The sequence below is a fragment of the Apteryx rowi genome, unplaced genomic scaffold, assembly GCF_003343035.1.
Source record: "Apteryx rowi isolate R43461 unplaced genomic scaffold, aptRow1 scaffold_263, whole genome shotgun sequence".
NCBI lineage: Eukaryota > Metazoa > Chordata > Aves > Apterygiformes > Apterygidae > Apteryx > Apteryx rowi.
In genome coordinates, this window is record NW_020449008.1 from 697,635 (window position 1) to 822,789 (window position 125,155).

General features: G+C 39.2%; 1 protein-coding gene across 1 annotated transcript; it reads right to left on the bottom strand.

Annotated features, from left to right (window-relative positions):
* Positions 1-6,507: 6,507 nt before the first annotated feature.
* On the bottom strand, positions 6,508-119,988 carry EFCAB6 (EF-hand calcium binding domain 6). The gene is made up of 37 exons (XM_026067846.1): positions 119,788-119,988; positions 118,956-119,215; positions 118,035-118,073; positions 115,925-115,973; positions 114,316-114,465; positions 112,303-112,523; positions 110,961-111,184; positions 108,672-108,738; positions 101,525-101,661; positions 100,979-101,156; positions 95,231-95,423; positions 89,090-89,214; positions 87,269-87,417; positions 82,083-82,199; positions 81,692-81,812; positions 75,033-75,203; positions 72,416-72,576; positions 68,514-68,681; positions 61,931-62,102; positions 60,701-60,817; positions 59,492-59,550; positions 56,773-56,882; positions 53,192-53,325; positions 51,909-52,144; positions 51,048-51,054; positions 49,388-49,483; positions 48,274-48,392; positions 46,456-46,683; positions 36,613-36,768; positions 33,285-33,480; positions 29,836-30,024; positions 19,299-19,511; positions 15,693-15,920; positions 13,625-13,802; positions 12,572-12,756; positions 9,934-10,083; positions 6,508-7,492 (listed from the first exon to the last, which is right to left on the bottom strand). The coding sequence occupies exons 5-37, from the start codon at positions 114,455-114,457 to the stop codon at positions 7,370-7,372; spliced, it is 5,070 nt and encodes a 1,689-aa protein (XP_025923631.1). The 5' UTR covers positions 114,458-114,465; positions 115,925-115,973; positions 118,035-118,073; positions 118,956-119,215; positions 119,788-119,988; the 3' UTR covers positions 6,508-7,369.
* Positions 119,989-125,155: the final 5,167 nt, after the last annotated feature.

The following is a 125,155-nucleotide window of genomic DNA, read 5'->3' on the forward strand; positions in this document are numbered from 1 at the left end:
CATTCCCTTGCTGGGACTATGCAAACCACTGCAACGAAGAAAAACGTTCCTTTACCCAGCCATGTCATTTCACACCCTGGCAGGCAATTAAAATGCAAATTAAAAATGTTAATTAGAACTGTTTCAACATCTATTCTAATGCACAAGATGGGAATTCTGTATAGAGCACAGAGAAAGACGCATTGTTCCTCAGGCAAAACCCCACTTCCACACTTGCTCTAGAATGAGCAGAAATAGCTGCTACTTTTTTGAAAAACTGATTGCAGCAGAAAAGGAAATAAGGTACGCAGGTCTGATTCTCATCTCAGACGGGCTGGAATAAATCCACTGAAGTCCGGGTAGTCACAGTACATTGTTGATTTAATGAAATCAGAATTAAGCTCTATAAATGTACTGACATTGAAAACAGATGAGAAAGGATATCTACAGCACAATGAAACTTCTGCGTTATACTGTTTTTCATTCTTTATTTTTTATATTCTCAGGCAGTCTATGGGCAGTGATAAAGACCGACACACTAGTTAAAGTAAGGCTCAAATGTGCCGGACTGCAGCCTGTGGATAATCCCATAGCTGTTGGGCTGATTATGAAACTTCTGCCAGAAAGTAGCCTCAGGGCTGACAGGACAACATCTAAGGCCTGGGGGAGCCACCAGCAGTTGTGGGGCACAGAAAAGACAGTGCTGGAAATGCTAGTTCAAAGCAGAAAGAAATATGGACTAGCAACCAGCTGGTGGTAAATATCAAAGAATTAGGAGTCTTTTTTAATATCAACTCAAATTTACCGAGGTGTAATGTAAGCTAGGAGGAGTCATTTGAAGGAAGAAGTTGGCAAATATGGTGGCAAAAAATGGCTCCTGTTCTTGGTGTATGTCACAGCAACTCCTTCCCAGGGAGGCGAAAGGAGCAGTGTTACCATTTATCACAGGAAATGCTGTTGGTATTCACTTCTCAGCCAGTGAAAAAGAGCATAAAGGTGTTTTTCATTTCTTGCTTTTAAAATCTTATCACAAATGTTTCTGAAATAGGAACATTACAACAGCATTTCACCGTTTCAGACACATAAGACTGCGCTCACCCCATACCCTTTATGTACAGATCCGAGACTGGAGAAGTGCCCGTAGATGCCCAGTTCAAGTACAGCAGCTGTAAAACCCAAAGACCAGCTGACCAGGCCAACCAGTTCCCATTTAGAAGCAGGACTTCCATTTATGAATTTCTATCTACCGTTGCAATGGTTTCAGCAGCTATTCAGATGGGAGAGCATGTTTACCCTGCAATGCAGTAGGTATTTACAGCACTAAGTCCCCAAAATGCTTTTGCTAGGTATGAAGCCAAAGCTGGAAGTGACTTGGTTGATCTAGTTATAAACCTGGCTTTAGAAGCAGAGGTCTGCAAGGGACTAGCCAGCTTGGTTTGTAAACTCAAGAGACATGGGTCCCTCTGTGTGTGTATGACTTACTTTTGTGAAAGTTTTTCTCTTTCCAGAATCCTGTTCTTCTCTCACGGCTCCCAGAAAGCAAGTCTGACAGAAAGGAAGGGTGCTCAGAGAGGGGTGGGATAAATCTGAAGCTAACCATAATAAATGTAGTTTGAATTCTTTCAAGATTTTTGACTTTTCCTGTTGTGCAAGGGTGCCCCCCGCTGGGGCAGGTGGCAGGAGGAGGCTGTGCTGCGGTGCTCAGCCTGGCTGCACCTGAGCCCGCACAGTGTCCTCACACATCAGCGGCTCACAAACTGTTGCAGTGCTTGCTCTGCCTTGGGGGTATCTAAAATCCCCCCAAAACAAGCAGCCTAGAAGCTCCTCCCTGCAGTTAGATCTCATCCCCTAGCTGAACCATCAGCTACATACCCCCTTACTGAGCAATAATAGACCCAGCTTTTTATGATGACAAGGACTCTGTATACGCACACCAGCAGGTCTCCCTTCCATGTTAAATACACAGTTGTTCCACTAAGGATCATCCCAACACAAGTTGATGTTCAAGACAACTTTCTTCCCTTTCCTATTAAAAATCTATCTACATCAAAGATGAAATCTGGATGCTCCCAGAGCTGTGATGTGGTTGTTTTTACAGCTATTCAAGCAGCATGTTATACTTGCTTATTTGAAGATGATGATATTTGTATTGCTGCTAAGAATTCATGCCAAGCATAATTTTGGGGCGTTGTAAAGATATCATATTTGCATATTTTAAGTATTGATATAATACAAAATTCTTTTTATGTCTCTTTTCACAGCATAATAATACTTTTTCCATTGCATGACAGCCTTTAGTACAGAAAAATTCAAAAAGAGAGGTTTTGTTTTTGTTTTTTTTTTTAGAAAATAGACTTTTTTATTTGATTTTCATTTTGCCATGTTTGGAGCATTCTTACTGCTCATGACCTGCTCTATATCATCTGAATAAAAACAGTAATTGCATCTAGATATAGATACTTCACACAGTAATGCCTTAATCAAACAAATGAAATTACTGTGTTCTGAACCAGAAGGGTTTTTTTTTTTTTTTTCTAAATATGCTCTATTTCTGGTCTTGCAGGCTTTATGACAGACCCTGATGTAGAAGATAGCCAGCACAGATCCTATGAATCTCTTCCCTCTCTCTTCTGCCCCTTTGCCTAGTTTCAGTCCTTCCTCTGCCCTTCCCTCTCTTCACCCTTTGAGCACAGAGAGGTTTATTTCTGGTCTTGCAGGCTTTGTGCCAAGCGCAAGAATAGAAATAGCTAGCGCAGACTACAAACCTCTTCTTTCCCTTTGCTGACTAATTTCAATTTCTATTTCCCTTTCCCTACTTTCTCATGCTTCTAGCAAATAGCTTTTCTGCCTTACATTTCTGCCCTGCTCAGAAAGCACTCTCCTAAATCAGCCCCCTGCCCAGACAGCAAAGCAACACCCCAAATTAAACACTACTGCTTCGCAATAGCAACAGGTTGGCCTCTGGGCAGGAGGTTTAAAGAGACCAAGCAGCTCAGGTGGGCTTGAGGATGAGCTAATGAGCAGCACATGTTAGTGGTGCAAGTCTGCAGATACAGGAGCTTTGAAGTGAGGAAAAAGCTGAGAGGGAAGGTGGGGGAGGAAGAGAATTAAGTGAAAGATATTATCTCCTCTTTGTAGTCTAATTATATACAAAATTCACTTTTTGTGTAGTGAAGGATATCTATATTGTATTTTAATTGTCTGGAAACCCTCAGGTGCTTGGCTGGTGCAAGCTTTTGAGCTGTGTGGACTCTGGCAGGGTTGTGCCAGCTGGTGCTTGCAGAGAGCCTCTTGTGCCAGGCAGGCTGGCGGTCTGAGGGCTCCTCCCTGCCACAGCGGCCAGCACCGGGCTACCTCAGCCCCTGAGGGTTTCTTAGAGGAAGTGTCTGTCTGTATAATGGTTTTCAGAACAGTCAAAGTACATAAATGTTTAGTGGAAGTGGCTAGCAGGACACCTTTGCCTTCTAGGCCCCCCATTACACATGCTGCGTAGCAGTGGGCATGCAACTGTGCTATTGAGGGACTTAGCAATGAGCACAAGGACACGTCGATGGGGCAATGACAGGGGTCTGGTGGGTGGATGGTTGGTTTGGCTGTAATGTGAGGTTCCTGTACAGCAGCAGAATTTGTTAGTCACTTCAGTTGCCCTTCTTTAGCTTACAGTATTCTAGAATTAAGAAAATGAAAACCTGTAATGACACCAAAATACTGCTGAAGGAACAGTGCTTCTTTAGCCTTAGAAAAACCTTTTGTTTCCAGTTCAGGAGAAGCATAAAGACAGCCATGGAGCCAGTTCTGGGGACAGAGCAGTAGGGAAGTGCTGAGGTTGGGTAGTAGGACCTGGAAATGCTCTCACAGAGAACAAGTTGCTTTGTGAACAGCTGAGTTAATTCCTATGGATTCTCACCTTGCATTGCCTAGGCTTTCCTGGCAAGGCTGCTAAAGCAGGATTAAGGAGTGTGTTTTACCTCACTTGATGCTCTGCAGGAGCCTAACAGCATTAAGCTTGATTAGCCCAGTCTGGTGCTTGATGGCTGCACATTGCCAAGTCAAGTGTGAGGGCTTGGTTGTAGCTAGGACTTTACACCCAAGCATGTGCGTGTAAGGAAAATACCTTCCTTCCTAGCATGCATTTTAGGATTGTCTGGGAGGGAAGCGAGAGAACCTGCTTAAGAGCTTAAGGCTCAGTACTGTACCTACAGACAGCCTCCAGCCCTTATCTTGGCTCTGTAGGGTGAGGAATCGCATAATGCTGCAGCCGACTTAGCTCGCCTGGCTGCAGCACCTTTTGTCCCACAGCCCCGCAGTTCCAGAGGCGGCTGGGCCAAGCCCTTGTGCCGCTGCTGCAGCTCCTGCAACGACAGAAAATAGTGAGCTTTCTATAGCAGGCACAGGATCCGTGTCATCTGCTCAGAAATGAAATTTCTTGCTTTGCCCTGATGTTTTTATTTTCAGAACTGCCTCAAGCATTTACATAGAGCAGCAGGAGACCATTATCATGGGATAATGCTCAATTCCATTGACATTATCTACCTTTTAGTGAAAACAAATCTCTGCCAGGCAGTCATTCCTGGATGGCTGACCATTCTTTATGGATAACGGCTACAAAAAAACCCTCTTTTCTATTACAAAGTTTATGCATCTAGCAGTTGGCAATTTTAATATGAAAAATTACCTAGGTTATTTCAAAATGCTGGCAGTTGAAATTCAGTTTGTTTTTGAGGTTGGATAAACAGTTGGCAAGTGCCATCCCTGCCTTTAAGAACTCACTAAAAAACCTAGCATGATTTGATTTGTTTGTACAGCGAAAAGATTGTTCTGTAATCCCTTTGGAGCTGTTGGATTTCATACTCCTGCCAGTCGAACTAATGAAAAATCCTCTGGCATCATGTGTCAAGAAATCCAGAAACACCCCCCTCATGATGTCACTTCTCCTGAAGACAGCAGATATCTTGAAAATGGTGGAACAAGGGACACAACGCCTGGATCTTTTCATGAAACACAGTAACTGCACTACATACCGTAAAGCAGTGCAGCGATGGAAGTCTTACTGTATTTGATCTAAAATTGGACCTAATCATCAAACAGGTGCTGTAGGAGTTAAAAAGAAAACAAATCATTAAGTAGTTTATTTTTTCTCCTCAGTTAGATCAGAATAGTAACATCCACTATTTTTAAAATAATTATTGTAATATTTGTGTTATATCTTAGGTATTCCAAATAGCAATTAATTCTTTAATAAATATGAATGATTAATTCAGTATGTAAACTGTATGAAATAGTAACAGAGGTTAATTCAGGCCTGTTGCACTGGATGGGCACACTTCTGCCAAAATAGAAATGGGAGGGGGAAGGAAAGAAGTTCTCATTAAGGAAGAGAGCCATTTGAGGCTTCACAGCAGTTTTGAGAATAAAATTTAAAAAAAGTAGATTATTGGGATCTTAAATGGGCCTAACCTGAACCCCTCTTGGGCTCAACTCAGTTGCTGAAACATATTTACCCAGTGCAGTTTGAGATGCCCTAGATCACCAGAGACCTCCCCATGGGGCTGGCCGATGTTAACTCAGGACCTACAGGAGAGGCAGCTGGAGAGGCAGGTGAGAATATCTACTTCATTCAAACACAGTCGCTTACATTCAGGCAACTGAATCAAGCCCAGGCCTTTTAATCATGTGCTAACGTGCATATTTTTAAAATACACCATTCTATTAATGGAACTAGGAATTTCTGTATATTGGTTTAGTACGGGAGAACATCCTTAAATAACTGTAGTTGCAATTTTCTGTGTTGATCAAATATGTAAGCACCAATTTCAGAGATTTACAGATAGCCAACAATTTTGGAAATGAAGCCTAGCCAAGCATTTTTGTTACCAAATGCATTTGTTTTATACTAGAGTATAAATTACATGAGTCCTAAAAGCTATAACAGAAACAAAATACAGACCATCCAAACTGCACGCCTTCAAGTCTAACCTGAAACCTCTTCAATGCCTTTTTTTCAAAGTCATACAAAAATCTCCTGATAAGTTCCAAATGCAATGAAGTATTTTCTCAAAAAGGTATGTATTAAAGTGTACTTATGTCCTTGGGAATCATAGCAATGGTTTACAACTTCACCAGAAATAATAATAATAATAAAACCAGGATTCCATTCCTTTGCCCTTTCCCATTCCATTATGACTTTAAAAAGTTATCCCTCTCTATATGGGGTGCATGTGTGCGTGTGTATATGAATATATACTTCTATACATTTATATACACACACACACATACATATTTGTAACTTGCTCCAAATTTTTTTTTGTTTGGTTGTTTTTTTGTTGACTTATCTTTATATGCTACTTTGGAGAACAAAACAGACCAAATATATACAGATGATGAGGATGGGGCTTTCCACTGTACTGATGAAAACTAATTCAAGAACCAGAAAGTGATATATTTATCTAACAATTCTTCAGAGAAGATAAGTGTTTAAGTGCTGATATAATCCCAGGAAGCAGGCTCTAATGATCATATATCCTTTAATTATCACAACAGTTCAACAGTCAAAACAATTATCTTTTAATTTCCTTGTCAAGATCAAAGTATCTCACAAGATATTCAAACATAACTTTTCTGAATGGGGGAATCTCACCAGAGGTTTTACTTTGCAGTTTACTGCTTATTAAATAAAAATATGTATTATCCTTAAAAAACAAACCTCAAGGCTGGCACTGGGAATATACCTCTGCAGTTAAGAAGCCAAAGCTGATTAGTAAAGTAGCTTATTTTTTCAACTGTACTGAAGGATGCAGAAGAACAGTTTTAACAGAAAAAGGTGGTGTGTCCATGCACAATTGGCATCTGCTCAAGTTTCAAAGGCCATTCCATGTTAACATGTAATGTCATTGGCAATACAAATATGGCACTGCATGATCAAGTAGAGGAAAAAGATGGATTGTGAACAGGATGATGTTTTGAATAATGAAGGATAATAAGTTAAAAGTAATACATTTGGAAAATTACAATTGAGGAAATTGAATAGTATGCCTTGTAAACCTTTTTACTGAAGTTAGAGTGTGTAATTAATAAAATGCATAAAATTTTAAAAAAGAACTTTCTTAAATGCATTGCTTTTGGATATGTCTTAGGAAGCATTATTTTGACATTGTTAATTGTTGTCTTTTTCCTTTTTGATAAATGGATTATGCAAAATTAATTCCCTCACTATGTAGATTTAATCCACAACACAGGATCACTCTGTCAGAATTGTTAAGTATTTTGAGGTTTCTAATGAACAGACACAAAAAAGCCATACTCAATTAATTTATTAGTTTGAAATCTGAAATTATAAATCTGTCACTCTCTTTATCTACTTTATCTACAGCTTCCTGCATTTGACTAAATCCTACTGTAAAAATGCCCGGAGAAAATCATTATAGGATATTTTTGAAGACAGAGTTTTATCATAATATTCCAAGATGTTAAATAACTCTTCTTCAGTTAGGATAATGCTGCACTCATGAAGAACCTGCAAAAGACAGAAACAATAAAATTTATTTCAGTGCTTTGGATTAGCAAAAAGGAAAAAAACAGTTTATCTCACTAAAATTTCTTTACAAAAGAGCTTGGTGATTCAGCTCTACTCAGTCTTAGGTTTCTCAGAATATTTGAAAATCAAACCCTCCCTGTTATCTCTTAGTTTTCCAATGCCGATATTGACTCCATGGGATGCATTCCTAAATACCTGCATATACAAGGCTTTTGCCCACTTGCTCAAACAGCACTTGGGTGAGAAAGCACTTTGGAAATGGGTAGCACCCATATGTCTTGAAGTTGATTTACAAAAAGTACATATTTAAAAGGTTTTCTACTATTAGGAGATGGGACCAAGAGACAGAATAATCTTCCTTTCTACCCTCCTTGAAAGATCTGCATTTCTTGCATCCAGAGTAACAGAGGGAATAATCCAGTCCCTCAAATTGTGCAAACCTGTATGTATGTAATAACGCCCATGAGGCACTCTGGGCTTTTACTTCTCCTGAGACAAATGCTCAGCCTACAAGCACTCTTTCTGAAATCTTCCATGAGAACCAACCTGACCAGGGAGCATCTGGTTCAGCAGATGCTAAAAGCCAAGTTAGACACCTGCATCTTTCAAAAATTCCACCCTGTGCATTTTGCAGCGCTTAAATAGGTTTAAATGTCCAGCCACCAATGCTCTGACATGAAAGGTAAATAATGTGTTAATTTCTGAGGATCACTATGCACTTGGGAACTTAAGACCCAAAAGCTACATCAGCCACTGACTATGCGTCCTTGAGTGCTGTGCCACTTGTCATTGGTTTTCTAGCAAACTCAGATTAGTTTCCACCTTTCCCTGTTAACTCTGCACCTGAAACTACCTTAGGGACCCCTTGTGGATAATACAGCCATGATACTAGTGTTACTGAARGTAGGAGAGCGTTAACTTTCTTGTTTCAGCACATTAAGTTACTTAGGAGATAAAGGGATCCATATCCCCTACAAATCATTTGCTATCTTGTCAAACAGCAAATAAACACCTTTGTAGTATTCTGGAATCAGGGATTGCTTCTTGATCTAGATACATGTGGAGGTTATTTGGTTGGCTGGTTTTTCTGTGTGTGTGCTTTGCTTAAATCATGTTAGGAAGCTTGATTTCAAAGTCATTGACATTGCTTTACCTGGAAATGGTAAAGAGAAACATGGCAATTTAAAAGAAAATGCAATGGGCCTGATCTTCACTCCTGCTCCCTTGAGCCAGGTCTGCTGAGGCAGTACCTAAGCACTCAGGAAGCTGCAATGATAGACCTGGAGCCTCAGGCATAAGGTTGATATAACCACCTTGATACATCTTGCTCCTCAGCCTTCATAAAGGGGCAGGCAAGTGTAAAGAGTTCAGCTATGTAGTGGGGCCAGAGCACATCATGTTCACACTGAATGTAAATAAGTAAAGATTTACAAAGAGAAATTCTGTGACAGCTACAATCTCATAGGTCTTAGACTGGTTCTAAATTATGCCAGGCGACAAGCTGGCTTCCCACGCTCCAGGGGTAGGGGAGCTTCAGAATCACACCTTGTTATTGCATACTGCAGTTCAGCATTTGCTTACTGGACTGAGCGTCCTGTCCACTTTATTGATCTTTAAAGCAGCAGTGATACCAAGCAGTGTCCTAATGGATGAAGCATTACATGGGTTTAGGGCCCCATGTGATTTTTTTCTTGCAACTGAATTGCAAAGATTTAAAATTACTCTGCAACAGATTATTATTTCTAGTTAAAGCAATGTCAAAGACTCTGAAATCAGTAAAGCTGAGGCTAAGCAAAAATCAAACTCCTCATGGATCTAGATGAAGAAGCAATTCCCAATTCAAGGATTATAGGTGTGTTTTTGCTGTTTGAGGAGATGCAATATATCAAAATACTTGCAGAAGATATGGATCCCCTGCCTGGTACAATACTATGCTGCACACAGAAAAGCAAAAAGAGAAACCAGGGACAGAGACTCTCAAATGGCGAGTACTTGAGTCTGCTCCACATTTAGAAGGGAACACACCAGTTTACAGGTGTCACACTGGGTCACAGGACCCTGAAGTTGTAGCAGTGACTGAAGGGAGACCTGCCAAAGGGATTCATTCAATGCAGTCAACACTTTATTCCCTTCCCTTGTGTTTGTGAAAGCTGCATATTGAAACTCTGTATAGGGACAGATTTTCTCAATTGTATCTAAGCTGTTATTGCAGGACCCCACCAAGACCGCAGTGCTCAAGGTGGTGTATACATATGTGGAGAAAGATTACCATGAGTAATGCTTAGAGCTAAAATCACAGGCAGAAGCCAGGATGACTTTATCTACTCAAGTTCAGTACCATTTTTCAGAAAACTTTCAGTTAGGAAGCTTAGATTAGACTACTGTAATTGTCTGACTGTTAATTGCTAAATGCAACTTACTTGTCTAAAATCTGGAATATTTAACAATCCAGTCCGACTTTCATCATAGGATTTAAAAGTTTGCCTCATTGGTCTCCAGCAGTGCAGGATCTGGGGTTGAATTCTCAGCACTGCACTGAAGAATGATGTGGTTTGTGGTCCAGGACTCAGCTGTCAAAGTTGGATGAGAAACTAGCATTTACTAATATCATGAACACAACTGTGCATGACTATAACGCAGAATGAAAAGGTGTTAGAATGAAATACTGACCGAACCTGTGATAGGCCACTGAATACTTGTTTACAAATTATTGCAAGTTACTGTTTACACAAGATTATTTTAACCTATAACATTTTAATATTCTTGGGAAGTGTAGATGACATACTTACTTAATCACTGTCAAAGTCCTAACTTTTTATTATTTGAATCTGATTCTGAGGTCAGTGTTATTTCTTCTAAGATCTCAGTGTTTTCACATGTATTATACTTGTCCTTGTTTCAACTCCCTCCTTCAGTCATTCTCAATTTTCTGCGGTGTTCATTTTTCAGAGTGAAATTCTTGCTAAAAGTGACTGAATGCATAAGCCAACTGTTTGAGCAGTAGGATATTTAAGGAAAACAAAACACCACTGTATGTTTTTCCTAGCACATAAAATACCTTGTGACCAATTTTTGAACATTTCTACAGTCCAATAGCTGGAACATAGAGTTAATTTTTATTGGGAAATGTTGTCTCTTTTGTGTTAGCCTCACTAAACTTGTTACATTGTTGAACCTTGAACACATGAAGTGTGAAACTATTCATTATGGCAGAAYTCATTCCACTTGTACAAAGCCATAATACCTGAGTTATGATTAAGGGACTTTGGGAAAAGTCAGCAAGCCTCAATCCACCTACAGGATCTGGATCTCCTGTACGGCCCTCTTCTTCTACAGCTCCATCTCAACCTCCCTCCACACTCTCCTGGTATTATTATAGTAATTGGGTTAAGTCAGTAGCACTCCATTTGTGCCAGCTGCACGTGCCACTAGCATCTCTACAAATGTCTCAGTGCAAAGGAAATGTACAGTTGATTTTACACATCTGCTACCTGGACATAGATGCTGTGATGCACCTATATGTGTTGTGAGAGGCCTAGGCGCCAGCTGCAGCGTCTTTCTTTGCTCTTGGTGTGTTCCTCCTTCAGAATATGTAGCTGAAGAAGGAGTGGATACATGAATAATGCAGTCTGCCACCCAGAATACTGAGTACCCCTGTGGTCTGAAGGGAGAGAAAGAGCATATTACAGTGGCTGTAAGAACTCAGGTTGTTTTCATAGCTCAGAGCCAGGGTGCCTCCATAAAGCCCTAGGTCACTGATTCTCTCAGGCTTTTGAGAAAGAGAAGGAGTTGYGCCTGCCACAAAAAAAAGGTTTTATTTGTTTTTATTATACCTTTTGATGTGTGTCTGTATGCTTACTAGGTGGAATGGGCTGAGCAATCTATGAGGAAATTTCCCTTTGAATATTACATTATATAAAGGTGCTCAGAACTTGGACTGAGCTCTTCATTATGTTTTCTGAATAGAATAAATAAAACAAAAATGATTTGAGACAATAGCATAGGGACCTAAAAATTATTGCTTTATCCACTCCAGAATACTGGGATGGAATTTTACAGCATCACATTTGTGTATAAAGGAAACCTTATGTAAGATAATGAAGTTTTTTGATGCAAAACTTAATAGTTTTACCTTACTCTCCCTACTGGCAGTGAATACTTGATAATTCCTAATGATATTCTCTTCCTACCTTGGTAGCAATCTGTTCCACACTTCCACAGCTGAAAACAGTTCAGTAATGTAATTTCTCCATAAAATGCTGCTACTAACCATACCTAAGCTAATTAGGCACAGTCAGAAACAGCCTAAAAATGTAGCAGGCTTGCTGAATGAGCAGATTTGGAATCTGGCACTGTTCCTACTTCATAACTTGACTGGGACACAGTTACCAATGTCTTCTTTTGTGGGCCAGTAGACCCAGATTTCTATATTTCTTCTGATCTTTTCTGCCCTAGACTGGTACCATGGGCAGAGGGGAACAGCCCGTGTGTAACTGTCGTGCTGGGACTCCTTTGCCTTTTCATTGCAGCTTGTGGAGAGGGTATGCGTGACAGGGAGAGCTGCAAGGGCGTCATGTGTGCTGACTAGTCATGGCTATTAGATTTTTTTAGAGACCATTAACAACAGTGCAAGTGAGAGTTTCCTCTGAACTTTTCTTACTGTGCTCAGTGTGGAGCTGAGGCATAGTTCATTGACAATACCTCTAGCTGGGGCTGTCCCAAGAGACATCCCCTGCAATTTTTATTTTTAGTTGATTTTATTTAGCTCAAAGTCTCTTAGAACTTCAGCTCCCATATTTTCTATTTCTAACTATTATCCAAGTTTTAGCAAATTTATCATATAACCTGGATAGGCAGAGCATGATCCCAAGGAGTTAAATCCTCTAACTGAAGGAGATACCAAATGAATATTAGGCAACTGTTATCACAGGATTAAATAGGAGAATGTTGGAAAGTCCCTGCATAAAGTGACTATAGAATCAGGCCATGAAATATTCTGTCACTGCAGCAAAAATTGAAAAAATATATAATTTTAATTTTTAAAAGCTTAGTACATACCAGTATTTGTGGCTTCTGTATAATCATCCTTTGTAGCAGGGAAGTTTCCTGTGGCTTTAAAAACAAGATGCAGCTCTGAAGGAAGTCACAGTATGCAAATTTTCCATTATTCTTGAAATCATATTTTGTTGTTATTTGGTTAACTTCCTCTTCACTTAAATACAACTTTAACTTCTCTGCTATATCTGAAATAACAGAGAAATGCAAAAAAAGGAATATTCATTTTGTCACTCTTAAAAATAGCCAAACATTGGATTCTATTGACAAGTTTTAGTGGGAATATGTTGGCAGGCCATCACTTCAGTGACTGCTGCATAAACATGTTATGCATTTCTTGCGCTATGAAGAGCTACATGCATATGCATATACTTATAGGCCTGGCAATTCACATTGAACAAGGTTTTAGCCGACTGATAACATGTTATTTTAAATGCACAAGAAGTACTTCTTGATATTAACTGCGATAAAAGTTCTGATAAACTAACAACATGTTCTTATACCTGGGACTTTACATTTGATTATTCAGGGGCATACTGTCTTATTACATGTGCAAACGTCCTATACGAAGGCACAGAAAATCATCCCTCCAGAAGAGAACACAACAGAAGAGCAGCACAGCTCAGCTCTTCTAAGGGCAAAATCCAGGGTCCTTTGAAATGAGCAGGCCTTCAGCCAACAAGATCAGTGCAACCAGGATTCCACCATAAGCACATACAAGAGCACAAGGAAAAAGTCTGGTAAATGTATTTATTCACATCTCTCCAGTCCCACAAAGGACTAGTGTATTGGGAAGGTGATCAGCCATCCTGTATCTATGCCATGAGTACCAACAGGCAAAGCCACACTCTCCTTTCCCAAGGAATAGCTAATTCTGAGTAAGAATGTGTTGCACCCAAGGCTACTTTAAGCTGTTCTTGCTCTGCTATAGCAGGATGGAGCAGTCATGCAGTAGATGTGACTTGCTAGGGACCAGACGATCCTATGGCTGGGACACCAGAAAGAAAATGGAACACATCGTAGAATGAATAAAACATTTTTCAGATGGTAACAAACCTAGGAAGTCTGACACCGGGATTTCTCCTTGCTTGCTGACATCCTTCTCTTTGCACTCTTTCAGTATTTTTCTCCAGGAATGCTTGATGTTCTCTCTTATCTTATTTTCTATTGGTTCACAGTTAAGGACAGGTCCAGAACATGCTGCTGTTGTCTGAGGACGGCTGGATGCTGGTGTCTAAAAGAAGGAGATAATGGTGATTTTTCCTCCCAAGTTTTATTGGTTGTGTAGACAAAACATCAAATGACAAATTCAGTTTCTAGTCTTCCATAATGGAGTTTAATGGACCTTTTGAGGCATTTCTGAGTCTGATTTGAATTCTGTCTGTAAAACTGCAGGTAAAAATGGTAAGACAACTCCTGGTGTCAAAATGACACTATTCATTTAATAAGCCTTGACTACTTTTTCTAGATTTCACTTAATTTGTAATTTAGTTACAGTTTCTCCAAACTATTTCTTGTTAAATGGCAGATACTGTGTTCAAAAAAGATAAGCTATTTAATACTATTTCAGAAATAACAGACCAATGGAAAGTCACTGGATAACAAAATAATGGTGCTTTGATTTAATACTGGAAGAACCCAGAACTACTGTGGCCATATGCAGAGCTATAGCAAAAATAACATGAGAGGACCCTGGCGTGTGGTGTTTTTCTGACTCCTTCCTGAACAGTGCTATAGGGTGAGCTGGAAGCAAAGCCTCAGCTTACTACAGCATGATATATGTGCAAGCAGTATTTACACTTCTAGATCCAACATATACTCTCATATTTAGTGAGACTTCCTAGTGCCTCCTTGGGGATCTCACTGGGGCAGACTTGCTGAGGCCTCACACACCTTTCCATGCAATGCTGCCAGGGCATTCATTCACTCAGGATCAGCTGGTCCTCATCCGATCAGGATCAGGTTCAGGCTGGCCGGAGGCTTTCCAACAGCCATGAGTTTGGGAGACTTGAGTTATAGTGTTCAATCTAGCATCCACTGACAGTAATGAGGAGTTTTCCATTGCTTTCTGTAAGAACTGCATCAAAGCATGAAGGATGTGTGTAACTAATTGCCTGGGCTTTTTAAGAAAGAACCTACAGGTAATGCAATAATTGAGCTACCAGTGGGCCAATGTTTAGACCAGCTCTCCCGACAAACTGTTCGTATCTTTAATTTGTTCAATCTGTTATTTTTTTCAATAGCTAAACATCTCATGTAGAAGTAGTAAGAAAAATTCAAGCCCGTTCAGAGCACTGAATAACTCTAAGTATTGTATTTTTCTGTTGTAAGTTTGGTTGTAGCCAAAGAACATGAAATACATAGTGCAACCACAAGGATGATATTTCATTTTTATGCCTGTAATGATTTCCTCACCTTTCTGTGAATTCTACTGCTAGTGGAAGATGACAGCATGGAAGTTCAGGCAACCCACGTGCTTCATTGACATGAACTATAGGTACAGATGCAAAGCTGAAGTAAAACTATTGCCTTCCTAATCCACTTCTCTTGCCTCTCTCAGATCACTGGCCTTCATGGCAAACCTGCCAGTTAGACTATCAGCCATTAACAGCTGCAGTTTGTCACCCACTAGAAAGCAGAACAAGACCATGAGAATGTTTTTGGACAGGCCAGCAAACACCATTTGGAAAACTGCAACTGCCAGTCATGCCTAGCTTTGGCAGATGACCACAGATAAAGGGTTTACATTTGTTACGTTGCTTTTGCAGCTATTGAGCCTTTGAAACTTTGGCTGTTTAATTTGTTCTCAAAAATTTGACTACTTAGATAGTTGTATTGCAAATTTTATTTGCAATACAACTCTGATGTGAGTAAGGTAACAGGGTATGTTACTGGCATAAACTGACATAAATCCTTTGACTTCAGCGGAGTTACACTAACTATCTGGCCCAATTTTTGTCATTGTAACACAGTTTTGCAAATTACTACACTTATTAACAGATGTTTGTTTGCTTGATCTCATGGGCAATTAATAGAAATGCCTTCACTGAGTTCCACAGGTATTATTTTCAGCCTATGCACAGAAATGAAAACCCAGAAAATTCCTAAAATGGCTGTCACTTACTCTTTTTTGCCCTCCCAGAGAAGATGATGTCTTGGGACGTTCAGGCTGAGAAGATACCTGTGGCTCCAGCATGGCACTGGTAACTGGCTTGGTGGAAGACGCAGAACTAGTTGTACTGAAAGTGCTTGATGGCATTGTTACAAGTCCTGAGCTGAACTTCTTCAAAAAGTCCTGATACTTCAACCATCCACCAGCATTGACATCCACTGTGTTCCAAAGATTTTCAAACTAATGAAGAAGCAAAAGATGACTTTTGTAAATGATAGTTTAAAAACAAAAAGTAGAATCCCCTTATGTACTAAACATATGACAAAACATTGAAAAGAAAGGGGGGAGATGGCTTGGAATAGAAGGAATCCTAGGGTCCATCTTATTAAAAAAAATTATGGCTTCTCTGTAGAAGCCTGCACRAGGCTAGGAAAGCAATGAAAAAGGGATTTCTGCAGGACATTTTTTAATTGAATTGGGCCCTTACTAAGCTGTTTAAATGACTAACCCTTGTGACTAGATGCAGTGACTGAGTTGCAGTATAGAAGAGTAATGTTTTAACATGATGTGTAAATCAAATACCTGGTGCACCGATATCCTGTCTAAGTACAACCGAGGCAAATTTCTCATGCTATCAGGCACACCTAAGTTCTACAACCATCTCAATAGGCCATTCAAGTCCCTCAGTTATTGTATTTGCATCACCAATTTATTTCACCCTGAGGGCAAAAATGAATCATCACAAAAGAACATAGCAGAAAATCTTTACAGCCTTTAGAATCATAGTTACAATATATTGTCAGGAACTGTACCTCTACAGTACAGACAGCCTATAGAAAACCTAGAGTTTTTGATACCCTTACTTCTGTTGCTTGAAGCACCTTTCAAGGTCAAGGTGGCACAACGCAGTGCAGGTAATGTGCCTTCATGGTTACCTATGGAATTCTATGGATGAGGTTGTGCTACTCTTCCACTGAATAGCACTTTATTCCATAAGTAGCTGCATTGAATTAAATGGGACTGCTCATGATATAAGCTACTAATCAAAACAAGGATTATTACAGTCTGCCCTTAAATGAGCTGCACTCATTTTGTGAGCGTTTCAAGAGTCATCAGTATGCCTTTTTAGGGCCTTCATTATTGATTTTTAATATAAACCTAATTGGGAATTTCAGATTGCTTTTGATTTGATCTTTTTYGGCAGAGACTTAAGCCCTAAAGGAAACTAGTCACCTCTTTGATGCATGTGCCAAGTTGCAGTCAAACTTCAAAGGGCAAAGGATACATTTTGAATTTCCTTTTAACTTTCCCCCACTGGCCTGGCTGCTACCACATTATGAATTATAAACAATTCTATTTTGCGCTTGTGATTATACTTCACACTTCATATGAGGATCTCAAAGTGTATTGCAAACTTCAATTAAATAGAACAATACCCTGATGAGCTGAGTTAGCTACAGCTAGCAACTCTTTCAAAGCCCAATGAAATTTAGCCATTTGGGGGACTGCAAATAGCAATGGTAGTTCAAGCAGAGAGGAAGAAAGTGCCTGTAAAGGAAAGGGGGATTTTGGTAGGCAGGATATTAATAAACACCTTGCTTGCAGTGCGTTTACCATCCTCAGCTTTTTCTGGAAAAGGTCACAGGATCACAAGCCTAATGTCAGGAAGAAATTCTTCATCCACAACTCTACATAGATTCCCACTGAGCCTTGCTAATAGCAAACAATAAGTGGCCATGATCCAGAAAAGGATAAAAGGAGACATCTTCTGTGAAGTCATCCAGACTATGACTATTAGTAACACTTTTGTAATGACTCTGAGCAGCAAGAACAGCCTGAACAGCAGGGTTTTGGATTAGCAGTGGCAAATCCTGTACCCAGATTGGGAGGCTCTCCTGGGGCATCTTCATATAGATCTACGTAGGCATATCTTTGAGAGGCCTGTCAAAACCAAAATATCTCTGGAGATACAGGGCTTGAGTCTCACTCACACAGAGGCTGCTGCTTATATAAATGAGGCTCCACAGGCCTGCTTCTAGTTGCTATTATGGATGACAGTTTCTATCATGATTTTTTTTCTTCACTTGTCTGAGGTTCTTTTAAGTATAAAATAGCTCCTACTTTCCTTCACTTCTTTCTGAGCGTAAAGTAGACACGATCTAATCTGGAGGACTTTTTGGCTGGAGAAACCTGCCTTACTGCTTCCAAAAAAAGAAAAAATAAGAGATTTTTCATAACTCAGTTTGGAGCCTGTGCTTTCTCCTAGGCCAGAGCTCAGCTGTGAGCTCACCCYGGACTCCCTGACTCAGCGTTTTGCAGGGATGAGGAGAGAGTAACACCAAATCTTCACTTCAATTTTCATCTGGTGTTGATGCTCTAGGCTCAGATATGGCACTTCTACTTGGTGTCTCACCAAAGGTATGACTACCAGGACTAGAGCACAAAGGTCATTTGTTCTTTTATGTTATTCTCAAGGGGGAAGTGGAACCTACTTTGATTTTTTTCCGTGCGTTAATCTGCAACTTCTCACATGCACAGCACTGCCTGATAATATGGCAGATTGTGCAATCTCTTCACTGTAATTACAAGTAGGCCCTGCTCTTGTCTGCGATGTATAGTCAAAGTTGCTAGGTGGGAAGCACAGGGCCAAGAAACCAGAGAATATATCTGCAATGAGTAAAGTACTGCGATAATTTTCTGTGGTGCAGACACATATGAGTTTGGGGGCTCTGTGTTTGCTGCCAAATGACATTGATGCTGTTCTGAACATGAAGGTTAGAGTCCTGTCGAGTAAAATCTGAAATCTTGTAGTCAAGGTTCCTTCTGTTTAATCATTCACCCAGAGTTTGGACTAGGAAAAATCACACTGAAACAGCATTAACAAAGATAAAAATTGGTTTCTTTCATTTTAAGCTTAGCAGAAACAGAATCCTATGAAAGACCGGACTCTCATGTTCCCCTGAGATTAGCACTGTGCATATCAGATAGTTTGTACTGCCAGATTCACGTCATGACTTAAGTCACTCAAGGTAAATTCAAGAGTACAGAAGCTCTGCTGAGGCTGATCCAGGGGAATCTTTAATGCAGACATGTTGCTGAGAGGTGGCCAGGAAATGTCAAACACTTGCCCCTTTCTTTGTCCAAGGAAGGCAGGACAAAATAGCTACTAAGAAAAAGGGATTTACATTAGATGCCCATGGAAGTTCTTTTAATTCCATGCTAAGAATGCTTTTTTCCCCATCAACCCTGGAAGTGAATTGGCTTAAAACTGAAAAAAGAAACTTTTTAAAATAGCAAATACCCAGATATGGAGGTAGTGAAAGAGAGATACTGTGCTTTAAATTCACACCTTAGCTATTAGCAATAGCATCTACATGACTTTGCTTCAGAAAGCCTGTGATTATAGCTCACAACTATACTCAGAGATAATGAAAAAAATAATCTCCCGCAAATGTAGCAACAAATGTTCCTGGAATGATAGTCTTAAAACATTTTCATTACATCCAAATTGTTAAACTACTTGCCTACACTCAACACTATGCAAACACATTCCTATAGCTGCAGACAATTTACCCAGTTGTACACTTACACGAACACAAAATAAAATAGTTTTCTTACTTGTTCTTCAGTCAGCAGCAGAAAATGTCGGTTACATATGTCCCAGAACTCCTCTTTTGATACTGTGTTATCTTTTGAAGAGTCAATATCTTTAAACTCTTTTGCAATTGTGTTGAAGCGAGCAGTCACTACTTCTTGTATCCGGGAGAGGATGCCTTTCTTTGACAGCTCCCGAGAAGATTTAGGTAGAATGACTTTTTGCCCTTCCTTCATCTAGACAAAACATACACACAGAATCACTAACGGATCCACCGAATAAATTATCAATCATGGTGTGGCATTCAGCCAGTTGGAGAGGGAAAAGTCCACGGAGAAGGTGGCCTTAGAGATCCTGCAGGCAGTAAAACCTCCTTCCAGGAATTCTGGCTTAGACCACAAAAGAGAAAGGGGGCCATATAAAAGTAGCTGAAGGAAAAAAAGAGAACTCTATAAACAGGATCCAACTGGTGACAGGCCAACAAAAGCACAGAATTCCAAGACTGACCTAAACTTTTACACAGGTCTAAAATATTGGGTGATCTTACAAAGAGGGCTATTCTATTACTGCAGAAAAAGGGAACTGAGTGCTAACTAGCCCAAATATCCCGAATACATTCTTCTCCTCTGAATAATCTTTAGCACACAGTGGAAATCTCACTGCTTTAACAGGGTCATCAGTCCTGAAATGAAGGAGAGGGCAATTATTTCCCCTTCATGTCTAAATTCCAGTTGTATATTTACTGYAGTATTTTTTTATTTGGTTATCCATAGTAGTTGAAGGCTGCAAATGTACGCATGTGTAAGGTGAAAGGGGGGAAGTGGTTGGGTAAAAGTGTGCTAATGCTAGAGCAAGATGCACACAATCTTTTTTTTCAGTGTCTGGCTCTCAAATCTAACAAACAGCAGTGTATTGCTTTTAAAATCTACCATTAAACCTCATTATTAAATAAACTCCCCATTATGCATTCTGCAGGGTGAAAATCCACACTGTGAGTAAACCCAGTAGAAGTTCATATGGCAAGCAGAAACAACAACTACAAAATATGGTTGCCTGGAATAAACCATTTACAGAGTAAAACAGTACTTGGTTTTTGTATGGACATAATGAGAACACCAAAATCCCACTGTGCTTGCAAAAAGCTACATTTCATAAAAGTAAGCATCAATGAAGTCTATTCAACATTCACTTTCTACCTCTAGAAGCAGCAGCAAATTTCTGTTTTTAAAATGGAACCAAGCTTTACCTRTAAAATTAGTCTCAACGGCACAATGTGGAATAATAATAAAAACAAAACATATCAGAATTATGAAAAGAAACTACTCGTTTTCAGAAATGGAAGCCAACTTTCCACTCAATGCACTGTCTAAACTAAATATGTTGAATATCTTGAAAGCAAAGTTTTCATAAACAGAAGTGGCAGCCAGTTTTACTATAGCTGTGGTAACAGGTCCTGCTAAAAAATAAAATAAAATAAAATAAAATCTGTTTTTGCTTCAAAGGTATTTCTTTGCTGGATGTTAAATGTTGCTATTATATTTTATACCTCTAAGTTTAAGCACATAGGCTTTGCCACCTTCCTGCTCCATGCAATATGAAATACCAAAAGAGAAACAGATGGCTTTTGGTCCTGCACTCCTGTTTCCTTGTCACTTCTCACATGATTATTATAACTGAATGGAAAAGAAAATACGTTTCTTACAGAACTACCAGAAACCTGTCTCCTAATCAGAAAAGACTCCACTATCTTCAGATGCAAATAACACTTTTCAGTATTAACCATGCTTTACATAAAACATATCAGCAGGATAGGTATTACAGCTGTATTATTAAGAGAAGAAATATGGGAAATGGAATTCTGCAWGCAGACATGGAATCAAGTCCATGCTGTTGTCAGGAAATGAAGATTGCCAGGCATGGTACAGCACAGGGCACACTTTCCGCATTTCTGACATTCTAAGAAACTAAAAAGCACTGCATCTCTGTTTTTAATTATTCTAATAAAGTCGAAGACTTAGGGAAAATATTACTGCCTGCAATCTTTTAAAGAAACATACTTTGAAAGTGCAAGCTTTCCCAATTTATTTAATTTCAAGAGCTTTTTGTTTATTTCATAAGACCTCATCCACTTTGAACTTAAAATTGTTAGAAAGTCAATATAAAAAAATGATCACGTGTTCTTCTTTAAAGCACAGATCGAAAACTAGAAAATCTTTTCTATTCAGTTATTGAATTGCGTGTCTACTGTACATTCAATGTATACTTACAGCTGTATCATCTAGAACTCAAATAATCACCTATAGCTGAAATAATGGAGCTGGAACCTAAAATCTCAGGTTCTGGCTGGGGATATGGATATTTAAGTGCCATTTCTGTTTCTGATAATAACATGATACACAGTGTGGGTACATTTCTTAGCTTTGCTGTGTCTTGGTTTATCTAAGAATCTGCTTCCAAGCTGTGCAGTTTAGGTCCTAGAAGTGCTTTCAAATTATTCAAAGAAGAGTTTTACTTGGAAAGAAAGAAAAGGGCTTACTTCTCTTTTACCTGATTTTCTGATATTCACTACAATTTTCTTCGCTCATCCCATCAAACTCTTTTACTTATATTATTTCGGAATATAGAGGCCAGACCTCTGTAGACTGCTCCTGCTCTGTGGCTTCTCAGGAAAAATGACCTGCTGCACACCACCACCAATAGCCACATGGGGCCGTGGGGCTGTGACAGCTGGGTCGCTTGATTGTCCTGTTCAGCACCTGGACCCTGGGGAGCATCTGAACAGGCAGGAGGCCTCCCTCACATCTCACAGCTCTTCACTGCCTTCCCACCCCTCCGAACAGAATTGGAGAGCGCCTTGGAAGGACCATGCAAATCCACTTTCACCTCCTGCTTTCACCAAGAGCAAGGGGGCAATATTGTGAGGCTTTTCTCATGAGCCACTCGATGTAGATCATTTGCTGCTCAAAGCAGGGCTGTTTTTTCCTTCTTTAGAAAGTTCCATGCGCAGCCTCATGTCCTTTTCTAAAAATGGCAAAACTATGCTGATTAGCAATAAAAGAAGGCTCCACCACCCACACCTGCTCAGTGAAGCTCCATTCCTGCAGCTCCTTCCTGGTTTTGGAAGATTTATCTATTAAGAGAAATTTTTAATTATAAAGTACATCAGTACATCAAGATAAACTACAATTTCTCTGGTCCTGTTCTCTGCCCTACTGCAAGTCTGACCCCTCTCCCTGTCTGGGGATGATCAGAAGGCAAAGGTCTTGGGAAACTGCTTACACAAGAAGCCCCCTGCATCTTTCCCCTGAAAAAGGATGCATTTTCCTCTTTGTGCATGAGGATGACCTTTGCCAGAAGCAATCATCCTGTTGACAGTTTACACAGTTTTAGAAGCTTGTGTGCTTAGCCCATGGGCCCGTCCCTAACAACACTTATCTTCCAGTTATTTTCCATGAAAGGTTCTTCCCTAACAATGTGTGAAAGCAGCAGAGTTAGTTGCCTAAGCGCGGACTGGGGTGGAAATGCATTTTGTTCTTGTGTTCAAATAACCGGCAATTCACCAGCCAGCCAGTTCTAGCTTTCAGATTCTGATTTAAAAGTTCCAGTGTTACAGAGAAGCTTGTGTTTTATCACTGGGTTACAAGGAGAGCTGTATCCTCATCTGGCAATGATCAGTCTAGCTCCATTAACCTGAGTGCTGATTTACACCTGCTGAGGATTTGATAGATTCTATGCAACAAGAGCTTGCAATATTAAATGCAATTATAAAGAAAAGATGAAAACTCCATCAAGGGTCATTCTGTAATATACCATTTTCCTTTCGACCAACAGTTTGCAACAGACAGATTCAAGTTCTGAGGTCACATTTTCAGCATAAAATACTCTTGGTAGTGTTTAGAATTTGCAATGGGATACAATGATTTGATAAAATGATTCGACACAGTGAGTCAAAAATGGCTCACTTACCAACCTTTTCCTTGCCTAGAAAAATGCCTCATTCCTCTTAATGTAATTAAAATAGCTACAATGTTAAACAAATACAAAATGTTAAGCAATATAACACTAGATTGCCTATTTTTATGTGTAAGCTACCCAATCGTGCTACTCCTAGTAGTGCAAATGCAAATAGTATAGGACATCACTCCTTCACACTGGCTTCTCCAGGGTATCCTAAAGAATCAGGCTGTGAATAAGAGGAGCTGCAGGTGTGAAATTTGATTTGTTTGTGAAGTTTGAAAAGATGTGTTTTGCCTCTCAGATGCCAGTTTGAATTTCACAGAAGGATGAAAACTATCTGAGGTTATGTTAATTTTCCTGCTTGAATCACTCTACATTGAATAACTTTCCTGTAGGAAGACCTGCACACCGGCCTCTGGTGGGGATAGATTTTATCAAAGGACCAAAAGGACCAAAGGAAACAGGCAGACAGGTTAGCCAGGAGCTGGTGGGGGCCTGCAGAAGTCCAGGTTTTTTGACATGGGGGAACCAGAGCGTGTGCTCCCCTAGGCCCCACACAGTCTCCTACAGTAGCTCCTTCGTCTCCTAGAGCCTTGCACAGAAATCAGAGTTTTGGTTCAGTATCTCTAGGTTTGTTTCTTCAGATGTGTCACTCTTTCCTCCAAATTCTCACTCCATTTAACTCTCTCTTCCCATAGCTCCTCCTAACTTTCACGTTTGCCCATGTTATCTTCTCTAGACTTTTGCTGTGCCTTCTCTTTAGATTTTTTTTTTCTCCTTTCCTCCCTATTTAGTCTTACACTAAAGACTTACACTTACTTGTCCTTAAGAATATCCTCCAACAGGGAGAGGTAGGCCTATGAAGTACTTCTCTTTAGATAAAAGCTAAGCATAAAAAAAGGAGTGGTTCATGCCTTCACTCAACAAAAACCACATAGAAAATGTAGGCAAGTGACACTGGGCAAGATCTACCTGCAATCTGGCTATGGCTAAATGGTGAGAAAGCAGCTAAATATTCCCAGGAAGAAGGGGTAAGCCYGGCTGAACCTAACTGCTGCTGCTGCACAACATCCAGCCAGCCACCTAAAGCGACAGTGGAACAGTGTCCTCCCCAGAGCAGAGATGGACCTATGTAGCACAGGATAGAGAAGCAGGCGCCACAGTGGTTATTCCCTACTCCCCTCTCCCCACAGCAGTGTCCAGCAGGGCTTGACAACAGCGGAGAGGCTAGCCCACGTGCAATATATTTGATGGCCTGTTCTCAAAACCATTATCGCTACTTTCTCCTTTCCCTCCTCTCCTGTTAAATATAGAGCAACCCAGAAAGGCACTTCCATCTCAAGGAACAATTTGCTGTTTTAAAATTTTGTTTTCTGCCCCTAAATAAGGACAGAATCACTTTTTTTTCTTTTTTTCGGTGGAACTTAAATTCCAAAAGATGAGTTTTGAGAGGGCTGAAGTAGTTTGTCAGGGATTTTGTTTTAAGAAATTAAACTTTCTGACCAGTTTTGGCTGCAGAATAAGAACCTATTTTTTCCTCCAGGTACTTTCATTAGACTATTTTCTTCATCACTCAGAACAGAGAAGGAAAGGACAGTATGGCTTCAGCAGGTTTTGTCAGGGGAAAGGATCCCAAAACAGTTCTCCTGGCACAATGAGGGACAGCACATTGTAATCATGGGGAGGGCAGTGTGTGAAAGAGTGGAGGCAAGGAAGGGAAAATTTCAAACTAGCTTCACTGTGGAGTAAAGAGTAACATGGGGTTATTCCACACCATTAGGAAAGCTTTGACATTTGTCAGCTTAAAGCAGATGTAATACTGGAAAATACAAACAAACACGCAGACATCCGAAGAGGAATATCTCCTCCAAGCACAGCTGTTGTATGTGAGGACAATCAGTTTGTGGTGCTGCTGACTGAGGGCTGGGAAGTGATCAGTAGGCCTGCTAGTCTCTGCTGTTGGTGCAGCGGGTCAGTTGTCTGATACATCTCCAAGACGGGGGACAGCACCATACCCACAGAGAGCCTCCTTACATATTCCCAGGGCAATTTTATAGCTACAGCTTAGCAGGATATGGAATTCTGCTCCCCGCTCCTGAACATAGTTGGCAAGGGTTGGTTTAATAACACTGCTGCCCTTATGAAGCGAGGTTGTGGAAAGACTGAGGATTTCACTTCTCTGCTGCATGTTTTTTTGAGCTCCTAAGTGACCTGGCTACAACAGATACACTGCAGGATTGCACTGAGTGCATTTCATCTTTCACAGGCAACTGAGTGTTTGGGAGAGTCATAGCACAGAGCCACCCTCCCTTCATGGAGCTGGTAAATTGTGTCAGTGCTGTCCCCTCTATTGATTTAGGAAGACTTTCCAAGACCATGAGGAGGCTGCGTGGTTTGCATTTTCCAGAAAGGTTTGTAGAATTGCTGCTGCTGAGAGTAATGTGAGGTGAGAGCAATGGCTTCACCTCTGCAGACTCTCCACCAACAACATGCCCAACAGAGCTGGGCATACAACAGCCGTACAACGCTTTTCACTAGTGAATAGTGGAACATAGTCCTGGAGCTCAGTCCTGGGACTGGGAGGTACAGTTTTCACAGCGGCAGGCTTCAAGAAGAGATGTGTGCTTGCTATACTGGGGGAATCCTCACAGGGCTACTGATGCAAAGAGTGGCAGTTTCCTCTCCCCAGCAAGAACAGCATCAAGCATGAACAAACACGCCTGCAGTTTTACATGCAGACAGATTAGACAGAACTGGCTGAAAATAAGATGCACTCAGGTGGTCAAGAAGGCACTTCGCAGTATAAGACAGACTGCAGGAAAACTCAGAACAGAAAGCTAAACACAAACAAAAATGGAAAATTTGGGGTGGAAACAGGAAGTTCAGGACAAGGCTAAATGAAATATCTGATTTGATATTGAATTGTTCTGCAATTTCTTCTGCAAAAAAATCCTGGAAATCAAAGTGATCTCCAAATTTCATCATTTTTGATGAAATCACATTTTTCTAAACAAAAACTTTTATTGACTATGTTCCTGCTCACTCCAATAACTCCCTTTGTTAGCTGAAAGACACATGTCAGCAAATCCCTTGTTAGCTCAATTCCTTCCTTTGAATGGGCATGAGCCATGGTCTGTTACTTCTCTCTGCCATCTCCTCAACTTGACCTGCTCTCTTTCTCCTCACTGCTGGACTTGACACTTCAAGGTTTACTAAACTTGCAGCAAATCACTCAGCAGCCACAGCTCCAGGAAGGCGAAACAGCAAAGTATTTGGCCCTGATCACAAGCCCTCCTTTCCTCACATATTCTCCACATTTGTGCTGCTGATTCTGTGTAAAAATCTTGCTGTTCTAGACCTGGCTAGCACTCCCTGAACTACAACTTTTAACACACATTCTTTATTTTTTCCCTTCCCCAACTGAAATAGCTCACACTGGGAAAAGACATTTGAGCATATTTTCTTTGGTGGAGGAGGTGTTTGATTCCCAACTGCCGCTCCCGTTAGGCCAGACTGTATTAGCCACTTAATTTAATGTACAAGAGCTCCACTTAGGCCTTATTAATCATAAGACTGGCAGCCAAGAAAGGTTCATGATGCAGATTCCCAGCTTCAGGGTCTGGATTTTTTACAAATACTCTCAGAGGGTCCAGTGGTTGTTAATAGCATCCCACCTATGACAATGTCCTCTTGTCTGTTTCCTTTCTCCTTTCTCAGCTCTTCTGCAGTTGGTTAGTAACATCAGGGCTAAGTAACATAATCACAGTTCTTCCTTACCTGAATACTAAGCTACAATCACATCGCTTAAAATACTTTACATTTCTTTAGTTCTATTTTTGTATAGTATAGCCCTACAGAGCTGTGATTCAGCGGGAACCCTGTTCATATAAATCAGATCAGACCTACAAATGCTGTAGTGTGTATCCTAGAGAATTAATCAGAATGTAAAGTTCATTAGCATATGTCAGAGGCATCAAAAGATCTGCATGACACATAAAACATTAAGAAATAATTTCTGCAATATTTTTTCATCTCTCCTTATTCAGCTGTTTTCTAAACTTAAAATACAATTTAAACCAGTATGGCTTTTGGGTTCGTGAATGTTTGCCTTTGTGGTTGTGGGTTTTATTTATGAGGTGCCATTTGAGACAAAAGTCATCCCAGGCTCATACTTTACTAGTTCAGTAAATTTTCCATACTTTAATGATCAAGCTGCATACTTTGTTACTTTTTAATATACTTCAGTGATCAAATTGTATAGTGAAATGATAAGTTTTCCTAATGTGCCTGAATGAGTTGCATACCTCATTAATTTAGTTACATACTTTATAGGCCAAAATTGTAGCATGTTTGGATGAAGTGAATAATTTAACAACCAGCCTTCTCTCTGAACCTGCACAGGACCCCAGGGATATGTGTGAACCCAGGGTGGGATGAAATTGCAAAGGCGTGGGGAATTTTGGTTTGAACTCAAATAGAAAACATGAGATYTGAGAGCATCTGGAAGCTAAACCAGCACTGTGAACCTGGTTCATAATTGTTTTGTCTTTTAAAAAATGTTCCCATGCGGATTAATTTGGGATTTACGTGAAGGATTTATCCCCTCTACCCATGACACAGCACAAAAAAGTGTTCAAGGAGAATGTGTTATACCAAAAGAAGTAGTATAAGCTCCACTCCTTTCATGGACCGAGTACCTCCTGAAAGATGTGGAGGTGCCTTATTTTCTGCTAAGTTGAGGTGGAAAGTACTCAGGGTCTTGAAGGACTGTTAAAGAGATTTCGAGTTAAAACATATACTTTTGCAGAGTCTGATCCTGGGAGTGCACAGTTTGTTCAAGTTGTTATGAAAGCTTAGCACCTACTTGGAAAATGAAGAGACATTACAGCAAAATCTTTCCTAACAGAAATAGTTACCTATTCTGAAGTTAATATGTAAGCCTGCTAATGGGTCAATATTACAGCACACAAATACATTCTTAGAATAATTATACAGATATTTTATATTCCATACAATTGGTCTTTGTGTTGGTATGACTTAGCTGAAATTTACTGGAATTATATCAGCATAAAAGCAGGATAAAGGGGAAATGCAGCATTTTCTAACCGATACAAAGCATTCCAGTGTTTTACACTTGAGAACCATGTAATCAATTATATCTGTTAAGATTGCATTTTAATTTTAATAAGCTGAAAATATAAATATTTAAAAATGCCCAACTATTTTTTAAGTAACTGTAATTAAATGTAGTCCTGCCACTAAGGACAAAGTAACAGTTGCACTACTATAAATATTAATGCTAAATTTACAGAGAATAAAATACATTTAAGCAACCTTATAAAATTTTGAACGAAACTACACTTATAATAAACACTCTGGTAAATCTATGCCTATTGGTAACTGACACACACGTATAAAGTCTATAACACATTCCAAAAGTTATAGCACATTACAAACACTTCGAAGCGGTTTATGGGTCCTCCTTCATTTGAAAACTGTGGTCCCTCTCTTTCCTTTCATGAATCACTGAAGCCCTGCAGTTATTTCAAGCTGAACAGACTTTTTGACTTGGATTATTAACAGAGTGAGATAAAGACCTCACTGGTTTTTCAGTTTCTACTTTATGACACAAGATTTAATTACCATATAGTTCTATACGGATTTGTTTTGCACAACATTCTGTTATTGCCATGGTAATAAAGTGGTAGGCTTTTTATATGGTTTTCCATTGGGTGATGATTATTATATTTCTCATTTTATTTGTGCTTCAAGCATATATTTTGAAAGTGAAACATAGTTACTTCTTAGAACATAAGATACAGGCTACTACTTAGTTTTTTTAGAACTGCTATGTAAAGTGCTAGAATGCGGCTTCCACAAGCTCAACCAAATTCAGAAATGAACTGCAAGGTAATGTCTTTTGTATTCCTTTACACTCAGACCCACTTACACCCACTTGCCGCTGGGTAAGGCAGCCTAAGATGGGAGAAACTAGAGGAAAGGGAAGGACTGTGAAATTAAAATAGGAGAGAGACTGCTTTTACTTGCACCTTTCGATACTATTAACTATTAAGTGAATTTTGGTCTCTATACTTTAATCTGAGTTGTTGCGAGATGCATATTCAGAGCAGCAGAAGATTCTGTCTATGACTGCAGTCAACATTTTCTCCATACTTAGGTCCCCTGTACTTATGTCTCTATACTAACACCTCTTCCTGCTACATGTACACTGCTATTACTGTTTGGCACCAAGAACCTGGTGGGCTTCCCACTCCATCCACCTCCTCTTCATACAACACCTAACAGGTTGGGGAACAAAATTCATTGGGCATATTTGGGTACCCCATGTCCTACATCGTCCATTTGGGGCAATTTGGCTGCATGTGTGGTCATGCTTTTCAGCTTGCCACATGTACAGACCTATATCTATATAAGTGCAAGGCTTAACTCAGAGAACAGTTTATAAGGAGGTCAGAACTTTATGGAGTTCAGAGAGATCAACAGAAAGATACATGAATTTACATGCTTAGTTAGACAGTCACTTTTAACACATTAGGTCTTACCTTTRAAAGAAATATTTTATAGCTTGGTAGCTATTCTTACCTCTGAGTGGAGGTTGATGTTTTTCAGGAAAATCTTCCAGTTTACTGTCAAATCCTCAAAAAGTTTAAGGCTCTTGAGAAGGTGCCTGAATTGTTTGTCTGATAATTTAAAGCAGAAATGGTCAAGTACCTGCTGAAATTCCAGTGCTTTAATTACCCCAGTATCTTCTTTATCAAACAGAGAAAATGCCTGAGAAGCAAAAATTCATATTACTTAAGCAAAGCTAAAATTTCCAAATAGATTTCTTTTTTAGTATCCATTTAGCAGTTTACATGGAAATGCTTGAGACCCGTGTGCCTTTTACATGCAGGTATGTTATACATGAAGAAACAAAAAACATTTACTGGAACCCTATTTGGTTAAAAATTTGCCATTGTTTTAAAAACTAAATGCAATTTTTTAAAATAAGACAAAAATAGCCTGTATTTTTGTGCCAAGCATATATATAAATATGCAATTAAACAACAACCTGCAGTATGAGCAGAAGGGCTCATATCAAGTATCCAAACATTCCAGAATACGCAATGGTTAAGACAAGAGAGGAAACAAACAAAAATATGTGAGGGCTGCCTTAAATAATTTTTATTTAAAATATTTTTAATTAAACTTACCTGAGCAAATTCATTTGCCTTTTCTTACCAAAAGAAGAATAACTCTCACCGGCTGGGCAAGTTTATTTTCCTCTGTCTACTCTATAAAGGACTTGATAGTCCTTCATTCTCATTAGATTAGCTTTGGCTCATTCTGAAAGCTTGCTTGCTCTGGTCTTCTTCCCCTTGCACAAAGCACCCTGCCTACCCTTCGAGGGAGTTTTCCAAAAGGTTCCCAGGGGGAACAGATTGGGTTTATCACAGTCACAGCTCAGTTCAGAAGCAGTTTAGGAGGAGCTCAGTAGTTCATGCAAGAGAGTAATTCAGCAGAGTGAAAGAAGTACTGAGGTCTAGGAAAGCTGTGGTTCATATCCTCTCTCAATCCATCTGGTTGCTACCAATTTACTGTGTCCTCTTGCTTTATTCTGCCACTTATTTATAATATTGCATATATAAATCATTGATTCCATAAATGTAAATGAATATTGCACCATTCAAAACTTCAGGTTAAAGTCCTATTAGTCTTCCAGCAGTATAGCATACAGGTATAATACAACATTTTTTATGTTTTAGCATTATAACCGTTATAAATAATGGATTTAAAGATGTATATTTTTACGTACATGAACCATGCTGAGTGGCAAAATAAATACTACAATATCCTAACAATATCGGAAAGGAATCCTTGGAATATTAAAGAGGATCCTGTAACTTCTTAGTAAGATATTTTGATCTTTGCTTATATATTGAAGATCTTATGGAAAAAACAAATCACTGAGTATATAGTATGCACTGTATTGAAGTATGGTGAAAATGAGTGGGAAATGATTACACTGACAGAGAGGACCCATCTGAACTCTTTAACTATTTGTTATAAAACTTCAAAGGTTTGTAGAAATGTTGTGGATGGAATGTGATGGTTTTTTGAACCTAGCTGGACTCTAGGAACTGTCCTTCAGTCCTGCCTCTTTCTAACAAAACATTTTATTAAAAGCTTATGCTACTTAGTGTCCCTCATCACATATGCAGCAACAACTATTATTCAAAAAATGTCTCAGAAGCAAAGGCAGAACTTTATATACACCTCATATAAAGGAAGTGAGAAAAGTTCTGCTTTTCCACAACATGGTGGACAAACTGTGGCTCTCCATGGAGAAACTGCGTTAGTCTCTAAAGTTATTTTAACTACCTACTGGCATTCTAAAAGACCAGATGGATGCTTTGTTCATGCCAGAGGTCATGTTCAAATCACACACTCAGCAGACAAAACTGTGACCTTTCCCATTCCCAAGGCACCCAGGGATGAGAAGACAGATATTGTCCTCCAGGARGCCTCATGTTCCCCATTAAAATTTAACAAACACTAACCCATGCTATTGAATTTATCTATTTCTTATTTTAATAATGCAGAGCACAGTAAGGATTTTTTGCTTTACTGTGAAAAATGTAAAGCGACTATATGAATATTCCAGTATCCTGTTTAATAATCAAACTATCTGGCCAAAAATGGCAAGATGATCCCAATAAGTTTATAAACATCACAGGAGTCTCCAAACAGTGTGAAAAAAGGTTTCTTTAAAGAAACAGCATCTCCTGTGGTAATACATTCTTTTTTCTCACCATTGACACCATTAGTGACATCTTTGCTGGAAGCCTGTGTTATTTTTACCTGCATGATAGAGTCCATAGATTGAGATTTCAGAAATGCAGTCATGGATGGAAGGAAGGGTCTATGCCTGTTCCGTTCCCAGCCACTCTACTTTTCCCCTCCCTTGTGCTGACAGCAGCTCTCAATGTGCCCGTGCACAACTAATCAGGCTTTTGTCAGGCTGAAGCTCCCTGACCCGGATCACTGGGCAGGAACACAACAGTACTAGTATTGGCACAAGGCAGGTGGGAGGAACACATTGCTGGGGAATGGGAGGTAGCGAGACCATTTATGCAGGCAGAAGCCTGCCTCTGATGCCATGGGCTTAAACTGGGTCTCCCACTGCAGGTGCAGCTGACATGGCCCTACAGTTCTTTGTGACAGGGATGCTTCCTTTAAGATATTTTTGCTTGAAAACAATCTTACTGTGGCATCAAGAACTATTTACTCCCAGAGGCTGCTGCATTTCTGCAGACTCAGACGTAACAGTCTACAACTACTTAATATACAGCATTTTTCATTCAGGGTTTTCAAAATTCTAGAGAAAAGTGGTTATCTTTATTGTCCTCATTTTACAAATGGGAAAAGCAGGGAACATGCTGCTTGACAGTAAAGCACCTTATCTCTTTGTGTCAGAATGAGAAGCAGACAAGAGCATAAATGTAGATAGTTGCAGCGGCCCAGCTGACAGGTGCTAACTTCTGCAGCCACTGTAATGTGCTCACATCTGATCGTATGTCTGTATCCTCAGTAGCTACATGATCCTTTCATCTTACACTGATAAACCATAATGCCTGACTGCAGTAGCACATCATATCTGTGTGTAATAAATCTTAATTTAAGAAACTCAAAAGATCTATTTGGAAGAGATGTATATTTACATTCCTAGCACACAATTTAGAGACAACTGGAGGAGAAAAGGGAATTGTGAAAGAGAGGAAARTTCTAATAATTTGCTATTTTCTTTTTTCTTCCCAATCCTTATCGTTGTCACCACACCTCTAGGCTTGATTTGATACCCTTTTTTTTGTGGAATTACCAGAATACAATCAACTAAAACATCTGCAGTAGTCAGAAGAAGCCATTTCTACACAGGCCAAGGTTTTTGGTAGCACGCAGCTAGCAGCAGAAAAGTTTCTAAGCCTTTAGGCTGGTCCCAGCCAGGCAGAAAAAAAAGATTAAGTAAAATGTGATGACCACATGAAACTTACCTTGTACAACAAATCATAAGATGATGTAACCATTTCTTTTATCTTAATTAGAGTCTTTTCTAAGCTGAGAGCTGCAAAGCTTGCAGGTGGTGCAGCCTGCTTTTGTCTCTGTTGGTATTTAGATGCTCTGCCATCATCAATTGCTCTCAGGAAATCAAAATAAGAGAGCTTGCTGTCATGAATGCTGATTCCTAAGCTAAAAGAAAAACACAGAAAGAGATATCAATGATTTTAAATAATTATCTCACTGTTGTCTGTACTGATTAATTATGATGATGCATTATTTGTACTTCAGCAGCACTTCAGGATATGCCTGTGCTGTCAGTGTTTAAGTCCTATTAGCGCCAGCCCAAGCTCTTTCTCAAGTCTCAGACATCACTCCTATTGATTAATGCAACCACACTCTCAGACACAGATTTAGGCCAATCTCCAGATGCCCAAGAGGAGAGTCTGGGCTCACGCAGTGCTTTAGCCTGGGCCAAAGTGCACAATGTTCTAGTCCATCAGCATTCATTTGATGTTTTTTAAGCACAGCACAGTGTTTTGAGCCCAACTTACTGCTGAGCTTACCATCATCAGTGTGGACAAAGAACATGTAGGCTCTCAGCCCTGTCCTAGGATCTTCTCTTCCTGTCACAGTGTAAATACAGTCTAACAGACTCTGCTGAGGAGCAGATCTTCATTATACGAAGCACTGGTACTTGCCTTCTCTTTCTACTTTATAAAAGTACCTTTGACCTGCAGATCGCAAAGGAGCTCTGAAGTGCTGCTCAAGCCTGCCAGTATGTCATGATTATCACAATTTCTAGAGAAAGAAGCAGTACCACAACTAGTCTGGTAAACTGTTGCTCGACACAAGCTAGTACATCCACTACAGCTCTGTGGTACACTGCATGGGTCTACCAGCTCTCCTCTCTACTCACTCAGTTTCTCTACCCATGGTGGGAAACCAAATTGGTTTCCATACAAAGTTCCTCCTTGTGTTTGTGATGGAAGGACATAACTTCCTTCTGAACCTGTATTTCACTCTGCATGGTTTGGCAGGCAACTAGAAAATTATTTTACAGGTTCTTGGCCCTGGTGTCAGTGGAAGCAGTTCAAAGCTTTTAACCTAAAGTGTGGGCAATAAAATGCCAAGTGACGGGCAGCACTCAGCCTCACTGTGTCTCAGGCAGCAGCCCTCCCTCCTTTGGTATATATGCTGAGCTGCAGAGAAGGGCTGGTATGTTTGGCCCAGCAGCTGCTGTCTCTGGCTTGCAAAGCACTCTGGTAAGGAGGTCTGTTCTGACCATTTGTGAACAGATTGTACCTAAGAGCCCAGCCCAAAAACTCTCCAGACTGCTCTCACAAGTTCTGAATTTCTGTCTGTCAGCTGAAGCATCTGCTGGATCACTGACACTGGGGAGTTTCACGTTCTGTCACACCAGAAATTCAGAGGGTTATATATCTGACTAGAGATAGCTCCAGGTAACAACAGTGAATATATTTTTGCATCAAATATCAGCATGGGGAAAGATGAGCTCTTGCATATGATTTTGGTATTTTTTGTAGAGGACTTTGTGACAAAACTAAATTAATTTTTATTCAAGAATGCTTTACCACAAAAAGACTGGAATTAAGACAAGTTTTACATACGCAGAAAAAATGCAAAAATAAAGGTTATTTAGCATCAAAGATTAAGTTGGGATGAACAGCATTAACCATAACATGAAAAACTACTTTCTTCCAATGTCTTGTGGCATGTTACCATTCAATGAAATGACACCTGGTACATTTACAACAAATAAAAGGAAGGCTTCAAACCTGTTTAATGAGCCTGTAGAACTCATTACCACACAGGAGTACAATAGCAGGGGCATGTTCTACACTCACTTACCCAGTAAGTATCCAGTGTAGTCAGTTTATGGAATTTCCTACCATTGAAAGACAATCAGAGAGCCTCCAGGCTAGATTACACTTAGTTTTTTTGATATAGATTTACCAACTGCAGAAGGATTTTTAATAGACTTCATTAATTTTATAGGCAGTTATCAGAACTGTAGATTCTTTACATACATGTAATAGGTAAAAAATTCCTATGCTGCAGAGGAAAGGCTTAACTTTTTCATGCTTGCCCTAAGCTTTCTAATGAGACTTACGGTCAAGGCAAGTCCTAGAGAGTCAAGCCTTGACAGCAAAGTTGGCCCCACTACATAATAAATTTCTTGTGTAAGACTGAATTACTGTAATATACTTTTATCATCTCTTTCACTGGGGACCAATGCCTCAGCTACCAATCACTGGACTATCCAGTTACAAAAATGTCTAATTAATGGCRAGAGCCAGTAAAACAAAGAGGATGCTTTATAAAACAGGCTGCAAAAGAAATTAACTATAGACCCAATATCTGCTAGTAAGAAAAAAATATTCAAGAGCCCTGATTTTGCATCTTGCAGCTGCACAGCACTCCCACATACTACCCATGTCAAGCTGGCTCCAATATTGGAGACAGTGTGTGGAAAAGGAAATAATCAACACCATTTCAGCAGAGAAATAAATTGCCAAGTGGGCATTAAAATTTTAGTAATAAAACTAAATGCATATGCTAATCTACTCTGTATTATTTAGAAAAGACTATTTTGGATCAAGAAAGGAATAATCTGCACAAAATTACAATGAATAGAGGTGTTTATCATCAAGAGGTCTTTGAGAAAGAAACAAGCAGCAGATTCTTATTAGGGTTTCAATTCATAAAAAGTTGATCACCCAATTAAAGGTGAACTATGAAAAGACTTTGTTAATTTTATTTCAGAGAAAGAGTCTGGTCTGGCAAGCTCTAGACCATAAAGCCCAGTGCTGCCAAGAATATGATCTTTGTGGGGGTGGGAGAACCCCAACTACCTAACGTTGGAGCAGGTCCTTTGTGTTCTTCAGCCTCTACATAAGAGAATTTTCTTCTTGCTCATATTAACACACAACATCAAATGCACAGCTTTGCATGGCAGCAGCATTTGAAAATTATTACTATTTTATAACCTGATATAATTATGTTTCTATCTGGAACAGGATCTCTTTCACAGTTGCTCTATTAAATTGAAATAAATAAAGAAAACAAACTAGCAAACAAATATACATATACAGAACATACTGGTTTTATCTAAGAAGCCATTTCACTCTCACTACCTGCAGAGCCAATAGACCAGAAAGATTTTTCACTCATATGCAGTTTTAAGCATGTGGGTACCTTCATTACTTTTAACAGAGCTTCTTACATGTTTAATGCTGAGTACAAGCTTACAGCCTTTGGTAGATGTGACCAAAGAGACACTTAGGAGATAATCATACAAACCCATTTAGAAGACCACTGAACTGATCATAGTCGAGGAGATAGCTGAATTCTTGCAGTATCTTGTGCAGGTCACATACTGTTATGTAGCCACCTCTATTTTTATCCATTTTTTGAAAGACCTTGTTGAAATCTTGGAAGTAATCCCTAAATTTATCCCTGAAAGAGAGCAGGGKTTTTTTTTAGCTCCCTTGTTAAATAAGATAAAAAGGTAAAAAGGATAAAAACAAATATACAAAATAGAGGTGGAAGGGCAGAGAAAGATCTTGAGCTAATTTGTATATGGTAATTTCATATAGTTTATCCAAAGACTGATAAAAAAAAATCATTGCAATGCCAAATTGTTTACAAGAAAACTTCACGTTTTTTCTTCTCCCCCTCCCACCTCCCCCCGCTATTTAATTTGCACACAGAATTGTATAGGTAAAACTTCCCATTGTAAACAAATGACTCTTGGATGATTAACTGATTACCCTGCCCATTCAGAACTGCAGATACAAAATATAGTTCTCTATCTTTTAAAGTCTGTCCTGATCAGAGATACAAAACGTACAGCTGTTACAATGATAAGGGTTTGGCAAAATACTGTCTACAATTTGAAGCTCCTGAAACTTTGATATAGTAAAAGGAACTATTTAAGAAAAGCAATTAGACCTGAGCAAAACTGAAGTAGTGCAGGGCCTGATCCACGCCTGAGGGAAGATGTGCAGTGCTCCTGCTGACTTATGTGGGCTTTGTAACAGCACCTTAAAACTTCTCTGAGGTACTTACCATTTCCTGTACACTACCAAATTCAGGCCTCAAAACATTGGCTCTTCTTTCCACTTATTTTGTCACTTACATCTCAATGACATCAGGAACCGTTTGAGGAAACTTTGGAAACCCAAGCAATATCCCTCCCAGCCTCTTTACTCTTGAGTCAATACAAGCCTCTCCACATTTTGGCTCAAGAGGATCAGGCAGGCACAGACGTCTCTCATTACTGCACATTCTCAACTCACTGCCAAAGTCACTGAAGATTAATGCAAGATCAAAATAGCTGTGAATTACGTCTTGATGGAGATTATCAAGCATAAATAAATTATCTACATATATTTATCACTTACAAGATGACACCCTTATGGAAGAAATAACAAGTTTTGATTTGGGTTAACAACTACAGCTGCACTCCATTTGCTTTGGGACTGCTCTTTCTGACAGCCCTAGACTACAGTGTGTGGAGTGTAAGTACTTTAGAGAATCAGGATTTGTACTATAAAAGGCTTATTACAGAGATAATGCAGTTCAAGATCGTAACCCACATAATCAAGCATGATTCATTGCCTCAATCTCTTGCCAAGCTTGCCTGTGGATCTGACTAAGAGCTTAGGCCAGTTCACTCTGCTCCCTGTTAAGCCACTGTCAGTGGACCAGTATCCAATTCTTATATTTGCTCCTTTGTATGAATACTGCGTAGTCAGTTCTTATAAGACCAGTAAAGGACATGCTAAACTTCATAGGCTTTTTAGCAATGCTCAGTGAGTCCCCTCAGAGCTCTACAACCTCTCATGGATCTCCTCAGAGGCATCTGGTCTCAGCTCTAGTTACTAGTGCTGTCTTTCCACTCACAGCATTGCAGAATCCTCAGTTTTCCATTTCTTTTCAAGAGGCTATATGTTCAGTATTTTCCTTACAAGAGCAATACATTTTCCTTGTCAATTGTTTCTCCTAAGAATCGTCCTTCTGGAGTTTGTACTTCACATGAACACAGAGTAATTTCCCCACAACTCTCAGAGCCCAGGAAACACCATTGTTTATAAGAACAGCATCACCTACCTTACAAGATTTGCATTATAATATGACTTTTGTGGGTTGTTAGCAATTTATTATATGATTCAGACCCATTGTATCTTCCACTGTCATTTGGATGAAAATGGGAATACTGGGACTGTCTGCTCCATAAAGTTTCAGCTGGCAATAAACCATTTTTCAAAGATGTGTTCTCAAGTTCAGAAAAAGCACAGCCTACCTGAACTGTCTTTTAACAGTTTCAACTCAGCTCACCATTGAACTGAGGATATCTGGATTGTATGGAACATGTTGCAATCATCTCTTACAAATCATTTCAAGTCCTAGCTGCTGAACAGTGGACCATTGCTAGACAAAATTTCTGGGATGCCATACCCAAACAAATAAAGAGTTAGTGTATGCTGTGACATGTTCTGACATCAAATTCTATCAAAATACAATTTCAGGTTAATGCCTAAGTTGGATACCTACAACAGGTTCAGATGTATCCACATATGCTCTTTTCTTTCACATTTTTGAATAGCCTTATGAGTCCCCCGTACTTTGTGAAGCATGTCAGGTTGTAATACACTGACACCACTATGTTGTTACCTCTGAAGTGTATGCCACTAAACATAGAAAACTCTAACCTGAATTGGTGATATGGGCTTGGTATGCAATGCTCTGTCTACCGAACAGGTAGTAATCTTCAGGATTTTCTGCATTGTGTCACCTTCTGTATAGCCTCTGCAAACCCAGCCCACTTTCTTTTGAAAACAAACAATTCTTTTTTTAAATTAAATTTCCATGTATTATGTCATTTCTGTGTTGTTTTCAAGAATAGACTCATTAAATGCTCTAGAAAGTATGTGTTCAATCAATAATTATTTCTCCAGCTTAAACTTTACTGTCACACTGAATGGTTTTAGCTGAAAAAAAAAACCCACCAAAAAGTCACAGCATTTTTATATTCTGGAAGCTAATCTTTCTTTCGCCATGGCTACAAAGTGGTTTGTGTCAGCTCTGACCATAATAGATCAATAAACAAATATGTAACATTTCTTGCAATCATATAGCAGATTCAGAGCCCCGCTCTCCCAGTTTGTGCCCAGAATCACAGTGTTCACAAGTGCCTTAGAACCACAGCCCACAGATTTCCATTGTTTATCTTTTTAATAATATTGCCTGTAAGCCATCTTTTGACAACTTTGTCTGTCTTCTAGTGTCAAGATACATAAGGTCAGGAGTTGTCTTTATTAATGCCTTAAATTTAGGAACTCTTTTCCCAGATTGCCAGTCCTGTATGTGCATTTCATGCAGCGACTCAAAAGCTGCTTGCGCAGATTGCCAGGCTTGATACGAACTTCCCTGTAACTTTCACTATGCTAACAGGCCTCTGGACACCTTATCTTTGTGGACAGCGTATTTTTAATGGCCCTTTTGTGTCTTGTTTTCAGTTCATCTTTTATGTTATTTCTCTGTCCTTACATTTGTATTTCTGTCTAATCCTACTTCTCAGACCCTCCCGGGTGCTTTTCTCAGGTTGCCTACTGGACATCTTCAGTATCTATTTTAGCAGCCACAGTTGCTTCAAGTGAATGGCCTTTCTTATGCTTCCGTGTAAAATCTCAAGAATGAATTCTTAGCCAAAAGAAAGTCTGTGAAAGCAGTATTTCCTGTATATTGGACGAAAAGTGCATAGTGTTGAACTCCTCTCATGCAAGGAATTCTGCTCAGATCCAGTACAAGAATATAAATTTGTACAAAAGTTTATATGTATTTGTACAAACATATGCAGTCCTTTTCCTGGAAATATCCTCTATAGGAAAGTGTCTGTCCTGACACATATGTTTAGCCTCACTGGTTGTACGGACAATCTCGGTGACTTGTCTTTTTTTCTTACTGTTGCTAAGTGGCTCTTCCATTTTTAAACTTCTCCCCACTATTCTTATGTGATCTAGCTCCTTTATAAGCTTCTATGTCACAACCAGAGGAGCATTTGTAGTAGCACAGAGTGTTGGGAGAATACGGTTTTATATTCTGTGTCTACTTTATCTCTGACATTACAGACTTCTGGGGACTGATCTCCTGTGTTTACGGTTCCTTCACCAGATTCACTGCTTTAATCAAGCCGAGGAATAGGCATATTTTTAGACCCAATATTAGCTCTTTGTGCCCATAAACTGAAACTTAAACTACCGTTTTTATCCTTTCTTTTCAATTTAAGTTCATATAATCCTTCAGTAGGAATTTGATTCTCAGTACACACCCTCAGTTTCAATAATCTTTCTTTATATGCATAGATTCCTGATTTGAATTTTTTACAGTGTTTTTCGACGTAACATTGGCTGAGCACCAGTTTTGAATTTAGAGGTGTTTATCCTTAGTCTGCAGCTCTCTGTTGCAGCTTTTGAAGAGAATCCCTGTGTGGTGTTACAATGCACTTTCGGTTTGCGCACCATCATACAGATTTGGGGTTTGCATTAGGTATTCTGTTTTGTTTCTGCTTTTCCAGTTGCAAGGTCTTGCAAAATAACTGCATTTTGTTATAGCTGCTGCAGTATCTCCAAACTCCTAGACATAATTTAAATCTGTGAATTTTCCCATATCTCATTTTTGCAACTTCTTGCAGATAGCTCTGAAGAGTCTCTTCAAAGCTGCTTTCCATTTTCCTTTTCCAATAGTCAGCATGTCCCATTCCCCTTCTGATACCTTCATACTGTCCCTTATGACTGGCCTAGCTTGCCTAAACAGATTTTCCCAGCTCTAGATCCTAGCTTCCTGGCATCTTTTCTGTAGCTTTGATCTCYGATTCCAATCACTATCTGATCCCTTACAACAGAATCTCTCAACATGCCATACTACTTGACTGATTCATTATTTTAAGATCAACCAAAAATTCTTCAAAGAATTCCTCCTTTTGCTTTCTCATATAAAACCTGTATCTTTCAAGAATTTAACTTTCCTTGGGAGTGCAATGTTCCTTCAACCTGCTTTCTATAGCTGCATAGTTTGCCCTCTCACCCTGGCTTGGTTTTATACCATTAAAAACATTGATAGCTCCTATGCCTGTAATATTCCAGAAAATAGCTGTGAGCTTCCTTCTGATGAATCTATACTGCATAGCAGTTTCAAAGCATCATGTGAATCTTTTCAAGGAGCCTGCAATATTGCCAGTGTGTTTCAGAGTTTCTAAAAGCCCCTAAAGAGCTATCGCCTTTTCTCTCACTTTCAAATCTCTTTCTTCTAGTTAATTCCTTCCTCTTTTTCACATAATGCTCCTGTTGCCATGTGGTATTTGGATCTCACTCAAAGCAAGACTTGTATTGGAAAGAATACAGAAGAATGCTGCAGAGAATGCATATCAGAGCAGGGCCAATGGTTCAGGCTGGCTTCACTGTCTTGAATCTCCATGTATCTAACTACTGACTAACCAACTCAGATTGCCTCATCCTTCTGCTAGATAGGAGACCATACAGATCCAATATCTGCTGATCATATGTCTGGGATTCAACTTTTATTATGTTCAGAGGCCTACAGATTTCCCAGCAGAGGTGAAATCTAAAACTGACTGACAGAAAGTTTGATTTTTTTGAATTATTATAATACGTCACAGCTTAAGAACCAGGGCTTTACAAAGAGAGTGCAAGGGGGAACAGTGGAAGAGGCTGGGTGCTGGGCCTCAGTACACCAACACACCAAGACAGTCACACCTAGGAAGCAGGGTGCAACAGTCTAAAAGTCAAAAACAACTGACTACCCTAAGGGCACTTTGTAAATTCACTGAGAGATAAACCTCCTCCAGTCTCAGAAGACTACATAGCACTGCTCCTCTCACATTGTAAAGGTGTGCTTTAAAGGATATGGTCCATGTTGTATCCTCACTGCAGAAAAATTCTGGAATCCTTTACGGTTGTATGTTACTTCAGCGCTATTCTGTTAAATGATAGCTCTTCATTGCTATTATTTTCCACTTAAACCTTGCCAATTGAGAGGATGAGGTAAAGTCAAAACAGTTTTTGAGATTCATATTTTTAGAAACTCGAAGCATGCAATATTTTTTGGACTGAGTAAAGGTTTCCAAGCAGTAGTTATTCCACTTGCAGCAGTAAATATGTGCATGGAGTACACGAGGTTTTAAACCATAGATCAAACTACATTGCCAAAATATATTTTCTTGCAAATGTTTTGTATTTCTCTTGAAGAGCTGGAGAGCCACTGTTCAATGCCTGTTTCTAATTTGGGTTATTTGTTCCTGTGAGTTACAACAGAAAAAGAAAAAAAAAGGCTCAGCAGTATGTTTTGAATTTTAAGACGTCCAGAGCCTTTGTCTGCTTCACAGTGTGTAATCACAAAGCACCAAAACTGCTCCAAAGCTGTTAGGGTGAGGTTCACGGCCCTTGCAGAAAGCCAGGAGAAAGGACACAGGCTGGATACAGCCACTGTGTAAATGGTAAAGGGAGAGCTTGAGCATGATCACACAAGGTGGGGTGGGTGCTGCTCCCAGTGGTACTAAAGTGGGTCCTAGAAATCCACTCCTCGGGGAACTGCCTCCTCCCAGGCAGAATTTGACAGGTGAAAGCAATCAATTTCCCAACTCAGTGAGAATGAAGTGGGGGCTGAGAGCCAGGTAGATGATCAGGATTGTGTTTTGTAGCCACTACATCAGCTCTCCTGCCCAAGAACAGATCTCCTTACACTGACTTTTTACGGTAGAAGGCCATGGTGCCCATTTCTGCTCCCTGTGTCTCATGCTGTCTTTTCTCCTTCTGTAGTGGAAGACTGACAGTCCACTGGATCGCGGCCTTCACAGTCACCGTGCAGCTGGATTTCATTCTTCAAACAATGATTCTGGCTGAAGAGTCATTTACAGCTTTCCAAGGCCCTATGTGAAATTTGAGGAGTTCAGAGGCCTGGATTCAACTCCTCTTGCACTTCTAGCTTTCCAAGAGAGAAAGCCACACAGGACCTGCTACCACAGGACCACTCCCGCTGGCCAGGAAGTGGGTAAGAAAGTGTGGGAAACAAGAAGGGAACATTCAGTGGAATTGAAAGGTGGGAGTAATCGATAACAAGACATAATTTTGCAGACCACAAGCAATAAAGCTGTGGGACTCATTCCCAGAAGAAGGCACTGACTCCAAAAATTTTAAAAGATTAAGAACAAAACTGGATATATATATCAGGAAAAGCCAGAATAGTAACAATTAATGATAACATCCTTTGCGAAAAGGATATGAAAATCTTGTCTGTAGGCAGAAACTAAACTTTGTCATAGCCCAGAATGAGACAGCCCTAGTTTAGGGGGCAGAATTTTCTATGTTCATCTCTTAGAAGGCTGTTCCACCTCAACCAGAAACATCTGGCTTTGCTTACTACCAGATAACTAAATTAGATGGTCTCTGATCCAGTCTGCCAATTTCTGTTTTCCTCCGAATGATGATTAAGCAATCACTGCATGTATGTATTTGTATATGCATGTGTATATAGCTGTTGTCATGGAAGGTTTTCAAAACCAAACAGTTCTAAATGATTTTTTTTTTTTTTACCTCGTGTGTCTTCCTCACTGATTAAATTACTCTCCACTGCCTTAGGATGAGTATCCGCATAATTTCTGCATAATTTCTGCTTGCAGTACAGCCTTCTCCCTACTTGCAGTATTACATATTAGTTATAGCATTGGAGGTAGGGCCAGATTGCACTTGGGCTTGCACTAATGGGTAAGAAATAGATAGTTCCTGACCAAAAGAGCTCTTCATCCAAGGGTAAGATTAGAGACAACTGGCTGGTACAACAAATGGAGTGGAAGAGCCCAGCATGAGACAGTTAGGGCCCAAGCTTCACATCAGTCAGTTGCAAATACTGTAATAACCAACACCTACAGCACACTGGCTGCCTAATCATCTCTGTTGTATATTAGACAGTTTTTTCACAGGTGGAACATTTGCTGATACCTGTGTGCGTCACGAGGGCAGAGTACGCCACAGAGAGCTGCAGTGCACATGGGAGAGTTGTGATGCTGGACAGAAAGGAGAGTTTTGCCCTTGACTCCTTTATACTATTTGGAACACTGAAAAATAGCATTAAAAAAATCAGGATAAAAAGCCAAAAGTCTTAGCTTAGAGGCTTCTCTCTTTTTTGTTTTTTGTCTAATGATTACTGAGGATGACTCTTTACCTGCAAGAGACAGTTTCTCATCTTTGTTTATGAGTGTAACACCTGTATCAACAATGTCATAGGGAATTATCATTATTACTATTAATAATAATTTATTAGCTTCTACAACATCTAGATACTTTCCAAGAACAAAAGAAAGCAACTCTGTGCTCTTGGGGGTATATATTTGTGTATTGTCTTGCTCCTGAGGGTTTATACTCATTAAAAAAAAAAAAAAAACAGTTCTGGAAAGGAGGGAAAGCATGATAAGCACCCAGGTGGTATCTGGCCAAAACCTGGAATATAAAGTTTTAATAGCACAGTACTGGGGCAGCGGATTCTCCTGCTGCCTCATTCTGTTGGCAGGTTTGGGAATCCTATGAACAGCAGCAGGCTAATTACCACTGACTCACCAGGGCAAGCATGGATCATTAGACTTCACTCTGAGCAGGATATCGTTTTGTCATTTCTTTGTCAAATGCTCTTCTCAGGAGCGATGACCTATTAACTTTGTGAGTGTTGATTTTGTTTGAGGCAGAGACTCCTCTTGCTTAGAGAGAAGAGGTTTATTTCTCTCATATGGAGCGAGGGTCCATCCTTGTTGCGGCTGTTTTTTTGCTGCTTCTGCTGAGGCATTTACTGACCTCTTAAGTAGCTGTTAGAGGGCTGTGAAACCAACTGTGATTGCTACTTTGCTCTCATCCAAGGGGCAGGATAGGATATGGGACCAAAGTGTCCTATATGTCCAGCCATTGCAGCTGCAATAAAAGCCCCTGCTGATCATAATCAGGTAGGTCTAAGCCTACACTGCCAGGAGCAGCCTGAGAAGGAGAGAACTGCAGGGTGACCAAACTGCACTTGCTCAGTCTGAGCTGACAGCAATGTCAGGACTGGAACCGTAGGCTGTGTCTATAGCAATAAACAGGGAATGCTGGCACTTCCCTGCTGGTGAACCTTCCCAGCCGCTGAAAGAGAGCAGCTGCCTGCAAACTGCCTATTAGGTACGGTCCTTGAAGCATTCTTGCTCCTGAACTGTGCTGGGAGTGATCAGGGAAAATATTAATTGACACAGGCCAAAGAGCAACAAGGATTGTTCTGGCACTTTAACAGCATAGATGATCACATTCCAGCATCTGGGAATGTTTGTGGACACTCTGATTTATCAATACAGATGCTTCCATAAAGTCTATAAAATGGGTAATATACAGCCATGGAGAATATTTTAAAAATCACTTCACAATGCTTGCTGAGCTAGACTTATCTCCAGCAAAATCATGGGAATAACACTATGTATAAACCTTGTCCAGTACCTTCTAAGACTCCTTTTCAGAGACTGATGTCGTGGTCCGCGGGAGTGACGGGAATGAATCATACGCATTCACAGAATGCAGGTTCAATTCCATCTTTATTCGGCAATTTGCCCATCTTATATATGTTTGTGCAGTCGTACACTTTGCTAGGCCAATCACCATGCAGATTATGTCACAGGTAGCCAATCATGGCACCGATCACGCACGCAGCGATCATGCCTTGTACCTTGCTACTTATTTAGCAAAGCTATCTTACCCTTAACCTTGGTTCCCACTGGCTTCTGCTAGTTTATCTGTACTTTCTCAGGATGTATCATTTCCAGCTGCACCAGTGTCCTTGGTAAAACTACTTTAAAGCACATAGCAGCGGCTACAGCCTGAGGCCTAAGGCTTCAGCAAATTTAGCTACTAATGCTAAGCAAGTTGTGCTAAGCAACTAATCCTAAACAGTGTAGTTCCATACTCTATATTTCATATAGATTGTTGTTCTGAAGTACCGCAAGGGCCCCAACAGACTATTTTTGTAAAATAACACTTGTATTGTACATACTGTCATCTTAACAAACTAAACACAAACACAGAAAGTTATATGCTAAGCTCATAAATAACTTACTTGATCTGCTTTTTCATTTCGTTTACATGCAGAGCCTTAGTTTGCTGTTTCTGCTGCTCTTCCAGCTTTGAATGCTTCTTTTGCTGATTATTATAATGTGCTTTTAAGTGTGCACAGTTGTCTTCTGCGATATGTGTGCTGAGCCCTGTGTCAGCGGGTGCAAACTCTATCCCCAGTTTCTGTAACAATTCTTGGTGAGTAAGATATCTTTTTGCATCTGTATCATACCTTGAAAAGGAAATACTCTTTTTAAATATTCATGTATTCCTCAGAGAAAGTCATTACAGATGTCCTTAAGTGACTTAGCAGCTTAAATCTCACTGACTTCCTTTCCTTATGGAGGTGCCATACTACACAGAGAATGAGTGAGTGACTTTATATGAGACTCAAAAGATAGGACTTATGCTTCGTAATCACAGTCATTTCTGAAAATTTTACCCTGAGGACCAAATTGTCAGGAGCATTCTCCAGCTCTCAGTACAGCTGCTTTGCAGTGTCTGACTTGAGACAAAGAGCACCTGTCTTCTAAAACTTCAGCCCCAAATGTCTCAAACAGGTCACACAAATCTGGGTGCTCAGAATTGTAACAACCCTTCAGCAATGTGTGCTTAACTTCGTAAACATTTTTCGTATTTTCTTAGGTATGAACATTTCCATAGGTTTGTCCCCTGCAGTCTCTCCCTGCTAGTGCTCCGATGCATGGTAATGACTAATTTAGCCTCAGCTTCACTCTAATTCCTTTATTCAACTTACAGACGTATCAGGCACGTAAGAGATTTTATCTATTCTATAAAAGCAGTGGCTTATGGGAGTGAAACTGTGCAGCAGATGACTGCATGAAAAGGATACTCTTCAGTGTGCCATGGCATCCATAAGGAATAAGAATGGAAAGTAAAATCTAATGGAGTAGAAAATAATTCAGAGATGAATCAGTGCTAAGAAAAAAAAACATATAGTTAATGCAGTTTGAAACCAAGGTGCAATACACTTGGGTTCCATATGTTGGGGAGAGTGGTTATTTTTTTTAAATAAAGCTGTAATGAAGGTAGGTTTTTATATAATGTCACATACAGCTGACATCTATGCCATCTCAAAGACTGTTTATTGCACAGCTCCTCTTAGCTGAGAGCAGACAAGTATTTCCCCCCCACTTCACAACAAATTACTTGTCTATAAAAACATTTCATGATATTACTTGCCATCTTTACACAGCATGAAATTACCTTACTTTCTTTTGTTATGTATTTGGTATATAGCATTTTTCTTCTGACTGAATCACTTTTATTTAGGTTAAAAATGTTGCAAGCAAATTTAGTGCTCTGAAAAGGAGAGGCTGGTAGCACTGACTTCAGACAGATGTGTAATAGAGACACTCTATGGAGCTCCTTGGTGGAAGTTCTGTGTGCATTTCCCAGCTGACCTGAGACACTTGGGTCTGACTTTCACTCAGAACAAACTGAGGTAGGCATTTGCGAGTATAAACAAAATTGATGAAAACCAAGTTAATTTAACTTGTGACCCCAAAGTGCCATCCAAGATGAACACATATATTAAATTAAAGGGACCAGTAATACTTAAGTCAACAGAAATACTGTCTTTGAATTCATTGAAAACTGATGGATCTAATTGTATTCTTGAGCTTAGTATGACACAATGTAACCTCCTGTAACACATTGTCATGATCTAAGGTCACATTCATAACAAAATAAAAGTTTTCTTGTGCAGTGTAATCTATTGTAATTCACTGCACTGCCAAAGGCTCTGTAATCCTATAAAAGATACATTATTGTAAGAGCTAATCATTTAGAGTTGTCATACCTTGCCCAAAGCTTCTTAAATTCTTCTGGGGTGACTGGAATGCCAAATCTGAACAAGACTTTTTTCAAATCCTCTGGCTGTATAATGACATTTCCTTCACTGTCATATTCCTGAAAACTCTGGAATGTAAAAGAAATCATCACTAACAAGAACCAACAAGTTTGACAAAACATTTGATCTCTCTATAAGCTTAATGAATAATGTGAATTGAGAAAGAAATGGAAAATCATGCAAGTCTGAATTCCTTTTTTTTAATGTTTTTTCATTTGATTTTTAGTGTTTCCCACTTTCTACTACGGATGTGCAACTCTCAAAAACATCTCCTGGTGGACTGACTTCATGTGGAAAGTCTCTTATTGACAGTGAACACAGGGATATAAACACTAAAATTGTCTATCCATCTATGGGTATGCCCACTGCTGAAGCATGCCAGTGGAAGATGAAAACTGGAAAATAGCACACCTCCAGATTTTCTCCCTAATTTGTTACATACCTAATATATATCAGATTTGGCTTTGTTTGTTTGGGTTTTTTTACCACTCGTCTTACAAGGTCAGACCACAAGTACTATTGTCTCACTTACACAAACATTCAATGAAAAACTTAGATTCATTTTTTCCTTGTGCTACTCTGTTCTCCAAGTACTGCAACTATTCAACAGTTAAAAAAAATATTAGAATTAATTTTTATGGATTGTTTTATGAGAGTCTCTTTGGATGGTCACCCTAATCAAAAACTTTACTGTGCTGGGTAACACTGAGTGTGAGCATGGAAATGGGTGTGTGTGTTTGTGTACAGCACCTAGTCAAATGGGCCTCAGATGAGGCCAATTACTATCTTACAATAGAACCATTAAATAAAACCCACAAAAGTAAAATATGAAGAAAGTTTTAGAAACAACTATAATAGCAGCTACTATATAATTAACACTACCAAAATTGAACATTATTCAAACTGTTGATTTTTTTTTTAACTCATATAGTAAGTTTTTATCATTAATGAGATATTTTGCAAGGGTCTTTTTTAATATTTATAGAATCTGAAGATCAACATTGCATAATATTCTGAAATATATTAGTGCAGTTTATTTATTTAAAGAAAACATTCTTCTTACCCTTGCTAGGTCATGCCATCTGGTTCTTGCTTTGATAACAAGGTAGTAATGAGCCTGATCACAAGCTAGCTCTGCATCTGTTATATCTGTTTTTTTCTCAGAAAAGAAAAAAAAAACAACTAACTATGCTATACGTTAGTGGAATCTTTAATCTCTACAAGTTTCCTTTCCTTTTGTTGTTCTTCACGGTAGTGGTGACTTCACTTCCTAGTTTCTAAGATACACATTAAAGACTGTTACTTCACATCTGTGTAAACTTAATTCTTTAAATACTGCCTTATTTCCCTAGCTGCAGGTTAGCAAAGATGTTTTAAATTTTGTAATTCCCTATTTATTTTCAAATCAATGCTGTTCAATTCTCCCTCAAACTCAAGAGACGGCATGATCATTTATACACATACAAGGAAATGTTAATTAGCTCAGAAACAATTATATCCTGGAGTGACTCCAGGAAGATTATCCTTGATTTACTTCAATAACTTAGATCAAAACTGTCTTTGTGCATTAACAAGACATAGCTGGTAAGTTTAGGGAGTAAGACCCAGATTTGCAAACAAACTCAGTCACTGCTTAGCATTACAAGCACTGAACTTTTGAGGGCCTTGTGCTTCTGGGGGACTCCAGGTATGTAGGGATTAACAGGTGCCTTGGAATAGGATMCAGCAAAGCTATTGTACTATGCAGAAAGCCAACTAAATCAATGTGCTACTCAAGAACACACCTAGCCAGGAACTGGGGGGAAGGGATCTCATATCTCACTGTTCTTTGAAATAGTGCACCTTCCTCTGCATTAGAAGAGCCCTTCTTTTGGAGCCCAAAGCTCTTTAGCTTTCCTAAGCACTTTCAGATAGAAAATTGAGGAAAGGCTGCTCATTTCTCTTAACGCACAGCTGCCCATCTCATACTACTTCCTAGTACCAATTTCTCCTCTGGCTGTTGCTTTATAAGAAAATGCTGAAGACATATGGCTTCTGCACCCAGTTTACCAGCATTCTTGGACTGCACTCCCACAGATCAGGATCTCAAATGAGAGGCAACAGAATACGCAGCCTGCAGACCATGTTAGACACGATCATTACATCTGACCTACCAACTGAGTTCTCGTACCACTCATGGCATATGCAGAACCAGAACTTAGGTCATGGATAACTGCAACACTACAAACTGAGTTACATCTGAACTTCCAGAGCTCCAGGCCTCGACAGTCTTTGCCTATGGCTCAGTTTGGATTTAGAAAAATAAATGCCACATTAAGGTATACCAGGTGTCTGGGAACCTTCTGATTCTCAGAGCTTCCCCACTTCCACTATTTGGGAGAAGATTCCATAAACCTAAACTACTGACCATTTAAAATGGTATAAAGACCTAGCTGAGAAGCTGCAAGCATTCTCAGGGCTTTCAATCACTATATTTTCATTGTGAGATTTCTAAAACAGTAACAGTTTTTGAAATGAGAAAATTTTGGAGCTAAATACAAAACAAAACAGAAATGAGAGCAAGACATTAATTCATCTCAGACTCCAACTGTTAGCAAGACACAGTGATGATCATCAGTTTTCTTTCTTGTTTTAGACTGATGTCCTTGATTCACTCAGTTGCCCAATTCAGGAAAAAAGAAAAACAAACCAAGCAGATAAATATTACTAGCATCTGAGCCAACAGTAACACTGTAAGAGACAAATAAAAACTGGGAAATAAGCCTATGTGTATATATCACATCTTCATTCCCACAACAGAGATGAGTTGCTGATCACGAGCTTTTTCAGTCCTGCTGAATCTTGTCATTATTTTTATCAATTTATTTCTGTTTGCATAGTTAAACATAGTTTCACACTGAGGTTTTAGAATGAATTTTTTAGTGCCTAAGTGCTATTTATCATTAAAGAAAAACTCAGGCTTTAAAATTCCAGACATTTTAGACAGTATCACTTCTCAGAGTAAAGGAGGCTGCTGCAATATTTTCTCTATCCTCCACCCACTCTACAGCACCTCAGCATTTCTGCACCCCTCACCTGATCTTGTCTATCCTCAGTGCTTTGGKGGTAAAAAGATCTGGATTGTGGACCCCCGTGCAACTCTAATGCACACTGACAACGATACTAGTCTCAGAATCGATAGGGACTGTGGCAGGCAGGTAATAGCCTAGCTGCTCCTCAACCCAAAATGACATCCCCAAACTGTGTGTCCAATTCTGCATGTTCAAGAGATACAGCTATGTTGTTCAGTTTGGGGGTTAGCTCTGCTCTAAGGCTCTAATTCAGGTACCAGTATATATGTTTAATCTTACAGATTTGAACAGTCCCCAGGGGTTATTATTCATTTTAACTGAAGGTTGGACTCAGTATTTTATTTAATTGAGTCCTATATCACTGATAACTTTATAGAGCTACCCAATCTCAGTTTGTTAAAGATATGTTTTAATCTTTTTTCAGTCATATCTAATATCAGCTTTCATACAGCATATTCATTTCTATAAACACATCGGATTAATGTAAGCACTAAACAATTTTTTCTTTCTTACTTGTGAGGTGGAATAAGCCAAGGAGGGACCTCTTCAGTTTCTTGGGTCTGGAACAGTTGGCAAAATTCTTGGTAATTTAACGTGGAGGTCAGGTTCATTCTCAACATACCAAGTAGGCGCAAGAACTCCTCATCTCTAAGACTAAACAGAAAGCTGTCCAAGAGGTGTCGAAAGTCAAGCATGTTGATGATACCGTCACGGTTACTGTCTGTGTTACGGAAGGCAGAATAGGTGTCCTAACAAGGAACATTTAACTAAATGTATTTACCAGGTCAACTAGATATTTTAAAATATAAATAAAAAATGTTTGCTCTAGACTTGTTTTGACAATAGGCAAATACTTTAAGGCAATTTGAGAATACAAAGCATTTATAGTACCACCTTACTAAGCAATGCCAAACTACGACTTCTGCCAGGATAGGATAGTCTGCAGTAAACCACAGGCCTATTGCTTTCATCTCATGCATGTACAGAACTGAGCAAAAGCAGTGAGCATCAAAAAGCCAGCCCCCATGCAAATCTGCAAATTGGCCTCCACTTCCCATCAATCCTATATTGAGAGGTACCTTATTTCTGCCCTTTGTCTTACACATGCTTGGAAAACCTGTTATGAAGCGAGGCTTAACGGCAATTAATGTTGCAGCTAGACAGCTTCTCCCATTAAAATAGACATAAAAAGTCCAAACACCTTTAAGAATGGTGAAGATTTTCAGAAATCACTTGTTAGCATCACCAGCTTTGCTGGGGGTGTCCAAGTCGGTTTGAAGAGAGGATCCCTTTCCCAATGCTGCTCTTTCCAGTTCTCCCAGGGAACAGGAATGGACCTTTTGTGAAATGGGACCTCTCTTATTCTACGTATATCCATGGTGGGATTTCAAGGAGTACATTCTAATGGTAATTACAGAAAATAATAAGCAAAAAAAGAACCTCTTCTTGATAGACTGCACTCATGTGTTCATGGAGTATTTTGTGAAGGAGTAGTACAGAGATATTCTATGACAATTGCAAAATCTACACTCACAAAAGAATGGGAAAAAATAACTCAGCTTTTAAYTTCTTGGCAAAGGCTGCAGAGAAGGCAGTTAGAAAAAAAACATTTTTGTCTTGAAAAATGAATGTATTTGAACTGGACTTTTCTGAGACAACAGAAAACACAAAATTTATCATAATTTCTAGAGTCACTTTTCTGACAGCTCCCCCAAACCAACTTTTAGAACAAATATGTGTATCACAATAACAACTAGCTTCCCTGCCAAAAGCAAACCATGGCTCAATGTATTTACCCCATAGACTTCCATCAGCTTATCATTAAGCTGACTGAGACATTCTTCAGCAGTCATGTAGTGATATTTAGCATTATTTCCTCTGTGGTTTGTGTTGTGACATAATGTAGCTCCCGGCCCATTCAATCTGGCATCTGGAATAATGAAATCAAAGCACAGCGAGCATTGAAATGACAATATTAAACATATCTGATAAATAGCACAGTAAAATAACATAAACAAAACAAGAAACCTGCAATCGTGATTTTTACAGCCCAAACATGACAAAGTGCAATAGCTGTATACAGTATTAGTGGTGTCCATCTGATTTCCAGGAATTCCCTCAGCTGCTATGCTTCTTCCCAACACAAGGTGAAGGAAGCTTTTAGAGGGTAATCTTGACTAAAGAAAGCACAGCTAAGACAGGGTCTTTTCCTTTTGCTTTAGCCTTCTCTGGTTCCTGGTTGTTTTGAGGAAGGAAGGTATCAGACTGGAGGAGGAGAAAATGAATACTAAGCGAGCTGTGATTTGCTGTCATATTGCTTGTCTCTGTGAGGGAACATTGTCTGCAGCTCCTGCAGACAGTACCAGAGAAATTAATTTGTCACAACTTTGACTGCGTAGCACAACTGCTGCATGCTAGACCATCTCCCCTGGAGTAATTCAATTGTGGCTAAATACTCCACCRTTTTGAACCAACACAGAGTATTTCAGGAGCTCTGCCATCACAACACTTCTTACTTTCCAGTTCACCTACACAGTATCACCTTGATACTATTTTGCCTGACGTTCAGGTCTGGCAAGATTCAGTCCTGCACAAAAGGCAGCTTCATATTGTCACAACTTTAACTTTCATTATCTCACAGCCCAGCAGGATCAGGAAAGGGAGACAGACAGCTTCCCAGCAGGGCACACAACATGTACTTCCAGTCCTGAAGGGCTAAGGTATTTTTAGGCAATAGAAAAGCTATTTTGGTCACCGTTTGAGACTTTTCTGATTCCTTCTGCTCACTGTGCTGTGATACTCTAGGTACCTATTTTGCCTTGCTTTGGGGAAAAAGGAGACCAAATAACATCTTATAAAGTCTCTTCAACATTTTAGAGTTTTTCTGCGACATATGAGCCATATAGAGAATATACGGAAAAAGTAGAATTGTCACCGGACAGCAAACAAAAAGAATTTGCTGTGAATGTGCTCTTGTCCATGAAGCCTTCATACTACATCCCACTGTCCAATCACACATGGACATGAGCACTGTTCATTCGTATGTTTGCATTGCTGAAAGGGTATTTAAAAAGGTATCTAAAAAGGGTATTTTTAAAGGGTATTGAAATCTGTATCTGTATTTGCTTGGGTCGATATAGACAACAGTTCGTCAAGAAAGACATTAATCCCATAAAGCTTAGCCAGATGAACCGTTCCCTTGCCGCTAAGTGGTTTACACAGATGAAGCTACAAGATCACACTGTACAACACTTGGCCTCTCAGACCTTTGGGTGAGAAGAAAACATCAGCACTAGCAGTTCACCTAGTTGATTAAATGTTGTCACCATCTTGTAGGCATGGTTTCCTTCATATGTTTTGCAAATTTCTAGTATGTTTTATAATAACTTTAATTAATTCATCTCAGATTTTTAAAATGGGAAAAACTCTCAAAGAAAAATATACACACTGACATTTCACTCCACTCCACTCCTAACCAATTGGAAAAATCCTAAGTTAATGGACCTTTCTAAAGGAATCCATTCATAGAAGTGAAGACAGAAATAACCTACACACAACAAAAGCCTGTACCTCTACTCCAGTGACATCATTAAACTGTATTCACTGTGTCATTTTCTGTTTCTTATGATTTTACCCTGTAACCCTCCTCCCCCCAACACACACACTATCCCTCCCTTTTTCAATTCTGATCTCCACTGAGGTCTAGTCAGGAAAATTTCTACTCAAGTTGTCTTCCCACTGAAGTCTATGAAAAGAGAATCAGGTCTCTCTATCAGCACTGTGACTACAGCCCAAAGGGTCAGAGCTTCTCTTCCTCTCCCCCGCAATTAATCACAAATCACTGAAAAATAAGTCACTTTTTTTCTTTGCCTTCTGCTTTTTGAGCCTTAAGTTAAATGTGGATTACAGTTTCTTTCACAACTATGAGCTTTAGTAACCTCCTGAAAGAAAAGCTGTGATTCTCATGACTGTCAAAAGGAAAAGCTTTAAATACAGACAAAACACTTTAAAGAGTTGTCACACTCACTTTCACCAAGGTTAACTTGTTTCAAGCATCTTTTACTAGGCTACTGGATGCAAATATTTTGATGGACAGATGATTAGCTGACCATACTCACATGCTTCTAAACACTAGGCCTCAATGAAGAAAAATGTGAATATTACGTCAGCCCTGCCACAAGTCAGCTCTCCCCTGTTTCTTAGATCTAAAGAGAAATAATGACAGTAGAAAGTAATAGAAACAGTGTGGGAAAAGTCARTGGACACCTCTGAGAAAAATAATGAAGAGACACATAATACAGAAGTTAAAACCGGCCTTCTTGAAGTCAATAGCAAAACTCCCATTGACTTTTGTGGCATCAGAATTTTATCCAGAAAATCTAGACTTAAAGCATAAAAGAAAAATATATAAAAGAAATGAGAAATGAATAATTACTTGCTAGACTCAACTTTCACCCAGGGTTCCAGCCTAAGAAAACGAGTTCAGATTCAAACAGTTTCAAAGAGGCAAAACTTGAAACCCTTACTCGTACTGCTGTGAAATCAATGAAATTACTGATGGAGTAAGGCAAGTAGCTAAACTAAAACAATATGCTCCCACATTACAAAGATATTCCTCTGGGTTGCATTCCTCAGCAACAGTAAATCAACGAAGACCACATCCTCATTACATGTGTGGACAATATACCTGTGTCTACACAATCTCACTGGGATTCTTCATACTCCAATAAAGCTATTATATTATAGACAACCGCATTTCAGCACCCTCTGGTAGCAAACTCCCTTAACAGCTTTAACATTCAAAAGCAATACTTTAAATTAAAACCATAAACCAGTAATTAACCAGATCACATCACAGAGCTCTAGTTGCATATGCTGCTACTAAAGCCTATCACTAAAGGTTTACTAACTTTGTACCTGAAAGGATTAGTTACTGTTTCCTGACCTTTTAGACAGAAAAAAGACGTTGCTGGACAACACTACTATAACAACAGTTCACTATCAGAATTTGGGATACAACACAGTCCCAAGACTGTGAACAAGAGTAAGAAATGCTGGGGAGAAGGATCTACGTAAGCAGAGAGACCAGTCCGTTACTTTCTGCAGTCTAGTAGTGATAACTCCATCACAACTTTCTTGGCCTTTAGTTAGTCCACATCTCACATATTCCAGTTTCTCTCAAGCCCTGGGTTAGATAAGCAGCAGGTTAACTAGATCAGGAATCAAAGAACTACAGAGAGAAAGGTCATCAGTGTCCTAAATTCATACCACTGATCTCTTCCTAATTTCAGCAATAGGCTTTCCTTGAAAGAGAGCATTCCACATTTTCCAGGAAAGGTTTGTTTTTTATGCTGTGTTGCTGTTAAAATTCCTTTACCTTCAAATATTGTCACAAAATCCAGATAATTCAACCCTCCATCTGGGAATCCCAACTTTTCTGTTAGTAGATTAAATTGATTGTCATCCACTGGCATGATCTTCCAACACCTGTCAGAAGAGAAATAAAATAAGTTATATAAGTATCTACTTTGTTGCTTAATACGCCATTTTGAATAGTAAATGTTTGGGGGTTTTATCCCATAGCTCAACTTGAAATCACTCTAAAAATTGATCTCTCTTCCTTACATATACAGTAAAGCATTTACCTGTAGATCTATTCCATACAACTTCAATTCTATACAGAATTGAACTGAATYTGCAGAGAGCAAAATTTGACTATATTTTTGAAACTGTCATTTTAAGCAAAAGCATTGAATGCCAGACTAAGATTAAATTTCACCTGGAAAGTGGAAAGTGCCAGAAGCAACCACGTCAGCTTATTTAGCAGTCTGAAGAAATTTGCCATTTGTAGAATTTGCTAATACCACTTTTCCCCACAAGACCATCACAACTGATTCTTAGACAAGGAATGCTGCAAAGTGGGCTCAGGCCCCTGAACCATACACAGCTACAGTGAGGTGGAAAGTAAGATTTCTTCTGGATGCTGCTCTTCAAAGCAGATCCGAGGATGCATTTCATGTAATCCATTTTGGCAAGGACCTTTCGGACCATTCTGCATTCTTCCCATGTCCCCTTCTGGGGATCTCTGTCTCCATTGAACAGGTACAATAGTCTGGAGTAGTAGCAGCCAGCCATTATACTCCTCTTCTGTTACCTGCCAGCTGACTGTAGAGGGGTTTTCTACTCCTTCTCCCACCTCCTGTTTCCCTGAATAGATCCAGTTGCAGCCCTTTCATTTCCTTCAGCTGCTTTGTAACTCCTGATTTGGGCATATCCTTTATAACTATCCTGCACAGCTCTGTCCTGACTTTCCAAGTGTTTCTACAGCAATTACTCTTGTTATTATATTTTAGCTAATTGTACAGATTAAAAGAAAAAAAATCATTAAATGGATGAACAGAGTAAGGAGCATTAAAAAAGGAAGAGAGAATAATTAGCAAATTATCATTCCATTCAATGAATGTAAAGCTTCTGGACAAGCAAGTACATTTTATGTGCAGTTGAACAAGTATTTACCATCAGATCAAATGCTTAATAGTGGCGATAAGGAAATTTGGCCATACAAATCCAGTCAAAGCTGGAGAGAATCAGTCACAATAGTAATGGGTGACTACAGCCCCTACTATTAGCACTTTCATCTAGAGAGAAAAAGTGATAAAATTCTGCCAAACTGCATACAAGATTAAGTTGTATTAAAGTCTGAGACTAGGTCATTGTCCTGTGCTGAACAGCTCTCAAAATGCATAGTTTCTGCATATTTAAAGAAAGAAGAATTGATGACCACCTTATAGTGAGGAAATATCGCAAAGCGGAGAAACACATCCAAATTGTGGTCATTACCCAGGTCCCCTGACAGAGCTTCAGTGGCCGACCTCCTGAATTTGAACTCTATTAATAATTGGCCAAGTCCCAAGGTATGAAGACAAACTCTRTGCCTATTTGCCCAACTCCCAGGAGAGCCAGGCCAGTGAAGCCAGAGGTACCATGGTACCCAGCAGTAAAGGAGGTGGAGCTCTGCATCCCCCTTAACTGACTCTCCTCACACCTTTGGCACTCCACAGGCAAGCAGCTAAAAGGAGTCTATGCTGTAAGCTGTAAAGAGAAACACAGAGAACTGGCAGTATTGGTATAACCCTACAAAGGTTAAAAGGTGCTTTGAAGTCTGCAGTTTTCAGTTATTCAAGAATACCAAGAATACCCTTCAGAGGAATCTAAGAGTGAATTCTGCCTCCTCCCTCCATGCCACTCTAACATAGTGTCATACAAATAAACAGAGCTTATCCACTTCCAAGGCAGACAGCATTTGCCCACTTCTACAGCTTGGCCTGGAATAACAAACCAGAACACGAGTCCCCTTTTATAGCTACAACTGCCACATTATACTATTTACTATTTGAGTAACCTACTCTACCTCTGGAGCATAAGCAACTCTGGCCAGCTGTACACTACCTCCCTGGCTGCTCTAGATGAGTCCTCTCTTCTGTGGATCAGAGTAGCACTTTGTAAACCTGACATTAAGGTGGGAAATGGAGTGGGCACCACATCTGTGCAGCTACAGAGTCAGGATCTGATGCAAGAATATTGAACTAGTGGAGATCACTTAAATTTTGGTGGGGCCCCAAAATGTTTTACAACCTACTCACCAGGACACCCTAGTGCAGGTTATATTCCCTGAATGTTGGTACCTAGTGCCATTTGCAGTGACCTGATATATCCGAAACATTTGTATGAGGCTGGCAGATGTGATAGAGGGAGACCTACATTCTTCTGAAGCAGCAGCTGGAGTCCAGGAGAGGTACCCCACAATGCCTATAATGGTGCCAGACACCAATGCCTGGGTGCTCTTCATCTACCGCTGAAACTCTACCACCTCTGGGACAAAGAGCAGCTGTGCTCCTGAACAATTCAGGGCAGGGGGTGACAAACATCTCAGCAGAAGTGTCAAAGAAACTGAAGCAGAAGGAATTGAAAAACTCCAAGTTGGAATTCTGCTTGGACAACGAGGTTAAAAACCCCTTTCTTTTGCAAGAGGGGTGCAGATCTTTAAAGACCACGAGTGACAAGTGACGGAGAATCAGTTTCAGTTTGTATTTTACCTGAAAATGCACATGCCCAAGCAGTTCCCTGAGACATGAAGCAGTCTGTCACATCGGTTCTAATGTGGAGTCCTTTTTAATCACCCTCACTCACACCAGATCTCTCATCACCATTCATCCCAGGGTATTCACTCACTATTTCACTCAGCGTAAGGCAGGGCAGAACAGGACTGTTACTGAGAAACATGCCCCTTTTGAATGATCAAAATCATCAGCAGCAGGGCATAGTTCCCGGGCAGTATTCCACCCAGCTGAACTCTGCTAACTTTGCAGGGTCCAAGAACATCACAGTGCAGTGAAGCATATTCCTGGATGCAGATATATGATGGCTTTTTATCCTTTGTGCATTGCTGAAGCTTAAGGAATGCATCATCTGTAGTGTAACAAAAGAACAATGAAATCACAAAGACTGACTCTTCAACAGCTTCTGTTGTTATACAAATATCTTAAATGTGAGTTGTACATAGACAGGCAATGCAGAGGCAAGAGCAGCAGGTTGAATGAGTTCATTCAGCCTAACAGTGACAAAAAGAACATTACTGCATTAGTTGCAGGCAACATGTAAGCCTCTTAGGTATCACATTGTAAGTATTAATTGCAGTAACCAAAGCCAATGTCCCAAAGGTATTTGCCACAGATGTCAGATCTGTATTGGGGGGTTGCAGTTTAACTACATTCTTAATAAATGTATTATTAATAATAAAATATTAAGACAAACAAAATACATGTTTTATATGTTTTATATGTTTTTGTCCCCCTCTTCCCCTCCCCTTCATTTCAAAGCAATTTCACTTCCAGCACACAACTGCAGAAAGATATCCACTTGAGGGTAAGAAGATGTGAGGCTGGATGCAGCTACAATGTTCACAGGGGAAGGCTCTATAGTAACAGAGCCTTCGTCCTGTCATATGATGTGGAGCACATACCTCATGGGTCTATGTCGAGAAGGGTAGAAAGGAAGACTACAGCTCTGCCATCTCCTTTCAGTCATTACATTTGCCCCTGCAACAGCAGCTGGTGAAAATATGCACAGCCTATGGTACATGGATGGGAAGATGATGTTTATTACTGAATCACAGTAAAAAATGGATTGGGACAAAACGTTCCGAGGGACTCTGCAGGCTATTTTCAAAGGTACGGATCTGTTTTGACCCTTGCTGACTCCTTATCTTCCCTCAACACCTGGACAAAGGACAGAGTATGAATTACCGTCATAACACTACTCAGCAGCAGCTCTTTGCTTAAAATTAGGTAGACCAGGGAAATGTTACTGCCATCATGTCTCTTTTCCTGCCCAGTGTCAACTTTCAGCAAAGCATTTTTTATCTGAAGTGTGAAAAGAAAGAAATGTGCAGCTGGGTGCCACAAGCATCACAGCTACAATCCCAAATCCATGACCTCACAAGTCCGTCCAAAGGACAGCATGCAGAGTTAGATAAGCAATCAAGGCCGTGACGGGCCCTGAGAACAGCACAGAAAACCCTACCTCAGAAAAGACACATACAAAATTCAACTGGAAGTCTTGACAAGTAAAAAGTAAACTATTTGAACACATTCTCATTGTTGTAGATCCTTTTAGCACTGGGATGCTGTACCCAAATCAGCTAACAAAGCATCCAAAGCCACCCAAAAATCAAATAATTACCGTGGAAAATGACAATGTGGTAAAATCAACTGAACTCAAATAAGAGCTATAGAAAGGGTTTCCTCTCCTGTTGGGGACCAGTCTGTGCCATAAAATGGTATTAGATGGCTAGAGGTTTCCCTGACATGAGCAAGCACTGCAAACTCTTTTGAAAATGGAGCAGGAGTGAGCATGAAGAGAGTCAGGGATCCCAGGGAGCGTCCCAGGGAGTGATTACAACCAACACTGCAGTCCAAGAGCCTTTCACTGGAGGCTGCTACACCAGTACACAGCCAGCTGTTGTAGGAGAAATCTGAATGATGGCACAGAAATAGCTTAGGTCATTCTCCCTAAGCCATGCTGTATCCTTTAACAGTCTTGTTCGTCACCCAACTATATCCAGGGTCTATCAGCTACTACCACACAGTTACGGAGAGGGCTTAAAGACTCTGAGTTAAGGATAAGCAATTCTTTAAGATATGCCCACTCACTTTGCATAAAAGGTGCACTGTGGGTTGACATGAGATGTCTAAGTCCCATCCATGTCTCCCCAGTCCCAATCCATACATCCCCCTAGGAGCAGTGGAAGTTTTCAAGGTGTCCTGCTGCCACAGGATGACAATTTTTTGTCTTTTTAAAGGAAATCAGAGATTATTTGTCATATAATAACCTGCATGAGGCCTGTTTAGCTCATTAGTGACTGAAACAATCCTGGAAGATTTAACTCTAGATGTGTGAACCCACACAATGCTAAGGCAATAATCATCTTTCTGGGAAAAATACAGGGCAAAGAAAAATATCTAACATTTTCCTACCTTCCGCAAACCAACTTTAGTAATTTTCCCATTTGATTGCTTGTTATAGGCAAGAAAGCTGTCTTTAATAGTTGCTGCCTGTTGTAACACTTTGTCCTTCAGCCTTTCAATTACTTCATCAACAGTTCTATTCTTGGCATATTTGTTAGCTTGATCTTCAATCTGTTTCATTCTAAAATTGAAAGATTGTGCATGCAGACAAGTCACTTATTTTTCGTAGTTTCAAACATTTGATTCAGCAATAATGAACAAGACTGCTTTAATGACAAACAAGACATTGATATGGGAGAAGCTCCTTTGATGCAAAAAGATAGGTTGATCAAATTAAAGCACATTTTAATTCCAAGGCCTATATTGTGCAACCTTTTCTTAAGTATAGTTTGCTTTACAGAAAAAAGTAAAAGCTGAATGATATTTCTCTGAAGTATTTATTTTGCAAATGGAGATCCTCGACCTCCCAATCACAGGCTTAGTTAGCTCATCAGACTACATCAGCTAAGGAGCCATATTTATCCTTTAATACATATTCAGTTGCCATAAGAGGGCTAAGCCAACATGAAAGAAGTAAATAAGTCTTTCCATTGATTTTAAAAGGATAAAATGTCTCTTATGAAGTTTTCTCTCTTCCTGGGAAGGTGAAACTTCCTCTTCATGAATCCGAAGTAAGTCACCTCCACTTTTTTTCCCTTGTAAGGAACGGCCAGAATACCTCTTTCTTTCTCAGGCCCTATAAGAAAGTCTGTAGATATGGACTATATACTCTTCCTCATGGAATACCACAACCTTCATCAGTAAGCCATTAAAGTAAGTCACAATTAAATATTTAATAACTTTTAAAGACAGAAAAGAAATTAAAGAGTATGTAATGTGTCCCACTTGTATCTATTTTACATCTGCTATGGATTTACTATAGCCCATGAAAAGGGAAGTTAAAACAATTATTTTTGTTAAGTCTGAGAGCATGTATTACCATATAAGCAAAATGCAGAATTATTCAGCAGTCTTATTTTTATAGATTTATTAAGTATGTTTTACAGTATTCCCTAAAATTGAAGTTAATCTTAAAATTTTAACTCTCGTTCTGAAAATAGGTTCATGAAAACAGTTTTGCTTYGATCTGAGCAGCACACAGAGGATTAACTCTAAGCCTCCCAAGAGTGATCAGAAGATGACAGTGATTGGTGACTCCCTCCTGAGGATGCCAGATGGACCCATCTGCTGAAGAGACCTGGTCTCCTGAGATGTCTGCTATCTTGCCTGAATGCAGGAGGTTGCCAAAGCATTACCAGCTTTTCCCATCCCATCCCATTGACCATTACAGTCTTCTGCTTATCCACAAAGGCCTTGTCATGAATGACCCTGAGAAGATGAAAAAGTAACCACAGTGTAGGTGTTGAAGACAGATAAATTCAGATGTTGTTTATACCATTCCTCCTAATTAAAGGTCAAGATGGTTACTTGTAGGATGTCATCAGGAAGACTATCTTCCCTGGCAGGGACTTATACTTCCATGGGCTACCAGGTAAAACTAGAATTTATCTCACCAAAAAGTGAAAAGCTCTCTGTATCTACTACCTTGATAACCTAGTAAGGAGGCCTTGGATTAGGATTAAAGAAAGGAGCTGCCATAAAAGCCCATGGGAAAGTATAAACTATAGCACCTTAGCTGAGGGCCTAAAAATATGTGAAACTGGGTTATACATTACAGTGTCATAGAAAAGAGAAAAACAGACAGAATGGATCAGTCCATCAAATATGTTGGTTGTCTGTATATGAATATAAAAAAGCATATGGCATAAGCAACAGGAGCTGGAAGTCTTAAAATAATCTAAATTATAAATTAATTGACATAATTAATGGGATAATTCACATGACTGGAATAAGCAGAGGGCTTGTTGCTGAAGAAGAGGTGAGTTGATGAAGACAGATATATTGTCCTTTACATCAAGATCATTAGAGAGATTCTTAGAGATCCTTACAATTCGGTAAATTAAATGTTACTGAGAGTTCAACTCATAAAAGCCTACGAGAATATGGGTGCTAAAATTGTGGGACGCCTACTATGCAACACCAACAGGGAAAACAGGATTTGGTTTTGAAGCTTTTGGAGATTTGGAGATTTTTCTGAGCAAAAAAGAGGCAAAATCATCCAGGGAAAGGAGCTGGTTGTAATCAGTTGGGTAATGATTACAGCAGAATACAGGTTGTCCAGCAGATTTTCAGAACTTATCAGTGACATTCTGCTGATACCACAAAATCTAGTGAAGGGTAAGTCTTTCTATATTTTATCCTAACTAACACAGAAATACTGCTTGAAAAGGTGAAATACAGTTTAGGCAGGAAGGATGACGGAATGACAGAGTTTATGACCCTTGGAAAAGGAAGGAAGGGGGACAGTGAAACAAACAGTAGATTTCTACCTACTCAAGGAATCACTATCTCATGTGAAATGGGTCTAAAGGGAAAGTGACTTAAGGAGAGCTGGCAGCGCATCACTGAAACATCTAACCATAGTATAAGAGAACGGCATGAGTATATATGGCCAAAATCTGAAAGGCCATGGCACAACACGAGATTTGATATCAAAAATATCAAGAATAATAAAAACTCATTCTATTAATGCTTCAGTAAAATAAGGGAGATCAAGGAAAAATTTGGCTTACTATTCAACAGGAAGAGAAAACTATCAACAGATGACATTAAGGGATATGAAATACTTAAAGCTTTTGTTTTACATTGGTCTTCAATAAAGAAGTCAAATGTAAGCAGGTGGCTTGAACAATGAATACTAACAACAAATAAGGAAAGAAAAAATTATAGAATACTTCTGTTTATTCAAATTGGTACTTACAGAACTGGCTAAAATGGTCTCAGATTTGATACAGAACTTCCAGAATTATGCAGAAAAGCAAATACACTACCTACCTCAAAAAAGAGGGCAGGAGAAGAACTGGAGAGTTACTGACATATTTCTAAGAAATCTATTCCTGCTTTCAGGCAGTAATTACACAGTCACAAAGAGTTCAAAGCCTGTTAAGAGACACAAGACCCACTAGGGATTCTTGAGATCTACCCTGAATTCAAGCAAGCTTATATTTTAAATTGTACTCCCCTCCAACCTGCACCACTTTTACCTTGCTTTCCTAAGGAAACAAGAATAATGCAATCAATCTTTTAATCCACATGTCTGTCAACCTTCCCCCCAGAATTGGAGCCATCTACCAATTTCAGTCAAAATTGAGAGGGGGTAGGGGTCTTAAGATATGCAGGCTTACAAGTTTTGTGAAACTGACAGTCATGAAAAGGAGAGAGACTCCTAGCTGGGAAGGCAGCGAAAACTCATGCCATTATCTGTTCCATTCGTTAGCAGCTAGCCAAGCAATCAGCATATGTGTTTCCCTGGGCTAACCACCTGCCATCTCTTGCCCAGCTGCCACCTTGAAGTATTCAGTGAGAAGTATCATCTTTTTCTACCTTCAAGTAATAATTTGCAAGTACATTTACCCTGTGTGAGATGCCAAACCCCACTCCCTGCACATCATCATCTCGCTGGAGCTGGGTCTCAAAGTTATTCACTTAGATGTAACAACTGCTGATCAACTGTAACACACCAGCCCTGGATGCCATAATGCTTGCTGAAGGTATGGCTATTGCTCCAGATAGTGGCTCAGCAGAAGTCGAGGACAGAAATATTTATTAGTGAGGCCACTGATGTATCCTGAGTTTAGTGTACTGTGTCCCATTGACAGAAATGGGATCTATGTTGGTGATTGATCTGCATTCTTTATCTGGCCAGCTCTCTGCTCTGACAGTCTTTCAGTAGAAATGGCATTAGACCTCTCAAAAAAACTAACCTCAGGAAATCTCTGAAAGATCTGTTCCTATCAACAGGAAAAGAAATCTCTCTTGACCTCAATGACAGGAGGGACAATCTCAGCTTGCAGAAAACAGGTTGACTTCCTGACTGAAGTATAACTCAGATTCTACTTTGGCGACAATCTTGGAACAGAACTGCGAGAATATTCCATTCCCAAAAAAACATTACATAGAGAGAGCTAGCCAGAAGGTCTTAGATATCTCCTAGTGTCCTGCAAAAGTAAATTAGGAAAGACTTTCAGAGACAGAGCCAGTCAGCAAAAAACCCTAAAGATTAAGTGGAAGGTCCACTGTGGAACAGGATCTTTCACAGTTAGGGACACTAATCATTCCAACCTGTAAAAGAACTTAAGGGTAGAAAGGTGTGGGAAAACCAAGGTCCCGCCCACTGCAGGCTCTTGGTCCTAACTGACCACTTTGGTAAAAAAGAGGCCAGATTTACTTTCCTAGAGACTTCTGGTAGTATTCCTTTTCCATTACTAATCATGATTTCTCATAATTTGGTAAATGAGAGCCACCCAGCATCCACGATGTGACAAGGAAAGAGGTAACATTAAGATTAGTTGGGTGCTGAAGTTTTGTTTGAGCAGTTTCAGGAGGAGGGCAGAAGCCTTGAACTCTAGGCTAAGAGGTATAGAAGGTGTTGATACCAGAATTGCCTTGGCCAGGAGTGATCAGAATTATCAATGCCACCACCAGACAACATCGGAACAAGAGGAACGGGAGGGAAGATGTAAGCTAGTGCTCATACATACAGATGGAGGAACTCGTCTAACATAGATTCAAGACACTGACCAATTCAGGAACCAAAAATCCAAAGTTTCTGTTTTGAATTCTTCAAAATGCCCATGTCTGAAGAAAAAGATCAAACTTGGTATGTTCCCAGTATAGTTACCAGCTTTCTGCAAAAGGGATTGACTCACTTCTGTGCTGTCCTGACATGGTAAAGTGGCTCAAGCCATCTGCCTGAGAACTGATGCCACATGAACTGCTGACAGGTTGTCAGGCAACAGTTCCAAACAGTCGACCATTTCTCAACAGGCAGTGACTGACAGCACTGTGTAAAGCAGTTTAATGGCCTCTCAGCCAAAAGCCACTTCGGCAAGAAGGTAAAGGCAAATTGCTGCCTTCTTCAAAATATCCTAAAAAGCTCCTAATCTTCTCAAGACCCACTGAGAGAGAGAGAGAAGGATGTCCCAGTGCCTGAGAGGCCTGAGAGGATGGGTAGTATGCTTCTCCTCTATTTTGCCTTGCTATAGCAGAGTTTGGCAAAGGGCAAGAAGTGGACTCTGGTGAGTCTGAGCTGTCCTTCTGCAGGGTCCTCAGGAATCCTGCTGCTGGAATCCTCATATTGCCGATTCAAATGCCAAATATCCATTGCCAATTACTTTATGTTAATGACAGAAACATGAAAGTCATGGTGGGCCTGTAGGTTGTAACTCATTATGCGAGGGTGTTGCTGAAGGCTGCATTAAGTGTGGCCCTGAAATTGGTATTCAGGGTCAGAGTTCAGATGCCAAAGTTTATTGCCCATGTTTGGTGTCCCTACAGCACTCACTCAGTCTTCTTTTAAAACTGTGTAGAGGTCCTGTGGCAAGGCTGTGAGACAACAAAGGGAGACAACAGAAATAGGCTTTTTGAGCCATAGGAATAATCTGTCAGTTCTGAGGATGTGTGAACGCACTGACAAAGCAATCTCTAGAGCTGCTTTGAAGAGGATTCAGATGGAGACTTAGAAAGCACGCAAAGACCAGATAGTTGAATAGGAAACAAAGTCTGAGAAGAATCTGGGGCAAGGTGCGTCACTGACAGAATTTCTGACTTCAGATCCCCCTGTCTTGAGAGCTGTTGACAGGAGTGTGAGCTTTGCACACAGCATTCTCTTTTTCATGAAATACCACCCTCAAAATGAGGGAAAACAGGCCTTGAGCATGCCTCCATGGACTAACCCTAACCATAACTGTAACCGTAACCGTAACCCTAACCCTAACCCAGTCCTCCAGGACTAGGGTAAAGTATTATCTGGGCTCATGTGAAAATATATGTGTCCAGAGTCTGAGTATGCATGTAGATTTCCACACAAAAATAGAAAAAAATATTTCTGAGGGAAGCAAAGCTCATTCCATTACAAGAGAGGCTTTTTTTTTTCCTGATTTATGCAGGCATTTCCATATATTAAAAAGTAAGAAGTGAAAAGAATCAGTGGTTCATATATCTTTGTAACCCGGGTGCCAGTATCAATGATGCTGATTCAGCTGGAGGCTGTAGCGATGGCCTACAGAAGTGACAGACATCAGATGGAGCAGAGCTCTCAATCCTCTGAGAATGTTCAAATCCAGTTCCTGAGTAATGAGCTACACTGGTTCTACAGAGGATCACAAGCTTACACTTCAGACGTTATCTAGAGGGCAAAACTCCAACTGTTGAATGATGCAGTGAGATACAGTCCTTGTGGACCCTGTAAGGTGAGCTCAACCATATTTGCCTGAATCTAAGAGTCTTTGATGAATGATCCATACATATTTGCTCTCCTGATGCAATGCTTTGAGTGTTGTACAATTTTGAATATATCTCTGTGAAATGAGAGATCAGCCTAGGACAGTACTTACCATTAGACAAACAGCACGTATTCTCAATCTTTCTGAAAGTATCTTTTTCATACGTATTTTTTCTTTAAATTAAACAGAAAACTGTACTAATAGCATACCTTTTTGAAAGATCTGTTTGCTTTTTCTCTTTTCTTTGTTGCCTTCCTTTTGATATATGTGAGCCGATACCATTTAAGTCATCAGGAGGAACAGCAACCTCTAAGCTATCCAAAAGCATGTTGTAAAAGATTCCACCAGAAGAATTATCCTGATATTTATAGCATAACCTGGATAAAATAAGAATTTAAAATAATTTGGGAGATTGGGAACAATGCATAATACAAATGTCTTAAGACAAAGATGATCAAAGGAACACATTTGCTTTCCATATACAGTTAAGGACATTATTCAGAAGGCTAGCTTTAGGCTTTGGAAACTAGCCTTCCTAGAATCCTTCTGTAGCCTACGGAGAAATCAGGAACCTAACTTAAACATTGAATGATTATCTGGGGGAGCTCCATTGACTCTAGAAGGAGTCTAAGGGAGACAAGCCTCTCCTGTCTATAGTTAACCTTAGTGAATACTCAGCATCATTAACACTTGGATTATATGGTGGACAATTGGAAGAGACTTGTCTCACCTGACATTGGCCTGTCAAATTTGGCTGCTATGGTGGAAGAAGTAGCTAAGCACGCAGCCAAGGCACAACTAAACCTGACAGAAATCATGAATGAAAGCCCCTGTTTACCATAACTTGCAGCCTGGCATATAAATGCAAAATTAAATCACTGGCAGCTTAAATTAATACTCCTGGCTGTGACCCTAGCAGCCCAGGAGCAGACACGCTGTCTGTACAGCCCCCTCTGCTACACTGAAGGTAACTTCCAGCAGAGAGGTTGGGTGGGTAGCGCTCTGGGCCTGTTAAATTACCCCCTTAAATCATTTCTGTATAAATTCACAGAGCTTATGAATCAGAGCCCTTGTCATCACTGTGCCACTGCTTCACTGAGCTGTTTAGCATTCCAAGATTTCATTCACATTCACAAAGCTTTTGGGCATTCCTGGATGAAAGTAGAAGGCTCCTGTACTTGTACTGCGGAAGCAGAGCATTCTCTAAACTCAGCTTACCCCAAGTGCCAGCTCTATTTAGACTGCCACTGAAAAACACCTAAAAAAACACTTGGAACTTAACATATCGAGTGCCCCAATGCCTTCTTTCTGAAACAAACAAACAAACAAACAAACAAATAAAAACTTCTATTTCTTTTGAGAAGTCTAATCCATAACATACCCTCTGCAGGAGAGAAAGTGTCAGAGGGATGAGAAGGAGAGAAAAGAGTCTCCATTTTCTAGTGTTTGTCCTGCTCAGTTAAAACAAGTGTGGCCTTCACACAGAAAATGTCTGTGAACACCATAGAGCAACATCTGCCTTGTGAGTATAATTCATAAAAGGCTTCCAAATGCCCTTAAAAAGTGTTGCCTCTTTTCTCCAGTCTGAATGTCATCTCACAGGAAGCCATCCGGGACAAGCATGCCAGCTATTCTGCTGCAGCAATAGCAGTATTGTCAAGTGCCTCAGGATGAGTCACATCAATGCAAAAGTCCAATTATAGTAGAAGCCCCCCAAAGCAGAAGTATCATTTCAAATAAATAAGACTGATGTAGCTGAACCACTGGAATTCAGAATGAAATTCAGTCACTTTATCACCTTTTGCTCCAAAACCCTGCATCCCTTAAAGCACCCATGTTAAATCCCCAATCTGGTTATGACATTCCCAGCACAGATGTGATAGTCTTAACCCAGTATGTGTGCATTTAAAAGAGTCAATTACATCTTCTTTACTTATTATTTTAAAATACAGCATTTTAAACGTGGCATCTCTTACCACTTTTTAGAGCAGTGAACAAACAGTGCCATCCACTGTTTCTCTGCATAATCCACAATATTTTCCTAGGGTAGTTTTAAATAAGGTTTAACATAAAAATTAATATCATGTTTAAAAAAAAAGTATAGATTGATAAAAAAGATGTGAGTAAAAACATATTTTTAAGGAGTCAGGCTAAATCACTGAATGACAACTTTAAAAATAGATTATCACCAAGTAGATTTTTCAAAATATCTCTTCAGCTGTGGATGAGCCATTCTAATTTAATTAGCTAATTTTTACTCATTTATTTTAATACAAAACATTTCTCCAATCAAGTAGACCATCTATTGCATTGCTGAGTATAAATCCTCACTTAATCTTATTACAAGAATTAAATTTCTTCCTCAATGTGGTCACCTGCTCTCTGGAACATGGCCCTGATACATGATATTGCTAAGAGCAGGAGTTTTTTAGAAATGTTTACTAGAGAAGAAATAATAATACAGTGTGAATGAGACTCTTTTCATGGACTGAACATGGTCAATACAAGATTATATAGCAATTGATGTCCCTGAATGTCTTTGACAATGGAATTCAAACCTTATCTTTCAGACATATATTTAAGATGCTGCTCTTATCAAAAGATTACAAACTCATCCCATCTACGGTGAAACATGTCTGGCTCTGCGAAACACAGATTGCTGCACTGTTCAGCAATGCTGCAGTTTGACAATGCACATACAAGAATGTGCTCAATATTCACCATAATAGGAATCCTAAAAGCATTATACACATTTCTTCCAGTGCTTTGCTAGAACACAACCTTAGTTGCTAGACTTTGCTAGGCTAATCTCATAGGGCTTATCTTGCATTTTTTTAAAACAAAGGCAAAATACCCATTGACCACAATGATGAATGAATTAAACCCTAAAAAATTGCCTTTCATTGCCTTCCTCTACATCGTTTTTCTTACAGTGAATGCTTAGAATTTCAAGTAAAGGCCACTTTACAATTCAAAGTGGCTGTAATTCCTCACTTTTCTTACAGTAGAGATATTTCATTGACGCAAATAATGGTAGAAACATTATTTAGAAAATTGTATAACTGCTGAGTTCCAGGTAATTCAAAGGATAATTACTTGTTCGTGATCAATGACCAGTGATTATATAGTATACAACACAGAGCTATAAAACTGACAGATGATAAAAGCATATAGTTATAACACACCACGCTGGGAACATGACTTTTATGAACCCAATGTATAGCACCCAAAGTTTTCTCTAAGACATTTACAGAAAGGAAAATGCATACAGTGGAATTGGTTTTACTGATCACGCTTATGCTCATTCATATTTCAGGATCAAAGATTATTTTCCAAAAGCCATTTCCTATTGATGCTGTTGTGTTTGCTCCTCACTCACAATGATCGGCAGGACACTGTGTTGTAAGGGTCAGACTGGAACTGATTTCTTTGATTTTCCTATTATGTTATCAAAGGTAGGAAAGAATTCCACATCTTTCTGAAAGTCAGTGTAAGCTGAGAAAGCTAGAGCCTGTGGGAGAGCAGTTTAGACCCGATTATAACCTAACTGAATTGTTATTGCAATAAAACATCGAATACAGTTCCCTCCTCTTTGGACATAGATATTTTGACTGTATGCTCCCCATGCTCCCCAATTTGGGGTTTCTGCTGATATTCAAAATGAGATTTCATGTTGACCATGTTAAAATTCATCTCCTTGTTCATTACAGCAATAATCTACTGAGGAAAGACACAACATTAATTTAATTAATTTTTTATTACATTTTGTTTGGAAATACTAAATAATATTTGATAATGGCTTGAATCTCCACCACATCAATTGTTCCTTTTTAGAAAAGGCTTGCCTTACCTCTGAAATGGTGAAATTATGCCAAACTCACAAGAGTTTCCAATACGGAATTTTCATGGAAATAAATAAGGGATTTACCATAAGCTGATCACATATGGAATGAAGCATCTCTTCCATGGGCTTTTTCTTTTCTGTAAGCTTAAGGCAAACTGAAATCCTAACTACTCCAGCTATAGCTATCATGTTCAAAGACAGGAAGAAAGATACAGTAAGAGAAGAAATTACACTAAATCTATCACAATTCATACATCATCAACTTACTTCATAAATTGTTGATCTAACAAAGAGGGACAATACATCTGTAGAACTTTTCTTAGATGACTTCTGCTAATAGTGCCAGTACATTTAGGATCATAGGATTGCAAAGTCTTATGAAAATCTTTCCAGTTTTCTGTGATTTTGTCTGAAAGGATCTCTGCGACCTAACAATTGAATGAATTAGTAAGGGGGGGCAGGGGGAGGGGAATCCTTAAGGTTAAACTATGATAGTGCTATCGCATGATAAAAATGTACTAAAATGACAAACAATGTTAGAAGATCAACACCCACTGAAAATGGACCATGTTATTACATACGGTATTCCAAGCTACAATAACAGAAGCAATCTTCTTAATTTGGTTTGTTCCATTAAGCCATTTATGACCCACCTAATTTAAAACAAAGTTATATTCAATTAAAACAATTTTAGCTTACTGATTTCAAAGCAAGACACAACATCAGGCAGGACATTCACTCCCCAACGTTTACCTTTGAAAATATTTGTTCTGAAAACTGTCCAAAAAGTGACTGTGTAAGAAAAAGTATACCTCACTTCATAGATCTGCTCCTTTAAGTGACTTGAGAGTCATGTCTACCAATTGGTAGCAATGCAGTGTTTTTACTGTGTTTCTCCCCTCAGTCCTGTAAAACAAAATTCACTAGGACTGAATGAGTTGCAAATGGCACTCATCTTACTCAGGGCATAATTTGAAGACAATAGACTTGCACAGGGGATAATAATGACAAAATTTGGCTTACTGAACCTGCTTCAGGATCTGTCTGTAGCATTAGCAGTTAGAATAAAAGTGTCTTTTCACTTGTAAATTGAGTACATTAAAAACAGGAGCGTCTGAGAAGAAACAAACACGGAATCTCAATTTGACAGAGAATCTCAGCATAATTGCAGATCTGACTGAGCACTGCACTATGCCGAATCTCCGGGGAGAGGAAGGAGGGGGAGGTTTGTGTCATTTCAGTTGTCTTATCTGGCTGGGGGCCCAGAGAGTTTACAGGTTCTGGTTCTGCCCATTCCTGTTTTTAGGTCTCCTCTGACTGAATCATTCCCCAAAGGAATAATAAAAATGCAGAGATTTCTTTAAAAAAAAAGTCCTCTTTTTCTTGCAGAACCTATAATCTGCCTCTTCTAGAGGATGAGCCATGCTGATGGAGCTGGCATAACTACTCAGGACACCAATGGAAACGATTCCTGGACACTCAGGCTACCTTGCAGCTGCTTTCTATCAAGAAATGGCTGCAAACTAGCCACGGAGTCCAGAACTAACCTACTCCTTAGAGCAGAATCACTCTCCAAGTGTGAAATCACAACTGCCAGGATCATGTCACGCACAGTTACTGTCTCATCCTTGGTGGCATTTCATCCCATGGTGACCATGATCTGTGAGGTTTAGCATTTCCTTTACCTGCATTCCCTCATGCTAACATTTACTTCATTTAGGATGCTTATTTAAAATGACAAGAATGGTCAGTTTTCTGTGACAATCTCTAATAAAGAGCCTAACCAGTTCAATTTAAGTCCAACTTAGTTTGCATATCAGTTGCATATATAGGCACTGTCAGTATTTGTGCTTTCCCCAACATGTCAATTTTACAACCACTAAAGTTTGTCCCAGAATTTCACCCGAACCATTATTCTACTCAGAAACAGCCAGAAGGGACTTGAGTTGCTGCATCAAATGCAGCTATTGTTGGAGCCATCAGAAAAGAATGCAGYCTATTTCAGTTAGTAACATCAAAGTATTTCAAAGCAATGCACACTATTCAGGACTGTTCAATGGGACCTTCTTTTTGTGCATCTAGTATCTCTCTTGACACTGCTGGACTCCTTTGATATCCCTCAAAAACACTAACCAGACTAGCTAAGACAAAAGCTAAACCTGGAATTAGTCAGTTGACATATTAATGCAAACATAAAAGAGATTTGATATAAAAAATTATGACCAGGTTCTTAATACTAGGAAGCAGATATGCAAATGGTAGCTTAAGTTATTTCTTAGTAGAATTCAGTAAGCAAAAAAGTGTTGACAATATTATCTCTGGCTAAGGAAAATGACATACTAAACAGAAGTTTGGACTGCAGGATCCAGCATATAACCTATCTGTACACATGGTGAATAGTCATAGAGGAAGATATTAAAAGAAGACTACAAACTCAGATAGTGTCAAAGCTGTACCCAGGAAAATATGCAATTTCTATGTAGCATACAGCATATATTTTGAATGAACATATTATTATAAAGAATAACAGGTAAAACAAGAAACAGCTCTTTTGCAAAATATCAGCAAAACAAATTTGACACTCAAAAGCTATGAAGTATTACTACTGCCCCTCATCTACTGTACGCATGTAAGCAAGCCAGTGATTCTGGGGGAGTTTTCAAAATCTCCAATAACCATGAGATTGCCTTCCAACTGATGCTTCAGAAGAAAAGAGTCTAGAAGTGGCAATCATGAAGATTTACATTGCTGGAAAGCATGTGAAAATACTAACTTAGATGAAGATCCTATGCAAAGCATAACATTTTACTAAAACATATTCTGGCCCTTTGTTGCAACCATTATAAAATAGGCTAACCTTAAAGAATTAAAAAGAAACACTTACTAGAGATTCTTTTTCTTCAACCAAGTCTAAAAATTTATGATAGTCAAGGTATCCAGTCTGTTCTGGATCAATTATCTGGATTAGCTTCTGGAAATCTTTTTTTTTTATTTGAAGTAAGAAGTAACGTAAAATGCGATGAAGCTCATCTCTTGTGATCTTTCCATCTCGTCTCTAAGACAAAAAAAATAAAGCATGTATAAAAAGGAGCAAACAAATTTACTACAGCAAGTCTGATTCTAACATGAAATTCTACGTCTCTAGATCATCCTGACCAACTGACAGCTCTGTAGCTTTTCCAGTAGCCTGCATATTTTGAATCTAGTACTTCTGCTCCAGTTCCCAGTGAATATACAACTGGAGCACTTACTGGATGGAAGACTAAAACCATGGAAATGAAACTACATCGACTTTGGGATAGATTATGTAGTTTGCTGGTAAACTGTGCCACAGGTGAATGGATACGTGAACTGGCTTTACACAAACCAGCTCACATTCAGCCTATCACCCACACTTCATTCCTTATTTGCTCTGTTCACACAAAGTTGTATCTGACTGAAAAAGGTTGCTGGGTCTGAGTGGAGTCAACTCAGGTGTCTCTTTTTCTGCCTCTGCTTCCAGAAAAGCCRGGTCTGCTGCATGGGTGCTAGCTTTGTCCAGCGACAATACTATACACAAATCCTTCATTATCTGGAATTCTGTTGCCAGTCCCCTTTCCCTGTATCACAGTACACAGTGAATTAACTGTTTACTTTTACTGCAGTCGAGTTGGTGATACTTCAGTGAGGCAATATAAGGAGTTTGTGCTACATACGCCTGTGTTAGACTTCTTCCGAAGGCGGACAAAAGTTTTTGTTCCCCAGTTCTATTAATTTATTACCTATCAGCATCACTAGAGGATTTGTGAAACTAAAAGGTAGAAGTTGCTTTGCTACCATGCATTAAGTTGCTGCTACGACATACCCCATCCATTGCCTTAATGAAGAATACATAAGTCCATTAAGTGATGTCTGTAGTGATATCTTAATATTGTTCTTAGCATGTCCATAAATGGCACCTGAACCTGTGCTTGTCAGTGCTTGATACACATTCATGTATGCCAGCATTTTCTTCATGATTAGCTTCAGAACAACAACAGGAAATGTTTTGAGTGCAGTTTTTTCAAGGGCTGCAGTTTTCAGCTGTGGTCCACAGGCATGATGGTTCATAAGGCCAGAGGAAATACTCTGCAAATACTTGGGTCATTACAGAGGTTTCAGTTAAAGGTTCGGTGATAAGAACATGGTGAGCCTTGAGAAATTCTAACTGTTGGTGCGTTAATCAAAAATATTTGAGATTGACTGTCCTAGGACTTTCCCTTTCTTTTTAGCATGCTTCCTTTGCACCTTGGTATGCATCCTTTGCATCTGTTATGCTGATAGCTTGGGTCTCTCAACACTCTTGACCGGGCTACCGAGAGTGAATCAGCTTTCGGGGGAATCTGTATCTAGGGCCTGATGCCCTGTCACATTGTCATGCCAATGTGTACTCATTTAGGCTGTAAGGTAACAGGCAATGGATGTGTTCATGAAACAAAATCAGGATATTTTTATGTTTCTGCACTTAAGACACAGCTTTTCTCTCAGTTCCCATGGCAAGTAATATCCATAATTTATGTGGGAGAGCTTTAAATATGTGTTTGTACCAACTCTTTTTTATGACTATTGGATTTTATAATTTCCTATTTGTTCTTGGACTTTTATTTTTTTTAATTGTTTCTTTATTTTCTCTAAAGAAACCTGAGGAAGGATAATGGGGGGAAGGAAGAAGAAGAGAGTGGAATAAAGGGTTTGGAACAATAAAAGAAAAATTAGGAGTAAATAGTTCCTCCAGTGATTCACTAGACAAATATCTTTCTCTTCATAAAATTCACCCTAAGAAAATTCTGTTTCCCTTTAGTCCCCCACAGAGATCCAGGGTGGCAGTAATAATATAGAGGATGAACAATTATTTACTTCATCAGCTGGTCTGGGAAATACTTTAAAGTTCTGCAATCAAAGATAATGGTCTTGTGAAACTACTATCTGGTTTTGGAATTTTCTTTAGAGACTGTTGTCTGCATTAAATCATATGGAAACAAAACTTGATAATATACCTTCCTCCCCAGTAAATAAGTTAGAGAATCCGGTACTGAAGCTACAAAGATAGCTTGTACTTCACAAGAAACAGATGTACACAATGACTATGTCTTACCTATGAAGATGAAATATCTGTTACAATGAAAATAAATCACATTTTGTTCAAAGCTTAGATAATACAGGTAAGAGAAGGTATACTATACCAGGCTTTATTAAGTAGAATGCATTTGCTTATTTGGCGACCTTGCAAATTTAATTTTATTTGTTTAAAATGGTTTAATTTTATTGCCACTATCATTACCTGATACAAGTCAGTCGAGCATAAGCGATGTCAATGGGACTGTACTGATTTATTCCAACAAAAAATCATGATGTTATATATAAATACAGACCATTCTTGCATATATTCCTTTCAGTGTGAGAGACTTCAGATGTTAGGGATGAAGTGGTTCTGTTTTCAGCCTGTCTTTCCTTTCCACCAGCTCAAATACCTCTGCCTTCGTTAACAATTTCATTCAATAATGCCCCAGTCCAGTAAACCACTTATAATCATGCAGTAAGTGCCTTGCTGAATCATGGCCTGAATGCTGTAGGTGTTATTATTATCTACTGCAGTGTATGAAACTGATTTCTTTTCTTATAAATTGCTAGGTGAATTCTTTCTTTTTGTGGTCATATATATATATATGTACATAAATAAAATACTGCAGAGCTAAAGAGAATAGTTTTTATGTAATTATATTAGAAAGGAATTGTGATATATCATCTATATAAAACCATCCAATAAAAAAATGCCAATAGTACTTCTAAAGATATGCCCAGTGCTCATTTTGCTTGTGTCAACCAGACTGAAAGCTTTAATTTTTTTAGTCTATTATTTGCTCATTCAATTCGGAAATATAGACTCTAAAATTTAAGAAGTGCAATATGTAGCAAATCAAAGTAATAAAAAATTCCATCTGTCCACTAAAAGCACAATCACACAATCCAGTGTATGGAACATATATATCATGGCATTCCATCAGAAATGACAGGGAGGCATTTTAACAGAGTTCAGTACATCATGAAGGCTACAGAACTGGTAAGGATAGACAGTTCTTTATTAAAAGTTCATATTCCAGCACCAGACATGAAAAGGGAATCCAAACTCTATAAAAAATCAGATGCAGATACTTTTGAAAACAGTAAACTATGCAACTGTATGCTCAATAGTGTGTCAGTGCCACACATACATTACTGTCTACCTGTCAGATGACAGACTGCAAACACAAATCTTTTACAAATACTTGATGGCACTTTCTGTTTATATTATATAATATGAGCCTATAATAATTACTCCACAGTTCTGATTCTAATTAACTTTACCTATCATACTGATTTTATCCTTTCATCAAAACAGATTTACCTTGCCTAGAATTTCTGTGTGCACTCAGGGACCAGGAGTATACATATTCATTGCTAAGCAACGTATTTGGATGTACACTTTTATGAAATCTCCCTTCTTTTTCAAACTACTAATCTCAAATTAAAGTGTAGTCTTATCCTGCAAAATATTTATGCCTATCTTTAACTTAAATGTCAGTCACAACCAATTGGACTCCTTCAGCATGTAATATTAAATAGGTATTCACATTCTGTATTATTAAGGTATAATACTAGAACCAGTAACTATGTGCCTTTAAATCTTTTACAACTGTGGGACACTAGAGTTTACCTGACGCCAGGTTTCAGCACTGGACAGAAAACAGGTTAGTTTTTCTTACGAATTTCACTCATTTAAGCACTTCAGTTAGGAGACTTTCCAATATTACTTGAATTCCTTGCCTTGACATGAAAAATATACTCCTTTTTTAAAAAGAGACTAAAATAAAAACAAATGCCAATGCTTCAGGTGACTGGGACACCACATATAATCAAGAACAAGAACTATCCAACAAGGCGAACATTCATTTAAAAAAAACCCAGCAGACACGATGAGTTGCCCTTTCATTTGCAAATGCACTCCACATAGCGGAATGTATAAAAATGATAATATATGGCCATAATAATGATTAAAATCAATAAAATAAACTCAGCTAATGCCTAAGAAGTCCAATATGTATATTCAATATTGCCTACCCAAATTATTTTTAATGCTTTTTTTGTTTCTGTGTTTCAGACTTTATGGGAAACCTTTTTTGAAAACATTTGATTGGGGGGCTAAAGAGTTTGTATTAGTATTAATTCCTTAAAATTGAAATATTCGTGTTACAAATTTTTTTCAAGGATCTTGGTTTTACAGACTGTGAGACTCACAAAAGAACATCAAAGGGTACTTCACTTACCTGTTGTAAAACACCCATCTGACTCAGCATTTCAGAGTCAAATTAGTAACTCTAGTGACAGGGTACATTACCCATCTAGACTGCACATTAGAAAGCATTGGTTTTAGGTTAAGACTTAGTTTTCAAAATATGGATTAACAGGTAGGGACCAGTAGCGTTTTAGACTCCAACAAATCAAGAATGATTCAGACAAAAATCAGTTGGAAGAAAAAGCTAGCAGGCAGTTGCTGGCGGGCTGGGCAGTGATGTGATGAAAAATCACAAGCCTGCGACATAATCCTATTAAAACCTTTTAGATAAGAACATAAATTTATTTTAACTCCTAGAACAGAAGAAGTTTAAGTTCAAATCTATTTCTGTCTCCCGAAAAAAGAAGAGCAAGAAACTTACTTTGTTAACTCTATGACATGGGGAAATTGCTTTACTTGATTTACCTATTTTTTGTAATAGCTGAAAAGCCTCTCAAACAGCTATATAAATATTTAGGAACGTTTCAAATTTACAGACATTTAGACATTAAATGATGAGATCACTGGTGAGATCACTGCTCTGTTGAGCCATTGCATACAGTGGCTGAGCAGGAGAAAAGTCATTTGCTAAATGATACTATATGGATCTTACTGTGAAAAGGAAATTCGCCATCCAGGAAGACTATTTCTCTGATGTTCACATGACACCAAAAATTCTCCATAGTGTTCTTTCAGCATTAAGTGTCAAAGCCAGTAGTTATCACAGTTCATCTCACTGATAAGGAAATCAGCATTTCTGGGAGCTACCACACTTCACAAGAGACTGCAGTAGTCAAGGATAAGAGGAGATCCACTTGGGCCCAGAGACGGGTAGCCCTGAGCAGGAGGAAGAGTGTGGAGAGAAGGAATGCGGAAGCAGGTTTGGAGATGAACCCCTGCATAATCAGGACATAATGCCCAACGCTGAGATAACCAATAGCACTGGGCAATACGGGGATGGCAACAGCCCCCATCTCACACATCTGGATCCCCCTCCCTCGGTGGTGGCAGCCGATAAGGCTGGCCAGGACCCTGACAGAGGCAAGGCAGACACTGGGGCCCTGCCGGAGCTGCTCTCTTGGGGCAGCCTGCTGCCACAGGCAACTGCACACCTTGCTTATGCCTTGTGGCAGACCATTTTAAGAAATGAGAACTCTACATATGCAAATAGCAGCTATCAAACAGATGTGATAGATAAACCAAATAACAGAAACCTTCAAATGGAATTGTAGGTAATAACCCATCCTCAGGTAGGCCTATTTCCAAAGAGGTCTTGTAGGGGTTAATTTTTAGACCTGTGCTATACATCTTTCTTATGCATACATATGTATAAATAGACATGCGCATTTGCCCGTGCATGTGCGTGCATGTATGTGTGTGTATTAACAGAGTAAACACAGTTCTGTGTGTGTGTGTGTGTGTGTGTGTGTGTGTGTGTGTATTTATTTATATACACACAAATAGATATATAAACATATTTATATACAAATAACCTGAAAAAAAATCTAAAAAACATCAGATGATTACAGGTGACTGGAAGACAAATGAAATAATAAATAACAAAGAGAAGAAACCACTGACACAGCCTGATTATTTGGGAGTATAAGCACAAGCAGAGAAAGCTTTCTAGTAAAGTCCTACATTGAGAAATGGAGAAAGAACACCAGAATAGATGAGGAATCTTACTTATAAGAACAGTAACTCTGAAAGACTTGCAGGTCATGATAGATAATCAAAGCATAAATAAATTGCCCGTTTTTATGAATTGCATAGATAAATTGCCTAAGGGACTAAGGCAATCTTTGGATGTATAAACAGGGAAAAAACTTAGCCATATCTGGGAAGTTATTTATTTTTCTGATACCAGTGCAGCTTCTCCAAAAGCACCATTTCTCATTTCTGGCATAGTATTTCATGAAATACTAGCAGGGGTTCAAAAGGGAGCCCCAGGGATGGTTAAAGAACTGGCCAACATGACTTCCAGTGAATTCTAGGAGGTCAATAACTTTTGTTTATCGGAGAGGTTGTTACAGAATATTTAGTCCCAGTTTGCACATATCTAAGTTAAAAAAACACAATATGGACTCTCTGAGCTAGCATAACACAAAACAATGGCTGACAGCCATCAGGTAACTTCAGAGCAGATATAAGACACAAATGGCTRGTTGTAAGAGTAATTAACCAAGGCAACACCTAAAAATAATTGCTCTTACTTCATCAAGCATCAGGAATGCCTGCTTTAGAGAGGGATAAGCATCTTGGACGTATCTGTACAACTTCTGAAGAACAGTGTCACCAGAGAAAGTTTCATCTTCTCCTCTAACTGGATTTACTCTGTAATAGCAAAAAGACAGTCTTCACTATTTTCATCTCTCACCCTCTTCTGCTCACTGTGTTCTTCTTAGAGCAGGAATAATAAATCACCTCATTAAGACTCAAGGTTTGATAGGATAAAAAATAAGAGTGTGCACTTAGAGAAAGCATTGCCAAAAGATTATTTAACTGAATTTATCGTGTGATCATTCAGTGAAAATATTTCTCTCATTTTCAATGAATATGTACACCACAAGTTACTCAGACTAACATAAAAAAGAAACTGCCTACTTACTTATTTTTTTTCTCATAGGAATTGTCTGCCTGTTTTCAAAGGCGCTCCCAGGATCACGAAATTTTTCTAAAAATAGTTGCCAAGCAATTTTATGTGTGGCTCTCAGTCCAAATCTGATTAAAAAAAAAAGAATGGAAACAATTTTTAAAGGTTTTCTTTTAAAAACACTATGTGTTCAGAGAAGAATTTTGAATTAGAACATCGCAACTTCATTATAACATTAATGTGTGCAACATTTATAATTAGAGTAAGCTTCCATAGCTTTTTTTCTGTTACTAAATATGTAAACTGAGCCAACTTATTTTCTCAATTCCAAATGTCTAGCTGTGGAAGAACTAGACCCTAAGCGAGAATTCATCTAACCAAATGTACACATCTGCACCTGAGCAAATCACTCTAAGTTCCCTTTATAGCCATTGCGGAGAAACAGGAACTTTCAGGGCAGGATTCATCCTAAAGCAGACATCTAAAACTGGTTAGATGAATCCTGTCCATTGTTTCTCTCCAATGACTATAAAATAGAGTCTAGGAGGAGCAGTTCAGATGTAGATGTTCACATTACAGATGTCTACAATGAGATTGTATTTAGTGCATCCCTTCTTGTTATTTACACGTTACAGTAGAGAAACTAATTTAGGCAAATAGTTTGATTATTTTTTTAATCTTATGATTCTGGTCTATCAAAATTTGAAATTTCTGCAAGCCCTGGAAGGGTGAAACTGTGTTAAAAATCTGGGGATGTTAACTAGTATCACATTGCATGAGTAATTACTTTAAAAACAATAAAGACCTGATCCAATGACCCCCCCACCCCAAATCATTGGCATATCTCCTATTCAGTTTCAATGGTACAGCAGTACAGCCCAAGTGAGCATGGCTAAATGTGCCCTACTTCAGATGGTGCTCTCCCATATTATCAGAAATGTGCTGACTTGCTACTCTAGTCATCTCTGAAAAGCTTTTAAAACTCCTAATGCTCCTTAGAATCATGGCAGATGGTGTTTAGAGCATTTGTTAATCCAGGATACATAGGACAAATCTAAAAAATTACCAAATGTAGTCAGAGGTATGTAAGACCTTCTGGATCTTTTACAAAAAACCTCCAGTCTTTGGGACCTCACAGCAGTTTCTCAAGCTCAGCCAATAAAGCAAAAATCAAAAGTTACAAGAATCACAGCAGTCACTCTTTGGACAACCAAAACCTGACAGCACAGAGCATTTTCTGGTAGGAGATGGAGCCTGACTTTTTACAATGGTCCTGCCTATGAGTAGCATGCAAGCACCACAGTTCAGCAGCTTGTGCGTAGAACATCTTAGACTGCACAAGCAGCGCAAGGCACCAGAGCCCAGAATGGGCTGGGAAGAGCCAAGCACTGAGGTATCAAGGTAAAAGAAGGTAGAGACAGTGCTGGCATTTGAATTTCACCAGGGGAGCCATTTCATTCCCTGCAGGAGGGGCTTTGCCAACAATACTATTGAGGGAAGGGTTATTAAAAAAAAGCTGTGGGAAAGAGAAATATTTCATATCTGATTATTGTCTTGGATGAATGAGTATGAAACAAACAGTACAAAATAACAGATGATCTTTAAAATTAAGGCCGAGATAACAACTGTTATTTTGAGCCCCCAACTGAGATCCCTTCCCACTCAAATGTCTATGGTCTACTAAATCACTCAAATCACAGTGTAGAGAGCAATTCTGCACTGAAAATGAGCAACCAGCCAAAGCTGTGTCAATCAAAGTAACAGGCCTCTCCACTTCTGTATCTACCTCCTTTCTCAGAAGCCCCACAGACTTTGGCAAGGACAACTGCCAAAATGCTGGGAGCTGAAGTGAACTTAGGAAGAAATACAAATGCAGATATGTGAAGGCCTGGCATTATTTTTTGTGGTGCCATTGATCAATCCACAAGCTCTGGTGTTTTTCCCCCATTCTGCAGGCTGGTAACAGATCTGTTCCCTGGGTCTGTCTTTCTGTGGCTGCCCAACACAGCACTTTTTTCTTGCAGGTCATGGAAAGGGATAAATCAGAACCTCACACAAGGAGCTTAGGAGGAACTCACTAGCATTAAGTTTTGCGGACCAAATTGAGCAAAGTCCTATTTAGACAAAACTCTCATTAAAGTCAGTGGGACTAAAAACTAAGCAAGGACTTTGGCATATTTTGTTGATTCCAAAGYGATCCCTCTTTAGAGTCCTCACACTGGCCCTCAGATTTCAAGCTGTGTTAGAAAGGCGGTAAGTATGGTATGCAGATGCCATAGGTAGAATAAGGGAGGCATAGAAAGATCACTCCATTGCAGAGCCAGAAAAAATACTACATTTTGTGGGTGCTAATCCAGCTTTTACCTACTATAGTATGCCAGATAACTTATTAAAGTAATTAAAAAAAAAACTGCATGGCTTTTTGGAAGTATACTTTTAGTCCTAGTGAAAAGGAGTATACTTCCAAAAGATTTGACTGATTAGGGCTGTAACAGAATGGATATCTGGTGAAACCATGTGATATATCRTCTAGTAGTGATCTGTTACACAATATTCATGATAACCGTCAATGCCTTAGTGTTACATAAATCAAACATGAAGGTTAACAGAAAAGGTTTAAAACTACCTCTGCTGCTGACAACTGTCCTCAGGTTTTTAGTCTGATATTATGTTCACCAAAGTCCCGATCAAGTGAGCACAATGACATTATATCCCAAATAAAGGCCACCAATTAGAAGTCTGAGCAGCCACCAGAAAAGGAAGTCTCATCCTTTGGGAAAGCCTTCATGCTGGTCACACGTGACTTGCTCCCACAACCTACACTCACATGCCTAGACTTGTGAAAGGACATAATGCACAGCAATGCTCCAAAACACAACCAGAATATCTCCCATGTGGTAATGCTGCAATGTTGTGTAATTCATTCCTTCAGTTTATACAACTGTTTGTACAACCTCAAGTTCATGATGTTTCACTTCTGAGTGAAAGAATTTTCAAGAGCAGAAATGACGGAATTCAGGGAATTTGGGACTCAGATGAGCGATGTCCTTTGAATGAAGTACACCACAGTGGTCTGCCTCTGATGTATTTGATCTTGCTGCAGCAGGGACATACACTGAGAGATAAATGCTTGGGTAATTCGGTCCTAAACCAGTCAGGGATGAAATCCTAGCTGAAGTCTAGGGCAAAACTGCATCAACTTCAATAGGCCCTGAATTTCATACCAGTAGCCCATGAGATGTAAATACGTCAAACAACCATAAAATGCTGTCATGTATTATTTCTTATAAACAGCTCCCTGCCACATCTCATGCCATACTGTTTAAATATAATTTTTAAAATCCTGAAATCACATCCCTTGCCCGTCAATTATTATTTTATTTATTATCAGCTACAATGAAACTACTTCATTATTAGAATGAGATAACTATGAGAAACTTTTGCTGTTTTTCTATTCAGCTGGTAGATCTTCTGAATTACACTATCTGAGAAATATTACCTAAGAAATATGGCATACATAGGCTTGCACATTTCTGTTTACAGCATCATTAAAATGCCACTATATTTTTCAAAAGTTAGAGAAAGCTCCAGTGGAAGAACACATACAGAAATCTTTTCACTATGCAACTGCTCTTAAGAGCAAGATTTACTTTAAGATTTAAACTATCAAGTGACATGAATTGAAAAAAGCTATAATAGCAATTTTTTGACAAAGTAATAGTTGATCATTGTTATATCACACTGTGAATGACTAGAGGCAAATTAGATTTATCTGCTGAATGCACAAAGCAATATGGTTACTGCAGATGATACTCTCATACAGCACCTGCTGCTGTAAAATATATATCTGCAGCGAGGTCTTTAAAGCTAACTAGTGCATATAAAAAAAATCAACTGATTATTTTCATGGATGATTCTATACTTCAAACAATTTAAATATGTAAACTATAAATTGTGGAATCCTTAAATAGAAATACATGATCTGGTTATTGCCTTCCTCATATTGTAGGATTTGGGTGCCTTGTCCTATTGTTGTAAGCTCAAGAAATATTTTGGAGTAAAAATGCTGTCTAAGAGTTAAGCTGTTCTTCTTCCTCTCTCTTTGACTGGCCATATGCCCTTAGCACAGTTGCCAACAAGTATAAAGTATATTCTGGCAGTTTTCTTCTCACAGTTTTTGGTTTCTGAGGATAAAAGATTAATCTTGAAAGATCCTGGCCTAGATTTAACCAAAAGCCACAAAAACGTCCACTCTTATGACATTTTGGCTTTAAGAAGGAAATATGAGTTTACACAGTTAGTCGGCTCAAGTTCAAATCAAATCATGTCCAGGAAACGATATTTTGGAAAATGTCCTGTAATCTAAACAGAGGTCTGCTGAGATCCTTGAAGCTGGGCCTGAAAATGTTTTCTATTCATTTGTCTTCTGTATACCATCCTGCCCAAAAGATGATCTGAGTTTTGGTCATAACACTGCATAATACTGCAATCAGATGCCTGATTAAAGTAAACTAGTATATTGATTTGAATCTAGTAGTTGCCATGATTCCTCAACCCTCACAGCTGTTTTTATACAAACACTTACAATGTCAACATCTAAGTTCAAAAGATTTTTGTCTCAATATAGTTTAAATTCAAATTTCCAGGGATGAAATCACTTTACTGTGCAGCTCACAAGTATCCCTTTGGTTGTGTTTTTCAGTGACTAACTACGAACCGGGCAGAGTGAAAGCTTTCAGCATCAGTTCATTCATTGACTTTAGTTCTACTTCCTTCTTTCATTGCCTTGCCACAGAAGCATCTTTAAAACAGCCAGCCTTGAAGAGTTACACAATCACTGTGCAGATACAGTGCAAACAGTGAAGCTGTTCTTCCAGCAAATTCTCACCATGCCGCATCATTATTCACTTGAATGGAAGAGAATAATGCTCCCTTTAAGAAATTAAATATGAATTTCTGAACAAATAGAAGTAAGAAAACAGCAACTTAAAGCTGCTACTCTGTTAAAACTATATACCTTACTGCACAAAACTCGGCTTTTTTACAAATTTCTATCAGCTTGTACATACTGTGCTTTACACACTGCAACACAGGCACAAATGAGGTGAATTAATGATGGTAGTCACAAAAAGCAATAATAAAGTTATGAGGCAGCAATGCTAAAAAATGTCCCCTAAGAAAATAATATGATTCTTACCTATTCATTAGCTCTTGAAAAGTTTCATTTGGTAAAGGAAATATAAAGCCATTTATGACCGACTTCAAGTAATCCAAAACCACAAATCCACTCTGACTGATATCAATTGCTCTGAAGGCTTTTTCAATGTCCTGATAGGCTGAACACAGCTGTAATGAATACAATTTATAGTGTTTTGTTCAGAAAAATCAAGCTCATGAAGCTTTTAAAACAATAATGCATTTTTTAAAAGACCTTTTCAAATGTTCTTCTCTGTGAACTGATCAAATAGGTTACCCTGGTATGCTCTGACTGTCAGATGTTTAATTAATAAGCTCACTAAAAACAGTATTCCCAATCACAGACTCTCAATGACAAGTCAGACAAGTTTCTCAGATAATAACTCTACCTCAAAATTCAGAGCTAAAAATACTTGGTGGATCAGCCTGCTTGATAACATCTTTCTTAATATAACTTTAAAACCATCCACTGCAGAACCTCATATCAAAGTTCTCTTTATTAAAATGGGTCATTAGCACAATGAATGCTGGAAAATGTTAGGAGAAATGGAATAGTTAACATAGCTGCTGTATAAACATATTACACATTTCTTCAGTTATTTTTTTAATTCACAGGCTGTTACAAAGCAGCTACGTGGAAGTGTTTTTGCTTATGGGACTTGTAAAATGCCTGAAAGTTGACTTACTGCAGATTTTGATAAGGCTCATGAAACAATAGGAAGACTGGCTTGTTTTTCTGAAATGTTAGCTCACACTGGGTTGTTGAATACTGCAAGCATCCCTGAGGCTTTTCTTACCTTCCCCTCCCATTTTTTGACAAGTACCCCATCTGCTTCTAAGCTGATTACTGTTTATTCAAAACTGCAGAAATCAAAGAGTAAAGATAACGTATAGAGAGATTTTAGGAAGCCCAAAATAAACATCAAGGACTAGGAGGGTGAGATGTACTCTGCTTCCAATCCAGGTCTTGACTTCCCTATCAAAGATCCAAAAAAGGAAAAAGGGTCATGATGTTGATGTCCCTGAAACCTTGTGTGTTCCTCCTCTCCTGTCTTTTCAAGGCTGAGAAAGCACAGTTACAGATCTGTGTATCTGAGTTTGTACTAAAATACGCAGTCCAGAAGTCTCAGCTTCTGATTACTTAGAGAGTGAAGATTTTCATGACATAAAGGTACCTGAGTGAGTGTTGGAAAATCTGGTTTCCTTTCACCTTCCCACAGAGCAGGTAGAACACAGGTGAAGCAGCGAAAATTATGTTCCCCCATCATACTCCCCAACTGTCTTTGGTAAGATCACATCTAAAGGCATGTGGAGAGGTCATTTGCCATGTCTGTTCCAGCTTCAATCTCTTTTCTAAGCTTGCCACCACATATAAAAAATTTGTTTCTGTAGTAGCACTCACCCACTAATAATTTGTTTCATGCAGGTCAGAAAATAATTGTCAGACAATGATAACTAGTCATTACTCAGAGTAAGTCATTAATTACTTTGATCTGACAGAGTGATCTAGCAATTCACACTGTGAAACACCTTAGCCATCAAGCTTCAGTGCGCTTCCATTTTGCTTTAACCTTAGGAATATGGAGTTTTAATACATATGTTTTTAATGCTTTGAATCTAATAAACAAGACTGGAAAGTGCAAAGCAAAACACAACTGCCACTTCTGCTATCTGGCTTTAAAAGTAAACAAGAAACACTGCACATGAAATTTCTTCATAAAAGAAGCTAGCCTCCAAACCTGGCAATTTTCTTTTCCTGTGATGCCTGGCTCAGCCTCTCCATCTGTGGAAGTATTTCAAGATACTAAGGGCACTCTCTTACCTTCTCTCTAAATGCCCTCTCAGTGCTATCCAGACTGCACTCTGTCACAGCACTCTCTGCTGGTGAAGGCTGTAGAAGTTTTTTCTGCTTCTGTTCTTTTTCTTTTATCTTCTGGCAGGTTAGTGCTGTTAAGTAAAACTGGTTTTAGAAGAGTCCACAGCTTTGTCAGCTTCAAAAAAAAATTAAAATATGTAAAACTCTTAAAGGTTATTTTTGTTATCTGGATAAATCTTTGTGTAAAAAACAAATAAATTTGAAATACAACTGTTTTGTATTTCTCAACCTTGATCAGTAGGGAAAAATTATGGTAACAAATCAGTGCATTTGTAGTAATTGTTTTTCATTTTATATTTCCTTAAAAACATTAATTCACATCACTCACAATCTTAACTGGTAATCTTATTACATTTGACAGCAGAAACTACTACCAGAAACTAATTCTATCTCTTTGTCAACATGCTTCCAGAATGATCCACTCTCAAAAATATATTTTCAAGATATGGAAGACAGTTTCTTTGCAAGCTGTGGATAATAAACATGCCTACTAGCCTTGAAAAGGCTCTTTTTTTCCCATTTACTTCACATATGCCTATCTCACTGTCCTTTCTTAGCTCCCACAGACCTTGGAAGAGCTTCTAGTTACTGCGAGTCAAATATCCCTCCTCAGTGATTCCCCATCCACAGAAAAAGCAGTCTGTGGAATATTTCTTTCAGCTGGAATGACCAGCTCATTTTGTGGTGGTGGTTTGTTGTATATTGCTCTAGTCAATGTGCTGTTGGCAGGTACATTCTTGGGGGTAAAGAGACTGCTATGGATGTGGTATATTTGATTCACAGTATAGCAGCAACCAGTACTTTGAACAAGATTCAAGCATTTTGAGATCCTTCTGCACAAAGGAATGGCACAAAACTCTTTCAAAGTTATTCCACTGGGGCTTCATAAGAAACAAAATGCCATTCAGTATGGGCAAGGATACCAAAATATGACAATTCTGCCCTTAAGGCATGTTCTCCCCCTGCTCCGGATTGCCTGTTAACACAGATTTTTCTTCCTATTTAACTAAAGCTGTATTTTTAATTATTTAAACTTATGCAAATTATTTGTGTGAATCTCAATTCCATTTAAAACTGCCCCATTCAGTTTAGTTTTCGGTGAGTACTGATATTTATTAAATGAGTATCACCCAGTTTTGTACCTCAGAAATGTGCCAGAGAGATTACCACTGATTTAGCTGCATGATTTTTAAACCTCTTTTTAAACCAGTGTTGTTCAGCAATTTTCTATAACTACCCCACATGGACAAAGCTCCACTTCTCGAAGTGCATGGGGTGACAAGAGATAAGACTGGTAAGTGGAAGACAAGAGGTGAAAAGAGGCTGACTTCAAGAAACTGTGAGGCACACAGTAAGACAGGGCTGGAGAAACAGCTCGCAAGGCCAGATGTCCTAGGGGCCAGAGCGAGCATGCCCACTCACATGCAAAGTCCTGAATGTCTGAGGCATCCTGTGGTGGGATGAGCGGGGTGGTTGTGTCCCAGGCCCTGCTAAGTAGCTGGGTTAATTATGAGGCTTAATCACGCACAGTTCTAGGTACTGCGAAGGAGGAAGAGCCTAACTAACTTCATAAGATTATTTCTCAAGAATGTCAGTAGCCCACACAAGGAAATAAACTCTATTTTCGGTAGTTATATTTGCTTCTACTGATTGTTCCTGCACTATCTTTGACAGTACTGTATAAGCTTACAAACCTCTATATAGCCACACTGCAATCATTTAAGATGGTGAGAAGACAAAGGATCATTAAAAAACTAGATATTCTAATTTTTTGATTTTAAAACAGTTTGGCTTTCCCTAATCCTACTGAAGCCAATGTGAACTGGCAGCACTCAGGACCTTTGAACATCAGGCCATCCATTTAAAGTTGTTTCAGAAATAATTCCTACCACTGAAGGGAAGACTTTTTGTCAGGAAATGGATAATCACAATTCAGACTTCTGGACTGCTGGCTTCTCTTTTCTAGACCAGTATAGATTAGTTTATTCTGTTGTAATTCTCTTCATGAAGTGTTAAAGTTTGAGTAATAGAAGTAGAAAAAGACAATGTTTGAAGCTAATAGGCTCAAATTTTAGCTTATGCTCTTTAGCCTACAGAACGAAGTTTAAATGCTGTTTTTTTAAATAAAAAGACATGAGAAAATAACTAGCAGTTTAGCCTAGAACCCATGAATAAACCTATGACAAAAATATCATGTGTGAACATGTGTGATGGAGAAAACACCTTGTTAAAGATACTAAATTAAATTTCAAGATATGCAAACATATTTACATTATTTTGGAATGTATTGAAAGGGCCTTTTAAAAATTTTTAGCTTGAGCACCTTCTTAAACTCATGCCTCCGTAGATCTGCACGTTCACATTATGTGTAAATCTGGCAGATTTTTGCTGTTTAACTTCTCAAACACAATCTTTTTCATTCATGTACAGGGCTAAATCTCTTCACTGACTCCAACCATCCAGCAACTGAATTACTGACGCACACTTGATATCACTGGAAAGACAAAAAGTCCCCAAATTTCCTAAAATTTTCAATCCTTTTCTGAACACATATCTGGAACTTGGTTTTCTGTACTCTTTTCCTTAACTGTATCTGTATTTAAGCCAAAATTCTTCAGAAATTCTTTATAATCCATCACATTAGAATCTCTAACACAGTAATGGTTCCACAGTCTGGAAAACAAGACATTTTTTAGAGAACATTACTATCCTAGATCATATTTGTAGTTAAGTGCAGCAAAAATTAGAAAAATTATATACAAAAGAATGTAAAAAATGAACGAGCAATGAGTGACATTTTTTCTACATTCCCACTGCATCCTTTTCTGGCCTCCTTCCTCTGTCCAAGATTATGTCTATAATATGTGAGCTGTCTGCATAATATCATTCAAATCCTACATACAGTGCCATTTGGTTGGCCATCTACTGAACATGTATCTGCACAGAGAAGTTTCTCTTTTTATAATATAAGAATATTATGATATTCTTAAACAAATTCCATGGGAACTTATGATAAACCATACCTCAACACTGTAACAAGTTGTCTGGGTTTTACAGCAGCCTGGAAATTTTGCAGCAGCTTCATTTGGATTAAATGTGAACTGAACTTTGCAATTAGAACTCATTTCCACATGGTATTAATTTTCAAAGCTTGGAAATTAATCTCTGGTTGCAAGTGCTTATTTTCTAGGTATTTCCTCTAATCTGCAGTGAAGTTGATAATACTGTTGACAATTGCCATCCTCAGATTTTAGTCAATTGCTTGGAAAAAATGGGCAATTGTCACCTATCAGAATGACAGTTTGTTACAGAATTCAGGTCCAGTTTATCACAAGTTATAATCAAGGGCTATATCAGCAGTCCCCTTCAGACAGCACTGCTGTGACTCATGCTTATATTTTATCTTCCAGATCATGAAACCTAGAAAGATGTAATTTTTAAAATGAAACTTAAAATTCTGTTGTATAAAATGGATCCATGAAGTCTAGAGCTGAAATGGTACCAATTAGAACATCTTGTATATCACAGGAAAATAAATGTCTCCCAAGTTCCTCTCGCTGACTTTACTCCCATAATTTGTGTCTATAGAAAATAAAACTTGTGTTTGAGCAAAACATGTCTGACTGAAATGCATCTAGCTAATCCTGATGAATTTGTTCCAAGGACTAGTAATAGCTAAACTGAGCACCTTATTTGTTCATTTGAATTTGTTTAGCTAGTGAAGATACTACACCAGATGATGTAGTCACCTCTTAAACTCCTTTTTTAAAGGCTAACCAGATTGTCTGCTAACATTAATCTCTAAAGCATTCACAACATCCCTTGAATCATGATTGTAGCTTTTTTTCTGCACAATTTTCCAACATCCTGGGCATGACAGCACCTGATGTGAGACTGTGTTCTGGTTTTGACTTTGCCAATATATGAAAATACAAGTGCCTCCTATTTCTGCTCAGTACTTTTTCCAGACATCTTGAGGACATTAATCCTCTCAGAGCCTCATAGTAGAAGACTATGAGTGGAAGTTTAGACTTCTTACCAGATCAGTAAGTCATCCAACGATTTTTTAAAATTTTTGACCAAAAATTAATTTAAAAAACTATTATTACTTAGGTAAGACTAATATTTGGCATAGTATTTATTGTTCTATTTTAGAAATCTATAAAAAATGTTATTGAAAACTACACTGGCCACAATTATATCTGGTATGTGTTCTAAAATCTCTAAGTCTGCAGTAGGCTTTCTAATATTTCATGGAATATTTTTATCATACATTTTGACTACAGAAACAAAAACCTCAAATTATATTCAAAATGAGCTTATGGTGGGAGGAGCTGGAATTACAGAAGTAGAGGAGGTGTTCACACAGGATAAGTCAGTCTGCATGGCAATCCAGGCTGCTTCTCTAGTCAACCATCAGCAGCTCTTCAGAGTGGTGGAGGTAATTCAAGTCACATATATTAAAGTTCTGTCAGAGCAGTGCAATGGATTAAGACTGCCCAGTTGAAGTGATTAGTGCCCTGAAATGTCTTGCCTTTCTAATGGACATTGCACCCCAGAGCAAGGATATCTGATCTGCTGAATTTTTCAGCCTGGTCTATTTGCGGACAGCCAGTCATCTCAATGTAACCACCAAACCTGCAAATCCTTATGCATGTCACTTATTTTTCTCTGCTGAGGCCAACTGGAGTATTCTCATCCTTCATGTAAGCACATGGGTAAGTATTTGCATGATCAGGACCTTGATTACATCTGATTTTCTGTATTYTGCTTTCAAAAGATCCAGTACAGTCTTGGAGTCTCATTGCAAGAACAAGAATTAAACAATATTTAAGCTCTTGAGAAAGAAGACAAACCCTGCCCATTTATAATCCACTACTTGCATTAACACGGGATGCCAAATTCTGCTTGCAATTTATGGGACCATTTAGGTGATAAAGATTCCATTTGGGACAAGTAAGCAGAGTTGCACTGTAACAGCCCCTGTTTGCCCCTCTGTTCTTTGGGTTGTGTGACAAGCTGGGAAGGAATGATTAGCTGTTAAGATCACCATAATTCAATTGCTTTTGTGAGGTACTGAAAAACAGGAATTCCTGATCCCAATATTAGATTCATTAATGCATTTGAGAAGTCATTAACGTGCCTCTTGCCTCAGTTTCCCACCTGTAAAACTCTAATGATAATGCTGTCCTACCCACGGGGCTTTGTTGGTTATCACAGGAAAACACATACCTTTGTTTGGACACAATGTAAGCTGTGGATATATGTATAATTCATGGCGGAGTTCACTTTTTTTCCCCAGCAATTCCCCCACATCCTATTTCACCCTCAAGCCTCTCTTTATGTCTTATCAAAGGGTGGGGATTATCTGTGAAATTATTTTCAAGGAAATTTTAAAGGGATGAAGATTATTTTAGCTGTGAGTTGTACATATGGAAATACAGAATGAATACATAGACAGTACTTTGACATCTGTGAAGTGTGATAGAAACACATATAATAAAATGCATAGATTCACTTCCAGTTTGAACAAACTTTTTATGCATACATTCAAAATAAAAGGAATACTTTAAAAACATTTGTGTGATTGGATTATTTGAACATTGACAGTTCTATTTTACAAAAATGCCATGAGAAAAATCAGGTTAATAGTATACCTCAGCATCAGGAATGACACTTTGGCACATTTTAGGAATGTCGAAAATTCTCCCTTGTCTACAGCTCCATTTTTGATCTACTAAAATACCCCAACACACAACAAAAAAACCCAGATACACACACAAATTACTGTGGCCTTAATACAGAACAAAAACATTCTTCAGTCATTATCCTACATTAGTGACAGTTTTCAGCAACTGATGGAGTACTCCATTTTCTAGCACATGAAAAGCTGCTTCCCTTAGAAACTTTCTATTACTACTCCCAGGCAATTTCTGCTGTTTTGAACAAAATGCCTTATTATGGATCTGCATATATCAAGGCTGGAAAGTCAATCCCATTTGATAAAGAAATAGAAATACAGAACTAATTGCAAAAACTGTTCAAAACTGCACTTTGCCAGCACTTCTTTTTACTCCAGCTTCTTACACAGGACTTGAAATTCCCATGAATAGGCAAGGATCACCACCATGTTGTGCACATCCTTACAGAAGGGACAGGATACAACTAGGACGTACGTGTAATGCATGGAGATTAAATTGTTTTCTGCAGCAACCACCAAAATTGGGCCAGAGCCTGCTATCATGATAAAAATCAATAGGATTTTTGCTATTGCCCTCATCTGGGCATAAAAAGAGAACACAAATTATGCAGCATCATTCTTGTGTAACCTATGTTAATATGCCTTAAAATACAAAGTATTGGTCCTAATCATCACAATGATAAGTTTTCTTTTATAAATGTATTGACCAATGACATTATTCCCAAAGACTAGCTTTAAACACTGACAGCAATCTCTTTTATTCTTCTCTGTAAAAGGAAGGAGAAAAATAAGCACTACCACAGGGTGATTCAGAGATCACCTGATCTCTGATTCAGAGAGTTAAGATCCTCGTCTGCATTGCTCTCTGGAGATGCTGATCTCTTTCCACTTACTACAGAAGATGCCTAGGGTGTCTAGGGCGACAAGGCTCCAGGATTTTAAGTTAGCCTTTGGATTACCTTGCCCTTCCTGCCATCAAATGACTTTCCTATTTTTTCCTGTGACTTCCCTATTTATTTCCCTATTTATATAATGTAAATTAATTCATAGGTTATCATATGAAAAAAATTGTTCTAATACCTGCTTATCTTCAATACGTGCTTATGTTTGACCACTGTTTCCTCTACACACCCAGGATGGAAGCACTGGATTGAACCCAGTTGAAATCAAGGAAAATACATTCATCAAGGGGCATTGGATCTGACCCTCTCTAAAGTCCTGTTCTTGCAAACACACATTCTTTCAGAGCACATGGATCTGAGCCATATTTAACTTTAATGCTAGTTTTGGTTCCGACAGGCTGAAGCACCCATTCCGGTACAGCCATAATATCCTTGAATCAGTGCCATGAATACAGTTGGACTACCTAGATCCATAATGGGAGATCTTTGCACAAGTTTTCATTAAAAGCTAGAAGGCATATATCTCAGTGCTGAAAAGACTATTATGCAAACATCCACAAGGAAGGTAATATTATTCTATACATTTTAAAGGTTTGTTTTGCTTTTAATTTCAGTTTATATTCCTGAAGAATCACTCTATCTTTTCTTTTTTAATTAGTAATTTTCAAAAGGTTGAAACAATTCACATTTAATAAGTGCAGAAATGGGTTCTGGTTTCCTAAGTATCAAAATATGCTAATTATAAGTACAACTATTTATTATTTTTTTACTTTCTATTTTTAATGCATACAAATACCCTTTAATTGTTAAAATTCAGAAACAAACAAATGTACCCATTCCACTTTTTATGAATCCAGCCCATTGTTCAAGAAAAAGAAATCATTCTTTACACAAAGATTTGCTCTGAAATTGCTGCCAAAGAAAACAACTTTGAGTTATTTGCTGCATAACTGCCACATGAGTACATTAAGGGTGTCTAGGGACAGCTTCGTCTTGAGCATGTGACTTTTAAGAAAAAGCTTTTAAGTTCAATACTTAAAAATTGCTGCCATATCCCTTTTCTTTCCCTTGATTTTTAAATTAACTCCAGTTATCACATATAGGGAGAAATCAGATGGCTTTTGTTCAAATGTTTGTACATTTTCAGTTATTTATCTAACAACGAGGGTTTGTATTGCTTGGTTGCAATGAATTCAGGGTATCATTGGGATTGTTAAGGAAATAGGTGTGTGTATATGTGTGTGTGTGTGTATATATAGATGTATGTATGTATATATATATACACATATACATACACACACCTATTTCCTATTTTTTATATATATACATATGTGTGTGTGTGTATATTTCATGGGTATTGTTTCCCACAAAACTGGAGAACGTCAGCACTGGTATGAAACCTGAATAACTTTCCAGCCCATTAGGATTAAATGATCAAGACTGCCTAACTGCGAAAGCCTAAAAGCTCAAAACCTGGTATCTGGACTTAAGGAAAGATATTTTTCACATAATCATGTAAGTCTTTGGATGGGAGGCCCATCTGCAAAGGGTTTACCTCCTCCTAGCCAAGACTTGGTTTCAGAACTGATTGACTTCTGTTTTTTCAGAAAATTTTTAATATCCTTTTGGTGAAGTAATACAATTGCTCTGTCTCTCTGGAGTTGTACGGGCCTATCTGAAAGAAATGCTATGAGAACAAACAGTGCTGTCTGGCAGGGTTTGTGAATCCCAAACACATCTCTCTGAAAATGAATATTTTCCCCAGATTATCCAGTAAGCGTCCCCAGCCCAGACAATACATATGGGCAGTGCCTGATGTCAGGTTTTTTACAGCAAAAGCCCTCTTAAGAACTATGGGACCAGTCCAAAGTCCATTAAAGTTAATTGAGAGACTTGACATTGTGTCCCAGAATGACCATAACAGGGTTATGGGAAAAAATATTTGTTAATCAATCCAAGGCAAATATTCACCAAGCTCTGGCTTGAATCAGAAACAGCCGCAGAGTGCAGAAGTAGAAATAAATTCAGGAGACTACACTGTGAAGGGGCAACAGGAAGAAAAGTGGCAGCAGAACTTTGTCCCAGTAGCAATATTGTTTTCTTTTTGTTCTGGATCAACGCAGGAAGAAGCATTTTAAGTGATTTATATTATACTGTAATTCAAAACTAGAAACCTGAAGGACAGCAGGGACTCAAGACCTATCATGAGATTCATTTCATCTAAAAATCACAGCCACAAGCCCATACTATTGAAGCTATACTGTCCAGAGAAATGTGATAAAGATATCAGAGAAATGTGGTCTAGCAGCTAGTTGAGCAACCAGTACTCTAGAATCTCCCTGGACCCACAGCTCTGAAGCATAGATTTTTTAGATTTAAAGAAACATCCCTGGAAACATCAAAAATAGAAGACAATTTATTTTCTTCTGATTAAACTGACTTTTTAGGCTGCTGGGTTTGGAACATGACACTCCAATCTTCTGCTATAATACATGCTTTGATATAAACAGTGTGAGGAGGGGAGCTGAGCGGGAAAAAAAGGGGAACAGATACATCTAAACAGTCTAAAAAGACTGTTAGCATTTACTTGGCCCGCCTACTATCTCACCCCAGCATGCTAAAAAATCCTAAGAAGCCCAGGCATTTTTGTCACACTAGGTTATAGATTCTTGTCAGGGAATTTCCTGGATGATAATTCAGAGAATCTAAATATTACATGAGAGACACAGAAATCTGCCACATTTTGCTTAGATTTTTTGTTGTTTGCTTTAGATTTTTTCTGTTTCTCACCCCTTGTCACCACTCTCAGCAGTACTGATTTTTGGAATGGCTAAGTGAATCAATAAGGTTTCCAGTATGTGAAAAAGAAAGCATTATACTTGCACAATTTATCAGGAATTCAGAGGAAGACAAAGATACACTTGAAAGATAGCTGAGGGCATTTAGAACGGAGTTTCTTGGGTTTCCCATGCCTCCTCAACCAACTATGATACAGACAAATAAACCCAGTTAATATGACCTAAGTTTCTCACTTGGACAATATTCTTTTAGGGCATGATGATTACAGGAAATATAGCTTTTGTACATTAATAAATGTGCAGACAGAAAAGCAGATCTGCCATACACTCCCCTGTTTTATGTTGTCCTTGAGATTTAACTGGATCAGTGCAAATTACTAGCACAGAAGTGAATTTTACCCATGATTTTAACTGCACTTTCAAAGGAAAAGCCTTTATTCCTTTGACTAGGGCATTAATATCCTTCCTTAAATGTATTATTAGCATTAATGATCTTGCACTTTTACTTTGAGAGTAGAATACACTTTCAGTTACTTTATGGYCCATCCATAATATGAAATTCAGGTATAGTTTGAGTACACTTAAATACTCTCAGTTTTAATAGGCTTCTTCAAAAGAATATCACAGTAGTTTTTGTGATATTCCATCAGTAAGAAAAAATGTTAAATTTTATGTCTGTACTATTTCTGATATTCCATTCTTTCATACAGAGGTGACTCTGTACCATTATTTTATTTGTTAAGCTTCAGAAGTTTTATCAGATAAACTTCATCATTTTAGAGCTTTAAATCCCCCAAATAAAAATTTGTGATCTTTTTTATTATTTAGTACTTATGAGATGTAGTAACATTTTTATAGATTTATTACCTTTCAGATTGCAATGCCAAACCAAGGTTTACTGTCAAATAAAGTATCATTTTGTTTTTTTGATTGCCTGTGTTAGAAGAGTATTGCTTCTGTTCTATAATTGCTCGTACCAAATTATTTAATTGGTTTTGTTGAGATCTAATTCTGGAAAGTATCCCAGCCAGAAAATATACACATAGTGAAATAGTGTGGCCAGGCAATAAGAATGGACTAAAAATTATTTGGAAGTTGCTCACAATGAAAAAAACCAACCAAACAAAAAATCCAAACAAAAATCCTCAAGCAATAAAGCACCATTCTAATTTGCTTCAATTTCTTTTAGGTCCCTACCCAGCAAATAATATCTCTAGAGTATTTCCTGCTGGATTTCATTGTCTCCAAATCTATAGAAAGTCATTCATAATTAYATGACAGTAAACCTTCTTTGGAAACAAACTATATAGAGTCAGACTCATGTTGGCTTAGGGAGGTTTGTAGCTGATCTCTCTGCATGTCACTGGCACCAATTCACAGGCATTGTCCTTGCTTGATCTCTTTCAACATTCCCATCACAGAGATTCTCGGAAAAACTCCACATTACACTCTTTGGACATGTACTCTCCTTCTCTGTCACGCTTGGGCCACGCTGCTTCCTGAATCCTCTACAGCAGTCAAAGCCCTGGCTACTTCGCATTCCCACTTCTCTGCTCCGAGAGAGCACGCTCTGCTAGTTTCTGTCAGTAAAAGCTAGCAGGGGCACTGGATCCATAATGTTTGAAGTATCTTGCGGATTCCTAATATTAATAATACCTAGCATTGAAGAAGCAGAGCAATCTAGTTTCCAAACACTATACAAACTTCACATCCTCTCTTGGAGGTAAGCGAGTATTATCCCCCTATACAGCATCATGGATTCCAGTCCACAAGGTTAAGTGATACGTCTGAGTTTCACATTGAATCAAGTGCCAGGCCTGGATTATTGTGCCCCTGAATCAATCCTCTATCTGCTTTCTGGCTTTACCTTCTTGGAGACAGTCTCTGAGTTTCCATTTCACTATATTATTTTATGTGAAAATCATGCTATGGGGAAGGGAAGCAGATCACAGTATCCATCATGCAAGAGTTCCCTGTTCACTGCTTCAAGCTGCACAGGATGTGAAGGTGAGCCATGCTACCATTTTATTTCAAATAACAGCATTCTCCTACCACAGGGGTAAAAAAGCAGCTGTATTCAAAATACCTGCAGCGATTCAGCAAAAGCATGAAACAGAGTGGATGAGAGCTGCTGCCTTTTTCAAAGGCAAGATTTCACTAGTCACCTGGTTATCAGGATCTTTTTTTCTCATGAGAGGCAATAGCTCTTGGCTTTCACCACTCACATCTCAGCAGGAGTGGGAAGCCTCTTCCTATACAGAAGCCAACTGTTTCAAATCCCTGGGAAAGGGAGGAGGGACTCTTGATCCAGAAATCAGGTCTGTGTCCTGCACACAAATGTTGTCTTCTCCACTTGGACCACTGGTTCTGCTGAATAATATTTCAAGAAGGTTTTATGTATTTCATGTGTTAGCTAAAAAAACTGAAGGGGTCAACTAACAGGCTCTCCTAACACCTCGTCAGCAGAGTATGGAAATCCTTTCCTCTGCGCAGTACTTCTTTCTCTGAAAAAGTCTCTGGGGCTCTCGCTCTCTCTTCTGTTCAGCTTTTGATCAGAGTGGAATGAGTAGGCACCAGCACCTTCATTCAGCCTCCTCGATCCTGTTCTGGGTCTGAGGCCAAGGAAGTCCACCCCAAATGTCATTGTCTGTAAGACCACATTCAAGAGGACTCCCAAATGTCTCTCCACTATCTTTACCACTACCACTGCCCCACCCCTGAAAATCAAGCTGACTGAAGCTGGGTTAAATTCTGATGCACGACTCATCCCTCCTGGAATGAATTACTGTCATTTTTATCCTTACATACTATTGCATTCATTTAGTTAAGAAAGGCTGAAGGCTACAACTTGCATACAGCAGATAAACTGGCAAATTAGCCCCCTGCAAGCACCCCCCAGCCAGTGTCATTCAGAAGATCACAAAGGCCCCATCATTTATTAGGATTCTCACAGAGAAATCTTAGCTGTTATTTTACTTACTTTTCAAATTCGGAGTCCTTCATCCTAAAACAGGTGATCTCAAGAATATGCCTTAGTGTGTGCCTCTTTATCTGTCCTGAATGGTTGTAGTCAAAAAGTCTGCAGCTCCTGATAATGCTTTTCACATTCTTTGCAATCTACAAATTACAAGTGATTTCAATAAACAGGAAACTAATACTGACACAACTGACACAAACGCAAGCACCGGAAAGCATTGCTAATATATAATATAAAATGCCATTTTATACCTCTTTCAATAATACAGAACAACCTTTCCCGGCATGGCAGGAAATGTAACAATAACACTCCATAAGAAATGAATATTTTGCATTTATTGAATGTCTAAGGCAATTTCCTTTTCGAATGGCACTGGTAAACTTGAAAACTCTTTTAGGCAAAGCAATGAATTTCAGATACAATTCATATATTAAACAGTGGATAAAGAATGTTCTTCCTTCAGTGACTGAAACCTAGGTATTTTCTAGAAACCAAATATCAAAGATCATGGCAGGTCCACATTTCATAAGTATCGGTGCCTTTCAGAATATCAGTTAATTATTTGTGTTCTACATGTACTGAAGCATTCTTTTTTTCTCTTCATTTCAAAAATTACCAAAATCAAGGAGATGAGGGGGCTGATAGAAAAAGTATACAGGGGACAAATTAATGAATATATTAACATTTTCACAATCGCAACTCCCTTCTCCAAGTCTGTTAAAAATCTCTGCAATCTGGACCTTAAAGTAAACTTACAGACAGAAAACTGACAAAAAAGTAATTTTGAAGGGTTCCAGGCTTATTCTGTTCTATGCTGAATTTGCTCGGAAGCCTTGTTAAAAAATATCACTCATTGTAACTGCTACTTCTGCAAATACAACCTGGGAATTGAAAGCCAGGCTGTGTTCTTTCTGGCTCACATAATAGCAGCAATAATAAAGATTCTGCCACTGCTACTTGCTCACTCATTCAAATGCGGCTGCCTAAGCCAGAATTAAATCCATCTCAGTTGCATATGCTCTGCAGCGCTACCAGGAGTAACAAGGAGGAAAAGTCGTTGGAGGAAATCCTGGTCACAGTGAAGTCAGGACTTCAGTGGAGCTAGGATTTCGTATCTTATTTGTTTGTTTTAAACAAAAGGGTTGAGATTCCAAGTCTGGTACTCCCACTGCATTTATACAGAGTGATATAGGCCTATTTGTGGCTGTAACTATCCACTGATGTAAGCAAAGGTTGCTCACAGAAAGTAGCTATGAATCAAGGCAGCCAGATTTGACTACTCCTTGGCAACTCTGCCTGGGGAAAAGGGATGGAAGAGGATAAAACTTTTTCTCTGGGTAAAGACAGAATGAAAAACAATTTTTATGCATAAAAACTGTTTTTTTTTCCTACGGTGATATATTTAAGACAGCATGGCCAAATTCAAATCAAAAAGGATTAGACTTCACCAAACTAGACTAGAATTTGTCTTGCCATGATTGGCAAAACATTTCCACCATAACTCCAAGCTTTTCACAGAGAGAGAAATGCAACAATATTAATTTCTCCCTGTATACTGGTTTAACTGAAATGGGCCATTTAATGGGTGAAGCACAGGTTTGGATACCGTGATGTCTGGCACTTGCATTTTTCTGCCAGTTGGGTATGACCATTCGTCCTTACAGGTTAGATAAGCTAAGTACCAACCAGTTTATGCTATCGGAATCTTTCAGCAGAGACATTAGAAACAATGTTCCTGTTTGTTCTCCAGAGTATGAAGGATATCACAGCACTTTTAGCAACCACAGGGCCTTGCCATAGCGTCTTTGGCATAATGTTCTCTGTTGTCACTGACACATGCCAGCTGGCTGCTGCTCCCCACCCCAGCAGTGACTGCATTTCAGCAGCATTTATGCATGTGAAGCACTTGGGGATCCCTCGGGAAGAAGGGAGAGAATGAATTTTTAAAAGTATTTTCTTATACTTCAGAAGCACAAAGGGTATCCATTGAAAACACATCCTTCTATAGATATCATAACAGCAAGGACTTCCAAACATACTCTTATGCAGACTGCAATTTACTGTGAAAAGACTTCCTGCCACAAATCACTGAAGTTCATTTTGCTAGCAATGCAATTGCCAACTACTATATACCAAGGCATTTCTCTCAGCAACTGCATGTCTCATAGATCTCGGCTTGTAAGGTGCCCCCTGTCATSTGTTGCTTCCCTCTCCCAGCCTTCATGGAACCTGCCTGGTAGCTCAAGATATTTGGCAAGGGCAGGAATGATGGATGATCTGGCAAGGGGCTTTCATGCATGCCTGTTGCCCCCAAATCTGGAATTCTGTCTAAAATAACATATATCCTCTTTCTGGCATTGAATGAGTCAGAGAGAGGCTTTAGGGAATGCCTGAGACAAGCCCCTAGAATTATGGTTAGGAGAACTGTGCTTTCCAGAGAAGACAGCAGGCTGGATGGGGAGGCAGGGAAGTTCTGCACAGCTGTGCTGAGAGGGCTTGCCTGTCGAGGGGGATGTGCATGGGGGAGACCGGGACAGACCCAGTCTTTCTTCTGCAGGAAAAAAAAAGCTGCTTGCCCTTGACACAAGGATCAGAAGCAAAATCTGTGTGTTCAAACTTGCGGTTGGTGCCCCTCATTAGAGTTGCTCTGTCACCCTAATAAACAACATATGGGAAATCTGGAGATTATTGTTTGCCAAAAAAGCAAAAATAGCAAAATTTTAATGGAAGCAATGGCATATTCTACAGAAATATGCTATAAGGAGTAAGTTGGGGACACAGTGGTAAAACATGCTGTCTTCTTCCATTTTTGTGAAAATATGTCAAAAATGCATAAATTAGCAATGAAAAACCCATGCAATAACACCTGGCAGCCTCTCTGGCAAAAGGACTAGAACTCAGATGTGCTTTCAAGGCAAAGCCAGCAACACAGGACAGCTTGGAAGCTTACTGCCCCTGTCACTGTTCCTGAAGGGACCGTGCATCAGATCTCATATCATGGGGTCTCCAAAATACCCTTCTGGAGAGAGGAGGAGGTGCATTCCTCCATGTGAGGCAAACTACACAGGGAAGGGAAAGGAAGACCCTCAGTCACTTTGCTTCCACAGTCTATCTCAGGACAGTCTGACAACACTGTAGCAGTCCCTCTGTCTGACTATCCTTCTTCACCCATGCAGAGATATACACTTAGATTTCTTGCCCTTCATAGCACCCTACCGCAAAAGGCATCAGTGGAAGAAGAGGGTAGGGGAAGCTTTCAGAGTTATGAGATATGCTTTATCTCCAAATGGAAGATTTCAATCTGCAAAGATCTATCAATCTAGCATATTACACACAGAGAGATACATGCATCATATTTTGTTTGTTTTGTTAAAAAATAAAGAAAGAAAATAAATGCATGAAAAATATTCTTCTCTTGCTGTAAACACATCAGTGCTCATTTTCTCTATATTCTACTTTGGGCCATTTTGTGTAAAATCTTTAATTAAAGTTTTTCTTTGAAATAGTCATCATCAAACCAGAAGAAAGAAAGTGAAAAACGGAAGGACACAGCTGTGCATATATGAAGTGCTATTCAGTACCAAATGAATTGGAACAAAATAAATATCGTGACTGTTATGCTCTTAGTTTTGGCTCTGTATTCTCAGTAGCACAGTCTAACTTGTCACTTTATATTGACTCCATCTGTTTACACTCTGCAGAGTATTGGCTTCCTGCGGTGAACATTTCCTATTTACCAGCTGGTAAAGATAGGCCCAAACCAGATAGAAAAGGATTAGACTATTTTCAGATCCTCATAAATGTAAAATCAAAATTAATGGGGGAGGGGAGATAAAAGTAGGGGGAGTGAGGAAGATATATGGGGCCTGATGCTTGTTCATACTGATAGCCCTTTATACCCCATTAACAATTTTCAGAGACCTTGAAATTTGTGCAATGAGTATACAAAACAAATCAATTTCCAGGCCCATTTTTACATTTCACATTTACAATAAGACTGTTCATGTAAAGTGCATCAATCCTAGTACTTCAGTAATCTTTAAAGAGAAACAATTGGGGTCTCACTCACACACGCTAGCTAGCAGTGAAAGACTTCCACATAAAATGGATGTGCACATGCAGTATAGAGCCATCTTTGCACTCTGACAAATTGAGTTTTCATTATTTCCTTTTCTTACTTGCTAGATTCCTTTCCTAAAGAGACAGTATCATTTGGAGGGACTGACTCACCTCAGGAGAGTCTTTTTGCTGTTATAAAAAACTATTTCAGGTTGCAAGCATTTCCTGAACACAGACTTATTTTTTAACATTCAGGAACACTATGTCACTGAAATCCAGGCTCCTTTCTGTGATGACATGTCCTTTTGCAAATATTATTGGGGATCAAATCCTGCTCCCAGTTTTGGAGTTCTAGGAGCCAAACCAGTAAAATTTCACTCGATACGGAGAAAGATGACAGGTTTAGGTGCTTGGGAGCTCAGCAGCCCTTTATCCCTTTATTGAATAGGTCTCTGCTGCACCAGGGCAGTAGCACGCAGTCAGGACATCAGCTGGCCAGGATTACAGGAAAGAAGGGCCTGGGGTTCTGGAGTTATACAAAAGCACACACATAAAGCAGCACATAACTATCCCAGCTACACTGCTGCCTTACTTCCTCAAACACTCACTGAGTCGGTAGAGAAGAGCTCTTTGATGCACCATCATTCATATACCCAGGCACACATCTGTTTAGCATTTGGCCCAGCTTCCTGGGCTAAGTGCTTTGCTTAGGAAGTAGCACTAGGGATTCTAAACATTGTGGCCATTTTCCTACAGTACACTGTTACTTCTCTTCCTTGATCTTTTTTTTTTTTTCTTTTAAACTTGCTTTTCCCAAGACAGTGACCTTTGGTAGTAACATTTTATTGCATGTGACTAGAAATGATGGAGGGACTCCTATAGTCAAAGCTAAACTTAAGAGCTTTGCCCTGACATTCAAAATATTCAAAATCTTTTCCTAGCTTATCTTTGCTTTACTAAGCAGGTAAGGTTAACTACAAAGGCAGTAAGGCGTACTTCCCACAAATACAACTGAACTTTAGCATCATAAAAGCACTCAAGGATGTGTTTGGATCATCTGATCAAATGAAGTGTCAGCACAGCTACAGCGTCTAAGTGCAGCAGAGTGATAAGAAAGCCAAGACTGTCTGTCAGGTCTTGGTTCCCTTACGACTTTTCACTGACTTGCTGTTTCCTTGATCTTGACCATTACAGTAGTTATAATGCCTAAATACAGGTATATGCGCCCAGGTTTATGTGGTAGGAGGTCCGAATATGGCTTTCTTTTTTTCCCTACAAGGAGAAAGCTGGTATTCTTTATTTTATTGAGGGCATTAGGAAGTTTGTTCTCTTTCACAACCCAATCAAAGTAACTAATATAAACGTATCCTTAACTGATGATGGGCATTCAAATGTAAGCAGAATATGGTTTGGCTTGGGACRAACCATTGTGATATTTTACGGATGAATATTTATTTCAAAGATTGCATGAGTTCTTAAGTGTATCTGAACAATTATCCGCATACATGATGCACTTACATATCTTGAAATACTTATTCAGCTGAATTGTTGCTGGAATATTTAAGTAGTAGTAATCTCACCTTAAGTTATTATTTTCTGTTAATATACTAAAAATACACATAATAGCTCTATTTCACAATGTCCTTAAAAAACATACTACAGAACCTTGTAAACTAAATGTGCCAGAATTCTGATTAGGCCTTTGGAGGATATTTTCAATTCATAAACTTAATAATAAGAAGACATTTCAGCTCTTTCTTTTGTGATAGGAAATGCTTAACAYGAAAACGTAAATGTTACTCTTCAGTTAGCTGCATATAGCCAAATGAATAAAAGCTATGACATTAATAACAACTATACCCAGCTATGATTGATAGGCTTTTCTACAATGAGGAAAGATTGTCTTGGATACAATCTGTCCTAACAGCCTTGCGATATGTTAATATTTTATTCAGACTAGAGTGAGGATACATTCAGATGTCCTTCTTAGTGTAAGGGAAGCAAATGGGTTGCAAACACTAGTGCAGCCCTGAGGTGCAATAACAGCTGTGAAATCAGAAAGACTTTATTTCACCCTCCCAAATTACAGGCCAAGCCCATGCCAAGCACAGAAGGAGGTTGGATTTTCCTTGGAATTTACATCAGGTTATGTTTAATGYATGTTTTCCTTCTATGAAGAGTCTTGGGGTAGAGGCAGCAGACTCACACAATGCTCTAGAAGAATACTTTCCTGAGGAGCTCTGTGTCCTTGAAAATAGTAACTATTATCAGGCATGATATCTGGCATCAGGTTACCTTAAAAATATCCAAATATAATACAAGATCACAATGGTGATGGACAGATTTGCATTGGCTCAGTCTATGAAGAAGGAAAAAAAAAAAAAAAAAAAGGAAAAAAACCCCTCCTAGCTTTCCCATGGTCACAAAACCACTTCTTCACCAATCTTAAAAAAAAAAAAAGTTTTTCTGCTGTTCAAAATTGCATCAGAGATTTCAGTAGCTCGAGCAATCAGGTGGCTGAATACTTTTAAGTAAAAAGAATACAAATGCCTAAAATGCCATTCTTCTGCTATGATAAAATATTTTACACCAGTATTGCAAACAGGTAAACAATTACAGAAATTGTACTGCCATGGAGAATCTGGTTCCTTAAATAAATCAGGTCTTGTTATTTGAGCCAGAAGCACTTAGTAATTGAGAAATAAAATCACAGTGGGACTAAGGCAATCCTATGCCAGAGATCTGTTGCAAGACTGCTCAAAAGAGAAGAGTGCTTAGGTTTCTGATGCTAAAAAGGGATTCTCAGTGCAGATTAGAGCAGAAGCTTCCAAAATACTACTTAGTATTTTAGCATCATTAAAAAACAAACACACACACACACACACACACACACACGCACATACACAAACAACAACAAAACCCAAATATACCACTCTGACCAGATCTGTATTATGGAACCACATGGCAGCATCCTTCTAAACATTTTACTAAGTTAATATCAGTACATCAGCAGCACCAAATATTTATTATTATATCTGAAGTGAATTACTATACCAGCATTTAGTTGGTATTATTACCCTGATCAACATACTTTCTCTTTGAGGAGGGATTCCAGTTGACTTAATGACATTGTTTGGCTACTTTGGCTGTTGTTCAACCTAAAAATAAATAGTACCATAAAAAAGATTAGATGTATGTATAACACAAGTGCATTATAGTATTGTTGAAGACCATTGTATTGACATCAGTGGGAGTTTTGCCTTAGCATGCAAAAAACTAAACACATATGAAAGTGGCTTGATCCTGCTTTCATTCTAGCTGTTGTTCACAGCCCTGCACTGCTCCTGGAGAAAATGTCCACAAAYTGAGATCCCTTGGCAGAAGAGAGATGTGGCAGCTGCTCCTCTACCACAAGCATGATGGCTGTTAGTGCAGAACATTTGTGGTCAAGTAGCTTTTTTTGGCTGCTATAAGGGACATAAAGGGCTATTAGCAGCTGGATTTGGCCCTTGGGATGATGTAGGACATGGGAATCTTGAAGACAGAAAAGTTAGAGTGCCAGTTCTCCCTTTCCCTCTACTCTCATCAAGTGTTCCCTCAGACAGCAATGGATACCTCTCCCCCTCAGCACAAATCTGAGATCCACCCATTACGAGGAACTTTTAAAATTCTTTTTAATATAAAAATAAAAAAATAAGAAAGATACTACATTAACTTGCTTTTGCTTTTTTTCCTCTTGCCATTGACGTGCATCAAGCAAAAGAACAGGTCATTTTCATTGTCAACTATTAGCAAAGATTACATTCCCAAGTGGGTTCTCCGGATGCTGAGTCCTATTCAGTGGTTTCAGCCTCAAGTGCCTGCTCCTGGAGTTTTATTCATATCTGTATTTGTGTGATAAAGTCCTAAAAGCCAAGCCCTGCCATAATTTCAGCCTCTGAATTCAGTGGAATTGCCTGAGTTTCAAACCAGGAGAGAAAGCAAGTCTAATAAGCCCTCTCAGCAAAACGTCTTCGGAAAAACAGCACCTATACTGCCCTCTAGTGGTGAAATTATATATACACATATTCACAGCTATAACAATCCTACCCTTATTTTTGCTTCCCTACATTGCACACATTTTCAGTGAAGTTCTCTAACAAACTAGCTAGCCAAAAGACAATATCTTCTAAGCATGATCCTTACCTTCTACGTTTTAGTGAGTTTAAATGTAAATCAAGAGCAATATCTTCTATATTCTTCTTGAAAGTTAGAGAAAAATCTAACCCCAAGTATACAATAAGCTTTACCATTTTTATTATTTTCCATGTAATTAAGAAAAGATTAACCTTTTACTCCATGAAAGATCCCTCATTTGTTATTTAATTAGTTTTCACTAATTAATTAGAATTTTTTAAGCTCCTCTGTCTCAGAGAGAGTGGCTTAGGTCCCTCCCTTTTTCTGCTTTTCTTTTGCTGCTGCTCTTCTTCCTCCTGCCTCCTTTCAAAGTCCTAATCCCATTTTTGTATCCTCAGTATTACATTCTTTCATTCACTCTTTGTCTGAGAGTTTTCTTAGCTTTGCACTTGCTGGGAACAAAGCTGGACTGGAATTTACATAATATTTTCTGAGGCAATTCTTTATTGAAGCCCAGATCATACAACCACAGTACAAACTGAAGGAGAAGGAATTTCCCTGCAGATCCCCCCTGCAGAATTCCATCCTTTACATTGCACTGGGGGTGGGGAGGAAAAGTGTGGTGGTGGAAAACATTCAGTGCTCCACCGAGAAAGCTACTGTGAGCGTACAGAATTTTTTATTTTATTTATTTTTATGCAGAGTATGGCTCTACTTTCCATTTTACTTTTCAAATAGCATTCTTCATTGAAACAGAAGAATCCCAGTCCACACAAAGTTGGTGTCTCTTCAACTTTACTGCTGAAAAGTTACTTGCATTGGAAGTGAAGAGGTACACAGGTTATTTACTTCTAAAGGAATGAATCCTGTAACATTGTAACTTTCTCATTACTGAGACCTTTATCTTGGATTCTGTATTTCACTTAAAGACAGGGCAAGCTGAGTAATACCTTTTTGAATCCCTCTTAAATGCAATTGTTTATAATTTCTTTCATATATAATAACTCTTACTGATAAGTCTTCAAGGTTCATGTATTTCCATTAGCAGATCAATGGCTTAGCAGACCATTCCCTTCCCTTTGGCAATCAAATAACATTCCTATGGCAACTACACCAATTACATATTCAGAAGAAAAAAAAGCAGTTTTAGAAAAGAATTTGTTGTATCTCTATTTCACTAGAAGCTCACATGAGAAGCTAGATTCTGCCTTGAAAGCTAGGCTACAATGACTACAATTTAGGGTGCATAATATGAAACGCTTACCTTTTTAGCATGCTGGTACCTTTGGCAATTTCAGTGAACTTTGACAGGAAGTCAAGATATGGCACAGTAACTTTGCCAATATTTGGGATCTGTATTTCAGTGAACATGGATAAGACCATGGATAAGACCATGGATAAGACCATGGATAAGACCATGGATAAGACCATGGATAAGACCATGGATAAGACCATGGATAAGACCATGGATAAGACCATGGATAAGACCTGTAGTGATAACAGATGTTTTTAAATACTTCCATTTGCATTACTAATTTATTCTTTTTTTAAAAATACAAAAATAAATGCATCTTATAACCTTGCTTTTGTTCTGTGCATCATACATTATTTCTTATCAGCAACTTGTCCAGAATTAAGCAGAGCATGAATTTAATATCTGGCAAATCCCCCAATGAGAAGTTATAGCCTACAAGTCTTTCCATCTTGTAAAAGAAGGATTTGTCATTTCTCTAGCTCTGTGATCTTTTACATCTATTTGTGAAAGTATATTCATTCTCATCAGTGTCTGCGACACATTCTTCTGTTATTCAAAAAGAATATTTAATGTGTTTTAGGTGTATATGTGTCCCCATATTAATGATTTAGTATTAGCAAGGAATTTAACATCACTCTCAGCTAAAATGGAGTTAGCCTTTTACAGACCAATTAGTTTAAAATGCAACTATAGTAGCCCAGCTCACCCACATTAAACAAGAGTCAACAATCAAACTTATTAGAAAAGGATATAAACCTTAACATCTCTTACACTTTCCGAACAGAACTTTAATTACACAATAACGCTGGTGCAGACTGTGCTTCAGAATCCTCCCCTGCTTTGGATAAGTGTCAGTCACAGTATCATGTGAACACCCTGTGTTCCTTAAAGTCCACTCTGACTATAAAGTGGCAAATACCAGAAGTTAGCCAAGAAACTCCCAGTACAGGCAAAAAGCACCTGGTCTCTGATTCATAGTTTACAATCTAATCTACCCACATTAGTAACACTGCAGGTATATTAGTTTAAGCTGCAAGGTTTGTTTTGTTTTGTTTTTTAATCACCGATTCTACTAGTAAATTGCAACTCTTTCAACTAGTGAGACAAGCCACACAGACAGAATCCTCTTAAAATACCAATGGCCAAATCCAGCTCACTTTTTTTTTTTTTTTTTTTTGCAACTTTTCTACTGCTTTCATTTGAACTACTCACATAAAGATGTGATTGTGTCTAGCATCTCTTTCATAACACTGGTTTGGAACTTGCTCCCATTGAAACCTGTGGAAATTTTGTTCTTGACATCAATAAGAACAGCCTCTAAATGATTATAAACAGCAATGACATAGCATACCTCTGCCAGCATAGCATCAAATTCGGCTTGTGTTAGAGGGAAAAGAAAAGTTTCAATCACTCTCCTGAATTCACCCTTTGTGACTGTCAGGGTCTGACCAACATCAAGAGTCTGAAATGCTTTTTTCAGTTCATCTTCTTTTTCAGCTGTCTTTTGAAGTAAGATCTGCCCAATGTCCTGGGAGAACAATGTGGGATCTGGGACAGAGCTCACAGATGCAGCTGTAAAATATATTAGGCAGTCATCACACACTCCTAAGCCTGGCGAAGTCACATATTTTTCTGAGATTTCAGTATAAACCAGTTTATCTCCAGAGATATACAAGCAAATCAGTTATTTTTTGTCCACTGATTTGAAAGCAATAAATGAAAACAATTGTAAGTATTTTAATAAGATACCCACATCTTTTTCTGATACTATAGCCAAAACAGGAACTTGAAATATGCAGTTACGTGTTCAAAGTTAAAAAAACAACAAATAAAGTCACAGTACATAGGCACATTCTTTGACAATAGCCCTCCCATTTCAGACTACAGATAGGATCTCTTCACCTTGTAAAAGTTAGAGACTTTATTCAGTTATTGAGCCTTGGGTAGAGATATCATCTACCAGTGGGGTCACCATTCATTGTCTGCATGTGGAGTCTACCACTCCTAAGTCTTTTAGAGCATGTCAGCCCCCTCCTCCTAAAACCATGCCTGGCAATGAAGAGAGTGAAACTACTTGACAGTGCAATGTAGCGTACAGGGATGCCTTCTATTACTTCAAACACCTCTGGCTCTCATTAGACCTGAATAAGAATTAAACAAGGACCAAAAGATTTGGCCTGATGTTTCTTTTGGATTATTAATGAGACAGGTTCAGCCACAGCTATGAGCATTTAATTACCTACCACTTGAATCAATGGGGGTTTTATACATGAATCTGAACACAGAGGCTAGTTCATATGCATTTACATTTTTTCCATACTTTAGTCTAGGATCTGCTCTCAAACAAAATGTAGTTGCCTTCAGAGGAAGCTTTGTTTACAAGAAGGAAGATGGCAAAATGTGGCTTTTTGTTATTTACAGCTTTGTTGCAGTTTTACAGGAGCCAACTTTTTTCTTGTGCTCATCCCTTTCTTACAAAGAAAACATACAATCATGGATGCCTTGTACATCTCATTTTAACTCTGAGCCATTCTGACAAAAGAAAGCATTCAAATTCACAGCTGGATACAGCTTCGGTGAAATCAATAGCGCTGTCACAGCTTACTCCTAAAATGAATCTGACCCTAAATCTAAAACTACATGGCAAAAAGAGAAGAAAAAGTGACATGAACTGTGATGGAGGAAGCCTTGCATGATAATAATTTAAAATCACTTGCAAGAGAAATGTCCACTTTGGGATTAGCAGCAAATTCATACTTGATTGGAACAAACTATAAATCTTACTGCTCCAAAAAAATGAGCTTTCTGTGGTGTTTAGCCATTTCAAATGATTTCCTAAAGGATAAGATGTATATCGAGTCTAATAATGTGCAATAATTGGCAACAGTTATCTTGTAGTGATTTAAGAATATGAGTGAGACAGAGGTCCAAAGTAGGAATCTCTCTCTCACAATCCAATGGACTGCAGAGAAGGGAAGAAAGTAAAGACCCTGTTTCCCTACCAGTATGCAAGCAGGAGGAAGAGGAGTCAGGTGAGAAGGGCCACTGCTCCCTCCTCCACCCTCTCTCCATAAATAGAGCAAGATTGATTTTGTTGGTGTCCAAAGGATCCAGGGAATGCGGTGTACCTTCTCCCAAAGCACTTCACAAAACATGCCTCAGACAACCCTACATGGCACAAAGGATCCTTGGCCACGGCAACTTGCTATGCTTAAAGGCACCACTGACCCCAAAGCAAATAATAGGACAGAAAGGATTGAGGGGGCAACACCACCTGCAAGCTAGGCAGAGCTTGTCCTCTCAACAATTGAAGGATTTTGATTTAAAGTCCCAAGGCTATGAAAACTTAGATCTCAGTACAAACCCACACTTGATTTAATTGAATTCTGCCTGCTGCCACACAACGATACTCTGCTTTGTTTAGACTGAGGTCGTGGGGCAAATGTGATTCCTTGAGAGGAGAGACGTAAGGCACTTAAGTCTTCCGCATTTGCCACTCTGGCCATGGTCTCCCCTGGATTTAAAACAGAATTATGASAGTATATTAAAATATAGGACACAAAAAGAAGCAGTGTGGCTGGCAACAGCAACAAGAGAGAAAAACTGATTTCTTGACATGAAGCCTAATTTGCTGATAAAAATTTTGTCTGTGACAGTATCCAGCACAGCCACAGAAACGTTGGACTCCTTTCATCTGGTCACTGCTAGTCAGCTAGAACTATCTGCTATGTTGGTGCTTTCAAATACACAGTTTAGAGTAAGAGACATTAATAGACTAACTCATTTACCAAATAACAGAGAATTATCTGTCAAAGGGTTTTTGGCTATTATCTTGAAGGTTATGGACATTAAAAAAATGCAACATTTTAGTTTAAAAAACCTGCTATTTTAACTAAACAGTTAAGTTGCTTAGATGTTTATTACAGACTTTTGCAGGAGAAAAATGCCTGTACCAGACAGCAGCTYATTACACTAATTACTCTGTTTCATGAAGAGCTATTAGTAATTTTCCTCACCAGGAAATCTGAGGCAAACTACACAGTAAGTATAATCAGAAAAGCTAGCAGGGAAAATAATTGGACAGAGACAGTATTGCATGGCATACACAATGGTTTCCTAAGTACGGCTCAGTGGTGACCCACTAAGCAACATTAAGTGGTCTGCATCTGCTCCGTGCACCCACACAACTTGAATAGCACTTAGGATTACAAACACCATTATAAGAACTCTTGCTAGAAATTCTGAGAATTGACACTGCTCTGTGACTCAAAAGTTTGGGAGCTGCTGCTCTATGGCTTATTCAGATATGCTGAGGCATTTGTCTTTGCCCCTTTGGAACATGTCTTAAGTGCTAACAGAATAAGAGGATCTAGGTGACGGTGCTATCACCCAGTCTCTTACACACTATTTTATGGTCATTAGTCATACAAATACTTTCAAATAGTTTCAGTCTTATGCACTGCATCACAGGGTAATTCTATTGATACTTACGTAGTTAACCCAATCTAACACTTCAGAGGAAATATTTTAAAAGTCTGAGCCCCTGTTTTCCTTTTTATAAATGTAATTTGAAACCAGAAATTTGGCTCCTCCTCAGAATGAATGACAGAGAGTAGAATATTTCTGTCGCTCTCTGATATGTGCCAATCAATTGCATCTAGCTCCTGCCATTCAGTTACCACAGTACAAAAGGCAAACGTTAGTGGAGGAAACTCTGTGATTTCTAGAGCATTTTGAAAATCCAGCATGTTATATACAAATAACAAAAGCCATGTAGGAGGTTTAGTAAATTCCRTGTAAGGAGATTGAAAAGTAAAAATAAAGCAGAGCCAACACAACTAAGTAAAAATGGTGGGACAAGAGCAAGACTTTATTAGCCCTCTATTAAAAATGCAGCACTGTACAGCATTTCACAGAGATAGAAGAGCCTTCCCTCCCCTACCCCAAGCCCCAAAACAAACAATACATCACACCTCAAAAGCCTGAAGTTTCCATTGCTTAGCCCAGTGCTTTGGACTACTCCTAGGAAGAAAAACAAACAAACCCTTTCTGATAACTTGAGTAGTCTTATTTTCATGTTATCAAACAAATTCAGTAGATCTGAGCAGACCACACCCACTACTTAACAAGCAGCAAATTAAGCTGTACTGGGTACTGTCCCTGGGCACTGCAACTTCATTCTCTGCACAGTCAAATTGTTAGAACAGTCTCTGGTTAGGTTTTGACCCAAACCATAGCTTGGGTCAAGCAGCTTCTTAGGCACATTTCAGGAGTTAACTTGGCCAGAAACCATTCCCAATGGGCAATGTGCATGCAGCCAGCCTTTTAAGAGGGTTTTATAAAAGAATGAGAAAATTTATCAGTCTGGACATGGACTATTCCATGCCAGTTCTTCTCAGTGCCAAGAAACAGTCACAAGCACACTTAATTTACTAGCATAGCCCATCTACAGCAGTAACCCCTGGCAGAAGCCCTAACTCTGTAGCCATCCATTTAAAGAAATTAACCTCCAAGCATTCTTTCTCCACCATTCAGGTGGAAAACAACTATTTCCTGTTCATCTGATACATGACTAAGCGTCATCATTACTACAATCACTTGGCTGATACACTTGTAATAGCACCCATGCAAGTTTGGCTGCCTGGAAACTKTAAACAAGGAGGGTCTATTTCCCAGAGGCCCAGAGAGCTCAAATTACCATGCTAAATGAAAGGGTTCTGGCTGCCAAGATCTAACCTATCAAATCTGAGCAGACAGTAAGAGTATTTGAAACAAACAAATGCAAGCCTGCTCTGCCATTTCCCTTCTGAGCATCACCAAGCACTAGCTCAGGTACTGGGGTTTTGACAATAAACAGATTATGCCAGCTATCTGTATCATGCCCAAGCCAGAGAAAAATTCAGACTCTTCAGCGCTACTCTGGCCTATTTACTGCTTTCCCAGACATCCTTGTGGGTTTAAATTAATTTCTTAGCAAAAGGACCACTCAAAGAGCAAAGACAGCAGCAGCTATGTGACTTGGTAATTTGGCTAGAATAATAATAATAATAATAATAAATGGTTAAAAAGAAGCACAGCCTGCTGTTAATGAAGTCATTAGCAAAACTTGCTTTTGACTTCACAAAATCTGGATGGAGCCCTAAACGGCTCCTGCAGAAACCAAATGCAATTGGTGTTTTTTTGGATTCCTGGACATGTTCTGGTGGAAGTATACATCCAYGTCCAGTCAATGTCGGTCTTCTGACAATAGGCTTGCCCTTCTTAGTTATTTTTCATAGGTCCATGGGCTATTTCTGAAGAGTCTTACGGTCATAAGGAGTCCATGTACTGAAAGTCAATGATTACTACACAGAGCAATTTTAAAGTTTGGTTCTCTTCTCATTTAGACCACCTTTACACCAGCAAAATATCAATGCATGAATCAGGAATAATGCAGCTGCACTAAATAGCTCCTGATTTATATGTTACATGGAATTCACACTGATGCATACAGATATAAGCAGCAGATCTGATTTATGACCTCTTAAGCACACTCCTACTAGTCTTAGGGCAAGATCCTCAGCTACCATAAATCAGAATAGCTCTGCTTGCTTTCCTATCTTCAAGAGAATTACAGTATTTACAGCCACTGAGGGATTTGGCCCTTAAATTATTGAAATGAGGAAAAAATAAGTGATAAAAGCTCCCCAAGTGTCTATACATGAAGATCCTGCATCTGAGCAATGTTTGACTATAGTTATAAGATGGATGGGTCTTACAGATGGATATAAATATATTTCTGGCGTTTGGATAGAAAAGTAGAAGACAGTTTTTTACTAATAGAATAATGAGGAAACATTATTTCAGACAAACTGTTTCAGACAAACCATAGGACCATGTCCTTTTCTTTTCTTACAAGGATAAATGAAGCTCTACTTCCTTGCTTTTTCTATTTATTTCTGTAAGCTTCAGTATTTTGTATTGTGTTTGGCAAGGCAGATAACAAGTCTCACCTTCATTTTCTTTTACCTTTTTTTTTTTTAAAAAAAGTCTGACATACTCTGTTTTATATATCTTAAAAGAAAAGGATAGCTGCAACCTTACCTTTAATTGTTTCTCTCTCCTTGAAAGAGTGCCTAGTCTCTGTAATTGTAAGAGAACAATTAAGGTTATGAGTTCTCCCATGCATATGAAGAGTGAATAGTTAATTGTTTTAGCAAATTTGTTGTTCACACCATGGGGTTACATCAAATGACTGGCAGCAGAGCCACATTAGAGTACAAGCTGCTGGGTGATCTGGAATGGGCTACCCAGAGGCTTCTACAGCAAGTCACTCTGGCATCCAAATGGTGGGTGAAGCAGAGACTTCTTGGGGAGTCACTGTTATCTCCCACCTACCAACTGTTCTTGGGGCTTCCTGTCTCTGGGGTACACGGCATCTTTTCCCGTGCTTTTTAGCCATATGACAGATTCTGGTATGCAAATTAYAGGCTATCCTTTGTATAGATAGTGTCTTCGTGTTACTTTACTTTTCTATCTCCCTAATTGAAATTATAAAATCTTCAATTAATGTATTCTCAGTCTGCAGTTGCTACTCCTCCCTATTCTCTTTCCATTGAGGGGAGAAGGTTGATTCTAGAAATCTGGTCTATACAGAGCCAGGGTTTGTCCTACTTGTAGGTTGAACAAAGAAGTTTTCTCCTCATTTTGTACAGGCTCATGTGAACCAGGGAAAACAGTAGTGGCACTTGCTCTGTGGGAAGTGCAAAACAGTAGCAAACAAACATGAAAGCCTCTCTAGAAAGAATGAGCAGCTGCTCCAATACTGTATCTTCTCCCTCATGTAGGTTCAGCCTACGTGACACACTAAGGCAGAGCTTTTCAGATTCTGGCACACGTATCACTCATGCAGACAAATCACCTCCAAGTGCTCTGCCCCTTAAAAGGTCTAATGTTATCCAATTGGCTTAACCTTCTCATTTGTGCCTGCGTATATCAAAGAAGGTAGTAAAGCTGGAAACATACCTCCTACTGATCAGGCAGAGGACCTGGCACCTTCTAGTTTTGTAGTCAGTGGTGATAGCCTTCTCAGTGCAGCCGGTGATGGTTCTTGAGCAAATATGAATATTTCCACTCCAAAATTCAATTCTGATGAGCAATGCAAAAGACAGACAACCTACAGGATGCGTACTTTGTTTGGTTAAGAGAATTTTACATATTACGAGGTCAGGGACTATGTAGCTTAGTGTTCCAAAAGCAGACATTCCTGAAAAGTTAAATCCAACCTGCAACATTTTCAAAAAGGGAAGTTCAAGTCATTCAAAAGCACACAGGCCTCCCCCTATACCGCCCTGTACTTCACCAATGCGAACAGGTCATTCTTGCTCTCAGGACAGGCTCTAGGATGGGATACAATAACAGACTATTGGCCCATCTAGCTCTTGGACTGTACAACTTCTCTCTTCCAGGTACTTCAGAGGAAAATGAAARAAGCCCTTCGGACAAATGGAACTGGGGAATAACTTGCACATAAGAAGTTTTCCTCCCAATCAGGGGGAATTAGAGATAGCCTTCCCCCTGAGAGCAGGATCATGTACTTCTTTACTCCCGTCGAATGAAACAGTGGAGGCCTCGCTGCCCTTCCCACAGCCCTACCCTGCAGCCCCACCGCTGACAGGGATCGGGCTCGCGGTTCCTCCCCCACCCCCCCGCCGAGCAACCGCCGCCCACAGCGGCCGCGGCGGGCACCCCGAGCGGCCCCTGCGCCCGGGCCGGCCTCGCCGCTCTCCTCGACGGCCCTACACCGAGCTGAGGCGGGCGGGCGGGCTCCCTCCTTCCCTCCGCGGCCCCCCATTACCTGCCCGCCGGCGGCGGCAGCCGGGGGGGGCAGGGGGGAACAGCCAGGCGGGCCGGCAGGTGCCGGGCCCCTTTCGCGCTGCCCCGAAGCTCTCCTGTTGCCGGGAGGCTGCTGCCGCAGTAACAGCGGCGCTCGCTCCTGATTGGCCACAAGCGGCCCCGCTCGCATGGCAACAGCAAGACAGGCCCGTATTGGGCCCGGCTCCCCGCCGAGCCGCGCTGTGGCTCCACCTCGCGCGGCGGGCTGTTAACGGGCCGGTAACGGGCCGCCGCGGGGCGCGGGGCGCTGGGCGCTGGGCGCGGACGCTCCCCGCGGCTGCAACCGTCCCGCGTCGAGCCGCAGGGCGGCGCGGGAGGAGGCGGGGAACCCGCCTGCCCGCCCGGGCCGCGCTTCGCGCGTGCGCGCCTCCTCCCCCGGGCGGGCGTGGAAACTTCTGGAAAAGCCTCGAGGAGGAATGTTTCCCGCCAGTGCGGCGGTGGCGGTCATTTCAGCGCAAAGCTGGGCCCTCTAAGGTTTGATTCAATGTAGTACATATGTGTTTATCATGGGGTGGCAACCCATGCAAAGTATCAGAAGGGTGTTTGTCGGCTTCACTCAAGCGCTTTTTGTTAATTCCAAAAGGAGTTCATCAATTTTGGCAGCCTGACATGAAAAGAGAGCTCCATTTTCATGGCCCGCCTAAGCTTTGGTGTATTTTATTAAAAAAATGAATTAGATGTGTTGAAAACTACATTGTAGCCATTGTTTGTGGAAAAATACAGCCTCTTGCAGAGTCCTGACACTGTGGCCACATGTAAGCAATTAATGGATAGTGCTTTCTATTTTCAAAAGTTCATCAACAAACTTAGTATTTCAGTAGTTCCTGTTGTAGACTAAGTCCCTGCAGGGCAGTTTAAAGCTTTGATCCCACAAATATTTGTGTATCTAACTTAGGTTTCATATGTTCTTCCTTTGAATTCAATGGCAGTATTCTTGTAGATGATGTAATTTGAGCAAAAGTAGGTAAGATTGCAGGAACATAATGGTAGTTATCATTGCTATAAGAAAAATGAATAGTTTTATACAAATGCTTCATCTTAAAGGCTTCATTTAAATTGCTTCAGACTACTGAGTAAACAAAGTGACCATCCGATCTGCACTTGCAATGTTAAAAGCCTAGTGTTTACAACTCTACTTGGCCTATATCATACTTTTGTTTATATATCTTTTCTGTCACATTTAGAAGAGTGGTGAATACACAGGGCTTCTGTGAGATCTTTAGTAATAAAAACAAATTCAGAAATAAGTTTTAGTATCTAATCTTGCCTGTTTTTACGAATGAACAATGAGCATGTCCCAGAGGGTCTGACAGTTAAGAGAGACTGCCTCTTAAGTGTGAGTGGCTGACACAGGGTGGTTAAGAAATTGAACTTGAAACCCACTGTGGATCTTCCTCTGTGGGTTTAAATCCTACTAACTATGGAGTAAATGGGCTGTGAATCCCAGGAAGTGAAAGTCTCTTACAGTGTTGCCATGATTTCCTGTGCCGGTAGGGTTAGAACAGCCTTTCTTCAGGTTTTGCAGCACCAGAAACAACTAAGGTGCGAAAGTAAGTGTTACATGAATAACCTAGAAAGAGATAAAATCTGCAGTGGTGCAAGTGCAGGCTTTGAGCAGGGAATACGCATCATCATCTTTGCTACCTGTGATAAGTTTCTGAATGTTTATTAAGCACCAGCCATGTGTTTGCGTGATGTATCGGCAAAAGTATAATATTCCCTATGAAGCTTGAAATCTAAACTTTTTTCTTAGTTCTTATTTTGTTCTAATTGGTTCACTCACGCTGAGTTCTTAGTTCTCACATATTTTATGGGTGATTCTTTTCCAAAGCTGTAAGAGAGCAGATGTAAGACCTGTGAGGGCTGAAGTCTTAGCACGCTGTTATACCAGCTGTGTTACTGTTATCTCCATGTGAGGATTAAATTGTCATCTTATGTTCAGTGCTGGCAAAAGCTGAATATGTGACAGAGATGGTGACAGCGGATTTAATGTCTGGGTGGCAGTTACTTTGAATATCACTCATGTGCCACACATATCAGACAAGTCAGCCTATTAGTGGTGGTGATTGGAATCAGTCTGAGTAGTCAGCTGCCATTACACTGCTGTTCTTTCTGCATCTTGCATGCTGTCACACAGCATGTCTTACTGCAGCATTCCCGCCTACCTTTCCAAAAGTGGGTTTTAGCTAATTCACTCCATCTTTCACAGGTGAAATTCCATCCTTATGTGAAACTCGCTGTTCCTGAGGAGAGATTGTATTTGGCTGACCGCAGAGCTCTTTCAGAAGAGCTCTGACAATTATTTGGGGAGACATTAAAAGTTATCACCTCCAAGGCAGGGGCAGCACAGGAGGACATGCTTTGGCTCCTCACAACTGCAGTTCACAAATCAGCCTGTTATCTGAAACCACCATCCATTTCAGTTTAAGTTAATATGTCAGGCTATAAATTACAGCAGCTGAGGAGCCAGCACACATTTGCTTCTGCTGTCCCTCCTCCATGGTGGCCATTTCTAGCAGAGAGGCAGAGTGGACAGCTGGAGGTGGTAGCTTCTTAAAGCTACTCTAGCATGCATTGCCAGAGCTTGTCAGCTGCGCACAGTGAGAACTCCAGCAAAAGTTGTTGCATGGCTTTACAATTTCCTCATTGATGAAGTAGCACAGTCCAGAAAAATGATACTAGCGCAACTCAGTTTAATGAGGGAATGTCATTTAGGTTCCTGCATTAGCAGGGAACACAAAGGCTTCTCCCCTCTTGTCTCTGCTGTTGGTATAAACAACTTCACTGCCTCTGAAAACACTGTTTCTGGCAGGGAGTCCTACCCTGCTAAGAGACAATAGTGCCCACATGTCAGGGTCACAAAGTACAGAAAACAGCCATGTGTTTTTGTGAACTTTTTTGCATTATTTTTAAAGACCACACAGCCCAAATGTTTTCAGAAGGACTCTGGATGTTATAGGAAAAGATTCAAGCCTGAGATCTGGAAAGAGGCTTTGTTCCAGTCTGCCTGAAGAACTTGCCATTGCTCTCCCATTTTTTTGAGGGATGATTTATATGCAGATGGACTGGGACAAACAGTGAAATTAGCATTGTTGACTTCCTTGTCACCCCCTGAAGAAAAAACAGCTATTTTTACTAGAGTAGGACTCAGCACTTGAGGTCTAAACCCCATTACACTGAAAGCTGAGAGTTTTAAATGAAGGTGTTTATTTTTGCAGGCTCCCTCTTCATTGACAGAATGAAGCAGGATTATTGGTTGCAATTATTTCTGCCTGATCTGTGCCTTCTGCACTACCTCGGGTAACAGAAATAGTCATCTGCATACATTTTATGATTCACACACTAGAGGACACCAGTCTGCAGATCCTGGGCTAAAGAAATCAGATGGATTATTTAGTGATCACACACATGGTTGAGAAGAGCACAGTGCAATTATTTATATTCATTTACATTCTTTGTCCTTTTCAGTGGTCATTTGGTTTTTGATTTGTTTTAATATTATTTGATGCTGCTGAATCTCTGTTTAGCCTTCTTCCTCTGACTGGAGAGGCAAATGCTGTTACTTAAYCCTCCGTCTTAAACCTTTGCTTGTAACTACTCAGTGGAGTTATTTATAACCCAGGCAAGACTGAATGGCTTATGATAATGGTGACTCAGGCCTATAAATCTTTATAATTATAGTCAGAACTGTTGCTGCCATGTCATGTTTTTATGCTTACACACAAGAGCTGAGAATCTTTAATGATTACTCATTAGCTTTCTTGTCTTTCCTCTTTACTGCCAAACTTAAATGCAATGGACACTTAAACCTTTCACATAAGAGACAGTGTAAAAATCTCTTATCTAGATTAATTTCCACTCAGCTTCCTCATGTTAACACTTCAGAGGGCCTAGGCTGAGGCAAACAACTTACTGCTGCTGCTATTTTAAGCACCCCACTGTCTGGACATGCAAAGGTAGTTAGCCTGGAGCATGAGCCTCAGCTGGGCCACAGCAGCGCTCATCACAGCCCTGGGGCTTCCTGGGGCTGCTCCAACCCCTGGCACTACTTCTGAATGGCCTCAGGATGACTCTGATAGCCCCCAGTGATGATGGGGAATAGGACCCAGGCCTTGGACCTGTTTCTGTGCTGTAATGAGACTTCTATCTCCTTAAAATTGACAGCTTGAGAATTATCTCTGAGGCCTTTTGAGCAATGCTTAATATGCACCTGCTTAGTGATGGATTGATCCTGTGAGGTTGTATTAGTACGTGGATGGTTTGAACTAATGCGGAGGATATTCAGTGCTTTATAGGAAATGGGGTTGCCCATTGGTGGTCTGAAATACCACTGCAATGGAGCCATCCAAATCCTCCTCCTGTATCTTGCAGATTCGTATCATTAAATGGTTTCTGAGCTATGTAATTTAACTATGATGAATCTGACCAGAACTGACTTTCATTTGCTGTTCTAACTTTGTAACAGTTACCTCAGTAGAACATACCAACTTTGAATGCTGAGGTGAAAAAAATATATTGCTAATTTTCTCATATTTTTCATTTGCAGCGTATCCATTATCAATGAGGCATTCCCTTCACGGACAATTTGGGAGACTATGTCAAGGTATATGTATAGGGGTGGGTGTGTTTGTATGGAGAGAGACACAGACATACATACATACCAAGCACATTTGGGTAGGTCCTGAAGGTTCAAATTGTCAAAATATGAAGGAGCTTACCACCTACCGATTTTAATAGAAACACTGAAATGCTTTCAAGGATCAGAGGCCTAAAGGAAGAACCTCAGTGTGGCTTATCTGGGAATGGGCTTTGGCCGGGCTCTCGACTCTTGGATGAATTTTACCTAGTACCACAGAAGACAAGAGAGGCAAAGGGTAGGAAAGAATATCTCTAGCTTGAAGACATTCTTGCTGGTCCTAGAAAGCAGACGCCTAGAATGCAGCAACTATGTTGTCTAAAACAAGGAGCTCCAGCACAGCTGTAGATGCACCATACATCTGTCACAGAGGCTATTATTCTCTACAATAAGGAAAAGCTTTTTTTGCTTATACTAGCTCTTCCCCTTCCGTCTTGGTGGCTGCTGGCCTTCTGCACAGGCTAAATATGGTATCAGCACCTGGGGAGGAATAACCCCATGCACCAGTACAGGTTGGGGGTTGACCTGCTGGAAAGCAGCTCTGCGGAGAAGGACCTGGGAGTGCTGGTGGACACCAAGTTAAGCATGAGGCAGCAATGTGCCCTTGTGGTCAAGAAGGCCAATGGTCTCCTGGGGTGCATCAGGRAGAGTGTTGCCAGCAGGTCGAAGGAGGTGATTCTCCCCCTCTACTCAG

Bases quoted from the DNA above. Each gene is read 5' to 3' on its own strand.
- EFCAB6 (XM_026067846.1), bottom strand. From the start codon at position 114,457: ATGGCCAGAGTGGCAAATGCGGAAGACTTAAGTGCCTTACGTCTCTCC. The intron at 75,204-81,691 runs GTAAGAGCAATT...TTTTTGTCTTAG, and splicing joins CATTCCTGATGCTTGATGAA to AGACGAGATGGAAAGATCAC. The intron at 7,493-9,933 runs GTAAGTTGCATT...TGTCTTTTGCAG, and splicing joins ATATTCCAGATTTTAGACAA to GTTCTTCATGAGTGCAGCAT.